General features: G+C 36.9%; 16 protein-coding genes, 1 long non-coding RNA gene and 2 pseudogenes across 33 annotated transcripts; 8 read left to right on the forward strand and 11 right to left on the reverse strand.

Annotated features, from left to right (window-relative positions):
* Positions 1-4,279: 4,279 nt before the first annotated feature.
* Positions 4,280-6,689, reverse strand: LOC126620923 (CASP-like protein 2B1). Its single transcript, XM_050289244.1, has 3 exons — positions 6,295-6,689; positions 5,921-6,053; positions 4,280-4,830 (listed from the first exon to the last, which is right to left on the reverse strand). Exons 1-3 carry the CDS (start codon positions 6,516-6,518, stop codon positions 4,579-4,581), a joined length of 609 nt encoding a protein of 202 aa, XP_050145201.1. The 5' UTR covers positions 6,519-6,689; the 3' UTR covers positions 4,280-4,578.
* A 2,808-nt stretch (positions 6,690-9,497) lies between these two features.
* On the reverse strand, positions 9,498-10,789 carry LOC126620928 (PLASMODESMATA CALLOSE-BINDING PROTEIN 5-like). Its single transcript, XM_050289248.1, has 3 exons — positions 10,612-10,789; positions 9,916-10,170; positions 9,498-9,666 (listed from the first exon to the last, which is right to left on the reverse strand). The coding sequence occupies exons 1-3, from the start codon at positions 10,676-10,678 to the stop codon at positions 9,632-9,634; spliced, it is 357 nt and encodes a 118-aa protein (XP_050145205.1). The 5' UTR covers positions 10,679-10,789; the 3' UTR covers positions 9,498-9,631.
* Positions 10,790-11,091: 302 nt separating this feature from the next.
* Positions 11,092-12,089, forward strand: LOC126620924 (uncharacterized). Its single transcript, XM_050289245.1, has one exon. It carries the CDS (start codon positions 11,432-11,434, stop codon positions 11,933-11,935), a length of 504 nt encoding a protein of 167 aa, XP_050145202.1. The 5' UTR covers positions 11,092-11,431; the 3' UTR covers positions 11,936-12,089.
* Positions 11,641-14,631, reverse strand: LOC126620921 (uncharacterized). 2 transcript variants are annotated; one of them, XM_050289242.1, is made up of 6 exons: positions 13,964-14,631; positions 13,364-13,582; positions 12,980-13,078; positions 12,670-12,771; positions 12,309-12,534; positions 11,641-11,768 (listed from the first exon to the last, which is right to left on the reverse strand). In XM_050289242.1, exons 1-5 carry the CDS (start codon positions 14,456-14,458, stop codon positions 12,316-12,318), a joined length of 1,134 nt encoding a protein of 377 aa, XP_050145199.1. In that variant the 5' UTR covers positions 14,459-14,631; the 3' UTR covers positions 11,641-11,768; positions 12,309-12,315. The 2 variants fall into 2 exon arrangements, with proteins under 2 accessions (XP_050145199.1, XP_050145198.1); XM_050289241.1 differs by lacking the exon at positions 11,641-11,768 and having other exon boundaries at positions 12,063-12,534.
* A 404-nt stretch (positions 14,632-15,035) lies between these two features.
* On the forward strand, positions 15,036-20,330 carry LOC126620919 (transcriptional adapter ADA2b-like). The gene is made up of 13 exons (XM_050289239.1): positions 15,036-15,435; positions 15,921-15,976; positions 16,232-16,407; positions 16,884-16,949; positions 17,055-17,180; positions 17,268-17,343; positions 17,710-17,773; positions 17,863-17,921; positions 18,023-18,139; positions 18,465-18,681; positions 19,021-19,231; positions 19,541-19,813; positions 19,968-20,330. The coding sequence occupies exons 1-13, from the start codon at positions 15,386-15,388 to the stop codon at positions 20,157-20,159; spliced, it is 1,683 nt and encodes a 560-aa protein (XP_050145196.1). The 5' UTR covers positions 15,036-15,385; the 3' UTR covers positions 20,160-20,330.
* A 151-nt stretch (positions 20,331-20,481) lies between these two features.
* Positions 20,482-28,215, reverse strand: LOC126620918 (uncharacterized). Of its 3 annotated transcripts, none has more exons than XM_050289235.1 (7): positions 27,680-28,215; positions 27,148-27,497; positions 23,247-23,326; positions 23,050-23,166; positions 22,118-22,924; positions 21,389-21,605; positions 20,482-21,220 (listed from the first exon to the last, which is right to left on the reverse strand). In XM_050289235.1, the coding sequence occupies exons 2-7, from the start codon at positions 27,434-27,436 to the stop codon at positions 20,820-20,822; spliced, it is 1,911 nt and encodes a 636-aa protein (XP_050145192.1). In that variant the 5' UTR covers positions 27,437-27,497; positions 27,680-28,215; the 3' UTR covers positions 20,482-20,819. The 3 variants fall into 3 exon arrangements, with proteins under 3 accessions (XP_050145192.1, XP_050145195.1, XP_050145193.1); XM_050289238.1 differs by having other exon boundaries at positions 27,148-27,511; XM_050289236.1 differs by having other exon boundaries at positions 27,676-28,215.
* Positions 28,216-29,758: 1,543 nt separating this feature from the next.
* On the forward strand, positions 29,759-30,765 carry LOC126620922 (uncharacterized). Its single transcript, XM_050289243.1, has one exon. The coding sequence runs from the start codon at positions 29,866-29,868 to the stop codon at positions 30,496-30,498; it is 633 nt and encodes a 210-aa protein (XP_050145200.1). The 5' UTR covers positions 29,759-29,865; the 3' UTR covers positions 30,499-30,765.
* Positions 30,766-30,972: 207 nt separating this feature from the next.
* LOC126620927 (TPD1 protein homolog 1-like) lies at positions 30,973-31,514 on the reverse strand. The gene has a single exon (XM_050289247.1). The coding sequence runs from the start codon at positions 31,512-31,514 to the stop codon at positions 31,122-31,124; it is 393 nt and encodes a 130-aa protein (XP_050145204.1). The 3' UTR covers positions 30,973-31,121.
* A 9,499-nt stretch (positions 31,515-41,013) lies between these two features.
* Positions 41,014-43,698, reverse strand: LOC126620929 (uncharacterized). The gene is made up of 7 exons (XM_050289250.1): positions 43,666-43,698; positions 43,334-43,564; positions 43,058-43,110; positions 42,686-42,770; positions 41,828-41,961; positions 41,601-41,637; positions 41,014-41,248 (listed from the first exon to the last, which is right to left on the reverse strand). The coding sequence occupies exons 2-6, from the start codon at positions 43,347-43,349 to the stop codon at positions 41,605-41,607; spliced, it is 321 nt and encodes a 106-aa protein (XP_050145207.1). The 5' UTR covers positions 43,350-43,564; positions 43,666-43,698; the 3' UTR covers positions 41,014-41,248; positions 41,601-41,604.
* Positions 43,559-44,169, reverse strand: LOC126620926 (uncharacterized). Its single transcript, XM_050289246.1, has 2 exons — positions 43,915-44,169; positions 43,559-43,756 (listed from the first exon to the last, which is right to left on the reverse strand). The coding sequence occupies exons 1-2, from the start codon at positions 44,167-44,169 to the stop codon at positions 43,559-43,561; spliced, it is 453 nt and encodes a 150-aa protein (XP_050145203.1).
* A 90-nt stretch (positions 44,170-44,259) lies between these two features.
* On the reverse strand, positions 44,260-49,592 carry LOC126620931 (uncharacterized). Of its 5 annotated transcripts, none has more exons than XR_007622735.1 (6): positions 49,068-49,588; positions 47,965-48,033; positions 47,476-47,566; positions 47,281-47,335; positions 45,870-46,004; positions 44,260-44,880 (listed from the first exon to the last, which is right to left on the reverse strand). It is a non-coding gene; the product is annotated as an uncharacterized LOC126620931 (long non-coding RNA). The 5 variants fall into 5 exon arrangements; XR_007622736.1 differs by lacking the exon at positions 44,260-44,880 and adding an exon at positions 45,524-45,673; XR_007622734.1 differs by lacking the exon at positions 44,260-44,880 and adding an exon at positions 46,871-46,956 and having other exon boundaries at positions 45,682-46,004; positions 49,068-49,592.
* A 4,305-nt stretch (positions 49,593-53,897) lies between these two features.
* On the forward strand, positions 53,898-54,815 carry LOC126621555 (protein ALP1-like). Of its 2 annotated transcripts, none has more exons than XM_050290080.1 (2): positions 53,898-54,112; positions 54,208-54,815. In XM_050290080.1, exons 1-2 carry the CDS (start codon positions 54,010-54,012, stop codon positions 54,555-54,557), a joined length of 453 nt encoding a protein of 150 aa, XP_050146037.1. In that variant the 5' UTR covers positions 53,898-54,009; the 3' UTR covers positions 54,558-54,815. The 2 variants fall into 2 exon arrangements, with proteins under 2 accessions (XP_050146037.1, XP_050146038.1); XM_050290081.1 differs by having other exon boundaries at positions 54,226-54,815.
* Positions 54,816-57,926: 3,111 nt separating this feature from the next.
* On the reverse strand, positions 57,927-60,874 carry LOC126620632 (putative protein FAR1-RELATED SEQUENCE 10; annotated as a pseudogene).
* A 6,105-nt stretch (positions 60,875-66,979) lies between these two features.
* Positions 66,980-70,047, forward strand: LOC126621053 (two-pore potassium channel 1-like). 3 transcript variants are annotated; one of them, XM_050289417.1, is made up of 4 exons: positions 66,980-67,203; positions 67,396-68,366; positions 68,474-68,637; positions 69,270-69,576. In XM_050289417.1, exons 2-3 carry the CDS (start codon positions 67,441-67,443, stop codon positions 68,631-68,633), a joined length of 1,086 nt encoding a protein of 361 aa, XP_050145374.1. In that variant the 5' UTR covers positions 66,980-67,203; positions 67,396-67,440; the 3' UTR covers positions 68,634-68,637; positions 69,270-69,576. The 3 variants fall into 3 exon arrangements, with proteins under 3 accessions (XP_050145374.1, XP_050145373.1, XP_050145372.1); XM_050289415.1 differs by lacking the exon at positions 69,270-69,576 and adding an exon at positions 69,746-70,047 and having other exon boundaries at positions 66,985-67,203; XM_050289416.1 differs by lacking the exon at positions 69,270-69,576 and adding an exon at positions 69,746-70,047 and having other exon boundaries at positions 66,983-68,366.
* A 3,743-nt stretch (positions 70,048-73,790) lies between these two features.
* Positions 73,791-104,913, forward strand: LOC126623024 (microtubule-associated protein 70-5-like). 4 transcript variants are annotated; one of them, XM_050291704.1, is made up of 11 exons: positions 73,791-74,170; positions 74,708-74,793; positions 74,916-74,981; positions 75,093-75,263; positions 75,352-75,522; positions 75,606-75,761; positions 75,889-76,035; positions 76,120-76,191; positions 76,291-76,881; positions 76,976-77,142; positions 104,598-104,913. In XM_050291704.1, exons 1-11 carry the CDS (start codon positions 74,053-74,055, stop codon positions 104,614-104,616), a joined length of 1,764 nt encoding a protein of 587 aa, XP_050147661.1. In that variant the 5' UTR covers positions 73,791-74,052; the 3' UTR covers positions 104,617-104,913. The 4 variants fall into 4 exon arrangements, with proteins under 4 accessions (XP_050147661.1, XP_050147663.1, XP_050147660.1 ...); XM_050291706.1 differs by having other exon boundaries at positions 76,976-77,127; XM_050291703.1 differs by lacking the exon at positions 104,598-104,913 and adding an exon at positions 77,245-77,562.
* LOC126623025 (nucleosome assembly protein 1;2-like) lies at positions 81,403-100,217 on the forward strand. 2 transcript variants are annotated; one of them, XM_050291708.1, is made up of 2 exons: positions 81,403-81,451; positions 98,146-100,217. In XM_050291708.1, the coding sequence occupies exon 2, from the start codon at positions 99,405-99,407 to the stop codon at positions 99,801-99,803; it is 399 nt and encodes a 132-aa protein (XP_050147665.1). In that variant the 5' UTR covers positions 81,403-81,451; positions 98,146-99,404; the 3' UTR covers positions 99,804-100,217. The 2 variants fall into 2 exon arrangements, with proteins under 2 accessions (XP_050147665.1, XP_050147666.1); XM_050291709.1 differs by lacking the exon at positions 81,403-81,451 and adding an exon at positions 82,817-82,915.
* On the forward strand, positions 96,707-104,498 carry LOC126621176 (microtubule-associated protein 70-5-like; annotated as a pseudogene).
* A 6,271-nt stretch (positions 104,914-111,184) lies between the features above and the next one.
* LOC126623022 (pentatricopeptide repeat-containing protein At4g16390, chloroplastic-like) lies at positions 111,185-114,950 on the reverse strand. 3 transcript variants are annotated; one of them, XM_050291701.1, is made up of 3 exons: positions 112,651-114,950; positions 111,856-111,957; positions 111,185-111,694 (listed from the first exon to the last, which is right to left on the reverse strand). In XM_050291701.1, the coding sequence occupies exon 1, from the start codon at positions 114,838-114,840 to the stop codon at positions 112,711-112,713; it is 2,130 nt and encodes a 709-aa protein (XP_050147658.1). In that variant the 5' UTR covers positions 114,841-114,950; the 3' UTR covers positions 111,185-111,694; positions 111,856-111,957; positions 112,651-112,710. The 3 variants fall into 3 exon arrangements, with proteins under 3 accessions (XP_050147658.1, XP_050147657.1, XP_050147659.1); XM_050291700.1 differs by having other exon boundaries at positions 111,185-111,957; XM_050291702.1 differs by lacking the exons at positions 111,185-111,694; positions 111,856-111,957 and adding an exon at positions 111,976-112,363.
* Positions 114,951-117,216: 2,266 nt separating this feature from the next.
* LOC126623098 (protein PYRICULARIA ORYZAE RESISTANCE 21) lies at positions 117,217-119,041 on the reverse strand. Its single transcript, XM_050291900.1, has 3 exons — positions 118,772-119,041; positions 118,285-118,366; positions 117,217-118,146 (listed from the first exon to the last, which is right to left on the reverse strand). Exons 1-3 carry the CDS (start codon positions 118,787-118,789, stop codon positions 117,470-117,472), a joined length of 777 nt encoding a protein of 258 aa, XP_050147857.1. The 5' UTR covers positions 118,790-119,041; the 3' UTR covers positions 117,217-117,469.
* Between the last annotated feature and the right edge of the window lie 5,710 nt (positions 119,042-124,751).

The raw sequence follows: 124,751 nt of genomic DNA on the forward strand, positions 1-124,751 counted from the left end.
AGAAGAACACATAATATTTTGGAGAACTTTGCTAGGCTTTGACGATTCAAGTTTATTTTCAAGGTGTTTTCTATCCATATTCTTAATAATATTTTGTTTATGATTGTTAGTAACTAGTTTCGTTTGCTAGGGCGAGGCCACGAGCCTTAGCAAGAATATGTAGCTTCTTTTCAATTTGCTTATGATATTATGAATGCAAGTTTTGAATTATTAATCATAGTGTTAAAACTATCTAATTATCTTGATGATTGGCCATTATTAGGATATTTAGAAAAGTAATTTGATGCAATTTTGGCGGAGGACCGTCCCTGGAATTGGCGTTGGCTTCTTGTGGTTAATATGTGTAACTTCTTAGGATGACGACACGTCTTAAGGGTTATATGGTTTTTCAAAAAAATTTCACAAAACTTAATGAGTCTTACATGTTCACATTTGATCTGGACGCCACGAACGGGTTGCATGTTAGATATAGGAACCCTAGTGCTCAAATTTATTTGCAAAACTATTTTCTTTTGGTTTTCTTTACTTTCTCAATTTATTTAATTATTTTTGATTAAATTCGTTTTTAATATTCTAGGTCGTTAAATCACCTTTTTCTAAATTTTGTTTTCAAATAATTAATTAAGATTTGGTTTTAACATAAATTATTCATTTAATCACTGCGGAAAACGACATTGTTTGAGTTGCTATACTTGTACTCTTGCAAGTATTTTTAAGTGTTTTTATTTCTACTTTTACAAGTGGTAAAAATCCCTATAAATAAATAAATATTTCTGTTTATCCCGAATCGTCTACATGCATGATTACATCAGAACAAGTACGAGTTCGTTTACTACAGATGAAGGGAAGTATCCAAATCACTGACAGCAGAGTCACAATTGGAATCTTCGAATTGATTCGAACTACTAGTAAGTAGTACTGTCTAACGAATTAGGATTTTCTGCTGTGACCGAGGGCCATAAGTTGATCAACAGCGGAGTCTCATTAATTAATGCTCCTAGATATATGTAGTAGTCCTAGCTCCTCAGGCTTGCTCTTCAGTGATGGCCACAAGATTGCTACTAGTTGAATATCAGAGTACGCAACGAATAAGATTAACAAAATAATAAGAATATTATTAAACAAACTAGAATACCGGAACGGCTACAAAACCTTAAATACCCTACTACAAAATCAAATCAAATCTCTAATTAATTTCCTAAATAAACCTAATAAATTCCAACACTAATGACTAATGATGACCGATGATCATCATGAGGAAGGGCAAGATGATGATGATCAGGGTGGTGGTGGTGGAAGAACAACCTTGCCCTTGCCGGCTCGTAATGCCTGGTGGCAGGATTGCTAGCGCCATCGATCATCATCAACTGCTTATTATGCTTTGGTTCAGCTAGCATTCTCAATCTCTCTCGCTCCTCCCTCATTGTCTTCACTCTCTGAAGCTCTCTAAACCTTTCCTGCAATACAGCAATGGGGGAGGAATGAATGGCGGCTTTGGCACATGGCTTTCCAACTGCTTATTATGCTTTGGTTCAGCTAGCATTCTCAATCTCTCTCGCTCCTCCCTCATTGTCTTCACTCTCTGAAGCTCTCTAAACCTTTCCTGCAATACAGCAATGGGGGAGGAATGAATGGCGGCTTTGGCACATGGCTTTCCCTCTCCATTATTTTCACAGTCAAGAGGCTTCGTGTTCGTGTATGTATAGGACAGTGACAATATATATGTATGTATCAGATGTCTGCTTCATCAGTTATAAGTAGTTTTTATTAAGGATAATACTTGCAAGTATATATCCTTTAATTAATAAGTGAAGTTATGAGCGGGCTCGAGTCGTTCGATGAAATTGCAAGTGATTTGAAAAGAAATGAGAATCGGCAGAGGGTTGTGTGACCAAATCTAAGGGAGTTGGTTTGTTTGTGGCGGGTTTAGTTTAATTAGTGTATGTGGAGGGAGAGACAGAGAGGCATCTGCATTGCTAAAGAAGAAAAGTCCAAGTGAGGATGTTCAAACTAGCAAATGGAAGGGTGTGTTTGGACTTTGGATGAATAATTTGCTTTTCTTTTGTTCTTTTGTTCAACCTCCCCTCTGGTGAGCATGGCATAGAATCATGGATAGCCATTGGACCATTTTCTATGTCTTCACTCACTAAATTTTTGGGAAGAATGTGGGCGGTGTGAACAATAATGTATGACAAAGACAAATACACCAAGATATTTAACATTTCTCTCTCTCTCTCTCTCTCTCTCTCTCTCTCTCTCTCTCTCTCTCTCTCTCTCTATATATATATATATATATATATATATATATATATATCTCTGTGTGTGTGTGTGTGTGTGTCAAAATATATATGTTGTTTTATGTCAATGTCAAAATATATATGAGGATGTAATCAGTGGCAGCTCTTGGATTCTAATCTCGGGTGGTCCTAGTCAAGGGATGTTGGGCTCTAATTCGGAGGCAGGTTGGGGTACCTATGTGCCTAGACAGTGTCTAGTCAAAGACTTAGGTGGACTAGGTAGATTTAAGTAAACTTACTATATATCATATGAATAAGTGCCTATTTACACTTACACAAAAATATACTTGTATTGAGAATTTGTGGTTTATTATTTTAATTAGGTTTATTGTTAAACATATAACATACAACAATATCAACAATTTTGCTTTAGTATTTTAGTGAATTTGATGGTATGAGATGAAAGTGCAAGCAACTACGAGTTCGTAGTACTTTACGAAAACTTTTCAGAGGTCGTATGAATTTATAGGTAATTCTTTAAAAGTAACGGTGTCAAACAGATGATATAAAAATATAGGTTGAGTAATATATCATCCGTTTGCTAATTAAATGCTAGGGTTTCACAACCTGATTGGACAACAATTAAAAAACAAAATGAGAGTTGGTCAAGTGGGAAATGGGGAGAAAAAATCTTTCTTCTTTGTTGTAACTAAGGTCCAAGAACAACAAAGTTGCGGTGCTCTTTTCTCTTCCATCACATGCCCGCACCATTGGGTGGTCCTCAGAAGTTCTCATAGGCGCTTCTTTGGACGTCGGGATGGTACCGGAACCCCCCGGGTTCAAGAGTGAATCCGCCCTTGGATGTATATATGTTTTGTTTTGGAGTCATTGGAATGGAATGGCATGCAGAAAAGAGAAAGCTGCGGACACGAGGAAGTAGTGGATTATTGGATGCTTCTTTATATTATGCAGCAGCACACAAGGAGAAAGTGATCATTAATTTTCATATTTCCTACTAGCATGAATGAGTGGCGAGATATTTAGTGATTATTCGGATTCTTGACTTACTATTTATGAATTTTAGAATTACTTTGATTAGAATTTGATTAAACGAAGAAAAATCATGAATCGTAATAGTCTTCAAGGGCCAAGTGTTTCTCTCAAATGAGCCCAAGAGTTTTTTTTGTCTAATAACCCAAGGGTATTGGACTAACATATACTTTCAATAATTTATAAATTCTAAATTAATAAGTTAGTTGCATGAAGTTAGGAATAATATCAATGATGTTGATGGTGATTGGTGAGTCATGATGTGCCAAAAAAGTTCATCATCCATTCCCATTGCTTCTTTTTCCTTTTTTTGTCTCTATACTTTCCTCAAATCTCAAACACAAAAAATTAAAGCTAAAATAAAAGACGAAATGATTATCAATAAGTCACTAGGTTTGGGGTTTTCTGATGAGGAGATGAGGAGGAGAGCAAATGTTAGCAGCCCCGTATCACAAAAACCCATTTTGAACAAAAGAATTCATTTTCAAATAAAGTCGTAATTTTGATTAAGATTGTTATTGACACTCTAAAAGTCTAATTGTATGCTTCAAAATTTCTATATCTAAAAAGAAAAAATCTCTATTGAAGTTTTTTGAAATGCAAATAAAAGTAGTTCCCTTTTAGTATTATTTTTTTTTAATTTCATAGGGATTAAGCTATAAATTAGAAACACTATTGTGATCGTCATTTGTCACTATCTATTCCATGAACAGTTGAGAAAATGTTCTGCAGATGTTCATTGCAGACACAGAGGCCAAGACTTAGGCCTTACTATTTTCAGTAGAACCGACCTGACCCGGATCGTTTAACCTTGGGCAAAATTTTTGGGGCCAGATAGGGCCTTAGCAGCCACTCTTCCGCTCCGATCCGGCCCAACTTACAGGCCTACTTAAGGGATAAAAGGGTGTTTCAATTTTTTTTTTCAACGATAGAAATTTTATTAAATACGAACGAAAACGTTTACATCAGCTGTTAGTAGATACCAAGCAATCTCTCCCCAAAAACTCACCTTCATAATAACCGAAACTCCAAAGTATATATAATTCATCAGGAGAACAACTGCATAAAATATATACTCTACAAGAACCTAGCGAGCTCTCAATTTTATTTTAACATTCAAAGGCAGTAAAGAGCCTACAGTCACTCAATCGTATATATATCGATCACATCATGACATCACACACAAGAACAAGGCCACCAATTTCCCAAGTAAAAGGAGACTAGTCTTTTAGTTACATGCAACTGGTTGGTGTTGGACTCTTGGTGGGTCCTACTCGTAGAGCCGGCCGGCCTACCACCTGGCGGCGGTCTTGTTCGTGTTGCCACCGTACAAGCGGAAGAGATTGAAAGCAGAAACACACGAGAGCAGCACTGCGCTTAGACTGACTAATAAAGCGCTGGCAATTCCCTCCCCAACTCGGTTGCAAAACTTGTCATACATATTGCATATCTTCATCCATTGCAGCTCTGGCTGCCCCAACTTCGCAAACACCGCCGACTGTGCCGCAGCTCCTACTGCTGCCACACTCACATATGCCATCACCTACATTACACACACAAATTCTTTACACCTCTTTAACACATCAATTAAGTATTAAATTCCGATTAATTAAGAGTAGGCAAGGATTTTCTGCTGACTCTGACTATCTATTATTATTGCAAGGTTAATGCACAATCACAAGCTAGATACAGTATAACATGTATATCTATGTCGAAAATATCAGTATAAAGGTATCCCAAATCAATTACAAGAGATTGTCATGAAATATCGTCATAAAGACATCCGTTCGTTGAGGGAATTTCTTCTCCTTCCACAGGAGTAGGTATAAATTACTTCCTCAAGTCAACGAGTACACTGAATGAACTTAAAAGATGCCAAAAACTAACGACAAATAATAGTTCTAATTTGTAGCACGAAATAAAAGGAGCTACTTATTTGTATATAAAAAAAAAAAGGATAACGCATAACTAATTAAAAGGGGGTTGATTCTAATTTAACCTCAACCTTTTAAAACATTTTAAATAGGGCAATGCTAGGAAAATTAAATTTGGAGAATAAATTTGTAAACTAAATAATGTCACAAATAGGAATAAGCACGTTGATAAACGTTTAAGTAATAAACCAATCATCAACTTTCATGCCTCTTAGTTTCTAAAACTTTCTATACAAATTTAGTCTCTCTAACATTACCCTTCTAAATAACTACCTAATATATTGAAAATTAAACATCCGTTAACCCATCTGCGTTGAGTGACAATGTTATGAGATTAAACATCCTTTAACCCATCTGCGTTGAGTGACAATGTTATGAGTATTAAGTGATGACGTCATTAATGTTAAGTGATAAAGTGGATAAAACTTGATGCTGATTTATACTAATCGTCATCTTTGAAGCTCTAAATCCTTGTCGGCCTCTTTAGTCAAGTTAAACACTAAATTTGCTTGGCTAATCTCTTAATGATAGTGACTTAATAAATGTTAATTTTTTTTTTTATCGTTGGATGGTTATTTGGTGTTGAAAGATTATGAACAATTTAAAATCACCCTTCAAAGTTGAGTAGTTATTCGTCCTTTTCAACTCTAAAAAAAAGCTACTTAGTAATTTAAGATGTAAATAATCGATTAAGTTTACCTGATCGCCCGAGAAAATGATCCAAGCTATGGGCTTGCTGAAGAGCACATTGCCTCTAACCATGCTCACAACACAACGCATCACTTGCACCAAAGAGTAGGCAGCAACTATCCCATTAGCCACCACCAAAAACCTATATTATAAAAATAAAATTAGGTAAATTAAAATAACTCAAATAGCTAAGAAAGGGAACAAAATTCTCAATACAGAAGTGATTTTCGCAAGTTATTGCTTATTTCTAGTGATCAGGTTGAATAAATCAAAGAAAATTAAAGAACAAATAAAAATTATTTCCCTATCATACATAATACGACCATCCAGAGAAAGAGAGAGAGAGAAAGTGAGATGAGGAGGAGGATTCGGGATGTACGTACACAAGAGCTTTCATGTCCGTAAATTTAGCTTTCTTCTGGACAGTGAAGATCTCTTTGATCTGAGTATCAGTCCCTACAAGAGCAGCAGCAACAACTCCTAGACCGCAGATTACACACCTCAAAACCAACTCGGCCACCCTCACCCTCCGATCAATTACTTTTAAGTTGGTGCCGTGATACACCGGAACATTCCCAGGACTCACACCAACACCCAAGTAGCTCATTCTTCTTCCCCAAAAATTTACACTGCCAAAAGCCTAAAACTGTAAGTGCTTTGAGAAGTAGCACTTGAAAAAAGAGCACGAAGAAGAAAGTCTAAAACCCACACAACACCCCACTCAGACCCAGCAATTATACACTATCATCACTCACCCACCTAACATCTACTTACCACTGCACTGCTTATATGAGTAATAATGTTATTTATATCATATTTTTATACCTTCTTAGATGATATTTAATATGGATATTCAAATATTTGGTGAATGGGGTCTTTGCTGCCAGCATGCAAAGGCCTGCCAAGTGGTGAAAGACAAAAGACTAGTAGACCTAGGAGTAAAGGGTACCTCATCATCCACTTAATTACGGGCATTAAACGATTTAATGCTTTTTTTTTTTTTTACCCAATTTACGTAAAACGTATATACTAATATTTTGTGTTTTGTATAAATAAAATAAGAATATATGTGGACAAAATATATTTTTATTTTATTAATATGTAATGTCATTGCAACGAGGTATTTGTCATATATAAATCTTTCTCCTTACTTTTAAAATTTATATTTAGAATATTTGTTATTTGTACTATGTAATCGGTTGTATATATATTTTTCAACTTGATTAGACTCAAAACCTTACTGCAATTAAGGCCACTTCGATCTTTCTTTCTTGAAAAATGTAAAATGCAGAAACATAGTGCCTAGGTAGGAGAGTTTCCATAATTATTTTAAAAACCAAGAGGCAATAGTTTATTTATTTTTCCTCTAATTTAAACTGTTTCTAGAATAAATTTTTAATTGTGATGGAAATATAAATAGTACATCATATGTTTTTATGTAAGTAGTAAAAAATTTTAATTTTTAAGTTATTAATCTTTTAACACATATATCATATTATTTATATAAGAATACGTGATATATTATCTCGTGTGTGGTGATCACACTGAAAAATCTCTTTGTTTCTAGGTAGAGGTCGCAATAGTTGTTGTCCCGAGAAAGGGGGTGAGATCAGGTGAGGGACTTAAATTCTACCATTAAATGATGTCCGTTCTCTTCCTAGTGGAATTCATGATGACCGTTTTCTTCTTTTCTTCCGGGTGCACAATCATGGAGAGCTAGAAAGAAAATAAGAAAAAAATTAAAGAAAAATTAAGAACAAAAGAAGCTGATGAATGTAAATGATTATGCATGGTGATGGTGGGTCATTTTATTTGAATTATTTGTTTTGGATTTGGTTAGTGGTTTAGTGTTACTGGTTGTCCCTCTCGAATTATCGGTGGTAGGTAAGGTGGTTTACTTCGTTTTTGTGTTTCATTCACATATTACTATCTATGAGTTTTGGAGGAGATAAATTTATGCATCGTCATGGTCATCGATTATCATGCTTCTAATTTTAACAATACATGACCAATTTACGATATATTTATATCATTACCGTGCATGGCATTTTAATTTAAAAAAAGTTGTTCTCGTAGTTTTTAGAATGGACCTGGATTGTCTACCCTCCCTCATCCCATACTTTTCTCATCCCCTCCTATTTCTGTAGTCATGGTTAAGGTACGTCAATATTTTATATTCCTATTATTTTTTGTCTTATTATTTCTATAAAAAAATCAATATAAAATATTGACGTGGCTTAACCGTGACTACAAAAATAAGAGATGATGGGAATGATATGGGATAAGAAGGGCAGACAATCCAGGTCCTTTTAGGGTATGCGACTAGATTGATTCGTAAGCAAGTTTCTTGGAGAAGCAAACGAGAATGAGCATGCCCTAGCTAGTAGCTAGTTATGCACCAGCCATACTTACGGGACCAGCTTCTAATATCCGTAAGATTACACAAAGACCTTTGTATTGTATTAATTCCTAATTGTTGGTGAACAAGTTCTTATATAAGCAAAAAACGTGCATGGTGTGGGATAATGGATTAATCTATATTTTCTTCTCCTAATGTGGGCGATGATATGAATTTGAATGATGATATTGAAACATGCTTGAAATCTAAAAGGAAGGTTGGGATCCGTGCTATGCAATAAGAGAGAGAGAGAGAGAGAGAGAGAGAGAGAGAGCACGCAACGATGCAATCTGATCAGATGATGAAAATATGATAAGCCACACCAGAAAATGGATAATGGAGACTTGAGACTTCGAGAGAGAGGGATGGAGTGGAGAGGAGGTATGTATGACTTGACCCTGTAGTGCTCTGGCAAAGGCCATGCATACATACATATCTGAAAGTGACGATGCATGCATCCACCCATCTTCTTTTACTGCCTCGACTAAAACAAGACGACGCTAAGACGATCACGTTGTGTCATTTTTCAACGCGTACAGTCGGCTCGCCTAGCTAGCTTAATTGCAGCCTTTCACTCCTAACAAAAGATAAAGTCCTTATGGTTCTATGAACACTACACATTTTATATGACATTGTATTATTTATTATTAGCACCATACATCACGGTAACGGTATAATTGTATGGTTTTAAAGGAAGTTTCTCTCCCTATGAGCATGACAAACAACTCAACCTGATAACGATGTAGCACAGAGAGGGAGGAGAAAATTTATGTCCGACCAACCATATCCAACCTTAAAGAAAAATTGGTGATTGGTGGGATCACGGGTAAAAACACAATTTTGAGGGGGGGGGGAGGCCCCAAATAAGTACACCTTCTTTTTTATGTAAGTGATATTCAAATTTAATTGAACTAAAATATATTTAAAATTATGTGACACACCATCTTAGCCAGCTTGAATGCGCACATTCAATTTCTTGGAGGAAAGTTTTTGCGAAAACAAGGCTATGGGCCACTTTTTTTTTACCGGCCCAAATATTTCTTGTGATTCGGAAAGCAGAAAACGTGGCCTTTATATTATAAGAAAAATTACTTGGGCCTAGTGTCTGAATCCAAAGGCCACTATCTAGTTTAATGTACAGCCCACCCAAAATTTGCGAGGAGTCAATGCATCGATCAGATCACAACATTTTTGGGAAAATAAATTTAAGGCAACGCTCTTTGAATAGAAATTATAAAAAAAAAAAAATTCATTGGATCTGTATGTGATCCCACAAATGCAAATCTTAAAAACTTCGACTGCGAATCTTCCCAAACTTTTCCTCAAGGAAGATACTCAAACTTGCAAGAATTATCACCTGCAATCAAAAGAGATAAAAGTATGGTATTTGTTAATCAAACAAACTAATGAATACTAACTCATTGAAGGCTCGATCTGAGCATAGAGTTAGGTCAATTGCCCAGAACAATGTACATGTTTCATTGCAACTTAGTTCAAATTTTCCTCTCTGTAAATTAAAGTAACTTGAAATAAAATATCGTCAATCTAAGCAAGTGGAAGCAACTGCATGCCTAATTAAGAGAGTTTAAATCTCAAGAATTATTACTTGGATCAAGGGCAGTGACCAATGCGGCAGAATTGAAGTAGCAAGTTGCTCCTTGCTGCTTGAATCTTTGATAGTAATTGTTGAAGGCATAAGAGGCATGGTGCTGCGTAGTATTAGGCCAGAAGCATTCTTGGTTTTCTTGTATCTTGCTGCAGTCTGCACCTCCCGCTTCACACGCCCACTTCATTGCCATTTGCAGCTCCTCATCCGGGGTCTGCTCATCTGCTATGCACCATTCCTGATCTAGCTGCCCACCTAGTTTCATTTCACAATAAATCAAATTTGAGGAAATTATTACTAATAAATAACTTTCATTGAGGAATATATATATATATATATATATATATATATATATATATATATATATATATATATATATATATATATATATATATATATATATAATGGAGCTACTTCTTAAGTGAATCTCTTTTCACTTCAATGTTCATGGTAACATTACTGAACTAAATCTACAAGATGTCGCTAGAACATGTCAACATTCATGTAGACATCGATATTGCATATCAACATAATAACGATATAAAGTTTATGGTATGGATGGCATATGGAGTATTCCGCTACATGACCAGTCAAACGGGATCTACCTTATAAAATTTCTCATATACACACACACATTCATGCAATGCCGATATAACGAAAACTTAACAGATAATGACGAGTTAAACTGAGTAATACCAGATCTTTGTGGAGTTAGAGCCAAAAATAGGAAAGGTAGCAGAACCCAAAGGAAAGTAGAAGACATGATTGTTCAACGGAAGCTGTCCAGTTCCAAGAGCTTTAACTCCACATTTGTAAGTGGGATTTCAAAGATCTCCACCGACAGCCAGACAGCCCAGCACCACTCTCATCTTTTTAAAAAGTTGAAGTAACATGCTAATACTATATACGTTCCTTCTCTTCCACGAAATTACGGATCAATATAAGCTAAGCTTTACTTTCTCCACAGTGCCTAAAATGCCCTCATCTTTAGATCAGAACAAGTTTCGATTCGAGCCACATTCTAATCTTATCTAAACCATGGCGTGAAAGATTTTGAACATATTAGTGCCAATAAAGAGATATACATTGCTCTAACTAACTTGGCTACGCTAAATTTGTAGTTTTGAGAAAGTTGAGTAACATGTAAATCATTGCACGGTTTTTTCTAAGAACTTCGACGGTATGCGGGAGCTTTTGCAACTGCACTGTTAATCAAGAAAAATCAGACATACGGGTGAAAGTGGATAGAATATGTGCTACAATTGACAAATAATTAGTAGGTCATCAAGCCAGCCAACTGATCCCATCTGTGCCAAAAAATAATTCAAATTTACAAGAGAGTTGCTTCCTCATGCATTACCTACCTTCAAACTGTCTCTAAATTCTAATAAAATAGAATCTCATGAAGCACTCATGTCTCTCTGGGTTTAACATATATAACTTGAGGATTCAGTCCTATCCTTACCCTCCAATCTCCATCTTCTAAAACGTTTTCTCTGTCTCTAGGTACTCTATAATGGATCGAAGGTCTTTGTTCATCCTCGTCGTTCTCTTCCTGCTTTGGGAATCAGCACCCCCCCTGCAGGTCCACGCTCTCAACTCCACTGATGTGCAGGCAGCAGTGACGGATATGCGATCAAAGTCCTACTACGGATTTGCCATTCTTCTGCAGATGCTAAATGCCACATCACAGCCATACCGAACGTTAACTTTCTTGATGCCTAGTGACTCAGAGTTATCAGCATCCCCAATATCAATAGACCATCTTGAAGATTTCTTGATCAGCCATGCTGTCCCAATGCCGCTCCTATTGAATGACTTTCTACATTTTCCGACAGGGAGTCTCATTCCATCTGGCGTTGAGAACAAGATGATCAGAATCAACAATCGTGGGAGAGCCAATTTCGTTGTCAACAATGCACATATTGTCACACCAAATATTTGCCAGAACTCGTACATTAAGTGCCATGGAATTGATGCAGTAATTAAGTATGACAATGGGTCTTCTATAAGTAGCTAAGTGAATCAAACATCAATCTGGTGGATTCAAATAAATTTCTTCGTCTTGTGAACGAATGTATTCCTATTGTTGTTTATTGTCCGTTCAGTAAAGAATGCTAAAGAAATTGTAATTGGATCGATTGAACTCAAGGAAACTCGTTACTGACATAGAATAGATAGCTTAGTATATAGCAGATAAAGGAATCCGCAAAGCTTCAGTTCTTCATTATTCATGCTCTTCAAGTGCATGTACAAACTTTTCTACTGTGAAGGGACTTCCACCTTTCAGACAGTAACCTTGTGTATAAGCTGACAGAGTTAATACTTCCAAGATGAACCAAAAGATGGAAAAATAACAGAAGGAAACAGACGACTAGTAGAAACAATATGACCTTTGATCTAGATAAATCTACGGTGAATTTGTTTTCCATGAGTTCGTTTGGCATCACCCGATCTCCTATTTCCTTGTGCTATTCTGCTTTCTGTTGCTGTCTTCTGGCAACAATCAGAACTTCTGGACAACTTCCTGGAACAAGAGTTAAATCCAAACTCCATATTGTTTTCAGATAAGCTTTCATCATGTCGATATGGGGAGTTGTAGCCCATCTCATCAAATTCCTGCAAACGATCAACCATAATTTTAACATTTATGATTTGCAATCAACCTCGAAAAGCATGTAGGGTTTATGAGTCATTTAAGACACGAGTAGAACCAGAGGAACACATCATATGTAAAACAAAATATTGTGTCACCTTGGATTTTGTTTTCGGAAATGGGGTCAAGCAAGGATTCAAATCCTTCAGGAACATGTCATCTGGACTACCAGGGCTGGCTGGTTCACCAGAGCTGAACTCCTGGTTGAATGAACAGATTATTATTGGAAAGGAAATAGGAAATGAAATCTAAGATCATTTAAGTCCTGTTGACAATCGCCATTAGTAAAATGACTTAAAACCATCACAAATTTGCTACCGATTTCTGTTACTTAAAAACTCATTGAAAACAAAATTATTACTCTATCGACTGATATAAAGAACGATTGCTAGCATAAGGTGTACTTACAAGAGAATTAGAGTATTCTTTGTCATCATAAGTTGGAGTTCTTGGAGAAGTGTCATCACGTCGAAGACATGCCCCAACTGAACCTTTATCTGCCTTCACCTGCTCAATCAAATTAATCAATATATAACATTTGTCAGACACCAGCATTTGGTTTCTTGAATACAATATGCATAATATTCCACATATAACAAAACATGATGTTCCATCTAGCAGATGAACATGATACCTCTTACAATACGATTATCAAACCAACTACCTATGAACTAAACAACAACCGAACGAGACTGAATTCAATGCACTTTCATCCTAAAGAATCCTCTAACAGTAAATTGCAATATGACATAGAAGGTTTAATTAAAGACTGGAAAAGGTTGATGGTAATACCTCTGCAAGATCCTCTGCAAGGCACTGAAGCTGACCGGTAAGAGAACAAACCTGCCTTTGAAGATTTGGGATTACTTGTTTTGCTTGCTTCAGTTCTGACCCCTGCTTCTCCAACAGCTCTTGAAGCTGAGAATTCATAACATCCGGGAACAAAATTGCGCTCTTCAACGATTTGATTTCTTCCCTTTGCTTCAAACACAAATCCTTCAGTTTATCCACCTGCACTTTCCAAACAACCCCACCGCCTCATTATCTAAAAGTGGCACCAAAATCCGCCAATTTATCACAAAAAATCAGAACTGCACTGCCTCATTGTTCAAAAAGTCTTGAAATTTGCTCCTAATTTCTTAATTCCTAAATTTTCAAATATCGCACTCTATTAATTGTCCAATCTTATAGCCGTAAACCTGTCGAATTTTCAGAAAGATCTTTAATTTACTGACAAATAATTTCAAAAAATTAAGCTTTAAAGATATAATTACAGAAACATTTGAAATTTGCGACAGTAATTTCTACTTCATAGATGCAAACATAGATTGAACAAAGAAATAATGCAAAACCATCAATATTTTGAACATAATTAGTAGGGGGAAAACTCACTTCTGTGTTCTTTTCTTGAATCATCAATTTAAGCTCGACAATTTCAACTTCTTGCTCCTTATTCAAATTCAAGAGCTCTCTCTCACTCCTCAACACCATGGCCAGCGTCCTGGTGTTCCCTTTTACCTCAGTCAACGCCTTCACCTCCTTTTTCTTATCCGACGAGGTCGTTCCCGCTCCTTTCCCAAACAGCTTCCTCCCCAGCGCCGCAAAATTCGATCCCGACCCGTTTTTAGCCGGCTTTTTCAATCCGCCCGCGATCAGATCCGACGGAATCACCAGCCCCGTCGGGTTAATCGGCTTGGCCTTGGAAGTCGACCGCTTTTCCATGAACTTTTTCACCATCGTGGAGATATTGGGATCCGAGGGCTTGGATTTGACGACGGCGCGTGAGGAAACTGGGAGCTTGAGCTCTGTGGAAGACGAGGGGTCGGAGAAGTGCGAGGAGGTCGAGGAACGCGCATCGTACGAGCTGTACCGCGACGAGGGCTTCATTGTAAAGCTAAAAACTTGCTCAACTCTTCTGCTCTGCGAGGTCTCTGAGGAAGGAGGGACTGAGTAACTACTACTGCTGTGCCGTTTGGATGAGTTTTTGAAAAGAAGAGGAATGGAGCAGAGTGACACGTGGCTCTGTCAGCACCGGGTGTTTTGCCGCTGTCTGAATTCAAATTTTTTTGCGCCACCCGCGCCGTCCGCCTTGGTTTTGTTTGATTGTGTTAGTTGCAAAGCCCCCTCGTTCCGTTTCTGTATTACGGAAATACCATTAGATGCCCTACTAGACGGTGTCGTTGCATTTCAAAAAGGGGAAAGTTGCAAACCAAGGTCCCCACAAACCCAATTTCAGATTATAGCTGTAAAACTGAATTCGGATTCTCTATATGAGAATTTTAGAGATCCGTTAATCTTGTTTGCTTCTTATATATTTATATATCGTACGATTATAAATTATTTTAAATATTTTTATTTAAAATTAAACACAAAACATACTTGATAAAAACTGACCGTACAATGTAAAATATAAAGACAAAATTTATGAATTCTCATTATCCTCGCTAAAAGATCCGCAAAGGATGCTGTTGGCTGCACTAGTGCGCTACACTGAATAGTCAAATTTACACAAAAATTCAAAACCGGGCATTATTTGCAGCCCCTAAAACCTTTGAGCTTTTATGCCACAAAAAAACCCGAATACCAAGTCTTCAGAGAGGAGGGAAAATCTCACGAATGTCTGAATTTCTCAACTGACCCCTTGATCCCAATTCGGAAACTATCAAACCCAATTTACAGTTTTCGAATTGTTGGGGGGTTGAAGAAGGCTTCTTGGATATATACGTGCGTTTGAAGTTTGAACAGGCACAGTTAAAGCAGCCAAGCTGGTGGTGCTGCTGCTCGTGAGCTCTCGCAGCTTCAGGAAACAACGATATGGGTCGTTCTCGTGGAAACTTTCACTCTGATGAGGACCCCACTCAAAGGTTGTAGTTGGTTTTCAATTAAAGTTCTGTTATTTTTTGTGTAAATTATTACTTGGAAGTTGCATTTGACCTTTGCGTGGTTAGGGATTTTGATTGGTATTTGGGGAAATTTTGGCATTTCAGGGTACATTTTGGAGCTTTAGTTGTGTTGAAATCATCGATAATTTGTTAATTTGTTATACAAGAGAACAACTGACTGTTTGGTCAACAGGAAAATGTGTACTTGCCTGAAATTTTAATCAATCACACGACTTGTAGGATTTGTATTTTCCCGGAAAATGTAGGGAAGCCCACGTAGCGAGTTATAATTTTGCAAATGTTTTGATTTTAGTTTTCGCATTTTTTCTGCCCATCAGGCTGCCTGTGTCCTATGACAGAATTCTTTACTCAATATCCGTTTTTGCTACTTGGATTCTACTGGTGTTTCATTATCTTTTCGAGACGTCTATTAAGTTTCATCTGAATACCAACTTTTGATAAAGCAGATCAAGGAGAAAAAAGAATGCATCCATTGGAGAAAATTTAGAGTCTTCAGCTGCAGGTACTTTCCCCACTATCATGTAGTAATCAATTGAATCCGTTAAAAAGAAAGATATTGCAAATGGTTTGTATAACTTTGCCGTTTCAACTTCTTGTTATAGTGGTAGTACGAGGTTATAATCATGCCAACAGAGAATTACTGTCTCGTCTTTGTTAAATGACATTCTTTATTTCGTTTGTTATAATTATCCAAAAAAGTTGTGTTTTCTTTGTTCATTCTTTATTTCATTTCCAATTTTCGAAATTTTGGGTGCAGGTCAGGGAACAAGTGAAGGAAAAAGGGATTACCACTGCAATTATTGCAATAAAGACATCACAGGGAAGGTCCGAATCAAGTGTTGTATGTGCCCTGATTTTGACCTGTGTATAGAGTGTTTTTCTGTTGGAGCTGAGGTGACATCCCACAAAAGCAACCACTCTTACAGGGTTATGGTTAGTATTAAGATCTGAGTCTCTTTTTTCTTATATCTTGTTAAGTAGAGTTCTCCGTGGTTTGTAATTATTTGACAAGTGATGTGAATGGAGTGTCTTGTAAGATAGAAATGAGTGTATCCCTGTTTAAGCAACTATCTAACAACTAAAGAGTTAGACTTCCTTTTTCTATGAAGTTGAGAACTTGAGAGGAATATTGTCATCTAATACTTTATCTTTTGACTTACCCCTTCAACTAATAGTATAACGTTTATTATATGTAACTGAAACTCTGTTCGTAAATGCTTTTCTAATGGTAAAAAATGTCCGGTCAGGTGTTTATTTTTTAGCGTATTTCCTTATAATATTTGATTTTTCTCACGACAGAGTTGTTAGTCTAGTTTTTATCCAGTTATGATGCAAATAATAGTGAATTTGGACAATGAATTGCATCCCTCCCTGCACTTACGCTTACTTTTGCATTTCCCTTTCAACAGGACAATTTATCTTTCCCACTTATTTGCCCAGACTGGAATGCAGATGATGAAATACTACTCCTGGAGGTATTTTAATTTGCTTTTTAATCCCTCAAATGAAGTTGCTAGCGATCCTTTTCTATTTGACTTGTATCCGGTTTCAGTCTTTTTTCTATACATTCCTTATTGTAGGCATCTGAAATGTATGGATTGGGGAACTGGGCTGAAGTTGCTGAGCATGTTGGGACGAAGAGTAAGGAGCAATGTATAGAACACTACACAAATGTTTATTTGAACTCACAGTACTTTCCTCTTCCGGTATGATGCAATTTTGAACAAGTCAGTTCTCATTCAAGTTTTAACTATTCACAAAAGTAATCAAGTTGTGGAATATATCTGTTCAAGGACATGTCACATGTTGTTGGAAAAAATAGAAAGGAGCTTCTAGCTATGGCTAAAGGGCATGGTGAGGACAAGAAAGGTTAGTGATAATTACTTCTTCTCCGTGTTTAGGTATTTTTGTTTCCTTCCATTCTGGACCAGTAACATGTTCATTAAAAAATTGTTGTCGTATTGCTAGATTTATGCATATAGGGTGGCTGATGTCATATAAATGGTCCTCATGTTTAATGATAAATCTCATGGAAGACACATATTAGATGAATTTCCGCATTCAGCTTTTATATATTTTTCTTCTACTAAAATAAGAAAAGCCATTAATTCTGGTGAATTAGGAGGTACATACTTTGTAGTTTATGTATTCCTTCTGGTTGTTTTGATTATTTTCTTTTTCATTTTATACTTGGTGTTAGTTTTTCTTATGATCAAATACTTGTGACTGTTATAGGATTTCCTACGCTGGGGGATCATAATTTGAAGGAGGAATCTCCATTTTCTCCTTCAAGAACCAAGTATGGTCACCATCCCAATAGATTCATGAGTTAGACTATTAGTACACATATGATACGTTTTAATTTTGAAATATTCTTAATTTACTCAGAGTGGAAGATACGCACAAAGGTGGCCCTTCTGGCCGTTTAATGTCTAGCATGAACTCTGGTCAGATAAGATCTATCCTTGACTCCCTGTTTATGACTTTATCAAATAAAGATGATCTTGGACAATTCTCAGGTTTATTCTTTTGCTTTCCTGTAATTCAGATGTAGAATCTGGACTTCGCTCTAGTGGTGCAAACGTGGCAGCAGCAGCAGCTGGCAACAAGAAACCATCCAACATGGCCCAGGTTAAAGATGGTCCTGGTGTCATTAAACTGGAAGGTGATGCAAAGTTTCCACCCATAAATTGGTTATATGTCCTAACATAATTCGAAACAAGTTTAAACACTAAGGCTAATAAAAGATGCTTGTACTCTGTCTGATTGGATGTGTGAGCGTTTGTTTTCAGGTAAATCACATGACTGGTGTTCTCTAAGATGGAATCATGTAACTGAAGAATAATATTTCTTGTTTATCGCTAACGTCTACAAATCTACACATCTACTATCTATATGATTATTAAGTTTAAAGAATTGGTGTGGGATCCATAATTTTATACGGTAGTGATGAACTCCCGAATCTTACTTGTTACTATTATTTCTGGCAGATCCTCATGCAGAAAGGAAAGGGAAGAAACCAAGTTCTTTGGGGAGTAAGGGTCCTTCTTTAGTGGAGATGAGTGGCTATAATGCCAAAAGGCAGGAGTTCGATCCTGAATACGATAACGATTCTGAGCAGCTATTGGCTGACATGGAGTTTAAGGATACTGACACTGATGAGGAGCGTGAGCTGAAGTTAAAAGTGTTGCGAATCTATGCAAAGAGGTAGTCGCTCACTAAGTTGCTTTTGGTGCATATTTATACTCAGATTAGTATATCATATCCATTCATTTCATGGAACTTGATGTAGCATAACGCAGGACAAGTGAACAATGAAGTGAAAAAAAAAAAAAAAAAGAATATGAACTTTAGTCATTAATGCAACCGATGAGGATTTCTGTTTTGTGTGTTATTTTTTGGCTGAACTTCCTTTTTGTATTTTTGATGTACGTTGAGTTATATACTACGTAGCAATATAACATGACTAGAAGTTGAGATTTGACGCAGCAATTATTGTGTAAAGTTATTGATGTTTTAACCTTCATGGGGATGATTTGTTTGCAGACTTGATGAGAGGAAGCGTAGAAAGGATTTCATACTAGAAAGAAATTTATTATATCCTAATCCTTTTGAGAAGGACCTATCGCCTGAAGAAAGGGCTATATGTCGACGATATGATGTCTTCATGTGTTTCCATTCCAAGGAAGAGCATGACGAATTACTTCACACAGTTATTTCAGAGCATCGCACTTTGAAAAGAATTCAAGAACTTAAGGTATGGTACTTGGCTGAGAACAAACTGCTCTTGGATATTAATCCATTTTCAGTTACCAATTGGAATGCGTTGTCCATTTTTCATGTAGAAGAGCCAATCTTTCCTTTCACACTATAGACGTGCAACTCTGATCGTAAAAGTTTTAGTGCATAGTATCTAAATCATGTCCAATTATTGGTTGCTTTTTCCACTTAGCTCATCACACTCTTAATCTATAAACAGTTGTCTTATAGCAGACACGCACAAATACACGTGGATACGGATGGCTTTATTAAGTCCTTTCACGAATCTTTTAATATAATCTTACAGGAAGCCCGAGCTGCTGGTTGCCGTACATCGGTGGAGGCAGATAGATATCTTTTACAGAAACGAAGAAGGGAAGCTGAAGAAAATGCTCGCAGAGCAAAGGAAAGTGGGCAAGTTGGTCCAAGCAGTCAGGGAGGTCCAAATTTGTTCATCTCCTCGGAGTCTGTTGGCATTGGCAAGGACTCAAATATAAGGCCAGCTGGACAAGCCACTTCAGGCTCTGCCAGCGAAATGGATATAATGGGATTTTATGGATCAGATTTACTGTCTGAAGCTGTAAGTATTCATTTACCAACTTATTAGTTTATCGATAAGCAAGCACAATTGCTGCTTGCTCCTAATTTCGATACAGCGTGTTCTTTTATACTCGTTATATTTGTTAAAAGCCTTTTTTTTCTGAAACAATCATCTGTGTTTTGTGCCATGGCAGGAGAAACGCCTCTGCAGAGAGATTAGATTGGCACCACCCGTTTTCCTTAAGATACAAGAAGTTATATCAATTGAAATCTTCAGTGGCAGAGTCAGTAAACGATCAGATGTCCATCACCTATTCAAGATTGAACCTAATAAGATCGACAGGGTTTATGACATGCTCGTGAAAAAGGGTGTTGCTCAGCCTTGATGGTTGACGCTGTTGCAGGCTTCTTGTTTTTGTTGTAAATTATGTTCATGTGTATCGGTTTTGTTCGAGAGAAATAACAAATTAGCAAATGCTACTGCTGCTATATCCTCCTCTCTCAATTTCACAAAAATTTCGTAGTGATATGAAAGATTGGTAGTCTCTGCTTTCCTTGTATTTACTGGTCAAGTGATCCTTCACTCAGAGTGCTACGTTCGTAATGATGTTACGGACATAGCACTTTTGTGAAAGCTCGAACGGTTAACATCTTAATGCGCCAATTCTTAGCTAAAGAGGTCTTAACCTTTATAAGCTTTACAATTACTTCTGAAGACTGAAAAATATGACTCAAAAGATACTATTAAGATACATATATAGGGCAGTTTTCAGAAGTTGCTATACAAGGCATGGGTGCAAAACCACACACCAATTACTCCTGCGAGTAAATTGAGCAACTGCCTAACACCTGATCACCACTGGATGACATTTACTTGGAGCACTTGGAGTTAATCAATCTATCAGATATAAAGCTGTACACCTTCCAATTCCATGATGTTAGAAACTTGATAGTTCTTTTCCTCTATGCCTACAGTTCGTCTTATCTACAAGAACCAGGCCCCTAAACCTTCCACAATCTTATCAGCAAGGTCAAAATTCTCGACCTCAGCCACGAGCAGCCACTTCTGTAGCTTCTGGTGCTTCACATTTCTCCGTTTTGTTACAAGCACAATCATCACTGCCATTGCCATCACTTGAATTGTTAATTTCGTCTTCATTACTGGTATAAGGCTGTTTCCGCAAATTCACCCTCGTCGCCTTTCCCGAGTCCTCATCCGGTGGGGCTAAATCCGGTGACTCCTGTTTCTCTTCAACAGCTTCATGTTTAGAACAAGTTTTTGCCACAGAACTAGCAGAGATTGATAAGAGCTTCATGCTAGAACTGATATTTTCAGATACGTATGAGAGTATATCAGGCTTTGCCTTCACATCAACCCATCTGTTCTCAACCCAGTCTTTGGAAGACCTAACATCCTTTCTCTGGAAACTCATCAGCTTCTCCTCACCTAGGATACATTGAAAGAAACATCACTCATCCCGATAACCGATCGGAAACCCAGATAAAACATTTTACCAGTTTCGATAGGTTTAAGTCAACTAAACAAAGTACTATCTGAAAGGTAAGAAACATAATTTAAATCAAATACAAAACAGTTTTCCATCTGAGAGGATACCGGGGAAGTAGACTTGTATAGTATCAGCCCCAGAAATGCTAACTCCTGTAACAACACCTTCCCACCAGCCATCACACCACCATGCATCAACTGCTACTCCAACCTCAATACAACACTCTGTAGAATCATTGAGACGACAGGGTCGGATTGTCAGGCGACCTGAGCATCTCATGCCTAGTTTATCTGGAGCAGCAACTTTAAAGGCAGGGACCCACTCCTACACATTAAAAAAAAGTGAAGGTCTAAATTCACTCAGAGATTCGTTTACACAAACAAGCCAATTACCAAAGGGGTGTGCTATCCACACACTCCTTTTTACTTCTCCCACACCCCTTGTTAATTTCTATCCTTTGATCTTCTTTAATTCATCCGATCCGACGGCTGAAAATTAAAAGGGTGTGAGAGAAGTAAAAAGGGGTGTGTGGATATCACACCCCATTACCAAAAAGGTAACATAACATTTCTTGCAAATGCGCATACTAGAACACATTGTTAACTTACAGGCAATTTGTTAATTCAACTCATACTCATGCATTCAAATCACTTCGAATAGGCGAACAGCAACCAAGCTACATAGTAATATTTACTTGAATAACAAAAGTGACTACAGATTTATTTCTGAGGTAATGTCAACAAAATATATACCAAAAAAATGTTTTCCCATGCTCCCGATGTTCTAATATGAGCCAGAAAATAATTCAAAATAAAGATCTCTAGAAGACCACATACCTCGAGATTGCCAGATCCATCTACATCTTGCAAATCATCATATTGAACTTTGAGAAGCTTCTGGGATGTCTGCAAGACCTGACAACTGAACCAACATCCTCGTATGCCACTATCTTGACAGAGCAACTCTATCTTTTCATCAACCTTAAAAGACACTGGACATCGGGGCTCTGAACCAGCAATCTTAACTCCCATGGTTGTCCTTGATAATTTTAATTTCAACTTTGGGTATGTTGGAACGCAATTTGGTAAATGATTCCCAGTGACCAAATTTTTAACACCAGAATGTCCCTGATTCACCTCACTGCTTCTGTTTCTCTTAAGGCTCACCCTCATAGGATCATCAGGTGCTAACTCTTCCTCATCTTCATGACAAAATTTATGGTACTTGGCTTTCTGCTTGGAGATGTGGACATCTAAAGAAGACAGAATTGCTTGATTAGAATACCCCCGCAATTTAGCAAGACAGAAGGGCTTAACCTTGCAGTCCTCAAATTGCCGAAAGCACATAAATATTCCAGAGGAAGATTTTTGAGCTACAACAGCCAAGCATTTTTCATAGTGCTTAGGAGTCAGAACTGTTGCAGGACCATCAACACACTCAGCACTGATCACCTGAACATGAGGTGTGATAAAAACTTCTCTGGGGTGTGGATTCAGAGTAATCACATCCTTGACTTCCCGAGTGTGGTGAAACCAACGCACTTTAACCTTTTTCTGCCCTTTTTTGTCTTCATACATGTCTTCCACGTAACCTAGGTAATGATGTTCTTCTTCCAAAGCCATTACAAATACAAAGGAATGGACCTGAAAATCAGGGTCACAATAATAAACATTACACCACGTATCAATGAAAATTAAAAAGATGCTACTTAAGGAAATAAAGAGCACCACTAAATGTAGAAGTAATAGGTAGATCATCCGATGCTTACAGAAATGGTAGTTTCATTCTTGAAAAATGCTGGATAATGCTTCAGCTGTTTGGCACAAATCCAGGCAACACTAGACCATTCAATGTCTGAATTGTGAATTTTCACTTTCCTCGGAACCTTGATAGGAAAGGGAGAACTCAGTAAAATGTATGTATGAACCCAAAATCCAGACTTAGCAAATAACAGTATGTGAATACCGTGTGATCAGGCAGAGAAGTTTGACGAGCACCGAGTCCAGTAATTGGCAATGGTTGTGTTGTTTCATCTGTTGGAGAATCTGTTATAGGAAGAGTAGGTTTGCTTTAAATTTAAACTTCCAACTCAAATGAGCATTAGTGGAGTGAAAAGTGACAACAGACCATACATGAATATAGAAGCATAATGCAATAACTGATCTTGGGAATTCGAAAACTCAACAGTTAAAAAAAGCTTATCAACAAGTGACAAAGAGGCAAACCCTGGTATGCATTCCAATCTTTGCTGGTCAGCACAGAAATTTCAACCCATAAGAAGGATTTTACCCATAGCAGGCTGCCCAACTTTCACGTATTTTCTAATTGAGAATGGACTAAATATAGGAACATAATCACCTCACCATTTGGCCCAAATAAGGTATTCATGATGCCTTATGGTAACATTTGGCTCATGTTACGATTGGAAAACACTAAATTAAAGCTAACAAAGATTAGAGATTGAAAAAGATAGATGACAAAGAAAGGTACTACAGCAGCCAGCTTACTGAACTTTGTTTAATGATCAATGACCTTTGTTTAATGATCAATGACCAAGGTGAACAAAATGTTAATTTCACAATATTAATAGATTAAACCTTAGAAACCCCTGTAACAAGAAACAAGCCTTAGAAAACCCAAAATATGGGAAATCATTATTCAAACCCATTAATGTCCAAAATAACTTAATGCTTCCAATTAAGCTTATCGCTTTAAATTTTCATTTTGTACAATATCAGAGGTTGACAAATTAATTTCCTAAACCAAAAATAAAGGCAACGGAACTATGGAAAGAAAAAGTTTATGCAATTTCTCCAAATCAACAGTTTCACATGTTACTCAAAACAGGAATTTCAACTTAAATATGCATGTTCGGCTACAATTTCACATATTGTGTTGTATGATACATTACACTCGCTACATAGTCTCCGTTGAACAGAAGCAAGGACTCCATAGCCAGATTCTCAATTCCTAGGGGTGTAAACAAATAACAACTTACAGGAACTAAAATCTTCCAAAATTTCACAGGTGAGAAACAAAGGCCACAAAATTAGGGTTTTAAGATTCACCGCCCGCACCTCTTCCAATCACCCCCAACCCATGAAACAAAACAAAAATGAAAGAAAGAATAAATAATTCACATCCCGCTAAAATTCCAAAATGTTCAGTGAGCAATCGTGGTTCTAAAAGGTAAACATGTAATACACACAAAAGAGAGTGCAAAACACAAAGAAAAAGAAATTAATAGGCATAAAATTTAAGGTCTGATATGGGTACCCATTCTATCATTAGAGGTTGAAAATCCCGTCGACGAACTCATACTAGCTCTCCCTCTCTCTCTTTCTCCTCCCTTCCTTAAGTGGGTGCAGTGGATTTGTGAAGATTGAAGAAGTAGGATGTTTAATGTGACATGAGAACAGGATGGCAGAAAGAGCTTATAAAAAAGGACGATATAGAGACACGTAACAGCCAGCCTCTCCTTTCTGGAAAGATGCTGAAATATAATTGGCTTTACATATTTCTTTTCAAAAAGTTGGATTTCGGTTTATCAAAGGAAACCAAATTAATACAGGCAATCTCCTCTAACCATAAATCACTAATGTATAGTATTAACGATTAAGTTATTGACTTTTTTTTGGATTCCAAATCCAAAATAATTTTCATTTCTAAGAGAAAAGGTGGCCAGAATACTCCCTCCATTCTCAAAACATAAAATATTTGAAGGGTAAAATTTATCTAATGCAATTATTGTTGATTAATAGGAAAGGAATTATGTATCAGCCCAGATATCTTCTGATTACGTTACATTCCTAATGAAAAACTTACTTGATTTGATTAAGAATGGTTTACTTGGTTTTAGAACTATCAACTATACCATGTGCAGAAGCAGGTGCTTAGAGCTACATGTAACATTCCTAAAGAAAAACTTAACAGTGGCAAAACCCAATACTGTGGTATGCTATAATAGGTTATTGTAAGAAATTCAAAGGCATTTAGCATGCCTCGCAACTCCCAATTAGATAAATAATGTAAAAGAAATTGCCTCACCAAAGCAAAGGCAAACTGTATGCTATATATAAAACTGGAAATGTCTTTTGCCATATATAAGTGGGACTGTTGTAAAACATGTTGGACAGAAATACCTTTACATATTAAAACTAAGTTGTTTCAAAGAAAGTTTCTTTCCCAATTTTTTTTCCTTCTTTCAATACTCTAGCCATCTGTTAATGGAAAGTACATGAGCTTAGAATCACATCCTAATGAAAATATAGCACCGGCAAAACACAATGCTTTGATATGCTAAAATAAGTTCTACCTAAGTTCAAAGGCAGGTTCAAGTATGCCCCTTATGCGGCCACACCCAATTACTTAAAAAATACCCCCTAAAGCAAAGGCAATATAACTCTTTATCATACATAAAAGTAGGAATGCCGTACAACAGTAGTTGGACAAACATCCTCATTAAGACTCTTTTGTTTGGGGAAAAAAATTATTTCTTTGTCCTTTTTTGCCTCCTTTCCGTATTCTTGCCTTCCCCTTAATACGTATATTTTATTTCTCGGGAATATAAATTATCACCATTCCATCTCTCTTAAGTTATTAGTTCTCAGTATTATACTCACATAATTAAAGCAGACTATCAAAGCAATTTACTTAAGAGCATATATCCAATATATCTCAACCTTGAGCATCCAGTAAATTATGTATTCATTAAATCAACTCCATACATTTTAAAACTTTGAAAACCTCGCATACCATTAACATAAGAATACACCACCAACATGTTTCAATGTTCAGAAATAAAATCATTCTAGTCTATATTTCACGTACAAAGCACACATACGGACGCAAGCACATGCACATGCATGCTCACTCACACTACAGAACCTAACGTACAAATTAGAGAACATACTTCCATTACTTTCAAAACTTCCTATGCTAGTATAGATGAAACCATGTACTCTTTCAAAAGTGCAATTCTAGGGGAGGATCTTAGGCAAATATCATCTCAATTTGCGGTTCCAAATATGTTCAGAGCTAGAACATTTAGTGGGGAGACAGACATGAATTAAATAAACAAAATTTTCATGTGGCTGTGGATAGCTCAACTGGCATGTAAACCAAAGTTGTTCACAAACTAATATAAATTTCAACAGCTTCTGAGGCAACAACAGACTTAACTAAAGAAATTCTGGATAAGAACTTCCTTTTTTTTATCCAGTTATTCACCTCTGATTCTAAACAAAATGAAACAAACGCACAACATTGAATATAATTTTTCTTAAAGTCACCTACTTGTGTGAGACTTGTTAGGGTAGCGTTAATATCAAACTTATACAAAAAGTTCCAATTCATTTTTAACTGAAGCATTATGATAATAAAAAAAAGGTCGTACCCAGTGCACAAGGTTCCCGCTTTACGCAGGGTCTGGGAGAGGTTATGATAATCAGTCTGCAAAATTTAAAATCCAAGATTCTAATTATAAAGATAAAAGATGCAATGTTGGAGGGACCTACTACTGCTTGCCCTACACTGAAATTTACATCAATGCAACACAAAGATGACTTAAGTCAATCTCACAAGTATCTCCAATTCAACCTTTACATATCACTACCCCTTAGTAAAGTATAAGTATAACCATGCTCATGAAATTTGTTATTCTAAACATGGTATGTCAAGGTCTTCTTCCGTTTTGACATTCTATTCAAAAAAGTATATTGAGGCAATGCTTATCATAACTTGTATTCATAAGCTTAAATCCACTCACAAATCACAACAAATGACGATATTATTCATCATACTCAGCCAATGCCATCAAAAATTCCATAAAGGGAACCTGAAAAGTGCGATATATAACTTAACATACCAGGAAACTCCGACCAGCAACGCCTCGAGACCAAGGAAGTAAGCCATTCTACAACTTCTCTTCTTGCTCTCCATTTGGTACACACATTAATGAATCCCTTGGACTCGTAAGTCTCCACGAACTCATCCGAAAGAACATACACCATGTGCCTTATACTCCTCTCAGTCCCTACAACAGCAAGGACTAATTCCCCTGATGCCTCCTTCAAGTAGTAATGGACCACACGGCTACCGCGCTCTTGACACAGAGTGTGCTCCTCCCACGACACAAAACTATGAGTATTCGTCATAATCTCTATATTAAGACACACCCAAAATCACAGAACAAGAAGCCCCCTTTTATCACATTACCTGAAACATCACAACTTCACAAGAAATAAGCTTTTTGGTACTCAAATAACAACCCAATGACCATAAAACCCTAACTTAGAACTTGGGTTCTCATAAAAATTCAATCCCATTGAAGAAAAAGCACAGTAAAGTTCAGATAAATAATAAACAAACAAATAAGAATGATAGGAAAGAAAACCTACCATTGCAGGTATACTCAGGGAGCGGAAATTGCTCAAGCCAAACAGCCTCCAAAAGAAAATAAAAACTGCCCAATAGTGAAAACGAAGAGAGAGAGAGCTAGGGTTGCTGTAAAACCTAGACCCAATTCAAAAAAGACGAATTGAGTCTACCTCACTCTCAGCTGGTTTCAACGGAAACAAACAGAAGATTGAAATGCCATTGACGGCGAGGACGACGAAGAAACCCAAAGAGCGGAAAAGTGAGAAACAAACAAAAGGTGGGATTTTTCAGCGGGTTGAAAGGTGAAAGCAGAGCAGAAAAGGAGTGAGCTTTTTGGTGAAAAGGGGAAGGAGGAGAGAGAGGGGAGGGGGGAGAAGGCTATGGAAGTCGAGGGGAGGGGCGGAATAACCTAATGTTTAGAGAGGGAGGGAGAGAGAGGGGCGGCAGCGGCAGGGCATGAGTCAGGGGTTTTGCAGAGCTTGGAGACCAAGGCAGCCCATGACATCTGGTGACCGGTGAGGGAGAACTGGTAAAAGCTAAAACTGGTAGACTACCATTGACTTCGGTAAGTGATTTAAGTTGACCAAGAAAGAAAATACCAAGTAATATAAGGTAAATGATACCTTTAATTTTCATAAAAAAATGTCTTTTAAATCAACTAGCTAGTTACTCTGCTTCGTACCTTTTCCTTTCTTGCCCCTCTATAGCTCCTCATTTTGGTCGATAAAAATATCTAATTGGATAGAAAGCAAGCTATCTTAAGAGCTTATTTAGGATTCATCGATGAAAATGCAACTAGGTTATAATTCAGTTACCATTGTTGTAATATAGCCAAAGAATTGTTTTAATTGAAATGCATGTACAAATTATAAATGACGAAAATTTACTTACAAGTAATAAATTAACGAATATATAATTATCATTATAATTTAGATACGACTAAAATCAGTTAAATCTAAATCAATAACTATTAAAAGTAAGAAATAATGATAAGTGAAGTAACTTTAATTAAACACATGGACATGCTGGTGGCTATCGCATAGCAACCCAAGAAGGAAAGGTAGCCGAATTGGGAGGATATTTTTTTAGGTTTATTCTCCATTCTCTTCGGATTCATTTTGTGTGGGGATCCTAAGGATCCTTACATTTTAGTTGTTTATCGTAAATCGTACGGTCAGTTTTCGTTAGGTACTATTTGTGTTTAATTTTAAATTAAAAAAATCAAATTATTTCTAACCGCACAATGCACGATGAATGACTAAAATGTAAGGATTCATAGGATCTCCACAAAGTGGATCCGAATGGAATCCAAATCCTTATTCTCTCATCTTTATTGTGGAGGTTGATTCTGCTTTGGTGGTGTCTCTAATTAATGATTTTTTTTAGCCTTAATCACTCTCTATGGTCTTGTCTTAGAGTGCAAAAGGTTGATCAAAGGGAAATGAAGTTGCAATTTGCATCATATTCATAGAGAGCTTAATTTTGCAACTGACTAGTTAGCCAAGTTTAAATAATATAGTGAGATGGATTTCCAAGAGCTTGCAGAGACTCCTCCTTGTTTAGTTTAAACTCTTTTTAATGGCTGCTCTTGAACCGCTAGAGCTAGACTAGTTGTTCACGTGTTTCTTTTATCTTTTTCTTCCATGTTACCGGAAAAAAAAAAAACTACAATGAAGAAATCATACTCTTGTATTTAAAAATTGATATATTCAATGAAGATTTGGTTTAATTTAAAAAGTGAAGGATTTTGATGAATTTGAAATGATTCATAGTGTATTTTAAATTTTAACAAATTATGTTTTTTCCCTTGAGATTTTGAGAAATTTACTTGAAAATTCATATGAAGATTAAGAAAATCCATTAAGACTCCATCAAACTTTATAAATTTATAACTCTTAAAAAATTACAGAGGTTAAAAGAAAGTTTGATAGAATAGAGAAAGATTACAAGATTTTCGTGCACATCCCACTCTATTCCCATATGTTTTGGTGAGGCCTTGAGGGACCCGATAGGCCAGTAGGTCCATACACATTGAATATTCAACCTCCCCTTATCAAAGTTATCTTGTTTTGAAGAGATAAAAGGCCATGCAACCATGTCCACAAACTTGGAATATCAGAAGGATAATAGAGAACGAGATATCTTGTATAGCTTTGAGACTTTGGAGTGAGAGAGCAGAAGGTGCTCTGCTTGAGAGCTCCCAGAAATGAAAATGTCTACACTGAGCTCCCAATTCCACCTCCTAAAATACCCCGTCAAATATCCTTCATATCCATCCTCAAACCCTAACTCATTTCTCATCCCCATCTCCCTACCAAAACACCCTCAACATCCAACCATATTATCATCTCTCCCTTCTGAAGCCACAAGCAATAGTCCTCCACCAACAAGAGCATCCGCTGCAAAATCCAAGTTATATAGTGTAACGCTCGTCCGGAAAGAGTCTGTCAACGATACTTCCACCCCAATAAACTACAGCGGAAACAACGCGTCAAGGTTTTGGATAATGGGAGCTGTTTCCGTAGGAGTTATGGTGGCGCTGATGGCGATGGACGAGCAGAAGGCAATGGCGTTGGGCCCCGAAGGGCCACTGATGGAAGAGTTTTGGGACAATGTACGGAGATATGGACTGTATGCTCTTACGGTGAGTACAGGTGCTCTGTATGCGACCTTCGCGCCTCTATACGAGTTGTTGAAGAACCCTATCTCTGCAATACTCGTTTTGGTAATATTAGGGGGAGGTATTTTCATCTTCTCCCAAGTGCTTTATGCCATGGTTGGTGTCTCAGATTTTAGTTATGATTATGGATATATCAATCCATGGATTCCTTCCATGTAAGTAAAGACTAATTAAGTAAAGAGATTACTACTTTTTTATCATGCCATCCTAGAGCAAGGAACTTTACTTCTATATATTACACTTGTGTATAGAAGCAAATGGGGAGCAATTTAAAGTTAAATTCTTCCTTGTACTTTTAAATATTATCCAATTTTGGCAACTAGTAATTGTTGGCATTTTGCTATCTTTTTTATTCAATTCCACAAGAATTCTCCATGCAAGACGTATGTTCTATATTAAGAAATGGTGGCGGTCATTGATAATGCATTGATATTGTCAAAAATGCATCAATAACATGTTGGTATACATTTTGTTAGGGACAACAAAATCAACACAATGTATTATTGTCCATGACATTGTTCAAGATGCATCAATAATATGTCGATGTACGTTTTTGTTGGCCAGATAGTATCAACATATCATCGATAACATCGACACCATGTACTGAAAAAAACATTCATTTAATAGCCCGACTACAACTTCCACTTTCCAAACTTCAAACAATAGTTCATCCTTGCACACATATAGGCCAGAAAGCGAGTCTATAATTAAGAACCGAGTCATATGTTTTGATTGAGTTTGAACAAAAGATTTTATGTAGCTAGGCTAGCTTTGTGAGTTGATCAGCAGCAAACTACAGATGAAATGGATAAAGGGTAACGGAAACTGTTGGCATACTGGAAAGATAGGGTTTCTCCGGGGCCAAGAGCCTCACCATCATTGACCAGGCAGTCATCGTAGTCATTGCGCCTGAACACTCTGGGATTCACCAGGCGGGCGGAGCTAAACCATCCACATCTGACGTGAATGTCGGATATGCTGCAACCTGAAACGCAGGCGTTGAGAATCTGAACCGTGTAGGTTGGAATTCCATTAGGAAGTGGAGCTGTTTGGCCTTGGAATATTAATATGTCGTCCTTTGAGCATGACGTGCCGATACGATTCATGTCTCCTCCTGGTCCTCCATCACCACCCTCATCTGCATCAAGTAATTTTATGCAAATTTTATCTGTCATTTCGTCTCCAATGTGATGATTGTACAAAGAGTTCTTATAAAGCCGAAATTCCCACCTTAACCTAATTTAGAATAAGCCATGAATGATTATTTTTTGTGAACTATATGTAGTTGTTAGGTATGACTTAAACAGCCTCTCTTACTGATCTCATACTTAGTTGTTCAGGTGCTAAAAATCTAGGTTTTTAACTTGAGATTCACTTACTTTTTCATTTATTGTGTATTAGTTAATGATAATTGTTTCTTACACATATCATTCCATTTCTTTTCTTTTTAAAGAAGAGGAAACGATAAACACAGGTCCATTTTTGTTAAGTAAACATGCAAGTGATATTGCAGACAAGGGTTCAAATACAAACTTTTGGATCCATGACTAAATGCTCAATTATGTTAAAAAAATATCTTAATATGAATAAACTATCTTTAGTCTAAGTCTAACATTAATTCTCTGCTTAGTAATTAAAAATATATCATTTATTCAAAATAAAATAAAAAATAAAAAAAATCTCATAGTTTGGTATGAATTGTGAAGTAGTATTATAAAATTATTATAATGGGCCAATGACTGAGCATTGTATGGGCCTCCTTTGCCCAAAAATTAATGAAGGGTCTCGACCCATGATAATTTTGGACAAGTCCATCACATTCTAAGACTGCATAAATTATGCCGGGTCAGAAATGAATCTAAAGGTCCACCGAACCACAGCCCACATGACCTATATATTTGATAAGGCCCAATCATGTCGAACCAAATTGATGTCAAGCTTTCTGATTTACTGATTTTAACGCATTGACATCGAGAAAGTTCCCCCTTCCAATATATTATGACAGGCATATTAATGACCATGCAAAATTCGATGAGTAACGTGGAGTAATACACACACACAAAATAAACAGTATTTAGCAAAGTTCCCTTGCAAATGATGTGGAAGTTGATAATTGAAGTATTATTGAAATGTTGATTAACGTGCTTATTTTTTATTGGTGACACATCATTTGGTTTGTCAATTTAATTTAAAATTTTGACCTCTCTAACATTATCCATTATCCATTATCCATTATCCATTATAATATGAGTAATGTACCGTCTTGTATTATCAGTACAAGCGTGGAAATGGGGTTTATAATTACCAGCTGACTGCTGCAATAGCTTCCGGCCAAGGCCTGTAGTGTGGTTTTCATTGGAAAAGACCTGCCTATTAATGCCAGCTGCTGCTGCTTCCCCAACACCTCCCAAGTGAATTAACTCCACAGCTGCAATTCAATAAATACGTACATGTTAATCAAAACCTCTAATTAGTAATTAATATTTCAAAAAATATTAGAAAACACTTGCTTTAGAAAGCCAATTAAGGTAATGCTGGAGAAATCAAATTTTTAAAACATTTTTGGTAGATCACATATGCATAAAAATTTGATCTCCTAAACAATTTCCAGTGAACTAAGGTAGGTACGCACGCAGTATTTAATTAACTATTTGGTTGATATTTTTATGAATATGTAAAATTAAAACATGCAAGTAAATAACTAGCTAGATTAATGGAATGGATCATGAAGAAAGTGATGGAGTAGAAATAAAGTATCTATGAATGAGCTTAAACTATTATATCCCTTAAACAAATGAACAGTACAAATAGATCCATCGTTATTACTATATCAAGGCAGGCAGGCATGCATGGTCAAATTAATATTATCGATCTGGAAACTAATGTAATTAGTTTTCATAACAGAATCAGGATATTAAGGGTAAAGGGTTAGATCGATCCATGCATGATGCATGTGGGGAAGGACGAACTTAAGTTGTAGTACGTAGTAGGTATACCGAAGAACAAAGCAACCACAGAATTAGATATGCAAAGTTTCCTGCAGCCATTGTCGACGGTTCTCAGTAGTACACCTCCTCTCATCACGGTTGATCAGTTGCTTCGAAATATTGTGCCTCAAAATAATATATATATAACTGCACTTCACTAATTACCAATTTATCAGCTGTATGCACTGTAAGTATATGTATATATACATATATATCATCAGAAAGAATCAAAACAGTCTCAGAAAATTATTTCAGAGAAAAAAAGTGAAGTGAAAAGGACTAACCAGGTATTTGAACGTTGCTCTTCTGAGAGACGGTCACTGTGCTTTTCAGCGGGATTACTTCAAGACTCAAGAGGTAGATAGATTTAAGATGATATATATATATATACACACACACACACATGAAAAGGTGGTGGGAGAGGGAGAGAGAGAGGGCGCTTGAACTGTTGAACACATGAACTTATAATTACCTCGTTCAAAAAATAAAAATTACGGATAATACTTAATTGGACTTCAATATGCAATTTAATACACAACTAACATTGCTTTTGGGGTTTTGCATGGCAAATGTTGACTGGTTGACTGCAGCGCCTACCGATGCCCCAATCAATTTCTTTTGTCCAGATTCCAGCAGCACGGATATGAATACTTTCCGGATCATTTCCACCTAATTTATCAAATCAGGGGATCCGTGTGTTAAAATTTGATCTAACGACTAAAGTTATTATAACTTTGAAAGTGGGCTCTTGTTTGTAACTGTTAGATTAAATTTCAACGACACAAATTCCCTGATTTAGTTATGTTTGTACCATACTTGACCAATCCCGAAACTACTGAGCAACGGTCAACGTTATACCGTTAAGGACCCAGAAGAGTTTCCCTCCAACCAGGAGGTCAATCACAGCGTGACACGTGTCGACATCAGAAGCCAATCATAGCGCGACACGTGTCAACATCAGAAGCCAATCACAACACGACACGTGTCAATGTCGGAATGAAACTAGAAACTCTCTTCTATAAATAGAGATCATTCTCTCACAATATTTCCTAATGTCATTTGTACTAAATCATTCACTTGTACTCACTAAATGAGAGCTTGAACCTATGTACTTGTGTAAACCCTTCACAATTAATGAGAACTCCTCTACTCCGTGGACGTAGCCAATCTAGGTGAACCACGTACATCTTGTGTTTGTTTCCCTATATCTATCCATTTACATACTTATCCATACTAGTGACCGGAGTAATCTAGCGAAAGTCACAAACTTAACACTTTCTGTTGTACCAAAGTCCTCACTGATTTTATGCATCAACAAGTTAATTAGAAGAGATATGAAGAGTATCCCTTTCCAGAAGGACTACACACGGCCGGTTTTGAAAAGTTGGAAATTAAGAAAAGAAAGATTAAATAAACAATAGAAAGAAAACTGGGTACTTGATCCAAAGACACACACACACACATATATATATATATATATAAGGATAATGTAAGAGAGATTAAATTTTTAAATCAAATGATGTGTCATCAACAAAAAATAAGTATGTTAGTTAACACTGATCATCAACAATTATATCATTTGGTTTACAAAATTGATTTAAAATTTTTGATCTTACTAGCATTACCCAATAATTAAGAGACATATATGGCGTACATATGGTTACATGTGCATGAATTATGTACACACAAATGTTCTTTAGTTTACATTAATAGGTAAGCCTGAATGGAAAAATATAGGAAAAGTAGTGCATACTTTCGAATTTGGACCATAAGATTTGTTAGCCAAAGCTAACAAACTAGGAATCAGTATTAATTGAAGCTGAATATCATGATAAAGGTGACCATATTCTCATCTAAAGTTAAGTCCAACAAACCTTTAGGAAGCCGGCAGCAAAATCAGGAATAAAGTTCACATCAAAATGATTAACCCACTGAGCTATAGTTTTAAGTCCTTCTTATACTCTTCTTATTAGCTTAGAGTAATAATATATTGTTTGTACTAAAAAATTAATAGACTGTTTGGTTATTTCTTTTTTCGATCTCTTTCTTTTTCTCTTAATTAACCCAGGTATATATATCATGATCCAGCTTATTATTTTCGATCCATCTTCTTTCTTGACCAACCAGTTAGGGTTTAGTACTGTACGTACCAAATGATCAAATACTGGGTTATGGTTTTGCAGTAAAAACATTCCCGATGACCCAGGTAGCTCCTCGATCGCTAAATGTTTTTACTGGTTCTAAAGTAGTTGTGCACGTACACGGAGTTTGTAAATATACACTAATGATGGACATCAGCCTTTATATTTCCCAAGGAGTTGAATCCAATGCAACTTCATTAAGCAAATTGATAGATTAAACTTGGTAGTTCGAACAAGGGAAGACAATCTCTTTTACCTTTATCCTAAATTATAATATAAATACTACCATTTCATGCTATTTTCATCTAATTTGTTCTCACAATATTTACATTGCGACCCTTAGAGTTAAATCCCGAATCCGTCACTGTTTCCTTAAAGACCATGTGTGTATATATATTTACGTACATATGCATGGAGCTGTGAGCTGTGATGGATTTCTTTTCAACTAAAATACGAGCAAGCATGCATTGTATAATTTATGCGAGAGAGAGGAATTGAAAAGGTAAGTTAAAAGAGGGGGTCGCCCGTCAGAGAGTGTGCCGCCGAAAAGCAGAGAGCAGGCGAAAGCTGCTGCTGCATGGGCTGGCTTTTCAAAAGCGCCGTAAATTGCTCAGATGTCTCCCCGACCGTAACCTCTTCATAAGTTCATATATAATAAGTTAATATATTGTGCACCGCCAGATAAACTAGAAAAAGTAAAGATCATGCGTGCATTTTGATTACATGGGGACTTGCTTCCTATGCGACTGCTGCCCCATTTTGGCTCTTCTCTTTTGGCTCAGTTGTTTGGAGTTGGTTTATTTCTCTTCCTTGCATTGGGGTTGAGTTTGTTGGTTAGACCTTTGTTTCATCTGCCTTTTGTATATATATTTTCTTCTGTAGTTAGAATTTTATATATTCATTCATTTACCACAAAAGGATCATGCATTTTAATTATAAAAAAAAAAAAGTAAATTAAAAATCATGTGCACTCACCTGGGGTGGGTTCGGTACTTTTTTTTTTTTTTTTAAAGCAACGGCAGCAATTTTTCATTGATAATAAGTAACCAGTTAGGCCGGCAGGGTAAAGCTGCCAGTCATCACATTCAGACGAGATTAAAAAAAATGCATGCATGATCTTTACTTTTTCTAGGCTAGCCAGAAAACTTAACTTGAACCATCAAAACAAAACCTCAACCGGCAGTCACCGATATATTATATATACATGACTGCATTCGCATTTATGCAGCAAAAGCATTCAAATGTAAAGTAATTTAGAAAATAACTACCTGTAGAAATTTCCACAAGTATCGATCACGAGGTTGGGAATCTCACCTGCCGTGCTATTTTGATAGGTATTGCCAAAATCTCATCTACCTTTTTTTCCATTTTGATAGAAATGGAATGTTGGCTTGCTGCAGCAAAATGGACACATAAAATGAGGTTTTGACATTTTTTGTATACAGTAAATTTACCAGGTCAATCAATATTGTTCTACAACTTGTAAATGTGAATAAAAAGTAGAAACATTTTCATGATCAGATTATGAATATTTGTGCTTAACTTCCTCTGCATTCTTCTTGAGCTATAAGCTCTGTTGCTGCAGGGTTGCAAGATTGAATCTTGGAAGAAATTGGTTTAATTTCAGTTTTTTTTTTAATTATTGGTTAATTAAATGGGTTTTAATTTTAATTAAATTCTGATTAATTTAAATGATGTGGCTGTTCACATTAGATGCTACATAATTAAGGTGATATATAAATGTGGTATAAAAATATAGTAAGAATAGCATTATTGTTACCATTATATGTTGGGAATGTCGAATTATGTATTTTTCTAGCTAGTTTCGTGGGAAATTTGAATTTGCATCAAATTTGTTAAATTACCCTAATTTATGAAGAGAAAATTCAACTTTGGTGTAAGGAAGAAGGCATGCTATCCAAGCCAACTCATCTAGTTCACATATGCCTCGTCAAGCTACCTTTTTGAATGAATAATAGCTTACAATATAAGTTATGCACTAATAAAAGAAAAAAAAAAGGAGACATTTGTTTTCTTCTAATAATTATATATGTGATTATAGGACACCATGGAATCGCCTCCATCTCAAATTAGAGTGGTGTATCAAGCAATGCGGATCTTAGGGAAATAAATTTGGCATATACTGATTAATATCATTTATACACATAAAATAAACTTTGATTCGGAAACAAGCAATCTGAAGTTCTGGCACAAGCCAAGAAGTTTTTTTTTTAAATGATTGAAAATGCTGGAATCAATTTTATTAAAATGTAAGTAAATTATGGAAAAAAACTTAAAGTACTTCATGCAAGAAGCACTAGTTATATTATGTTTGAATGAGGGAAATAAATTGGAATTTGGATTAAACTCGGAATTTATAAATTAACATGCACCAATTCTTTTGTTTTGATTCATAAACATAGAAATTCAGAACTTTCGCGTGGAAAAAAAAAATGGAATTGGGAAGTTTAAATTTCATGTAAATATGTGTCATTTCCCAATTTGTATGATTGAGAGTTTAAAAATAACATATTCCGTATTCAATTCCATTGTTCTTTTAGGTTAACCAAACAAGAAAATTTACAAATTCAAGGAAATAAAATCCCGTCCTTTAAAAATTTCTTAGTAATCTTAAATTTCTTCATCCAAACATAGTGTTATGTGCTTCTTCTAAAATACACTTCAAAGACTTTTGAAACTCAAAAACACTTTTACTAAAAGCTCTTTCAAGTCATATTTAAAGCAAATTCAGACGAGCAAATAACCATAATAAGCCCATTAATTATGATATATTCACCGTAAATAATTAACTCAATAAGAGAACCTAATTAGCGAAATTAAGGGAATGGAATCTTAGGTAGAAAGCCACTTAATATTATTGAGAAGATGATAATGTCACGCTAGGGTTGGTGCCTTAATACGCAACTCCAATCATTCTTTGCTATATACTCATTTTAAGAAATAACAACTCAAGATAGGTTGTGTGGCATCCCACATAGCCACCCATATGTACATAGATGTGTGTGTATATATGTATGATTGATGACTACATCATATCTCTTTATCTATTTACAATAAGAAATAAAATTCAAATTTTTGTACAAAGAAAATCTTATAACAAATGGAAACTAAATTACTCACGCCAACGCGCATACATATGGAGGATAGGCGTACATAAACTTAATTTGCTGAAATTCAAGCACATAAACTTAAATCCTTGTCTCTCTCTCTCCTTTGGTTTAGGAAAAAGAGAGAGAGAACATGGCTGCCTTGAATTCGATTTGATAGTCATAAATAAATAAGAATGTGCACAAAAGTTTTCGATCTGATGGTCATAAATAAACAAGGATGTGCATAAAAGGAGAAAAGAGTGTAAAGATGAGCACAAAAGAAAGGAAATGGTTTGTACGACTAGGGTCCAAGCAGCTCAAGGAGGAGGAGGCAGTGCTCCATGAAGCTTTAAAGGTTATGCATTTCTTTCCTTCAGTCTACGTTGCATTGTCGTCTTTTCATTCTTTGTATCGGAATGTGCTCTGTATCTTGAGGCGGAATTTGCTCATTATCGTTATGGTTTTGTTGTTGTTAACGACAACAATGTACAATTTTTAAACATTTAATCTTCAGACAGCAAAACCATAACGATAATGAGCAAATTCCGCCTCAAGATACAAAGCACATTCCGATACAAAGAATGAAAAGACGACAGTGCAACGTAGACTAAAGGAAAGAAATGCACAACCTTTAAAGCTTCATGGAGCACTGCCTCCTCGTCCTTGAGCTGCTTGGACCCTAGTTGTACAAACCATTTCCTTTCTTTTGTGCTCATCTTTACACACTTTTTTCTTCTTTTATGCACATCCTTGTTTATTTATGACCATCAGATCGAAAACTTTTGTGCACATTCTTATTTATTTACAAGAAGATGGAGGAGTGGAGGATTGACCTGGTTCTCTGTCAATACGGGCTTGGCTTTGAGGGCAGCCTTGATCAGAAGAGGGCTTATGCAATGGGAGCTTTCTTGTGGCCTGATCAATGTTGATGACCTCAATAATCATCTCTCTAGCTAGCTAGATAGCTTGCTAGTTGGACACGTCACACATCGCAAGGGATCATAATTGGTCGATTTAACCATATGTGATGTGATGTGATTGTGAGACGTGAGCGCATGCATGGCGTTTTATTATAGGGTTCCATTCTCTGTATGAAATAAGCATAAAGAGCCTAGTCATCATGTGAGAGTCTATCTATATATAATGTTGATGCATTATTTTATGCGCTTCAGTGTGTGTCTATGCAATTTGGTGGTATCTTGCACGTAGTTAATTACATTATGTATGGATGCAATCTAGTGATATACTAATTTATGTATGTAATATGGTAATTCCCCTACTAATTGAAACAATTAAGGTGGTTTTAGCTTATACTAGATAACATTGCACGATTGCAGAAAAGAAATGAGAAGGTAGAAGAAGAAAGTACAAATGAGAAAATTGCTAGCATAATCTCTAGAAGAAAGGGACGATGGGGGTGAAACGATTCGTAGACCCTTTTAGGAGCTTATCAAGAGGTGGCAAATTAATCTATTGGATTGTTAATGGATACCTGTTAAAACCCATTTAATTTGATATCACCATAATACAAAGGTGAGATTGATAATGGATATAATGGTGTAAGATGAAATCAAATTAAATGGGTATTAACGGGTACGCATTAACAACCGAATGAGTTGATTTGCTACCCATCGCATCTTGGATACTTTAGTCCTCGCCCCCACAACTAAGATGTTATGAGTTTAAGTTTTAGAGTGAAAAAATTTAGAGTAATGATAGTTCGAGATGCAAAATTCCAACATTATTGTTGACACAATCTCTAATATAGGTGAGTTTTCTTATATAATAGTATAGTAGGGTTTAATTATATTGAATAGTGCATTAATAATAGTGTTTGTTTTGTGTGTATAAATAGAATTACGGAAAAGTTTAATGTATATTGTTTAAAGCCAATTTTCCTTTTTGAAATTAAACAATATCGACATTGAGTAATTTTGTGTTTAGACTCATACTAGATAATAAGCCCACGCGTTGCGGCGGGAACCAACTATCATGAATGAACAGAGGGACACATGAATGAATGACATCGATAAAATAAGCAACTTGGCTTTTATGTACATTCAACTTAGTATGGCTTATTCAGGTACACCAAGAATTGCCACTATATTTGAAATGAATTTGGTGGATTAGAAACACAATAATCTCACACAACTAAGATCATCTAATACTTTCAACACTATTTGCAACTCAACTACAATACCTATTATTGATTAAGAATTAATTCCTAACCCATTACTCAAAAACCTAAATTTCATAAGAAAATGAAGAAAAAAAATGAGCAAAATTTTTGGTAAAACTCAATAATTGTTTCTAAATATACCTTCTCAGAATTTCAGCACTGCTTTGATGATCTATAAAGAAGGCAGCTTTGGAGAGTTTGGAATCGAAGTAAGGCATCAATTTTGGTCGCGGCGAACTCATCCTGGAACTTCAGAAACCCAAATAAAAAATATGATGATTAAGTAGAGCAGCAAATGATTACACATATGTATATATATAGAGATAAACACACAAACACAAATTAATGTTTCAATTTGTATCTTATCAAAAGCTTAAACCTCCAACTAATAATTCTCTCCCAGAGGTCATCAGAAATGTGATTCTTCTGAGAATCGACGTTTAAGGAGAGGATTTGTTCGTCCCCAGGAAACCACAAATACAATCAAATAAGCTGCCAAAAGAACATTAATAAATGAAAATTACAAAACAAAGAAATAATGAGAAACCAAAATATGCATCTCAAAATCTAAACACTTTTTAGCCTGCTGGCCATTTTTAGTTCTTGAATTTAGACAGTTAAACCATGACTCAGCACAGGAATGAAGTGAGAGGGTGAAAGATAAGTGGGGCAAGCTAAAAGTCATCATCGAGTCATGCATTAACTTTCAAACTGTTCCAAAATAGCTAACATCTTTAACAAATGAATAACTTAAATGCTTAAGTTAGCCATAGGAAGCCTGCAGAACAAAGTTAAACATGAAGAATGAATAAAATGACAAGACAGATTTAGTGAGTTATTGGACCTATTTAGAGAGTTACTGGACTGAAATGAAGCCAACTCTGCAACAGAGAAACAAATGGAAAAGTCAAAATCCAGAAATCCAACTTTAACTCAATCAAATATAATAACCAATGAAAGTTGCAAGCTCCAAATACTCAGCAACATAGACAAAGAAATTTGTTTTTCAAAGACTTAATTGGTGTTCTATTTTATTAATTATCATTTGGGAAAGGAAATTTGAGACAACACCTTATCAAAGAGATCCATATATGCATTTAAGTCATGGTACAATGGGCGGCATTCGCTGCTGCAGTGATCTAATGCTTTGGCAATGTTCAGAGCAACTGTTAGTCGTATAGCCCACTCAATGGTCTGATTCTCCCCTGTCAAGGAAGTGTGAGGTGAATTTATACCTGAAGCGCTTTGAAAAGATATAGGCAATAAATTTCAGAGGTCACTTGTTAGGAATATGAGAATGGGAAAAGCAAAATAGCAGTCACAATTTGAAATGAAAATAGCACACGTGTAGATCTCAGAATATTATGCTCAAGCAGATCAAATGCATTCTTCAAAGCGATGAATGACAAAAAAAATCAATATCTTATGTAAAAGAAGAGAAAATTATATATTTGCAGGACCGTGGCCTCATCCAAAAGTCCAAAACAACATCTTAAAAGTAGTAGTCGAAAGTAAGAATTGAAACTGAAGTAGGAAAAACAAAATGGTTAAACAGAAAACATGCAACTTTGAAATATCCAACTTTATATGTCAGGTTTATCTTTGACAACACCATAGCATCTTTAATCGGTATGGCCTGTGCAAAATGAAATTGTCAATCCTGATTCACAGAGAAGAAAATATCAACTCCCATATAAATTAAGATGCTATCCAACATCCCTAGTCCTTGTTAGCTCCCAATCCCAATCGAAAATCCCAACAGCACAAACATTATTAGCCCTAACAATGTATAAATCTATATGCACACATATATTCACACAAAAATATATTTACGCACATATATTTATATACACGGACAACATTGAGTTCAATCCAAATCTATAGTCCAAACAATGTACTAATCACATAATAAACATAAATCCAATGTACCTCCAACAGAGACTTGAACCATCTTCCGAGAGTCACCATTGCTTTCCTTTGCCCTCTTTCTCTTTCTAATCTCTGTAGATTTTATCTGGAAACATAAATAAACTGCAGAATCACAACTCACTTATACTGGATCAATGTTTTGCTCTGAAATCTCTATTTTAGACTTAGTATCAAGAAACGAAGAGTCTTATATGCAAAAGATAACTCATTCATCACAAAGCAACAATACATTTGCAGTAACTGTTTAAATCAGAACATATGATTATCATGAACTGCAGCATTAGCATTCTAATTAGAAACTTGTAGCCATAAAATTGAACATTTCACTACCGTGTTTGATCGCATCAAAACAATCCGATTATCGATAATTACCTTAGCAGAAGCTTGAATTTCTCTGGCAGTCATATCCAAAGCAAGTGCATAACCTTACACCATCCGATTTTCGCTAATCAGATTTATAAACTTAAAACCAAATCATTAACAGCATCCTTATATTAAAACTAAATCATTAGCAGCAGCATTATTAACTGATTAATAAAACTAAATCATTAACAGCAACACTATTAACCGATTAATTAACTGACCTTCAAAAAATAAAATAAAAAGTGATTAATTAACAAATAACAGTAACAAAAATTACAAATTTACCCGCAACGTAATCCATGGCGGTGGATTGCGGAACATTGCGAGCTTTCTGAGAGATGATCACCGCCTCCTCATGGTCCAACGATAACAGAGGGTGAGGGACTTCGATCGTGCCGCAGTTTATCAAGTAAGACAACGTCGGTTTGAGGAAAAGCACGGGCTCCTTCACAAATCAGAATTAAGAGAGGAACTGGTTGCTTTGCATTCTTCGCAACCCACAGTTTTCCCTCATATCTGAAAGTTCCCAAGAAAGTTAAAAGAGCGGAAGGAAATAATAACTGAACATTCTCCATGTTCCACATAAAGCTCATAATTAATTTTAGAAAATAACTTACTTGGCACGAATAAATTCCTCTGTCCCACTTGTGTCAAAATTTGGTGGCAATTCTTTTTCCCAATAACTGTTTCCCTTTTCATTACCCATGGCTGCACAAAAGTACATAAGAGTTAACTAACATGATACTGAATCAGAACATAGTAGTCAGAAAAGATTAAAAATACACAAAGCAAGAACGTGAACACTGAACTTATGTTTTCTAACAAATCAAAGCACCCTAATAACAAAATAATGGAAAATCACAAACCTGGAAGGTCCTCTTGCACTCATCAACCAAGACTCTGAGCCGATTGAGCAGCTGCCGGACCATCTCTCGCCGATTCAAGAGCAAGCACACCATTAAAAATCTCAAAACAAACCGGAGCTGCTTGTTGGCCAAGCTCAGGTCCTCAAACACGCCCTCCTTGAGTACTCTCTGCTCAGAATAACCTTGTGGAATTACCTCGTGTGCATAAGGAAGAAACTGCAACTCAATGAGACAGACCACTGTAAAGTAACTCATAGTTCACACGCCAAATTATAAAAAACAAATGCTAATCAATACACCAATGCAGATAACACACATTTCACCAGAGTAAATCCAATAAAATCACAAATCAATATAGGCATCTGTAAAGAATTTAAATAACCAAGAGATGGGTGAACGAATCAAAGAAGTTTGATTTTCACTTATATTCAATTCATCTGACATCAAGAGCCGCTTTACAATCAAAAGGATGAACTTAAAAGTTTTTATTCACAAAAGTTGTAATCTCAAAAAAATAGTCTGTTTGCATATAAGAAACATAAGCGGCATGCAGTTCACATATGGTCTGTGAAAGCACCAAAAATTACAAAAGAAAAGACTAAGAGAATCCACACTAAACAAAAAAGAAAAGACTAAGAGAATCCACACTAAACAAAAAAGAAAAGAAATCCAACAAATCCCGCATTGTTTCATAAATATAATATTTACTCAGTATCACTATTGTGGCAGATTTTTATGACACTACGACACATACTATATGACCAACTTCATTTCTCACTCTTTTTAGACTAAAGTGATTTTAAAATGAAGGCTTACAATTTATTGAACTAACAAATCTAAAGCCACATACATATATGCCGTTGAAACTCATATGGAACGTACCCAAGAGAGTATCTAAGTTTCATGGTAGAAGCCACTGAAAATAGTTGGACACAAAGGCCTACCAATCGATCTACAAATGAGAACCTGCACAGAACCAGACAGATCAATTCCATCAACTATAGTACACAACAATGATCTCTCAAATAAAGCTAAAGCAAATATTTTTAAAAAAAAGTATTTAAAAAGGGAGAATGTTGAGTTATGTTCGACGAATACGTAACAATACATTCGCGTGGGATTTGTAGAGAGACGATCTTCCCAATACGGGAACTCAAAAAGAGGAGAAGCTTAGAAAGTTTAGGACAATAATTTCAGACTCAGGAAAAACTGAAATTGAAGGCACATGAAAAATTGAGCGCGCTAGATTACCTGTAGTTGGACATAATAAAAATTCATCACAAACTTAAGAAAAATAAATAAAAAAAATATGGCCCTGAAAATCCCAGAAGAAGTAGATGACTCCTTCGACCCGAAAAATTCAGAAGTGGAGAAAGAAGACAACAACCCAATTAGAAGACGACGTGCCTCTTATTTGCTTCCCACCAATCTGACTCCTCAACTTCAAATTGGGAAACAACAAATCAATTTGGTCTAATCAAGTGAAATCACATTATTCTGGAAATGATAAGTCATAGGTCTTATAAATTTAGTACATGACATCATATTGAATCTATAATTGTGTAATAAAAAGGAAAAAGAATATAAAATAGTTAAATAGACTGAAAGAATTGTACATGATCCATTGAATCGGTGACAGAGTCTTACTCTAATGAGAACTAATTGTCTCTACTCTTCTCTCTGAAGCACTATACAATAAGTAAAATAATACAGTAGTCGTGTCAGGTCCTTCTTGATTAAAAGCTCATATGTCTTGCACCTAATTTTCAAACACTCAAGCGTTAGTATCTTAATACTTCTAACCCACACAGTCCAAAACAGAAAGAACCTCATTTGATGAAAATGCCAAAATTTTCTAAGAATGGAGTCCAAAAATTTATAACATCAACCTCATGTGGGGACTTGGCTAAAATTTATAAAAAGCCATTAAACTAAACATGGTTAGTTCTTTGTACCTTTGTATGAAGATCACACAGGAAAGCGTTAGCATTCCTACATGCTATGTTGGAATTTGAGGGGTTAGATTACAGCCACATTTGAGTTCGACATCGTAAGTAAGGCCTCGCTGGTGTGCTTCCACACCGCATACTCTGTAAAAGAGACAATCTCAGAATCAGAAACACATAAATAAGAAATATACACACTATAGATATAGCAAGAGAAACTTCAGAAACAAAAAGTTCAATCAAAGTGAGTGAAATCAACCTTTTTATTTTTTTAACCCAAAGCATTGAAAGTAGCAGAAACCATTCTTTTGTCCTCTTTCTCCGCTCTTCCCATGTCATTCCTCACTCGTTTTCACCCCTTGAAACGATAATTGATAAGGAAATCCATAGATTCAGAAATCTAACCCCGAAAACTGTAATCCAGAACCTTCATGAATCACTTCCACAGAAACACACCAATCATAGTAATTTACTGATCAATTATACCAGTGCATTCATCAAATAAGCATTTCCAAAATACACACTTAGCATATAAAGATAACCTAAGGCACAAATTCACATGGATAGAGAAAATCATGTTCCACAACCTACGAAAACAAAGTGGCAACTGAGAGACTGTTTGAGGGATTTGAGACTGAGCTTCTTCAATAAACAACATACCTAGAACTCCCCAAGCTTTCAAATGGAAATTAAACATTTAAATAGCTTATATTAATTTAACAAATTCTTTATTAGTGGAGTAAATAATTTATAACCACCTATTTCCTGGTAGGAAAAAAAAATTCAATTTTAAAAAAGAAATGTACTTTTTAGTTCAATTTCCACAGCCACAGTAATTTATGTGGACTAAAATTAAGATTAACCAATACATCCAATCAACTGCAACTAAACAACTTATAGTAATTTAATCTATGTTTGTGGATATGAGAGAGAGAGCGAGAGAGAGAGAGAGAGAGAGAGAGAGAGAGAGAGAGAGAGAAAGAAAGAGAGTAATCTATTATAAAGCCAACCTTCTTTGAATTCACTCCTAGGTCCTCTTGTGGCTTATTACCAAAACTCTCCACTGCATTTGCAATAATGCCCTCTGCTTCTCCTCCTGCGATAATTATCATTTCATAAGTAACATAAGATGAACCAACATTTGAAAGTATAAGCAGATGGACCAACACAGATAGAAAACACCTAAATTAACAGCAAGATGAAAGCTTAACGAAAAAAAAAAACTGGATAAAAAATAGCTAAATTTACAGAGATATGCGAAAATAGGGTGCAAACATAATGCGCCTCTTTTTTAATGTGGGTCAGTGAGGGCAAGAGAGTGTGCCCTCGGTGTTCTCACTCTCAGTGCAACCTTGCTTGACAGAGATATGACCTTACTACCAGAATGGAAAGAAGCCAGTAAAACAGCATTGGTACTTACATTGGATATATGCAACCTGCTCTGGGAGCCATGTATCCAAAGTGGCAGATCTCACCTACAAAAACATCCAAATCATCAGAATAATGCAGGGAAAAATAGAACCGAAACTCATTAGCATAACGCATAAAATATGGAATTGAGTACCATACAAATAAAAAAACGAATTTGAAGTTTTTGAATAACCGAAAATTATACCTTTGATATATGTACCCCAAGACTACTGTGGATCCCTGAACATTGCATGCATATGAAGATACCAAGATTCACGTTAGCCAATCATGGAGCTCTGCACCAAAAAATGGAAACACTACAACAAATTAGAAAAAAAATGTTTGACATATCTGTTTGAGGTTACCCAGACAACATGCAGTATGAAAATATATAGGATGTTGTTTAAATTGAAAATATATGTACTATTGCTGCAATATGGATGTAAATTGAAAATATATGTACTATTGCTGCAATATTAATATAGGATGTTAATCTGCAAATCAAAGTAATATTACAATATATATATATATTTCACCCATCTACATAAAAATAAAACTCTGTAAAAAAATTTAATTTATAAAAAAAAAATGAAAGCTAAAACTATATTTAAGACCTAATATCAATTGGCAACTGTTAATTGACTACTCTCTTTGATGACATGCTTCAACTGAAACAAAGGTTCTAGGTAATTACATCTTTTATATGCATGCCTCTGTTTCTCCAAAGATCAATGACGAAAAGCTTTCATCATCCTTTGTAGATCTGTAACAGAAACAAACAATGAGAAACATGTCATTCAATTCTTGATTGTTACCAAGACACTTAATGAGGATGGAATTAGAAGTATGTCATTGCATTTCTTGATTGTCATTCCAATATGGATGTTAATTGGACTCTATTAATATTGAACCTATCAGATGAGAAATTAAACAGAAGAAAAATCAAAAGTTTCTTAACTGAACATGCTCATGAAGGGGTAATAGGTTGCTAATACAAAGAAAAAAAGACAAATTTTATCTACACATCACCATAAAACGATCACAAAGTACTTTTTTTCTTGGCAACTTCGTGGAACAGAAAGAAGCAGGATACATAAGGGGCAAAACAATCTTCTTACTCGTACATCAAAGCAAAAGAACAACCATTACATTAGTATGCCATTATCATCTGGGGAACAAATCCAATTGGCAGCTTTTACATACCTACAATTATAAGCAAAGTTTGGAATTCACAAAAAATACTGGGCAAATACTAAGGCTGCCAATTGAAAAAGCTAAACAACAACAAACTTTGAAAATTAACTACAACTAAATTCAGATGACATTCGATATATGAAGACATTCTGAGAAATCAAAGGCTCTGAAATCAATACCATATTTCATGTGCCTTTTACTAATAGTGAACCCAGCAGCAGAACCAGGATAAAAATTTGATTTAGAACCTTCCTATCTTCGTCCTTGTAAATATGATATTTTGGCATCGGCAATATATCACAAAAAAAAAAAAAAACACAAATATATCTGAACTCAAAGAAAATATAGAATGAACATAAAAAAAGGCAAATTATGAACGTTTAGAAGCTAATTTCATTAGCAATTAAAGCAACCAAGCTCTCTCAACATCACGATTCAGAACCCCCCAGGAACCCAGAAATTTAATGAAAATTTTTCTTATCATTCAATTGGATTAGACAAAATCATAAATTTTTTTCTAAAGCCCAATTATATTAAATCACAAATTTGAAGCAGATTTTGACATGCAATAAGTCAATAAGATAGGAATCGCTTCAGACTAACCTCGATGGCAGGGCCTCCGGAATCGCCCGATCCGAACCAAGCTCCTAGGTTATAGGGAGATGCCGTTGATGTGAAATTCAACACGCAAACCTTTGAGGCAGCTGTGGCGCCTGGTGGTGGCGGGGGTTCCACACTGGGAGAGACTCGAGAAGAGGAATCTAGTTTTCTGGTTCAGAGAAAAGGGAATGAAGGAAAATAGTGGAGAAGAGGGAAAACGCTGTTGAAATCTTGCAGGAACAACCCTAGGTAGAGCTTTCGAAACCAACCCCTTTCTCTCCCTCCAATCGTACACCCCCTGTCACTCTGTCTGCCTGCAAGCCGCATGCCTTCCTCTCACCAAATCCCTATCTCTCTCCCTCCCTGTCTCTATTCTCTCTCTGCTCGCTCGCTCTCTCTCCCGACGGCATGCTCTCACCGAGTCCCACTGCAGCTCACAAAGAAAGGAAATGAAAGTCTCTTAACCCGCCCAACCCGTTCGAAAACCTACAGACTAAAATGACCATCGCACCCCTGCCTTTCCACGATCATCAACACGCGGCGTGAAAATGAGCGGCAGAGAGACTCAGTGGCAGCCTCGTAAATAAAGTGAAATTCGGCTCCAAATACTATTCATTTGTACAGTGCAATTGAAAGGCCTTTTTAGACTAAAGTAATGGTAATCAATTTCATGATTAATTTAGCTTATTTGGTAATTAGCATTATGCTTATCCAAACCACAGCATCCCAGATCTTTCTTCCTTTCAAATTTTCAATTTTTTATTCTAGCCTTGAACTTCAGTGCAAACTATAATCACGGCTAACTACTGGTAATACCATCACAAGGAAAAATAGATAAATAATATTTTGATTTTCCTTTGTTGTCAATACTAAACTTAAAGTTTGAAACCAACCTCACAAAGAAATTTGAAAGAAGTAATCACGTTACAAATTCAAACTATGCGGTTGTACGACTACACACATAAAAAAAATCCCTCAATTTCCTTTTATCCCATTGCTCCACGTGAGAGTGACACCATATATACAACCGTTGTACACAAAATTTTCCTTGTGCAACTGGAGGTGTATTCAAATAATACATATACAATGAATTAAGGGCACGTTTGTTTGACAGGATTCGCTGGGACTGGACTGGACTAGACTATAGTCCAGTGTTTGGTGGGCACCGGGATTAGCTTTAATGAGCTTAGGTGGGATTCGCTAGGACTAAGGGGGGGCTTAGCCGTTCTTCACGAGGGATCCCAATTTCGGGCGGACTCGTAAGCCAGAGAAACCGCGTCTTCCCACATCTCACATCCCACATCGTCCTCATCTCTGCGTCTGCCCTCGTCGTCGTCCTTGCCGTGCTCCGACATCGTCCTCACGCTCATCGTCGTCCTTGCATCTGGTCGCTGTCATCTGCCTCAAGTTGGTAAGCTTCGAATCTTGGATTTTTTTCGTCGATTTGTGTGGATTTGTTTGTGATATTAACTGAGGTTTATTTGATTTTGTTGTTTTGGGTTTGAGAAATTCATAATATACAAGTGGATTTGCAATTGAACAAATTAGGGTTTTGATATTTAGGTGAAATTGAGATTAGAATTTGGGGTTTTCATAAGATGAAATTGAGATTAGTCTCAGGTGTGTGCTCTGTGTGTGTGTGTGTTTGTGTGTAATTTGTCTGTGTGTTTGTGTGTGTGTGAGTGTGTTTGTGTGTGTGTGTGTGTGTGTGTGTAATTTGTGTGTAACCTGTGTAATATATGTGTGTGTGTGTGAGTTGTGTGTGTAAAATGTGTGTGTAATCTATCCGTCTGTGTGTGTGTGTAACCTGTGTTATTTGCAGTGTGTGTGTGTGAGTTGTGTGTGTAACCTGTGTGTGAGTTGTGTGTGTAAAATGTGTGTGTAATATGTCCGTGTGTGTGTGTGTGAGTTGTGTGTGTAACCTGTGTGTGTAAAATATGTGTGTGTGAGTTGTGTGTGTAAAATGTCTGTGTAAGTGTGAGTGTGAGTGTAAGTGTGCAGTGTGTGTGTGTGTGTGTTTGTGTGTGAGTGTGAGTGTAAGTGTGAGTGTGAGTGTAAGTGTGAGTGTGAGTGTGTGTGAGTGTGAGAGTGTGTGCAATGTGTGTGTGTATGCAGTGTGCGTGTGTGTATGCAGTGTGTGTGTGTGTGCAGTGTGTGTGTGTGTGTGCAGTGTGTGTGTGTGTGCAGTATGTGTGTGAGTGTGTATGCAGTGTGTGTGTGTATGCAGTGTGTGTGTGTGTGTGTATGTATGCAGTATGTATGCAGTGTGTGTGTGTGTGCAGTGTGTGTGTATGTATGCAGTGTGTGTGTGTATGTATGCAGTATGTATGCAGTGTGTGTATGTATGCAGTGTGTGTGTGTGTGCAGTGTATGTGTGTGAGTATGTATGCAGTGTGTGTGTGTGTGTGTGTGAGTATAAAAACAGAGTGTGTGTGTGAGGGTAAGAGTGTGTTGCACTCTGTCCCCGTGTGTGTGTGTGTGTGTGTGTGTGACTGTGTGCAGTGTGTGAGTGTGAGTGTGTGTGCAGTGTGTGTGTGTGTATGCAGTGTGTGTGTGTGTGTGCAGTGTGTGTGTGTGTGTGTGCAGTGTGTGTGTGAGTGTGTATGCAGTGTGTGTGTGTATGCAGTGTGTGTGTGAGTGTGTATGCAGTGTGTGTGTGTGTATGTATGCAGTATGTATGCAGTGTGTGTGTGTGTGCAGTGTGTGTGTGTGTGTGCAGTGTGTGTGTGAGTATGTATGCAGTGTGTGTGTGTGTGTGTGAGTATAAAAACAGAGTGTGTGTGTGAGGGTAAGAGTGTGTTGCACTCTGTCCCCGTGTGTGTGTGTGTAACTGTGTGCAGTGTGTGAGTGTGAGTGTGAGTGTGTGTGAGTGTGAGTGTGAGTGTGAGTGTGTGTGCAGTGTGTGTGTGTATGCAGTGTGTGTGTGTGTGTATGTATGCAGTATGTGTGCAGTGTGTGTGTATGTGTGAGTGTGAGTGAGTGTGAGTGTGAGTGAGTGTGAGTGTGAGTGTGTGTGCAGTGTGTGTGTATGCAGTGTGTGTGTGTTAATGTGTTGCATTCTGTCCCCGTGTGTGTGTGTGTGACTGTGTTTGTGGGTGAGTGTGAGTGTAAGTGTGAGTGTGAGTGTGTGTGAGTGTGAGTGTGTGTGCAGTGTGTGTGTGTATGCAGTGTGTGTGTGTATGTATGTATGCAGTATGTGTGCAGTGTGTGTGTATGTGTGAGTGTGAGTGAGTGTGAGTGTGAGTGTGAGTGTGTGTGCAGTGTGTGTGTGTGTATGCAGTGTGTGTGTGTTAGTATGTTGCATTATGTCCCCGTGTGTGTGTGTGTGTGACTGTGTTTGTGGGTGAGTGTGAGTGTAAGTGTGAGTGTGAGTGTGTGTGAGTGTGAGTGTGTGTGCAGTGTGTGTGTGTATGCAGTGTGTGTGTGTGTATGTATGTATGCAGTATGTGTGCAGTGTGTGTGTATGTGTGAGTGTGAGTGAGTGTGAGTGTGAGTGAGTGTGAGTGTAAGTGTGAGTGTGAGTGTGTGTGCAGTGTGTGTATGCAGTGAGTGTGTGTGTGTGTGTGTGTGTGAGTATAAAAACACAGTATGTATGCAGTGTGTGTGTATGTATGCAGTGTGTGTGTGTGTATGTATGCAGTATGTATGCAGTGTGTGTGTGTGTAAGTGTGTATGCAGTGTGTGTGTGTGCGCGCAGTGTGTGTGTGTGTGTGTGTGCAGTGTGTGTGTGTATGCAGTGTGTGTGTGTGCAGTGTGTGTGTGAGTGTGTATGCAGTGTGTGCAGTGTGTGTGTATGTATGTATGCAGGGTGTGTGTGAGTCTTTGTCAGTGTGTGAGAGTGTGTATGTCCGTGTGTGTGTTAGTGTGAGTGTGAGTGTGAGTATGTATGTGTATTTTGCACATTTGTCCATGAGTGTGTGTGTATGTACTTGGTTTATAATCATGATATTACAATGTGAATGTTTTGTATTGTGTGGGGTTGATGCTGAATTGCAATTTTTTGTGGTTGTTGGTTGCAGAGAATAGGAGCATAAACAGAAGGCTAAGGCTAAGGCTAAGGCTAAGGCTACTGCATTAAAGGTGTCCTTTAATTTCCCTCTTCACATGCAATGCCTAGCAATGATAGCAATCCTCATACTAGTGTTCTTAGACACATGTTTATAGATGTTTATAGATGTCCTTAATTTGTTTTTTGTTTTTTTTTTTGTTTGGATAGATATGGATCGAAGGAAGCTTTTATTGATCTTATTGTTAGAGATGTCTTATTTGGAGACAATTTGTATTTGTACGATTCTTGTGGTGATGATGCTACGTGGCAAACAGAGACATGTTGAACGACCCACATTGACTAACCGTTCACTTATTAGACGAGAGATTAGTTTGTGTTATCTGAATGGTATAATAGGAAATACTGATACTTAATGTGTCAACGAATTGAGAATGGATAGAAGGACTTTTGGCATATTATGCGACTTACTTCGTCAAGATGGGAGGGTAAAAACTGATGGTTTGGTGTCTGTAGAGGAACAGGTGTGTATGACTTTACAAATATTAGCACATCATACTAAGAATCGTAGTGTTGGCGGTAGATTTTATAGGTCGGGAGAGACTATAAGTAGGTATTTCAATAGCGTATTGCAAGGAATTTTGCGATTACAAGGTATCCTACTAAAAGTCCCCCAGCCTGTGCCTATTGATTCTACAGATCCTAGGTGGCGATGTTTTAAGGTATGATGAGAATCTTTTTTCATTTTCCCTAAGCTTTAACTCTTCATTCCCTTTGTATAAATTAACAACAACTTTTTTATTTTTTATTTTTAAGAATTGCTTGGAAGCATTGGATGGAACGCACATTGATGTGCATGTACCTGAAATTGACAAACCAAGATACCGAACAAGAAAGGGTCGAGTCGCAACTAATGTGTTAGGTGTGTGTTCAGGAGATATGCAGTTCATATATGTGTTTCCGGGGTGGGAGGGTTCCGCATCAGACTCTAGAGTGCTACATGATGCAATTAGTAGGCCTAATGGTTTTAAGGTACCAGCGGGTAAGACTATTACTTAGTCTCAACTTTGTAAGTTAGGTTTAGTTCTGTTTGTCAACTACAAAACACTAATAAGGTCTGTTTTTTTTTTTCATTAGGTTATTATTACCTTGTAGATGGTGGTTATACAAATGGTGAAGGATTCCTTGCACCCTATAGAGGAATACCTTATCATTTATCTGAATGGGAGGGACGAACACCTTCTAATAAGGAAGAATATTTTAACATGAAGCATTCTAAGGCAAGGAATGTAATTGAACGCTGTTTTGGCTTGCTAAAAGGAAGGTGGTCGATACTAAGGAGTCCATCTTTCTATCCGATAAGGACACAAGGTCGAATAATTACCGCTTGTTGCCTACTACACAATCTTATTAGGCAAGAGATGTCTGTAGATCCAATGGAGAATTTGCCAATAATAGAAGATGGACAAAATACAGAAGAAGGTTAATATGTTGGTAGTGTTCAAACATCGGACCAGTGAACTGCAATGAGGAATGATATGGCTCAGGAAATGTATAATGAGTGGAGAGCAATTAGGAACCAGCAACCGAACTAGCTATATGTGTTAATGATAACATTTTATTTTAGTATTCCTTTTTATCATGCATTTGTTAGATATTAGCACAATGATTGGATGGTATGCAAATTAATTGGATATTATGCAAGTTGATTGGATATTATGCAAGTTGATTGGATATTATGCAAATTGATTATTTGTATGGTATTTTCCTTTATTAAAATATTTTTTGTTTAGGTATGGATAACGAAATTTTTTTGAATGCTACTCAAGAGCCAAAAGGAAGAAGGCGTAAATGGGAAGCATTTGAGGAAGAAGTATTACTAGGAGTTCTTGAGGATTTTGTTGCTCGGAAGCAACGGTGTGACACCGGTGCTTTCAAACAAGGTACTTTGGTTGAAATAGCAAAAGCTGTCAATGTTTTATGTCCTCATTCAAATATAAAGGCAAATCCACATATTGAGTCCAAGTTGAAGAAATGGAAAAAAACATATAGTATGGTCGTTGACATGATAAACACAAGTGGTTTTGCATGGAATGATGTCAAAAAGTGCGTTGAAATTGACAGTGATGACGCATGGCAAACTTATGTGCGCAGGTTCATATCCTATTTTATTTATGCATTAGTTATATTCTTGCTGCTATATTTGTTACGCATGCTAAATTTTAGTTTTGCTATGTTGATATAATCTTAGAGAAATAAAGAAGCCGATGGATGGAGAAGCAAACATTTTCCACTGTTTGATAGATTTGCATATATATTTAGAAAAGATCGGGCTACGGGTAATGTAGCCGAAACCCCTGCTCAAATGGTGGAGGAACAAAGTCATGATCATGTTGGTGAAAGTGATATTGGAGGTGAAAATTTTGTTTCTTCAATGAACCAACAAAGCCAACAAAGCACCCCATCTGAAAATAGCCAAAGAAAGAGGAAAAGAGCTGTGGGAAGTTCAAGTGATGGAACCGAGACAATTATCAGTGGACTGAAAGATTTTTATGTTGAAAGTGGGAAGAGGATGCAAATGGTAACTGAAGCTTTAGTTCAAGGTACTGCAGATCATACTGACATAGCTAATGAACTTGAAGCAATGGGTCTCTCTCCTATGGATCAAATTGATGCATTGTCTCTTATTTTGGATAAACCAAAAAATGTGGGAGTGTTCAGGGCAATCAAACCGGAACTCAAGAAAGTGTTCGTCCAAAGGCTTTTAAGCGACAACGCAAGCGGATGAGGATTTTGGCTAATGTTAACATGGATGTATTTTATTAACGTTAACATGGATGTATTTTATTAATCATACAATCTTATGTTATGACTTATAACTTAGCTTTGCACTAGTATTTTGGCTTATGTTAACTAACCATTTTGTAAATTATGGAGATCTATTTTGGCTAATGTTAACTAATGTTAACTAGGATTTTCTAAATTATGGAGATCTTATGTACTTGTATTTGTTGAAGTTGCATGTATTGGCCACTATTATTTTTCTTCTGTTGGGTGATAGAGTTTAAATCAAGCTACATTTGCAAATTAAACCCAATTCTATTAGCAGGTAATAGAAACAAAACAATTGTCAATTTTTTTTAAGATTCATAATATACATGGCAAAAATATGCTCCAATTAACCCATATCATGAGATTTGTAGCATTACTCTATTACACAATGGCAAAAATTTGTAGTCCTAGTCTAAGCAAACACAAATCTGGTGAACAGTACTGTTTTTCTTATCCTGCTTCTTAGTCCGAGACTACACCAAACGCTTCACTAAGTTAGTCCAGCTTAGTCCAGTCTAAGCCAGTCCAGCTTAGTCCCAGCAGCTAGTCCAGTCCGAGACAGTCCAGCGCAACAAACGCACCTTAAGGGTGCAACGACTGTACGGGGTGTCTAAAAATTCCTGGTCAAGCTTCTCATCCAGCTATAGCTTGCTTTTGTTAATCAACTTATGCCACATAATCAGTGATGATCCATCAAATTAGCTTGTTTTTTGTTTTCCTTGATTTTCTTTTGAGAGCAAATATTAGTGGTTGACTAGAAATTTTTTAGCTTTTATTTGGTTTCTATAACTTCTATTCCCATGTAGTGGTACTGATGGGAGCTAGAAACTTCAGAGCAATAATTATTTAATTAACGCGGAATATCTTCCTTCTTTTATGTTTGATGCTTTCAGAAGGGTCTCCTGCAGGGCAAAGGGAATTTGATTTCAACTGATTTGGGTTTCCCCTTGCGCCCATGCATATATACATTAACCAAGGCCATTTTTTTAAATTAACTCAGAGCCGATGAAACTGTACCAAGTTTTAGGACTACTATAAATAGCAACCACAGTTCAAATCTGTAAGCAATCACACACACACACACACACATATATGGATCATCGAAGTAGTGAGGATCAGAAGCTCCAAGCTATTGACAAATTCATCAACAATAAGTACCATGCCAAGTTGTTTATGATAAGGACATTGAAGTTTGTAGTCTCAGCGTCTTTGCTGTGCTTGTTTCTTTTTGTAACATCATCAGGTTTTTGTTTACTTCCCGATTCTTCCAATCAGATCAATGCCTATTTCTCCACATTGCTTTTGTCAATCTTTACCCACACCCTTGACAGGAAGTACATGTTTCCTATTTGTAATGGAATCATTGCTTTTCTTGCAAAAACTTCGATTAATTCTTGCGGTTGCAGTTATAATGATGAATCCGATGAGCTTATGTCCGACCTCGGTGGAAAGTCTTCAACATCATCATCAGTTAATTCTAACTTATCTGAGATTGGGTCGTCTCTCGGCCAGGATGACATCGCTTATGTGGCTGACGAAGGAGAAGAAGAACCAACGTCGACTTCAGAAGAAGAAGAAGAAGTTGGACAACTACAAGATGTAGAAAAACAACAAAATGGTTCGTTATATACAGAGAACCATGAAGAAATGCAGCCTGAAGCTTTCATTGCAGCAGCAGAAGAAGAAGAAGAAGATGAAGAAGATGAAGAAGTCAGTCTGTCTTTGATGGAGCAAGGAGGAGAAGAAATGGAAACACAAGAGCTAGCAACAAATGTTGACGTTGGAGATGATCAGTACGGCTCGAAGATGAGCAGTACAGATGAATTGAACAAGAAATTCGAAGAGTTTATAAGAAAAATGAAGGAGGAAATCAGGATTGAAGCCCAACGCCAGCCCATTATCGCCGCTTAATTAAGGGGATCTTAGTTTTTGTCCAAAAGCTGAAGCTGCATCTGTGCTGAAAGGCATGTTTTGTGACGGTAATTAATTTTGGTCATTGAAAGAAAGGGCAAGAGCACAAAAACTAGAAGCAACTCTACTTTACTAACTAAATTATACCAATGTATATACAGAGTACATCACCTTAGGTAAGTACCTCTCTCCACATCCTCTGTGTGTTGTGAATCTTATCATTTCACACATCAGCAAGTTACAAAGTCTATTTTCAAGGTGCTTCTGAATTCTGATTATCCCATCGTCTATTTTCAACATGTTAACACTTTTCCGCTTGAAACAAGAGCAATCGGATGCAAAGTCATATTGTCCCATCGCCTTTCCTTGGGTTCATAACTTCCTTACATCTGACTGTACTCTCAATTCCACAAAGCATGTTGCAGTTGCATTTGCTACCAATACAGTAAACATGACCTACTGCAGCTTCAAATTAGCCAGTAGGGGAAAATGTCAGATCCATAGCTACTCCTTCACATTCTGGCATATTTCTAACCTCATTAAGAATCCTTGTGAGCTGTGTTGTCAATTCCCTGCGAACATAATCAGAACGCTCCTTTGTAAATGATGATTCTGTTAACAGGGTATCAGTAAGGCATTGATAATCTTGAAGCCATTCCTCATCACTTGTCCGAGCAATGTGGTCATCGTAATAATCAAGCGAGCCTTCTTTCCACCATCTATTTAAACAGTATTTGCCAGGAAGCTGAAAGTAGTTCTTGACTACATACACACGTAGAGAATGTCTGCATAACAATCCTGAAGATTCAAACTCTTTACAGGAACACTGGACCAGTTCCTCTTCTGGTATCCATATCACAAGATGCTCTCCCTCAATCTTCTTAAAATGCTGCACAAGATATGACCCATTGGCCATTTCAGATACAGCATATTGCATGGCGAGCACAAGTTCATGCTGGAAAGCATTGAAGGCAAAAGGCGTCAAAATACTACAGGAGCGTGCTCTTCAATAGGAATGCTTGTTTTAATATGCATATACTGCATCTCTCGATGTGACTGATTTTGAAAATTGGCAGAAATACCAACCTGCAAGGTGTTCAAGCATAAGAAACCATACCAATTAAAGAATTATAGGCATAAATCAAGCATAAAAGTTATTAACCAATATACCTGCTCGAAAAAGCTACGCAAACATGTTTGTGCACTGAAAATTCCTTTGAAAAATGCATCTACAAACTTTGAATATGTTGTTGTTGCCATACAAGCAAGAAAGTAACCATTAATATAGGATTGAGCCCAGGATTCCCGGAATGAATAAAGTAAAGCAATATGTTTATCAGTAGTAAGCCCAAACATTGAAATCGTTTGATTCCACTGAAGCTCAAAATCCTTTGTACTCTCCGGCCGATATTACTCATCAAACTCAGATTTAAATTCTATACAGCGTGGTCCAAGTGAAACAGAGAACCAGCTAGATATCTTGGGAAGAATATCCCAAATGGAAATGACATGCTTAGTGCCTGGTAATTCACTTCTTATTGCATCTCTAAGCTCAGGATCGAGATCAGTTAGAACTGTTTGTGGGAATCTCCCTCTCATGAAACGAACAAAAGTCTGTATGAAAGAAGTAAAAATCATTGTAAGTGGACAGATACAAAGACACAGCTAATCTAAAATCAGTAAAGTGGGTGTATTGGAAGCAAACCTGAAAAGCCCACGAGATGGAACGCGGTGTTTCATCTTGCAAAAGAACGCAACCAAAGAAAATGGTCCTTCCATGGTTGTCAATGCCAAGCCATGCTCCAAAAAGCACGCCATATGTGATTGACTGATATGAAGTGTCAAAATAAACTGCATCACCAAACATAGTGTATGCATGGACTAAATCACCATACGACCATGCAATGTGTTCAACCTTATCATTCTCGTCAACTGTAAAATCAAAAACAAAATCTTCATCCGCTTCTTTTATCCCTTTGCATGCCTCAAGAAGTTCCAATGTATCATTCTCCCGTTTTTCAGTGAGCAAAGCATCATTTTCTTGGACAACTTTCTTACGGTTTTGAACAAAATTTCTAACGTCCCTCTCTAAAAAGGGTAACTGTCCACCTTGAATCCCCTTTTCCAACTCCAACGCCTTCACTATGTGGTGTATGGGGAACCCAGCTTTAGAAAGTAATAGTATCCGCTCTTGATCAGCCTCATGAATTTTACGATAAGCAGGAAGCAGTCGCACTTGGTCATCTTCCAAAAGTTCATGGTTATGGACATTACTGAATTGCACAACAAACCATTCAGAAACTCCATCAACGACCTCCTTGGACAAATACATTTTTGCATCGCATCCACAGCAGACTGACTTCCTATCCCTGTGGTGCTACCCTGTAGGCTTCTTCTTCATGGGTGCAAACCCCGAACGATAACAAACAAAGTCACGCTTATAAATATCCAATTGTGGGCTAAGTCAAGAGCGCTCTTTCCTAATTGAGAAACCGTTTTTCCTAGCGAAACTGCCATAATACTCAAACGCGTCATCGTCACTCTTAAACACCATTCCAACATAGGGGGAAACCATAGCTTCCGATGCCATACTATCATTCTTAACCAATTGGGATGCTATGGATGATGCCTCTTCAGAGTCTCCCTCATATGTCACATAGCATTTCCAATCCCCACAGGGGCATTGCTGCCGCCTAATCCATATGTTTCTCGATGGGATAGAAGTCATTAATTACACTTCAACATCAACTCCCAGTTTCCCACTCCAAGACTCAACCTTCAGCTACTCTGAAAATCTTTTGAGTGACCCAGAAAGCTAGCTCGCAGTATAACCACAAACCCTTTAACAAAATAAAAAATTGAAAGCAATCAGAAATGGCCTCTTCTAATTGTTAGGATATACACTATAACAACATATGCAACCAAATGGCACAGAGACGGAAAAGGGGTTTAACATGACAGATTGGAGAAAGAAAATCAGACCCAGAAAACTAAAAAGATAACAATTTTGAGAAATATATCAAATGGAATAAAAGAGCAAGGACGGAAGGGGATGATGATGAATCACGTACCCAGTGAAAGAATGACTACGAGAGAGGGAATCTGTGCTAAAACCCTTGTTTCGTCTTCAGCTTCCTCCGCACAGCTGAGTGTCCCTGTTCCGTTCTCCTTTTTTTTCCAGTTGCGATGACACAGAATTTCACAAGTAATGAGAGCAAATGAAATGGGTCGGGCCTGTTTTCCAGTCTGAATTGGATCCGATGTCTTACCCAGCCCTGTAAGTTTGTGAGTGTCAAGGAGAACGACTTCTGTTTCTCACTCTAACCCATGTTTCGGTTATGGGTTATCACGTGGAGAAGATTAAGCTATTACTTGGCTGAGATTAAGAGTCCTAATATGCAACTATTATTGGTAAACCTTATCACGTTTTGACAAAGAATTCAACAGCAAGTAGGACTATTGTGAAACCCTAATAATATCCGGGTATCAGTTGATAGGCCTGATATCAAGGATGATTGTATATATATTAGGAGGTCCCTGCACTCACAGCATTCTTTCCATTACGTGCGAACCCTATTCTAGCAGGAACTTTAGGCTGCTGAGTGTAGAAGATCTCTTTTCATCCTTCTGCGGAAATGTCGAGCTCTTCCTCAGGTAAGCACTCACTTCTCTCATGTATGCATGTTCATATATGTATGTGGTTCTATACATGCAGTCAGTTATACTCTTACATGTGGTATCAGAGCAATCACTGTCATGTTTAGAATCCTTACGCAAGACCCTGATTAAACAAGTTGTGATCCTGATAAAAGTCTTCCGCATATTGAAACTGATGTTTTATTGATGATTATCATTATATGTTAGTCTATTCAACTCGCATCCATGTTTCACTTATACATAGACGCACACATAAACATATATATATATATATATATATATATATATGTATGTTCTGCAAAGTTTATTCCTCAGAAAATGAAGAAGAATCTCCGGTACTTGAAGAACTAAAGGTTACTATCACTAATGACTTTACATACAAACCATTTTGTGAATCATGATCAATTTCGACTCAAAAGTGTTTGAATCATGTATTCTAGTATCTGTTCATGCTGAACATAATGATTAAACTGATGGTGAATATATTTTGAGATAATTCTAAAGAATTCTTGTATTCAGTCATGTTTAATTGGTGTATAAGTGAAATGCACAATCATGATCCAAGCAATTTTATCTGCTCAAAAGTGTTAAAATTGCCTAGCGAATGTGAAACCTTGTATTTCAATTGTGCAAATCCTAATATAATCAGTTTTCGATCTAAAGATGTGACTGGTATTATATGTTTTACGATGCCATTAATTGTTCATATTTTGGACTCTTAATGATGAGCTTATGAGAACAAGTAACATATAATTATGGTTGATGCAGCCATGACTTCTCTCAACTTCTCTAACATTGAAACCCTAACGGGTTCCAATTACAAGAAATGGAAAGAGGACTTGGAGATAGCCCTTGGCATGATGGATTTTGACTTGGCTCTAAGGGAGGACAAGCCTGCTGCACTGACTGTTGAAAGCACAGCAGAACAAAAGTCGAAGTCTGCTCAATGGGAGAAGGCAAACAGGATGGCCCTTATGATTATGAGAAGGAATTTGATTTCAGCTTCTAAGTTAGTCAAATCAGGTTACACTTTTGTTGGTGACAATGAAAGTGTAAGACTTTTTCATTCAAATAAATTGGATACCTTGCTCGGATATGCTTCTCTTCAAGTTGATATGTGGCAGCTTCAATGTGATTATTTACATGAATGTTTTACTGTCTGTCACATTGGTTCCAAAAGATTATTTCAAAGTGATGATTCTCCCACTCTTTGGCATAAAAGACTCGGTCACATATCCAAAGAAAGACTTGTGATTTTATCAAAACAAAATCTTATACCAAAACTTGATTATGGAAGTTTACCTACTTGTATCGACTGTTTTAAAGGGAAAATGACCAATACCAGAAAATTAGGATCCACAAGAAGTAACCAGCTTTTAGAAATAATACACACCGATGTTTGTGGCCCTTTCCCAAATAAAACCATCTGTGGTAACTCATATTTTGTCACCTTCATTGACGATTTTTCAAGATACTGTTATATTTTTCTCATAGCTGAAAAGTCTTCTGTTCTTGACTGTTTTAAAATATATAAACATGAGGTTGAAAAACAACTTGAGAAGAATATTAAAATTGTGAGATCGGATAGGGGTGGTGAGTATTTTGGCAGGTTTACAGAGACTGGACAACACAAGGGAGCCTTTGCACAATATCTTGAAACATCAGGAATCGTTGCACAGTATACTACTCCAGGCACTCCGCATCAAAACGGCGTGGCAGAACGGAAAAATAGGACTCTGAAAGACATGGTTCGATCCATGTTTTCAAGGTCCAAACTTCCAATTTTTCTCTGGGGAGAAGCACTCAAAACAGCCAACTATACACTGAATAGGGTCCCAAGCAAATCTGTCCAAGTTGTACCCTTCGAAGCTTGGACAGGTAGGAAGCCAGCTTCAACCATTTCCATGTCTGGGGATGTAGGGTTGAGGCTCGGTTTTACAACCCTCAAGAAAGAAAATTAGATCCTCGAACTGTAAGTTGCAAATTCATTGGCTATGCTGAGAAGTCTAAAGGCTTCAAATTCTATTGTTCGGATTCCCACACTAGAATACAAGAAACCAACAATGCAAAGTTCATTGAGGATTTAGAAGAAGGTATTGTGCAACATAACAACACATATTTTGAAGAGATTGGAGATGATTGTGATCAAGCTTCAGCAACCATGCATGCACCGTTGCTTGTTGACCAAGGAAGCTTGTATTCCCTTCCAGTTGTTCTTCCAAATGCTCAATCACAAGATACCACGTTCATTCCAGAACCTGCCCAGCCACCGGTGGACAATTATGATACTGAACAACCAGTGCCTGAGCAACAAATTCCTGACCCCGATGTTGATCAGTCTCTACATCAAGTGCAGTTGCCCTTAAGACAGTCTAATAGGCAAAGAAAGCCTGTGATTCTCCCAGATTTTGTCTATTTACAAGAGACTGAATACAACATTGGCGATGAAGACGATCTCATCACATTTCATCAAGCTGTCAACAGCTCGAAAGCAGAATTATGGCAGGCTACAATGGCTGAAGAACTTGCAGCTATGGAAAAGAATAAAGTTTGGACGTTGGTGCCACTTCCATGCAATGCCAAACCCATTGGGTGCAAGTGGGTTTTCAAAACCAAAAGAAATGCAGTGGGAAAGGTTGAACGACATAAAGCTAGGCTCGTAGCTAAGGGTTTTACACAAAGAGAAGGCATTGACTATAATGAAACCTTCTCTCCAGTTTCATCCAAAGACTCTCTAAGGGTGATTATGGCCTTAACTGCTCATTTCAACCTGGAATTACATCAAATGGATGTAAAGTCCGCATTTCTTAATGGAGATTTGTTCGAAGAAATAGTAATGGTTCAACCACCAGGTTTTGTGGAGGAAGGGAAGGAGTCCATGGTCTGCAGGTACAACAAATCTATCTATGGCTTAAAACAATCATCCAGGCAATGGTACATTAAGTTTGATCAAGTTGTTGCTGCTTTTGGTTTTGAAGAAAACAAAATTGATGACTGTATATACCTCAAGGTCAGTGGCTCGAAATTTATATTCTTGGTACTATATGTTGACGATATTCTATTAGCTAGCTCCGATTCAAATCTTCTACACACAACCAAAGGCATGTTGACTGAGAGTTTTGATATGAAAGATCTTGGTGAGGCACATTTTGTTCTTGGTATTGAAATAGAGAGAGATAGATCCAAGAGAATGCTAAGATTATCACAGAAGACTTATATTGACAGAATCTTGAAAAGATTTAATATGGAGAAATGCGCAGGTGGCGAGCTTCCAATTGCAAAAGGGGATAAGCTAAGCACTGATCAATGTCCCAAAAATGATCTTGAAAAGAATGAGATGAAGGATAAGCCTTATGCTTCACTTGTTGGCAGCATCATGTATGCCCAAGTTTGCACTAGGCCTGATCTGGGATTTGCAGTCAGTGTCCTAGGGCGTTTTCAATCTAACCCTGGGAATACTCACTGGACTGCAGCTAAGAAAGTACTAAGGTATTTAAAGAAAACTAGAAACCTGGCACTAGTGTATCGACAAGTTGAACAGTTAGAAATGGTTGCATACTCGGATTCAGACTTAGCTGGCTGTGTGGATGAAAGAAAATCTACAAGTGGGTATGTTTTTCTTCTTGCTGATGGTGCCATCTCGTGGAAAAGTTCCAAGCAAAAGGTGATTGCTTCCTCAACTATGGAGGCAGAGTTTATTGGTTGCTATACTGCCACCAAACAAGCAATCTGGTTGAGGAATTTTATTATGGGACTAAAGGTTGTGGACTCGATAGAAAGACCTATCACTATTTTTTGTGACAACAAGGCTGCAGTCTTCTTTTCCAGAAATAACAAGAGATCCATTGCTTGCAGACTAATGGATATTAAGTACTTGCGTGTAAGAGATGAAGTCAGAAAAGGGCTGATCAACATAGTTCATATAGGAACTAATGCCATGATAGCTGATCCAATGACTAAAGGCTTACCAGTGGGAGTGTTCAAGAAACATGTTCACAACATGGGTATGCGAGAAGATTTTGATTCTGTTGATGAGTGGGAGTAATATATTCCACTTGGTTCTGTTAATAAGTGGGAGTAGTAACTCACTCATTGTTTCGTTATGTTTCTTGCTAATTGGATGTTTTCATGATGTTTTATGCTCATAACTATCTTATTGAAATTATATGAGCCATGTGTTAGCATGCGGCTCGGTTCAGGAGTTGAATTTTGTTTATCAACCTGAAGTATTTTGAATTTTGTCAAACAACACAGTGCTCATAGTTTGAATGCTTGTGACGATAAAACGCACATGTAGAAGGAATTACATACTGTGTTTATGGTTCAGTATTTAAAGCTATGAGTGACAGGTTGTTAAAGGTAAACTTGCAGTTACTATGGACTAGTGATCACCTTAATCTCGATCAAAGTAATGTCGTTCTTCTTGGACACTCAAGTGGGAGAATGTAAGTTTGTGAGTGTCAAGGAGAACGACTTCTGTTTCTCACTCTAACCCATGTTTCGGTTATGGGTTATCACGTGGAGAAGATTAAGCTATTACTTGGCTGAGATTAAGAGTCCTAATATGCAACTATTATTGGTAAACCTTATCACGTTTTGACAAAGAATTCAACAGCAAGTAGGACTATTGTGAAACCCTAATAATATCCGGGTATCAGTTGATAGGCCTGATATCAAGGATGATTGTATATATATTAGGAGGTCCCTGCACTCACAGCATTCTTTCCATTACGTGCGAACCCTATTCTAGCAGGAACTTTAGGCTGCTGAGTGTAGAAGATCTCTTTTCATCCTTCTGCAGAAATGTCGAGCTCTTCCTCAGGTAAGCACTCACTTCTCTCATGTATGCATGTTCATATATGTATGTGGTTCTATACATGCAGTCAGTTATACTCTTACATGCCCTTCTATTGTCTAATGACTGTTTCCGTAAGAGCAAACCAGCGTTTTCGGCTTAGTTTTTTTTATATATTTTTAACAAATGATATTTTTTATAATTTATAGTAAGAGAGAGAGGATAGGATGACGAGAATCAAACTTAAGACTTCTAACTCTACTAGACCGTGCTACTAAGTGGTTCGGCCTCATTTGTTTGTGAAAAGGGGATTGGCTTGAATAAAATTATTAACTCTATTAAAAGATATTTTGAACAAATAAATGAGTAATAATTCATATTTTGTCTAAATCGAAGGTTATTTTTATTGAAAAAATGAATATTGTTCGGTAATTACTTTCATTGAAGAACAAAAAAGAGTAAGTGAAGATAAAAACTAAAAAAGACAAAGGTATCAAACAATACCTTTGTACCTTTGTAAGACGAAATAAAGCGCTTGAAATAGAATAGTTGGAACAAACTTCAGACGTATACTTTTGGCGTGATGAGAAGTGGACAAGTAAGAGTCAATCATGCGACGCGTCCAAGTGGATTTGAAATGCCACTAAGTCGCTTAGCGGTCTAAATCCACCCAGGTGGAAGCACCAGAGTGATTCTTGGTTGCTTCTTTGCCACTGTGTAACTACGAAACAGAAAATATTAGTAAAGTTTCTTGCATTTTTTCTCTGCTTGGTGATTGGTAATGATATGTTGAGCATGCATTTATTTTCTCAGTTTCTTCTTTCTGACGGGTATCCAATCATTCCGCGTTTCTTTGATTGAGGCAAATATTGGATTAAGATCTTGAGGCTTCTGAGATACTTTTAATCCTCTTTTTCTTTCTGCTCAGTGTCGTTTAGGTAAGGTAGCAAGAAATTGAATTTTATTTTTATGTCTTTAGAAACAGAATGTCATTCGATTTTTACAACCAGGAGAGTTTAATTGAATTTTGAAATGGACATTTTGTTTGATCATTTTCCTTATGTGTTTCAATTCATATTAAAGAATTTGGTTTGGGAAATATTATGTCGTTTTGATTCTGTATACTGCAGGTCGTTGCTAAACCAGATGAACTTTTATGTAATGCTTTAAATCTGATGGCTAGTGATTTTAGCGATGATGTTAAACAAACCTTACTTTCTGAAAAGAAAGATAATTCTCAACACAATAATGAAACGAATGCCGTCCAGAGAAGAAGAAATCGCCCATACAGCATTAGCACTAGTCCATGTCCATCATTCAAGAACCGCCTACAACAAAACGAAGTGGTATCTCAATATCCTGCAGATTGTGATCCAGTCTATGTAAAACCACAATTCAGTCTAAGGCAAGTAGTCTTGTTGTTGATTGCATACATTGGTGGAGGCACATTTTGCTTTTTCCTGATGAGGCATCAGATAAAGGGTAAGAAAACGAATGCAATTCTGGACTCCATGTACTTGTGTGTAGTCACAATGAGCACTGTGGGCTACGGGGACCTTGTGCCAAATAGCATGTTGGCAAAGCTAGTTGCTTGCGTTTATGTGTTCACCGGCATGGCCCTTGTTGGCATAATTCTTGGCAAGGCAGCAGATTACCTTGTAGAGAAACAGGAAATCCTTTTGGTTAGAGCCATACATTTTCGAGAAAAAGTTGGGCCACCGGAGCTTCTTAAGGAGGTTGAGACCGAAAAAGTTAAATTCAAATGTATTTCTGTCGGAATCCTTCTTTTGATTCTTATTATAGTAGGAACTGTCTTCTTATGTCTAGTTGAGAATCTGGAAGTTATGGATGCTTTCTATTGCGTTTGTTCCACTATTACTACACTAGGCTATGGGGACGAGAGCTTCTCAACGGGAGCTGGTCGTATTTTCGCTGTTTTTTGGATACTGAGCAGCACCATTTGTTTAGCACAGTTCTTTCTCTACCTTGCTGAACTATGCACTGAAAGAAGGCAAAGATCACTTGTGAAGTGGGCTCTTACGCGGAGATTAACACCCTCGGATCTTGAGGAAGCAGATCTTGATTATGATAAAGTAGTTAGGTATGAAATAATTTACAATCCTCATGCATGTTTTATCTTATTATTTGTAAACAATTAAGATATATCAATTCTCATGTGGCTAGCTTGTTGGATTCATCTATGACCAGTGCGGCAGAGTTTATCGTATATAAGCTAAAGGAGATGGGGAAGATCAGCCAGGAAGATATTGGACTGCTGATGGAAACGTTCAAGAAACTTGACATTGATCATTCAGGAACTTTGACGACATCTGATTTAATATCAATGTCATCTCAACCAACAACTTAAAAGTGTAAGTTGATATGCCTAGCACTGACATGAACTATGACAACTCTAAAATTCACATGGCGTATAGAGCCTTACTTTCTTTCTTTAATTATTTCTTTAATTCACATGAACTATGACTACTCTAAAAAGCTAGGGTTTCATAATAACGCATCCGAGCTACGTACAACATTAAACATTATGAGGGAAATGTAAATATCAACGGAAAATAGAAGCTTTTCTCATACTACGTACTAAAATCAAAGTCAAGGGAAGAGTTGGACACACATCCTCCTTCCTACCCCTCCACCCTATCCTCTGAATCAATAAATAAAGATTGTGTAACTTAACTTCGTAGGACCGGAAACTTTGACTCGGTTTAACAGAAAAATCTAATGAAATAAGAAGATATACAAACAAACAAAGTCCTCTCCATTCAAGTTTGTTTGCTCACACAACTAACCATAAGTTGAAGCCTAGTATTAGATAAATTCCGCAACATGCACGTTACCATGTCTATATAATTTAAGCATTGAATTCACTAGTACATGCATACAAATTCAATAGTTGAAGGCACTTTCTTCTTCAGATGTTGCATCACATGATTTCTTGCTATTACTTCCTCTTTGACGTCTATCACTCCCCTATCCCTTTTACTAGGATGTGTTCGACTCGCATATAAAGCTTTTTCCTCTCCTTGTTGCTTTGCCTCTCGTTCCATTTTGGAGACCTAATAGATCAATAGGCCACCCCAAAAGAAAATCAATTACAGGGTAATAGTGTTCTCTCTATAATTTCATGATTCCATTAAGTAATTAAATTTACTTTATAGAAAGCACTATCAACAAATATAATAATGACAACATAATCAAGTTTACTCTTACATAGCTGTGAATATTTTCCCTGCTGTGTAATGATGCATTGATGGGGCATTTTAATTGAATAAGCTGTTCTTAATTTGACTATATTGATAAGTTTCTTAATTTTTCTTTTTCCATCTTTTGGCTGCTCAACTCATACAATTTGTCCAGTTCGCCCCTTTCGATTTAGCTAGGATTTTTGTAACTTGACAACGCTGTGGTTTTGGAGGAGATAGTTGCCTTTATTGATATTCTTCATTTCTTTGTTATCTCTAGAATTCCAGGAGGGAGCTCGTAAAATGAGGAAGCCCATTGCCACGCAAATTTATTTAGAAACTTGAACTACTATTGAACACAATTGCACGTACTGTAATCTGTAGACTTGAATTTTTCGCTTGGATTGTAAATTTCTTTTGGATGACTTGATTTGATTACGAGAAAAGAGCAGGAGGAGAAGATTTAGAAGAATTTTAGAATTGTTTATTCTTGAGATTGGTTGATTGTTTAATTAGCTTTATTGATCTTTCAAACTTAAAAGGAAACACGAATAAAAAATGATCTCTCGACTTCTTCTTAAACCATTTGTCTTGATTTTTTTTGTTAAAGTTTTAGAGAGACTAGCTGCGGTTCACTATTAATAATTTGATACTGTCTCTATTTAATCACCCGTGTAATCAATAGATGTGGGGTTTTCATGCAAGGCGGAGTGAGAATACCAGAATAATGAGTAAGTCACAAGTTTCATGCATTCACTAGTTATGTTGCTGCATGCTACATATGATGAATATAAATAATGAGTAGGTCACAAATTTCAGCAGCCTCATATTTCAATCCCGTATGCAACAAATAAGTATTAAGTTATTAACCCAACTGCCTTGGACTATTACTCCTGAATATACATTTTAATTGCATTGAAATTAGATTAATTATCAGAAATATAAATATTATAAACAGCTTGAAACTAATTTGTGTAGTCTGGCTGCCCAGCAACATAATCTATGATTCCTTGACCTTGTGCTTCACCGTGTGATTCTGTCGACATCTGTGAAACACCACCAAAGGCGATTACTGCCACCAAAAATATTGTTGTGGAGGCAAAGAGAGGCCAAAAGTAACCCAAAATGGTTAGAATCCTAGGGGCTGCATACAACATTAAAGAAAATATTAGCGAAACAAAGATTGCTATGACAAAATGATATCGGTATTGCAGAAGTTGTGGCGAGATATCCATTGCGGCCGGCCTTGGCTTGCTTTCTCAATAACAATCACAACTTTCAACTCTAGAGAGAGAGAGAGAGAGAGAGATTAGGGTTATAACTCAGGTTCTTGTCGAAGAATAAGAAGCATGTGGTTATATCTCTCAAACTTTGCTTCGTCATTGAGTCTTTCCCAGAATATTATCCTCAACTGAGTTCATAATTCTCATTGTTTCTTTTATTCCAGGATTTGCCACCCTCCACTCGATTAATCGACATCATCTACCTATATGAAAATGGGATGTGAAAATCTGGTGGAAGGGCACATTAGTCATTAGGCACAACAATTATTTTGACATGGATGCTTTGTCCATTTATTTGATTTGTAGGTTACTTTTCGCATGGAATGATGATTAGTAACAAGGAAAGGAATGGCATCTTTGTTTTTCTCCTTTGTGGTTATGCCTTTCATGAAAGATTATTGTTATATATGGGCTGGCTAAGTTGATTCTCTTTTTATTATAAGAAAAAAATTAATGAAACATTTATTATAACTTGAAGGCCTAAGGGGTTTCTGCAATTACACGTCATACGATTAATTAGTATTTCAAAATTTATGTTAGATGATTAAACATAACACAACCTTAATTTGTAATCACAAGCTATTCTCGAGTGAACTGGCGATAAACTAAATATTTACAAACTCAACCTTTGCAAAAGGTTGTACAGTTTTTTAATTGTTATATTTGCTGCCTGTGCCTGATTCATTTCTAAGTATTTGCTGACTGGTTGGAAATGGCCACGTGACTCACATGTAGTCGTATATGTTTGTCTCATCGCCACATTTGAATTTGAACCTCCTAAACCTAAATCCTTCTTCAAGTTTCCATTTCCTGTTTAATCACTTTCACTTCCTCACCGACAGCGACAAACTCATTCCCTATCCCTCTATGGAGGAAGACTCTCCTCCCACCCTTTCCGCTCAACTCCTTGATGCCTCTGCTCAGGAATATTTGCTCAGGAAACTTCAAGTAATTTGACAAATGATGAAGCATGCCCGAAAGAATGCGGGGAGAACATTAAGTGGAATCTGGTGGACTGGTGGTGGACTGGTGTCTTATGATCGAGATGTAACGATGGACATGATATGGTACTAATATTTCACTCGGATGTTACTTTATACTATAATTATGTTATTAAGCTGCCTGTCCAAAAACTTCATATCTCATGCATCAATCACAAAGTTTTAGCAGAGAGGCAACATGAGGCCTCTAGTCTAGTATTGGTCCTACACTATAACTTAAGTTCTTAACTTGTATTGCACGTGCACACACACTAATTATGTAATATGCGTTGTCCTAAGTTTTTGTTTTTGAAAAATTATTACCAGAGCAATTCGCTATTTGAAAGTTTCAAAACGTTCACAATATAAGTCATTTTCGCCAATGTCTTGTTTTTAAACATCCATTTTCATCAATTAAAAAGTTAATAAAAAATAGTGGGAGCCCGACACCCGCACACGACTTGTTCATACTTTCGGCCTTTGTTTATTTATGACTTATGATCTCACCCAAAATTTGGATCTGTAATAGCACTTTAGCCTGACCCAAATCCATTTTATGCTAATGCATAAACCCACGCAAGTTGAAACCACAATGACCTACAAACACGTATTTGAAGTAAGACATTAGCCGAGGTAATCCATATTTTATTTTACAAAGCGATATTTTGATTTACGAAAATTTAGACTCAAACTTAATTGTAAAATATAAGACACATTACTTTAATCAACTGACTTAACTCACAGCAATAAGGCTAATCAACCTTGAGACTCTCTACATATACCATGACAAATTGTATAAAATTGATTAATTTCAATCCTCTAGTATATTGTGAACCTATCTACCTACTCCAAGTCTGCAAACCAATAAAGGAAAGGAACACACAACAACATAGTGAGTTAGAATTCAATTGAAAAATGATTCGCATAAAACAAAACTCCACACAAAATCATATGCTAATCAACAACGCTTTTGACTGTTTTGGTTGTATTAAGGATTTACTCATTTTGCATTGGTGCTTCTCCATTTTTTAAAAGGGTGTTTTTAGGTGAAGTCTTCCCTTTGTTGCCTGATCAAAAAAATTATGGAAATGTCCAAGGTTGCCATATGGGCAGACGAGCCTAATTTATTTAAGTAAGCGATTCGAATACGAACTTAAGAGCAGAGGCATTGTCCTAACTAACTAATATAATCCACTTTTACCAACTTAATCATAATTTTTTAAGCAAAGATGCGAGGGAGACTTTCTGTAGGAAAAGGAATTTGTTTGTTCTTTCAAGCCACTTTAGTTGGTCCCTTTCAGCTCATGCTATCATCATGGTCATCACAACTACCTCATTTTCTTGGCCTATATTCAAGGCGTTTATCATTTATTTGCAAGGAAGGATTATATGTGTAAAATTGTTGGCAAGGTTTAAGCAAGTTTTAGCGCTTAATCAATTAAATTAGGCCAAAACAAGAGCTTTCCATCTTGTAGCTAGACCATGACAATCCCTAATTATTTTCCTTACTTGTTATCATTTGCAAACGACTTCAGAGGACCATTGTAAAATGAGGTTTTAACATGTTTTCTTTTCGTTGCATAGTTTAGGGTACCTATTTTCTATCACCGCTTAATCTAATTAATCTAATGGATGGGTCATACACTTTAATCGATTTATTGATCAATCGGTCAATGTCTTGTTATTGGCTGTTGATCTTTCAACATAATAAAAGATAAAAAACCGCTTCAACAGATGAAGGTTGCACCAAATGGCACCAACAGATGCACTAATCACTCTTTGATTAACAATATGGTGTATGCCAATCCTTGAACGGTCCAAACGTAATTATAATCATAGATTAGGTGGTGGAAAATATAAATGCAACACTTGGATTAAAACATAATTATACATATGAGGAATTCACAGCTGCAAAGAGTCACCATCAATCACAAATCACAACGGTTGGAAATCAAAATTAAGAGATAAACCTCAAAATTAATATTATGTTTTTTTAAAAAGTAACCGTTACTGTCAAAATTAGGAGGGAAGAATAACAGCCGGTTTGGCCGGCCTAAGATTTGTGATTGTAACTTGAATATCCAAAATTTGGTTCCCAGCAAGGGAGGTCCATATCTCATCATCCCACTCTTTACGCTCAATTCCTTAGAACTCACACACCATCTACTCATTAAAAACCACATTCAATCCCCCACATTGAATAATATCCATCCCTAATTAAGCTAAGCTTTGGAGATTACAGCTCTTTCTTTCTTTCTTTCTTTCTTTCTTTGTCTATCTATTGCTAAACTGCCTAGCAAAACATAAGCCAATCGGATATCGGAATGGCGGGTTATGATGAAGAACAACTTGGAGTTGGAGGAGTTGGAGGAGATGAGCTGTCCCTTGTCCATCCAGACCCTGTTGTGTTAGAGCTCAATCGGATGCACAACCTACTCAAAGGTCCCTCTCTCCTCCTCCCGTTTTCGCACTTTTTCCGGACTATTTTTGCTTCTTCTGTAAACTGAACTAGTTTTTCATATATGATATTGAATGCAATTTACTGAGTTGAGTTTCAACAGGAGGAGCATAGGGTTTTATAAGAAAGCCATATTTACCTAGTAATAAAGATATGATGACTTCTAAATTCCGGGTGCTGAAAATGACTTGAGCTTATTGTTTTCTATTTGTTCTTTATCTTTATGTACATATATAGTCCCGTAAACTTCTCTTTATATTCCTTGAATGAACATTGTTTTCAAAAGTTGATCCACTGGTCTAGTTATATATGTGATACCTTACAAAGGACTATGAATACAAAGAACAATTGTTAGCCTCAAAGACTCTAGTGTCAAAAGATTTGATGGTTCTGTAGTTAAGTGTTCTGCAGTTACCAATTCAGTCTCTTGGTATATGATATGCTTTTTCCTTCTACTAAAAGTTGACAAAAAAGTCTTCAAAATACAAATTTAATACGAGTTTGTTAAATTGAACTTGCAGAAAAGAGTCGGGAGTTGGGGATTGCTCAGGATGAGATTAAGGCTCTCAGAGCTACCGAAGTTCAAAAGGATAAGGCTGTAGAAGAGGTACTGAAAGTGAAAGAAATATGTACAGACATGTCAAGTCACTGAAAACGCACAAACACATTGAACTTACTCATTAGAAAACGACTGAATCCTTTTTTCTTTTTCGTTATTACATTTTCCAGCTCAGAAATGAAGTACAGAAATTGGACGAAAAACACCGAGTCACGGAAAGTCTTCTCCAGCACAAGGTGTGTTTGATTACTGAGATTTTCGAATTTCGGGTATCCTTATGTCCGATGAACTTTTGTCACTAATCACCCTACTATGTCATGTCCAAAACCAAATATGATAAAATGCAGAATCTTGAAATCAAGAAACTAATAGATGAGAAGAGAGATGCATTGGCTGCACAATATGCTGCTGAATCAGCTCTTAGAAGGGTACATGCAAATCGAAGGGACGATGAATCTCTTCCTCTCGAGTCTTTCATTGCTCCTCTAGAGGCTGAAATCAAAATGTACAAGAATCAGGTAGAAACTCAGGAGAATTATTCCCTAAACTAACCCCATTGGATTGCTCACACCGGAAGGATTTTTCCTCCCCTTTTCACCTTTTCAGATTGCGGCACTTCAGGAGGATAAGAAGGCGATGGAACGCCTCACCAAGACAAAAGAGTCAGCTCTTCTTGAAGCAGAGCGGATATTGCAAAGTGCACTAGAAAGGGCTCTAATAGTTGAAGAGGTTCAGAACCAAAACTTTGAACTGAGGAGACAGATTGAGATCTGCCAGGCATGACTTTGCATCAGATCCTATTTCATTTCTCAAACATAATTAAGTACGAGTATTCAATCCAATCAATGTACCATATGCAGGAGGAAAACAGAATCCTCGAAAAAACAAACCGCCAAAAGGTTTTAGAGGTTGAAAAGCTTAGTCAAACCATTCAGGAACTTGAGGAGGCCGTTTTAGCTGGTGGGGCTGCAGCCAATGCTATTCGTGACTACCAACGGCAGATGGAAGAATTACATGTACGTTTCATGGGTACATATGATTAATTTGAAGGGACATATAAACAAAACATATTTACTTCCATGACAATTTTGGAATTTGGGAAATTAATCAAAGCACTAACCATCGTCTCATGGAACTACACAGGAGGAGAAGAGAACTCTGGAGAGAGAGCTAGCAAGAGTTAAAGTTTCAGCAAACCGGGTAGCAACTGTGATTGCTAATGAGTGGAAGGATGACAATGACAAAGTTATGCCCGTGAAACAGTGGCTGGAAGAGAGAAGACTAATGCAGGTATTTCCTGTTCAGGAAAGAAAAGAAAATGCCAAAAACTATAAAATAAAATATTTGAGGACAATTATTGCTTTGCATATGCAGGCAGAGATGCAACGGTTGAGAGACAAGCTAGCTATATCGGACAGAACAGCGAAGGCAGAAGCACAACTCAAGGTGAAAATATAATCTTGGCAATCATCTTGTTACTCCATCTAAATGCTTTTCCATTTATCCACCTGAATCTTTCATTCTTCAATTCTAATGTTACATCAGGAAAAAATGAAGTTGAGGTTAAAGACGCTCGAGGAAGGGTTAAAGCATGTTTCGAGCTTCTCCTGTACTCCTAATTTATTTTGTGGTTCCCCAAAACCGGAAAAATCTAGTAACTTCTTAGGATTTCTGACAAGCAACGGTGGTTCAGCAAAGAGATCGACATCACAGCCGAGGGGTTCCACGGTCAGTAGAAGCTCTCCACAGCAGCCACATTCAGACAACGACACAGCTGGAGGGCTAAAAAGAGCGAACAGCTTTAGAAAAAAATATGGTTCTGGAGAAAATATGTTGAAGAAAAGCTTATGGGCATCTAGAAGTAAAGTTGTTGATAGTGGTGAAAAGGAGAACACAGAAATGAAGGAAAATACTAATACTGATGCTGAAAACAACAATGATAAAACTGCTGCCGCAGACATTAAAGCTGCAGTTGGTGGCAATGAGGATTCGCACAACAAGATAAGTACCAACCCTGAAAGTGAAGATATGGTCTCCGGGTTTCTCTACGATAGGCTTCAGAAGGAGGTCCTAAACTTAAGGAAGCATTGCGAAGCCAAGGAGAACGATATGAATGCTAAAGATGAAGAAATAAAGGTGAAATTAACAACACATTCCTCCCATGCACCCCCTAATTTGTGTCAATTCCCACCATTCATGTACTGAGTGCATGTTACGACTGTTTTCTTAGATGCTGATGAAAAAGGTGGATGCGCTGACAAAAGCCATGGAAGTAGAGTTTAAGAAAATGAAGAGAGAAGCAGTGGCTAGAGATAAAGAAACTGCAGCAGCCAAGTATATGGATGATAACAAAAAGAGCAGAAATATAAACTCCTCTAAACGGTGCGTGACAAATTTGTAAGAGCCTCAATTGTTTACTTGTTTCCTCCTTTTCAGCTAATTTGATCGTGAATTTCTAATATTATGATGATTAACAAATGCATATTGAAATTTTTGTAGGGTAGCAAAAGCATCTTGAAAGAAAGCAGGGATTCACCAATGAAATAGCTACTTGAAATAATATTAAGATCCTAAAAGGAGTGATGAGTTTGTTCGTTTTAGGTTGGTGTTTATTGTGTTTACCTAGGCTTGATGAATTCTACATAAAGAAAATCCGAAAGTACATTTTACATTAGAAGGCTTGGCTGCTCCTCAATATACTTTGTGATTGATTAACGAAACTTCATGTTTGTAATTAGAACTGTTTATATTATACATTGCTCTGTAAATGTCATCATTACAAAAAAAAATCAATTTAAAGTAAGATCCTTTTTTTTTTTTGTAAGTAAGATTATTTAGTCAATCAACAGTAGCGAGTAGATAAACGTTTCGTAATTCTTTTGACATGATCAATCTATATGTTTTTATACATTTCGATGACTAAATGATCTTATATTTTATTAACATTTTTTTTACGTAAAATGATCTTGAGGAGGAATTGCTGAGCCAAGTTAATTCCTTTACGTTATGAATCTATTGTGTACTATTGTTATATATCTATTAATGGACCAGACGACCATCGGGGCACTTATGTTATAAAACATTTTTTAGGTTGTCTTTATAAAACATTTTAAGGTTACTTTTGAGTTTCAGTGTAAAGTGGTATCGAAATCGAGTTTTATGGAACAAAATGATGACTTTAAATTTCAAGGAGTAAAGTGGGATCAAAATCGAGTGTCATCAAAACGTGATGGTAGTAGCATACTTGTCTCATTTAAGTTACTTTCACCTTAGAGTAGTAATATTCCTTGTAAAGGTTTCTGATGTAATCTTTCCGATTATGGCCTGACAAAAAAACACTCTGCATAATGGATACATAATCCTGATCAATTAGTATAAGACCACTCCCACGCTACTAAGATAATAATTGCCCAGGTAATTAGGCAAAGACAATGATTGCCTTAGTAAATAGTAATTGTTTGAATGCTAATGTCTTTCAGATCTCCTATAGAATAATAAACATTGTATTTTGTTGGTTTCTCAATTTCATCATCAACATTTGTAGTTATAAACCTCAAATCAGATATTCTCTCTTTAAAGCCATTAGTAAACAACCAGAAATTGCTCAAGTCAGGTTATTCATTGAGACTAAATTTTTTTTAGGGAACTTTAACAAAAAGCTTCCGGTACTGTTCACTTTAATGAAAAATCATATTTTTTACGCTAAAAAGTCAATTATGGTACTATTCACTTTACCCTTTATTTTGTCTTTATCGTTAAAATTCAAAATTTTCAAGCCATTTTCATTAGTTTTCCTTTTTTTTTTTTATGTAAAACTTATCGTCTGAATCAATAGTATAATAATTTTAACATGTCATGTTATCGATGGTTTAGGGTATAGTCATGTTATTAAAAACAAGAGAATATGTTGCATGATACTTTATAAGATATGTTAAACTCTTATTCAACAATACTATCTCCAGGCCTAGGGGGAGATTCGTCATTATTATTGTCATTTTAAACTGTTGCACGGACTTTCCATATCATTTGGATTACAATGAGCCAAGGTTCAATTTCACTGACTCCTACAAGACTTATCTTCATATAAAGCGGTAAACAGATGATGTAGGTTGAATGATATGCCCCCTCCAAGATATTGTTAAACTCTTGTTCCATAACTGCTCCCAATTTGATCAACAGGTCAGCATCTTCACACTACGTAATATCTGTGGAACCAAAAATATTCACCAAGCGACACGTGGACTTTTGAACGAAAGAGGACAAAAATACCCTTGAGGCATACCGGGATTCCTACGCGCAAATAGTGGGTAATCATCCTCAACCAATTCAAAAATGCTCCAGAAGAGGTAACCAATTCCAAATTATCTTATTATAGGTAATTATTTCCAAAACTTAATTTCCCTAATATATTATTTAGTTAATTAATTATCTAAATAATATATTCTTCCCATATCTCCTAAAATCATCCCTTAATTACCAATTTGAAACATCCACTCAAACCTAAAAAATGGCATAGGGCCGGCTACCCCATTCAAAATCTATTCCATCACATTTTTTCTACCTTTTCCACCTTTCTTTCCCTTTTAAATTAGCCAATCAATACCATAAATAATAAAATATCTCCTTTCATATTTAATTAGCCAATTAATTGGCTAATTAAACCAAAAACAAAACCCTAAACTCCCATCTAGGAGCCGGCCACATTCCCTCTCTTTTTCCTTATCTTTTCATATTTCCTCCACTTCATTAGCCAAATAATGATAACCATTCAATTTAGTAACTTCCCATTTATTTCTATTGTATTTTATTAGCCAATAAAGTGGCTAATAAAACCAAAAAATTCACCCAAAAGCACACAAAGGGGCCGGCCCTTTTCTTGAAAATGTGGACCAATTTGGTCCTATAAATAGTCACCCATTTCTACCAAACACTCATTCCAAACCTCTTGCAAAAATTCCAAAACACTCTAAACACTATTTCTCTCTAAATTTCTAACTTTGGCATCGGAGGTTCTTCGGCCAAAGCCCCCCCCCATTCATCGTGGGCGCGTGAGGCTTTTGGCCTTAACCTAAGGTGCTAGTTGTTTTGTAGGTGCAAAATCGTCCAAGATCGAAGAGAAGAAAATTTGCATCCACAATATCCCAATGGTTTATAACTTAGGGCCCATTGGTTTTTGTGCATGAAATAGGATGACGCCTACCAATCTAGGGATAAGTGTGGGTTCAACTACAGTTCTACATAGAAGTTCAAAGACAAGAAACCAACCAATTTCATTATGCAATTATTCCAACTTCATATCAATTTCCTCACCCAATGTCATACTGATCGAAAGGATGAATATTGTTGGTAAGCGCACCAACTCATCTCACACTCGCTCATCTAGTGTAGCATCATTGAGGATTTGCTCAACATCAATATGAGTAACAAAATCAGTCAGACCAGAACTAACTATTGGTATGGGTGCTCCTACTCGTCCCCTGTTGTCATCATCATTGACATATTGCTTTGTTTTCCTCTATTTCATCATAGGCATCTCCTTCCAAGTCATCATCATTGATTATCACGCCTTCATTGCATCTTCACACTACATAATATCCTAATGGTTTATAACCTAAGACTCGCTGGTTTTTGTGCATGAAATAGGATGATATATACCAATCTAGGGTTAAGTGTGGGGTCGGCTACAATTATACGTAGAAGTTTAGAGACAAGAAACCAACCAATTTCATACTGCAATTCTTCCAACATCATATCAATTTCCACATCCAAACCTTGTTGCACCATATATGTAATGTCATACTGATTAGGATGGAGGATAGTGATGGTAAGCATCATCGAACATTATTGCTTTATTTTCCTCTATTTCATCATCGGCATCTCTTTCCAAATCATCAACAATTATCACGCCTTAATCATTACCAGCCATATGCCAATGACTGGCTCTCGATGACATCTAGTCATTTTGAAGTCTCCAATAAAAAAAATCTCTTGACTAAAGACTTGGAGGACTCATATTGTATATATTAAGCCTCAATATTTGGGCCTCATTACTTAGCCTATGATATCTATAAAAGGGGAAGGAAACCTTGTTTTTATAAAAATGATATTTCACCCTCACTTTAGGAGGATGTCAAACCCTAACATCTCTAGTAACAAGCCTCTACGTAAAATGTAACTCTCATTTTATATGATGAAAATCGACTCTACAAACCAACAAGTTTCATCCTGCAATTCTTCCAAGGTCATATCAATTTTCTCATCCAAACTTTGTTGCACAACATATATAGTGTTATACTAATTGGTAAGGTGGATATTGTTGGTAAGCAAGTGGTACATCAACTCATCTCGCGCTCATTCATCTAGTGCAACATTATTGATGATTTGCTCAACATCAATATAAGTGACAAAACCATTCAGACCGTAACCAACTATTTGAAAGGGTATGCCTACTTCTCCTCCATTGTCATCTTCAGCTACATTATTGCATCTTCCTCCGTTTCACCATCGACATTTCCTTCCAAATCATCATCATCAATTATCACGTCTTCATCATCGTCAGTAAATTATCAATTATCACGCCTTCACCATCGACAAGATTTCTTTCGTCGTTTGGATGAAGCGGTAAATCGATTATGCAAGTTGAATGAAACTGCACTTCCATTATATCGAACTATTGTTCCAGAACAACTTGTAGGTCGAGCAGCAGGTCGTTTGCATATTCACACCGTGTAATGTCTAATTGGTTTATAACCGATCTGGACCATGATATGTGATGACATCTACCCATCTGGTTTATATTCCTAAACCACGAAGGAATATAGGGACTAGAAACCAAACAACTTGATCATCCATTTCTTCTAATGTCATATCGTTTTAATGCAGACCCTGTTGCACAACATAGATAATGTTATAGTGCTCAGGCGGGTGGATATGATTAGGAAGTCGGTAACGAACCAACTCATCTTGCACTCATTAATCCAGCGTAGCAGCATTTGAGACTTGTTTAAGATCAATATGAGTGACCAACTCGTGCATACCATAACCAACAATTTCAACAAGTATTCCTACTCCTCCCCTATTGCCATCATCACCATTATCGTCCTCATCTTTTTTCCATTTCATTATCGGCGTCCCCTTTCAAATCATCATCATCATCTTCATCTGTTAGCACACCTTCATCATCATCAGGGTCTACGCCGGCATGGTCTGTAAGGCCAGCTGTCATTGCCACGATAGCTGCTGCAGCGCTTATGGCTGCAGAATAAGAGACGAAATGCAAAGGCTTTTCAACATTACGGCTAGATTTTGACTTGACATCCTCATCTCTATCCACCAACTTAGACAGAATTAAGTTCAATTGCCTGAAACATACAGAAAATGACAACTTAATAGGAATGAGCATTACTCATAAAACAATCAAACCATAACCAACTATTTGAATGAGTGCTCCTACTCGTCCCCCGTTGTCATCATCATCGACATTATTCCTTTATTTTCCTCTATTTCAACATCGACATCTCCTTCCAAATCATCATCATCGATTATCACGCCTTCATTGCATCTTCACACTACATAATATCCTAATGGTTTATAACCTAGGACTCGCTGGTTTTTGTGCATGAAATAGGATGATATATACCAATCTAGGGTTAAGTGTGGGGTCGACTACAATTATACGTAGAAGTTCAGAGACAAGAAACCAACCAATTTCATACTGCAATTCTTCCAACATCATATCAATTTCCACATCCAAACCTTGTTGCACCATATATATAATGTCATACTGATTGGGATGATGGATATTGATGGTAAGCATCATTGACATTATTGCTTTATTTTCCTCTATTTCATCATCGACATCTCCTTCTAAATGATCATCAATGATCACGCCTTCATCATTACCAGCCTTATGCCAATGACCGGCTCTCGACGACATCTAGTCATTTTGCATCTTCCTTCGTTTCACAATCGACATCTCTTTCTAAATCATCATCATCAATTATCATGCCTTCCTCATCGTCAGTAAATTATCAATTATCACGCCTTCACCATCGACAAGATTTCTTTCATCGTTTGGATGAAGCGGTAAATCGATTATGCAAGTTGAATGAAACTCCACCTCCATTATATCGAACTATTGTTCCAGAATAACTTGTAGGTCGAGCAGCAGGTCGTTTGCATCTTCACACCGTGTAATGTCTAATTGGTTTATAACCGATCTGGACCATGATATGTGGTGACATCTACCCATCTGGTTTATATTCCTAAACCACAGAGGAATATAAGGACTAGAAACCAAACAACTTGATCATCCATTTCTTCTAATGTCATATCGTTTTAATGCAGACCCTGTTGCACAACATAGATAATGTTATAGTGCTCAGGCGGGTAGATATGATTGGGAATTCAGTAACGAACCAACTCATCTTGCACTCATTGATCCAGCGTAGCAGCATTTGGGACTTGTTCAAGATCAATATGAGTGACCAACTCGTGCATACCATAACCAACAATTTCAACAGGTATTCCTACTCCCCCCCATTGCCATCATCACCATTATCGTCCTCATCTTTTTTCCATTTCATTATCGGCGTTCCCTTCCAAATCATCACCATCATCTTCATTTGTTAGCACACCTTCATCATCATCAGGGTCTGTAAAGCTAGTTGTCATTGCCATGACAGCTGATGCAGCACTTATGGCTGCAGCATAAGAGATGAAATGCAAAGGCTTTTCAACATTACAGCTAGATTTTGACTTGACATCCTCATCTCTATCCACCAACTTAGACAGAATTAAGTTCAATTGCCTGAAACATACAGAAAATGACAACTTAATAGGAATGAGCATTACTCATAAAACAATCAAACCATAACCAACTATTTGAATGAGTGCTCCTACTCGTCCCCCGTTGTCATCATCATCGACATTATTCCTTTATTTTCCTCTATTTCATCATCGACATCTCCTTCCAAATCATCATCATCGATTATCACACCTTCATTGCATCTTCACACTACATAATATCCTAATGGTTTATAACCTAGGACTCGCTGGTTTTTGTGCATGAAATAGGATGACATATACCAATCTAGGGTTAAGTGTGGGGTCGGCTACAATTATACGTAGAAGTTCAGAGACAAGAAACCAACCAATTTCATACTGCAATTCTTCCAACATCATATCAATTTCCACATCCAAACCTTGTTGCACCATATATATAATGTCATACTGATTGGGATGGTGGATATTGATGGTAAGCATCATTGACATTATTGCTTTATTTTCCTCTATTTCATCATTGACATCTCCTTCTAAATGATCATCAATGATCACGCCTTCATCATTACCAGCCTTATGCCAATGACCAGCTCTCGACGACATCTAGTCACTTTGAAGTCTCCAGGCAAAAGATTATCTTGACTGAAGACTTGGGGGACTCATGTTGTACCATATATTAAGCCTTAATATTTGGGCATCATTACTTAGCCTATGATATCTATAAAAAGGGAAGGAAACCCTTGTTTTTATAAAAAGGATTTTTCACCTTCACTTTAAGACGATGTCAAACCATAACCTCTCTAGAAACAAGCCTTTATGTACAATGTAACTCTTATTTTATATAGTTGAAATCGGCTCTACAAATCAACAAATTTCATCCTGCAATTCTTCCAAGGTCATATCAATTTTCTCATCCAAACCTTGATGCACAACATATATAGTGTTATATTGATCGGTAAGGTGGATATTGTTGGTAAGCAAATGGTGCACTAACTCATCTCGGCCTCATTCATCTAGTGCAACATTATTGAGGATTTGCTCAACATCAATATGAGTGACAAAACCATTCAAACCGTAACCACCTATTTGAAAAAGTATGCCTACTCATCCCCCATTGTCATCATCAGCGACATTATTGTTTTTTCCTCCATTTCACCATCGATATCTTCTTCCAAATCATCATCATCGGTTATCACGCCTTCATCATCGTCAGGCTTTACATAGCCAGAGAGAGGGTGGATATTGTTGGTAAGCAGGTGGCACACCAACTCTTTTCGCACTCGCTCATCTAGTGCGAAATTATTGAGGATTTGCTTAACACCAATACGAGTGACAAAATCATTTGGAGCATAACCAACGATTTGAACGAGTACTCCCACTCGTCCCCCATTGTCATCATCATCGACATTATTGCCTTATTTCCTCCACTTCATCATCGACATCTCCTTCTAAATCATCACCATCATCATCATCATCAATTATCACACCTTCAACATTATCAGGCTCAACGCAGCTAGGGCCTGCAAGAACAGCTGAACCTTAGCAGCAGCCACAACACTTAGGGCTACAATGTAAAAGATGAAAGTCATAGGAATTGATGCATGTAATCCTTGAAGTAATCATAGCCCTTTTTAGTGGCATTCTTTTCTTCTTGTATACCAAACCTAACATTAAGTTATGTTTTTATGGATGACGAGTTGGACCATCTCTAATAAAAATGTCAAATTATAACAGTCAAATTACAATTGATGATTGATATGACATTATGAAGTGTTTTGACGAGTTCACTGCACAATTTCCTGATTTCAATTTTTAACCTTGACGACAAGTTTATTTCTTCAAGGGGAAGGCAATGTTATGAATTAGTCACTTAGCTTATAAACTTAGTGATTATCTTAATCGCTGTTTAGTTTTAAGATTTAATAGCTTAATTAGTCTATTAAGTGGTTGTAATTGCCATCTGGCATCTTAATGGTTGCAAAAGTTGTATAAGACCCAACACAAGTATCCGTGGGAAAGGCATTTGAATGAATTAAGAAAATACTTTCCAAAAAAAATATACTCTCTCTCTGTGCTTCTCATTCCTTCATCTCCACACCATTGTTACTACAGTGCGACTTGCAGGTCTGAGATAGGGTCAGAGTGTTGATCTTATCATTGGTATCAGCCACTCTTTCCTGGTGTCCTTCTTGTATGCCCCGCCTATCCAACACTTCTCGCCAAGCCGTCATGGATGCTTGCTTAGCCGCAGTGAAGTATTCTCTGGAATATCTTCCTCAAATGATCCATTCCTCCATTTTCGCTGCTCTGCAAGCTCATTCCCAAGACATGGACACTAAACTCGCGGTCGGATTTGAGCAGTTCTGCCGTGAGCTTCTTTTTCTGCAGGCTGATGGTGTCTCGTCGTCCGATCCGGGTATCCCTGTCCCAGATTCAGGCGTTCCCTCTTCAATTCTGACTGAGGATGTGGAGTTTCGCGGGATGACCAACCCCCGATACCCTCGCCGCGATTAGTTTGATGGCGGTGGCTTCACGCCCCGCCCTCCTTGGCCGCACCGCCTCGATTTCCCTAAATTCACCGAGGGTGATGATCTTCTTGCTTGGATTTATAAATCTGAGCAGTATTTCAACCTCTACAATGTTCCTGATGCTTCTAAGGTCCTCACAGTCTCCTTTCACCTGGAAAATGAAGTACTGCAGTGGTTTTGTTGGCGCGATTGTTTGAACTGTACTCCAACTTGGAGCGAATTTTCCAAGGCTCTTTATCAAGAATTTGGGCCCTCAGAGTTTGAAGACTGCACCGAGGCCTTATTTAAGCTCCGACAAACAGGTAGTATTCGCGATTATATCACTGAGTTCCGCCGTTTGGCTAATCGAATATCTGATGTCGGCCCTAGCTTGTTGAAAAGTTGTTTGCTAGGTGGTTTAAAAAGAGAGTTGAAATTTGATGTTAAGTTGTTCAAACCTTCTAATGTGCATGAAGCCATTTCTCTTGCCTTACAACTTGATGCCAAATTGTCTGAGTTAAAACCCCTAGCCTCCAAACTTGTCACTCCCCCTCGAGCTACCCCAACTCCTGCACCTCCTGCTTCTTTGCTTAGACCCAAACCTTTTGCTTTGCCATTCAAGAAACTTACACCTGAAGAGGTCCAACGGAAGAAAGTGAAGGGTGAATGCTGGTTTTGTGATGATAAATGGGTTATTGGGCATAAGTGTGCACATAAACAACTTCTCATGCTTGATATCCTTGCTGATGACTTGGTATTGGAGGATTCGAATGCGATTACACCCATGGATCAACCTGAATTACATCACATGGAGTTGAGTGAGAGTGCCTTCTATGGCACACCTCCTCTTCAACCTTTACACACTATGAAAGTAGCTGGATTAGTGAATGGTCATACCGTACGCATACTCCTCGATTCTGGAAGTACTCATAACTTTGTGGATGGCCGGTTGGTTAAGAAATTAGGATGGCATATGCAGGGCACTAAACCCTTCAACGTGATGATTGCGGATGGGGGAAAGGTTAGAAGTCAGGGATATTGCAAGCAGGTGAAAATGGAAGTAGAGGGTTACCAGTGTGCTACTGACCTCTATTCTTTGCCCTTGGGGGGTTGCGATGTAGTCCTAGGAGTTCAGTGGCTATCCTCGGTGAGCCCGATACTTTGGGATTTTTAACTTCTGACCATGGAGTTTGAAGTAAATGGCCAAAAGTATAGATTGGAACATAGTGCACTTCCCCACCCTTCCATACAGGAAATATCTCTTCAGCAACTCGACAAGGAATTCTACAATTCGAATATGGGCATTTTATTGTACTCCATGGAAACTGAAAAACTTGAAGCCTCAGAACTTACTCCATTGCAGCTCAATGAATTACAGGCTTTATTGGGTACCTTTGAGGAGATTTTTGTGCTTCCTGTCTCACTGCCTTCGTCGAGACCGCATGATCACCAGATTCCATTACTTCCAGGTTCTAAACCACCTAGTATTAGGCCATACCATTACAGTCCTACACAAACAAAATGAGATTGAAAAAGCAGTTCAAGAGCTCTTACAATCTGGATTCATTCGACACAGCCGCAGTCATTTCTCGTTTCCTGTTTTGTTGGTCAGAAAGAAAGACGGCACATGGTGACTTTGTATGGATTATCGAGAGTTGAATGCAATCACAGTAAAGGACAAGTATCCAATCCCCTTAATCGATGATTTGTTGGATGAGTTGTTTGGGGCATAGTATTTCTCCAAATTAGACTTGAGAGCTGGATATCACCAGATTCGAATACATCATGCAGACGTTGAAAAAACTGCATTTCGGATACACGACGGGCACTACGAGTTCCTTGTGATGCCTTTTGGTTTGACCATCGCCCCTGCCACCTTCCAGAATCTAATGAATGACATATTTAAGCCATTTCTGAGAAAATGTGTGCTAGTGTTCTTTGATGATATCCTAGTTTATAGCAAGAGCTGGGAGGACCATTTATCTCATCTCCACTTGGTTTTTTATTTACTGAGGAAGCATCAATTATATGTCAAAAAGCAGAAATGCTCATTTGGGCAAAGTAAGGTTGAATACCTCGGGCACATCGTGTCTCGAGACAGAGTTGATGCGGACTCTACCAAAATACAGGCCATATTGAACTGGCCAATTCCTTTTAATGTTAAAGAACTCATGGGATTCTTGGGCCTCATGGGTTACTACCGGAAATTTGTGCCGGGTTATGGAAAGATATGTCAACCACTCTACCACTTGACCAAGAAAGATGGGTTCCATTGGTCTAGTGATGCTCAAGCAGCCTTTCAGCAACTCAAACAGATCATGACATCTCCCCAGGTCCTTGCCTTACCTGATTTTTCCACTACTTTTGAACTAGAATGCGACGCATCAGGGAATGGTATTGGAGCAGTCTTGCAACAAAGAGGCAGACCAATTGCTTTTACAAGCCAGGCCCTCGGACCCAAAAACCAAACTCTCTCTACCTATGAGCGAGAGCTAATTGCCATAGTGCACGCCATCAAGAAATGGCAGAATTATCTTCAAGGGCGCCACTTTGTGATTAAGTCTGATCACAACAGCTTGAAATACTTTCTAAACCAACGAGCTAACACCCCATTTCAACAAAAATGGGTGGCAAAATTGCTGGGATTTGATTATGAGATCCAATACAAACAAGGGGTGGACAATTCTGTAGCAGATGTATTGTCTAGAGTTCATGGATCCCCGGTACTACCTGACAATCATTTTCCAAGTTCCAGACCTAGTTTGGAGTGCACAGCCATCTCATATCCTTATTTTGGGTGGTTGGATGACCTCCAAATGAGTCTTGAGCATGATCCGTGGGTTTCACAGAGAATCAGTGAAGTTAAAACTTTGCTCCAGAACACTAACTCCCCACTGGATCCCACGTTATCTAAATACCAACTAGACAATGGCTTTTTGAAGTACAAGACTAGAATTGTGATTGGTCCAACTTCTCCCTGGAAAAAGACCATATTTGAAGAACATCACTCCATTCCAGCAGCTGGACATGAAGGAGTTCTGAAGACCTACCACAGGATTAAACGCAGTTTCTATTGGGTGGGCATGAAGAAGGACATAAAGACTTGGGTGGCTGAATGTCAAGTTTGCCAGCAAAATAAGTACGAGACTATTGCCCCTCCTGGTTTATTACAGCCACTCCCAATACCTTCTAGGGTGTGGACAGATATAAGCATGGACTTTGTGGTTGGGTTACCCATTTGCAAAGGTAAATTAGTCATCATGGTGGTGGTCGACAGATTATCTAAGTACAGTCATTTCATTGCCCTGAATCACCCATACACTGTTGTGATTATGGTCCAAGAATTTATGGATAAAGTATTCAAATTGCATGGCATGCCAGCCACAATTGTGACTGATAGGGACACGGTGTTCCTTAGTTCATTTTGGAAGGAATTCTTCAAATTACAAGGGTCTAGGCTTTGCATGAGCTCTGGTTATCACTCACAGAGCGATGGGCAAACTGAAGTAGTCAATAGGTGTTTGGAGACTTATCTTCGGTGTTTCACTAGTGGGTAACCTAAGAAATGGCTGGAATGGCTACCATGGGCAGAATGGAGCTACAATACATCTTACCACACTTCTGCAAAAATGTGTCCTTTTGAGATTGTGTATGGATACCCCCCACCCCACATCAGGTCCTATGAAATTGGTTTGGCCAAGTTAGACATGATTGAGCAAAACCTTATTGCCAGGGACAAATTGCTTGCCATGCTCAAAATAAATCTAACTGTTGCACAGAATCGAATGAAAATGCAAGCTGATAAGCATAGGAGTGAAAGAGAGTTTGCAGTGGGGAATTTAGTGTACTTGAAATTGATCCCTTATCAATTACAGTCACTAGCTTCACACTCCTATCACAAACTCCATCCAAAGTTTTATGGGCCATTTGAGATTTTGGAAAGAATTGGGAAGGTAGCCTACAAGTTGAAACTGCCTGATACTACAAAGATACACCCTGTATTCCATGTGAGTTGTTTGAAGAAGCACTTGGGTCCAGCTGCCAACCCTCTACCAGTTCTGCCAGCAGTCACAGATGATGGATTGCTCCCTCAAGAACCTCTTCAGGTGCTGCAGCGAAAGATGTATAAGAAAGGTAATGTGGCGGGTGTCCAACTACTCATTCACTGGAAAGGGGGCAACTTGGAAGATGCAACTTGGGAGGATTTTGACGAGTTCACTGCACAATTTCCTGATTTCAATTTTTAACCTTGACGACAAGTTTATTTCTTCAAGGGGAAGGCAATGTTATGAATTAGTCACTTAGCTTATAAACTTAGTGATTATCTTAATCGCTGTTTAGTTTTAAGATTTAATAGCTTAATTAGTCTATTAAGTGGTTGCAACTGCCATCTGGCATCTTAGTGGTTGCAAAAGATGTATAAGACCCAACACAAGTATCCGTGGGAAAGGCATTTGAATGAATTAAGAAAATACTTTCCAAAAAAAATATACTCTCTCTCTCTGTGCTTCTCCTTCCTTCATCTCCACACCATTGTTACTACAGTGCGACTTGCAGGTCTGAGATAGAGTCAGAGTGTTGATCTTATCATCTTCACTGTATGATAATACCACTTCCTCTTCATTTCTCTTTTTCTTCTTGTTGTGTTGGTCTTTCAGTGTTTATAGCTTCTCTACTGAAATAGGTTTTCCATTTGTATAAACCTAGGGTTTTGGGTGTTTTTTCCTCCGTGGTAAAATTGCTTCGCACAATTTCTGGGGTTGCGATCGACGGTGGTATGTGCTGTGTTTGGTTTTTCTTTTGCGTTTTGCTTGATTTGGATGAAATTGTAACCATTTTGTTTTGGGTTGGTTCTGATCCTGTGCTAGGTTTTCCTCGCTGAGAGGATATTTTTCATTTTGGTTCCTTCGTTGATCAGTCGCAAATTTGGCAGTGTCTCTGGCGGTCCTCTTATTTTTTGGGTAAATCTCCTTCCGCCAAAAACAATTTCCTTGCTATTTTTAGTACTTCATTCTCCTTCTTCTTCTTTATTATTATATACCTTCTGTTTATTTAACATGTTTGTAAGATTGGTTTATCATTTATGCATGTTTTTATACAATTGTTGCATATTTCATTCATATTTTACATATGTATATGCTTCACTTTTTTCAAGTACGTACATGAGAGATTGGTAGCTTAATTTTTGGGTGACTTTTTGTCATCGTTTTTTTTGTACGTCTGGGAACCCGTTGATAAGTGTTAGATTAGAGTGTGTTTGTAATTTTTTGGAACAAATCAGAGGAATGATTGGAGTTTGGGTAAATTTGATGTTAGGTTAAAATTTCTTTGTAATTTTAGTCTGTTGTGCATTACCCATTCGGAAATCACGATTGAGCAGTGGTGTTGCACCATTGTGCTATTTTGCAAAGTACCAAACCAGGGGAAGAAGATCATTAACACTTTGTTTAGACAGAACCGTTTGTTTTGGCCAAAATCAAAAGGAAAAAAAATACTTTTAACCAAATGGTGTGTTTTCTTTCTTCTTTGTCCATTTTGCCTAAAACATTTAACCAAAACATGACAATTTCACTGAAAAAAATCCCATTTCCCTACTTTTAAATGAATTAAGCATGTCATTTTACCACCTCCTATAAAATATTTATGTAAACCAACAAAAAATCTGACTTTTTCCCTACTTTTGAATGAATGAAGCATGCAATTTCAATTTTGTCCATGTGGTCTAAACTATTGAATCAAAACATGACAATTTCATCGCAAAAACCCCATTTTTTCCAACTTTTGACTGAATTGAGCATAACATTTTAAGGCTTTGCATAAAAGATTATATGAGGCAGCTAAAAATCCTATTGTTTTTCTACTTATTCATTGAATCAAACATGTCATTTCAAATTAGTAGCTCAATTTTCTTTCTGCTGTTACAATTAGTGGCTGTGCCCCCATTTTTTCCTACATTTGAATGAATTGAGCATAGCTGTGAATCGTTTCCTAACAAATCTGTTGAGATATGTTATTTTTGGTAGGAAATTATGGTTGTTGTTGTTAGAAATAGATTGAATTTTTCTGTTTGGTTTTGATTATAGCTTATGTCTTTGAACAAGCATGCTTTTAAAGTTGCTGCAAAGTGTTTCCTCCCTTGCTTGAACAGGTTATACAATGTTTCCTCCCTTTATTTCTCTGTTTCGTCTACTATATCCACCAGCCATAAAGCACAAAAGCAGTTCTACTCAACACGCACACACACACCCACTTTTCCAACCGTCCAAATCAACCACTTTTCCGACCCTTGAATGTCTTAAGGTACTTTTCTGTTTCTTTTGGTTTTTATGCCAAATGTGCTTAAAGATTGGACATGTTACTGAATGTTAGCCATATAGTTTGAATTGGGTATGTGATTGAATATTAGGTATTTAGTTTGAATTGATTTGAATGTCTGGTTTATTGAATTGGAATTTGGATATGTGCTAATTGGAATTGGATATGTTGAAACTATATATATATCTCAAAAGAGAATAAAAGGAATTCATTCCACATACAGAAGCAAATGATCCAACAATTACATATTTAATTAGAACTCCATGAGTGTTTTTGTCAATGATTTGTTGATTTTGTGTGATTTCGGTTGGGTGGCTATCATAAAGTGAATCCTCAACTTTGTTCGTGTATATTGAGAGTAAATTAGAGAGCTAAAAGGTAGTAAAGTTTGAATATTTATGTTTAATGTTGTTTTGAGTTTGGATTAATTTTGTTTGTTTGATATTAGAAATTGAGTGATAGGGAATTGGCACTTTTCTCCCTTTTGAATAACGTTTAACTCAATTCTAATTTTCTATTTGGTTTCCAAGAAAATTGAGGGAAAAAAGGATAGAAGATTAATGAATTCACTTAATTGAGTGCTTTAAGTCCATTTGTGATTGAAGTTATTCCCTTTGATTTCATTTCTGTTTTTTTTTCTTTTGGGTTTCCAGCACGTTGAGCATGGTAAAATAAATTATTTTGATTTTGGAAGTCTACTTTGTTTTTCAGCTTTAGTTCTTGGGGGAACCGAAAATGTGATTATATGTATGGTGGTTGTATTTGTCTGTCATTTGAAAGCAATTGAAACAGAGGAGACAGGGAGAGGAAAAGGATTTGGTCCTCATTTAATTCTTCTTCTATTTCATAGATTCAAAATGTGTTTAGTATCTTATTTAATTGGTGTACCTTTGCTCATTTAACTCAAATTTAATATGATTTGGTCCTCCAATTTCTCTAAATTGCTAACGGATTTATTTTCTTTAGAATTTTCATGAACTCTGGTTGTGGGATGATGCTTGCAGGTGAACTATATGCACGGTTTTCTGGGATGAGTTAGGAAGATCCACCTGAAAACAGCATAGAAGATAGAGAACTAGTACGTTGCTTTGTGTTTCTGTTGGATTTTGATGTTTATATGACCATTGTCTTTTCAATTGATAAAAAATCTTCTGTAACTTCTGAAAATTCATCGTCACCATTGAAAAAAAGTGTGATTTGTTCTTGGTAGATCGGGTAGCATTCGATAGTTGATGGATTCATGCCTAGAATCCTACTACTAATTTTGGGCTACAGGCTTGACCATTATTTACAGCAGAGATGTTGTTTTGAGATTATGTGACCTTAGGAAACTATCATACAAGACTATACTTACAATTGAATATCTTTTTTCGAGTTCATAAGAGGAATGTGTTTATGGAAGTTAATATCTTCTTTTTCTTTTGGTGGTTTTCTCACTAGGAAATGCTCAAGTTCTATCATATATTTTTTGTTAATTGAGTTTTGATTTTCACAGTAATTGTACAACCCTGTTCCATCATGATTAAATCTGCCTCACAGATCTTCTTTCTGTGCCTCCTTCAAAACTCCTATTGTGAGTTCCAAAATATACCCCCATTTTTATTTTCTCTCTCTGTCTGCGCTTTTGGAAAGTTCCAATTTCTTGCGTTCTTAAGCTTATGCCTCCGAAGGCACCTTAATTTTGTGTTTAATTTGGGTTTTGTGGATTTAGAATTTAGAATTTGTAAGTAATTAACTTTAATTTTGTCTATGTTCTTTTAGGTTTTTTGTACTTCTTTCGTTCAATCCTCATCACTCTCTCCTCTATGTCTCTCACTAAACAATTTCCAATTGGTTTTTAGAGAGAGAAAGTGGCAGCAGCAGCAGTGGGGAAGGAAGAAGGACTATTCCTGTTTCTTTGATCTTTTTTGCCCTTCGAAGCTCTGGGTTTTGGCTTTGGTTCCATTAGTTGTTGAGGTAATTATTAATCCATGCTTTGATTGCAATTTTTTTTAATAGCCATATATGTAATCGCTTTAAGCAATATATTTCACTTTTCACAGAAATTGGCCGCAAAATCCAATACAAAAGTGACAGAGAGAGCACACTCCCAACCAAAGTCAAAGGTATGATCTTACAAATAGTTATTCTTTTAAGGAGAATAATATTATACCTGTCTAATTCAAGTTTTGTATCAATGTTCATTTGCTATTACCCTATGAGTTGCTATACGACTCAGAGAAAATTTAACTATGTTATTGGTGATTAGAATTATTGGCGAGAGTACAAAAAAAGCAGCGGTTGTGGATCCAATTGAATCTGAGAAGGTTCTGAAAGCAGCCCAAGAACATGGTGTCGGTATCAAGCTCATCCTCACCACTCGCCATCACTGGTATGTTTAGACTTGCTCATCCAATTTACCATTCAATGCCTCATATTCATGTTGATACACACACACACACACACACACACACACACATATTTGTTTTGGATATTTTAGTACTTTCCAGAAATGGATTTATGAGGATTTATATCGTAGTTGGGTAATGATGCGGATTCATATTCAAAGAAAAATGATCCCCGCTCTTGAGGTCTCTTTCTTGCTTCGATTGATCGTTTTGCTAGGGTTTCGAGTTGTTGCAATTAGATCTTGAAATTGCATTGTAGAATTTATTAGCATAGTGGTCCTCACTAATCACCATTGATGTAGCACCTAATTAATCGTATTCAATGTTGTGATCTGAAAAGAAGCACTAATTAAGGGAGTAATATTTAAGGTTGAAGATAAAAGATTCTCTATAGTTGATAGCTCTAGATGTGTAATTACATAATAATTAGCTATGCTGGTTAATCCAATTTGTTGAGGTAAGGAATATATTTTGAATGATACAACTGCATGCTCTCATGGATTTCTCCCAAAGATTGGATTTTCAGTTTTTGGGAGTGTTAAAATTTTAGTTTTTTGATCTTTTCTTGAAAGGATATGAAATTGGAAATCCAAAATATCAAATTTTTGTTGAAATTATTTGACTTTTGGTTCAAAAATTTGAATGCAAGAGGTCTTGTTGGTCCATTTTTGACCTTATTTTTTTATATTATATTTTGTTGTCAGCAATGAATTTATGAATGTATGAAAACAGTGGATGCTAAATTTAGGGGGATTTTGCTCAAATGAAGATATTTTTGTATGGATATTTAGTATTAGTGCGATTTCTGCTTCTTGAATTGGGGCAAATAGCACTTTGATATTGCTCTTGGACTTTAGAACAAGTTTCCCCTTTTATGAAAACGTAGCATAGTAATTTTAGGAAACATGTGAAATTATAGAAGTTTCTATGTTGAATTCTCTTTATTTCACTTTTGAATCATTGTCAAGGGATTGCTCTTGGGAACTTGGTGCTGCATGAGGAATTTGTTCGGGTTATTCAAATGTTTGGAGGTTAACTTTCTGTTTGGAGATTCTAGAAAATAAGTTGTAATCATGAATTTTCAGCAAGAGAAGTTCGTCAGGTTAGTTTAATCAGCCTAGGTAAAGGAAATGAGTTACTGTTGTGGAATTTCTTGATTAAATTTCTTAGTTTGGTAGTGGTTTTTTATTTTGTATGCATTTGACTGAATCTGGTAGTTGGGATTTTTTTTTTTTTTAAACTTTTTATTTTGTCATTTGTTTGCCATCACCCTCTCTACTGAGATAATGACACAAGTGAAAAGTGGTGGAAAGGGAAAAGATTTGTTGTTAGAGAAAATATGTACTGTTGGATTAGGAATTAGCTGAGATAGCTGCAATGTGCACAAAAAGATTTGCTTTCCTATTTATTGCAAGCATCTCTTTGCACTAAATTTACAAAAAGGATTGAGCTTAAATATGCATGATACTTTTCTTTAGCGATTAATATTGATGTTTCATTGTACTATATGCATAGGATATATGAATGCAATAATAGGGATTGAGTTTCAAGGGTGTGCTTTGTGCATCCCTTTAACCACAGATACTATTTTTGGCGAGTTTTTTTTAGTGAGACAATGATGTTATTATAATGCAGTTGGTTATTCTTTTTTGTAGTTGATCAAATCCAAATGTTTTCTTACATGCCCTTTGATATAAATACTCACGGCTCTCTCTCTCTCTCTCTCTCTCTCTCTCTCTCTCAGCTCACACACGCACACAGAAACTACCACATTGCTAGAAAAGCTGAAGAAACACTAGAATTTAGTGAGTCTGAAACGTTGAGGTTGACATTTAGGGTTCTCTTTCTTTTAGAGGCTAGAAAATATCTGGATCTGCTTCAAATTTCAATTTTTGTGCCCAGATTTTTGTGCCCCGTACGGTTTGTGTTGTGCTAAAAGCATGATTGTTTACGTTGGAGTGGTTTAAGGGAATGAGACTGAGTTGGGAAGTTTTTGTTCATTCTGTTAAGGTGAGCGTCTTGGAGGTATTGTGGATATATTGTCCGAATTGGGGTTTTTAAAGTTGAAATTTAATCTGGGATTCTGAATTTTTTTTACAAGTTAGTAATTTGTGGAGTTATTCTTAGTTTTTATCAAGAAATTTGATTTAGGTTTCATATATTTTGTGAAATTAGATACTTTTTTTGTGAAGATTTTTTTTATCTGAAAATGCTCGAGAGTTGAATGTGACAAAGTAAGCAGATCATCATGTAAACCAGAAACCAAGAAGCTCAAACCCTTAGAATTCAATGGTTAGCCCTGTTTTCAGATTTGTTTGCTTCAGTTTATGTTGTTGTAATATAATTAATAACATATTAGAGCGAAACCCTGTTGGTTATTGTGCTTTTTGTATAGGTAATAACATGTATTTTCTCTTCTTTGCATTTAGCAGTAATCAACCTTAGTTATGCGACTCAAAATCTGAGGCAGCCTCTGGACCTTATTCTGAGGAAGGTAGCATTTTCCAATTTTTCGTCTTTACTTTTTCAGTTATTTTCTGTTCGGTTGTTGAGAAAGTGATGGAAATATAGTTATTTGTGAATATGGAAACTTGAATCTGTGTAGACTCTTTGGTTGTGTATTGGGTTCTGTGGAGGTTTAGGGTTTTAATTTTGAAGGATTTGTTCATAATTGTGTTGAATTTATTCAACTTAAATGTGTTTTATTCATCCGATTATGCCTGAAACAGTTGGTTCCCGCAGTAGCACGGGCGTAATTTCTAGTGATATCTATAAAAGGGGAAGGAAACCTTGTTTTTATAAAAAGGATATTTCACCCTCACTTTAGCAGGATGTCAAACCCTAACATCTCTAGTAACAAGCCTCTACGTAAAATGTAACTCTTATTTTATATGATGAAAATCGACTCTACAAACCAACAAGTTTCATCCTGCAATTCTTCCAAGGTCATATCAATTTTCTCATCCAAACTTTTTTGCACAACATATATAGTGTTATACTAATCGGTAAGGTGGATATTGTTGGTAAGCAAGTGATACATCAACTCATCTCGTGCTCATTCATCTAGTGCAACATTATTGATGATTTGCTTAACATCAATATAAGTGACAAAACCATTCAGACCGTAACCAACTATTTGAAAGGGTATGCCTACTTCTCCTCCATTGTCATCATCAGCTACATTATTGCATCTTCCTCCATTTCACCATCGACATCTCCTTCCAAATTATCATCATCAATTATCACGCCTTCATCATCGTCAGTAAATTATCAATTATCACGCCTTCACCATCGCCAAGATTTCTTTCGTCGTTTGAATGAAGCGATAAATCGATTATGCAAGTTGAATGAAACTCCACCTCCATTATATCGAACTATTGTTCCAGAACAACTTGTAGGTAGAGCAGCAGGTCGTTTGCATCTTCACATTGTGTAATGTCTAATTGGTTTATAACCTGGCGATATGGACCATGATATGTGATGACATCTACCCATCTAGTTTATATTCCTAAACCACGGAGGAATATAGGGACTAGAAACCAAACAACTTGATCATCCATTTCTTCTAATGTCATATCGATTTAATGCAGACCCTATTACACAACATAGATAATGTTATAGTGCTCAGGCGGGTGGATATGATTGGGAAGTTGGTAACGAACCAACTCATCTTGCACTTATTGATCCAGCGTAGCAGCATTTGGGACTTGTTCAAGATCAATATGAGTGAAACTCGTGCATACCATAACCAACAATTTCAACGGGTACTCCTACTCCTCCCCCATTGCAATCATCATCATTATCGTCCTCATCTTCTTCCATTTCATCATCGGCGTCCCCTTCTAAATCATCACCATCAACTTCATCTATTAGCACACCTTCATCATCATCAGGGTCTGCGCCGGCAGGGTCTGCAAGGCCAGCTGTCATTGCCAGGACAGCTGTTGTAGCGCCTATGGCTGCAGCATAAGAGACGAAATGCAAAGGCTTTTCAACATTGCTGCTAGATTTTGACTTGACATCCTCATCTCTATGCACCAACTTAGATAGAATTAAGTTCAATTGCCTGAAAGATACAGAAAATGACAACTTAATAGGAATGACCATTACTTATAAAACAATCAGACCATAACCAACTATTTGAATGAGTGCTCCTACTTGTCCCCCGTTGTCATCATCATCGACATTATTCCTTTATTTTCCTCTATTTCATTATCGACATCTCCTTCCAAATCATCATCATTGATTATCACACCTTTATTTGCATCTTCACACTATGTAATATCTCAATGGTTTATAACCTAGTACCCACTGGTTTTTGTGCATGAAATAGGATGACATATACCAATCTAGGGTTAAGTGTGGGGTTGGCTACAATTATACGTAAAAGTTCAGAGATAAGAAACCAACCCCACACTTAACCCTAGATTGGTATATGTCATCCTATTTCATGCACAAAAACCAGTGGGTACTAGGTTATAAACCATTGAGATATTACATAGTGTGAAGATGCAAATAAAGGTGTGATAAACAATTATGATGATTTGGAAGGAGATGTCGATGATGAAATAGAGGAAAATAAAGGAATAATGTCAATGATGATGACAACGGGGGACGAGTAGGAGCACTCATTCAAATAGTTGGTTATGGTCTGATTGTTTTATGAGTAATGCTCATTCCTATTAAGTTGTCATTTTCTGTATGTTTCAGGCAATTAAACTTAATTCTGTCTAAGTTAGTGCACAGAGATGAGGATGTCAAGTCAAAATCTAGCAACAATGTTGAAAAGCCTTTGCATTTCGTCTCTTATGCTGCAGCAGCTGTCGTGGCAATGACAGCTGGCCTTGCAGACCCTGATGATGATGATGAAAGTGTGCTAATAGATGAAGATGATGGTGATGATTTGGAAGGGGACGCCGATGATGAAATGGAAGAAGATGAGGACGATAATGGTGATGATTGCAATGGGGGAGGAGTACCTGTTGAAATTGTTGGTTATGTTATGCACGAGTTGGTCGCTCATATTGATCTTGAACAAGTCCCAAATGCTCATACGCTGGATCAATGAGTGCAAGATGAGTTGGTTCGTTACCGACTTCCCAATCATATCCACCCACCTGAGCACTATAACATTATCTATGTTGTGCAATAGGGTCTGCATTAAATCAATATGACATTAGAAGAAATGGATGATCAAGTTGTTTGGTTTCTAGTCCCTATATTCCTCTGTGGTTTAGGAAAATATAAACCAGATGGGTAAATGTCATCACATATCATGGTCCATATCGCCAGGTTATAAACCAATTAGACATTACACGGTGTGAAGATGCAAACGACCTGCTGCTCGACCTACAAGTTGTTCTGGAACAATAGTTCGACATAATGGGGGTGGAGTTTCATTCAACTTGCATAATCGATTTATCACTTCATCCAAACGACGAAAGAAATCTTGTCGATAGTGAAGGCATGATAATTTACTGACGATGATAATTTGGAAGGAGATGTCGATGGTGAAATGGAGGAAGATGTAAGAATGTAGTTGATGATGACAATGGAGGAGAAGTAGGCATACCCTTTCAAATAGTTAGTTACGGTCTGAATGGTTTTGTTACTTATATTGATGTTAAGCAAATCATCAATAATGTTGCACTAGATGAATGAGCGCGAGATGAGTTGATGTACCACTTGCTTACCAACAATATCCACCTTACCGATTAGTATAACACTATATATGTTGTGCAACAAAGTTTGGATGAGAAAATTGATATGACCTTAGAAGAATTGCAGGATAAAACTTGTTGGTTTGTAGAGTCGATTTTCATCATATAAAATGAGAGTTACATTTTACGTAGAGGCTTGTTACTAGAGATGCTAGGGTTTAACATCCTCCTAAAGTGAGGGTGAAATATCCTTTTTTATAAAAACAAGGTTTCCTTCCCCTTTTATAGCTGATGATGACAACGAAGGAAACCCTTGTTTTTATAAAAAGGATTTTTCACCTTCACTTTAAGACAATGTCAAACCATAACCTCTCTAGAATCAAGCCTTTATGTACAATGTAACTCTCATTTTATATAGTTGAAATTGGCTCTACAAACCAACAAATTTCATCCTGCAATTCTTCCAAGGCCATATCAATTTTCTCATCCAAACCTTGTTGCACAACATATATAGTGTTATACTGATAGGTAAGGTGGATATTGTTGGTAAGCAAGTGGTGCACTAACTCATCTCGCCCTCATTCATCTAGTGCAACATTATTGAGGATTTGTTCAACATCAATATGAGTGACAAAACCATTCAAACTGTGCCTACTCCTCCCCCATTGTCATCATCGGCGACATTATTGCATCTTCCACCATTTCACCATCGACATCTTCTTCCAAATTATCATCATCGTCAGGCTTTACGTAGCCAGATGGAGGGTGGATATTGTTGGTAAGCAGGTGGCACACCAACTCTTCTCGCACTCACTCATCTAGTGCGAAATTATTGAGGATTTGCTCAACACCAATACAAGTGACAAAATCATTTAGAACATAACCAACGATTCGAACGAGTACTCCCACTCGTCCCCCATTGTCATCATAATCGACATTATTGCCTCATTTCCTCCACTTCATCATCGACATCTCCTTCTAAATCATCGTCATCATCGATTATCACACCTTCAACATTATTAGGCTCAACGCAGCAAGACCAGCTGAACCTCAGCAACAACCACAACACTTAGGGCTACAATGTAAAAGATCAAAGTCATAGGAATTGATGCATGTAATCCTTGAAGTAATCATAGCCCCTTTTAGTGGCATTTTTTCTTCTTGTATACCAAGCCTAACATTAAGTTATGTTTTTATGGATGACGAGTTGGACCATCTCCAATAAAAATGTCAAATTATAACAGTCAAATTACAATTGATGATTGATATGATATTATGAAGTGTTATGTTAAATTTTGTCTCTCCAACCAAATTGTCAAATAATATTTTCTTATTAACGTAGAGAAACAACAATTTCTAACATTACCCCTTACATTTAAAAGAAAATTTGGGTTTCTTGTCAATAGAAAACCAAAACCCACAGATTCTTTGGTTCCTGGAAAATTGAAGCCACCTAAATTCTATCATCATAAAAACATCAATAAAGCGAACACCAGTTTCTATCATTCCCAATGATATTCAAGCTATATTTATCAAAGCACAAAAACAAAAGGTAAAAATTGTGATACTTTTTGGATCAAAGTAGGGATTGACAAATCCATGGCTTGATATCAATAACTACTTTCAATTTAGAAAAAAAAATGAAAATGAAAATGAAAACTAAAAACTCGAAGCCAATATTTGAAAACTCCTTGATAAATAAAGAAATAACCTGAAAACAATTAAGTTCAACTAAAAAATCGTTTGATAACTATATTGTTTTTATTTTTTCACTTTACATATTGTCCTAAATAGAATGAAACCAACCACTTACATATTTGTTTTTGTATTATTTTATTTCACACATTTAGTCCTCTTATTCACTAGTAACCGTACACGGATGTTGAATTTTTAGATTGATGGAAATTTCACGTATATGAATACCCATTATAGTACCTAGAAAATATGTTCTACTATTCTTGAATACGTACGCTTGGAGGGAAGATAAAAACCTAATATCCTATCCTTAAAAAATGATGGCCGAAGAAGGCTGCCATTTGGAGGCTCCAACCGAAACCTCCTTGACAATCCAACACCATTTTCTTTCGACCAGAGCTTGTTAGCACTCTTCAACAACTCCTCCAACTGTTCCCTAGTCACCACGATCATAATCTTCTTTCTTTTGCATCCTTCTTGGTGGACTATTCTTGAAGGAACCAAGGGGTTTACGAGGAGACTTGCAAGGTCTGGCACGAGATGGTAAACCTCACCGAGTTCTAGCTTGGTGTCGGGTGCCCATAGCGTATACAGTCAGGATTTTTCCTCCCTTTTTCACCTTTTCAGATTGCGGCACTTCAGGAGGATAAGAAGGCGTTGGAACGCCTCACCAAGACAAAAGAGTCAGCTCTTCTTGAAGCAGAGCGGATATTGCGAAGTGCACTAGAAAGGGCTCTAATAGTTGAAGAGGTTCAGAACCAAATCTTTGAATTGAGGAGACAGATTGAGATCTGCCAGGCATGACTTTGCATCAGATCCTATTTCATTTCTCAAACATAATTAAGTACGAGTATTCAATCCAATCAATGTACCATATGCAGGAGGAAAACAGAATCCTCGAAAAAAACAAACCGCCAAAAGGTTTTAGAGGTTGAAAAGCTTAGTCAAACCATTCAGGAACTTGAGGAGGCCGTTTTAGCTGGTGGGGATGCAGCCAATGCTATTCGTGACTACCAACGGCAGATGGAAGAATTACATGTACGTTTCATGGGTACATATGATTAATTTGAAGGGACATATAAACAAAACATATTTACTTTCACGACAATTTTGGAATTTGGGAAATTAATCAAAGTACTAACCGTTGCCTCATGGAACTACACAGGAGGAGAAGAGAACTCTGGAGAGAGAGCTAGCAAGAATTAAAGTTTCAGCAAACCGGGTAGCAACTGTGATTGCTAATGAGTGGAAGGATGACAACGACAAAGTTATGCCCGTGAAACAGTGGCTGGAAGAGAGAAGACTAATGCAGGTATTTCCTGTTCAGGAAAGAAAAGAAAATGCCAAAAACTATAAAATAAAATATTTGAGGACAATTATTGCTTTGCATATGCAGGCAGAGATGCAACGGTTGAGAGACAAGCTAGCTATATCGGACAGAACAACGAAGACAGAAGCACAACTCAAGGTGAAAATATGATCTTGGCAATCATCTTGTTACTCCAAATGCTTTGCCATTTATCCACCTGAATCTTTCATTCTTCAATTCTAATGTTACATCAGGAAAAAATGAAGCTGAGGTTAAAGACGCTCGAGGAAGGGTTAAAGCATGTTTCGAGCTTCTCCTGTAATCCTAATTTATTTTGTGGTTCCCCAAAACCGGAAAAATCTAGTATCTTCTTAGGATTTCTGACAAGCAACGGTGGTTCAGCAAAGAGATCAACATCACAGCCGCGGGGTTCCATCATCAGTAGAAGCTCTCCACAGCGACAGCCACATTCAGACAACGAAACAGCTGGAGGGCTAAAAAGAGAGAACAGCTTTAGAAAAAAATATGGTTCTGGCCATCTGTTGAAGAAAAGCATATGGGCATCTAGAAGTAAAGTTGTTGATAGTGGTGAAAAGGAGAACACCGAAATGAAGGAAAATACTAATAGTGATACTGAAAACAACAATGATAAAACTGCTGCCGCAGACATTAAAGCTGCAGATGGTGGCAATGAGGATTCGCACAACAAGATAAGTACCAACCTTGAAAGTGAAGATATGGTCTCCGGGTTTCTCTACGATAGGCTTCAGAAGGAGGTCCTAAGCATTGCGAAGCCAAGGAGAGCGATATGAATGCTAAAGATGAAGAAATAAAGGTGAAATTAACAATACATTCCTCCCATGCACCCCCTAATTTGTGTCTATTCCCACCATTCATGTACTGAGTGCATGTTACGACTGTTTTCTTAGATGCTGATGAATAGGTGGATGCGCTGACAAAAGCCATGGATGTACAGTTTAAGAAAATGAAGAGAGGAGCAGTGGCTAGAGATAAAGAAACTGCAGCAGCCAAGTATATGGATGATAACAAAAAGAGCAGAAATATAAACTCCTCCAAGCGGTGCGTGACAAATTTGTAAGAGCCTCAATTGTGTCCTTGTTTCCTCCTTGTCAGCTAATTTGATCATGAATTTCTAATATTATGATGATTAACAAATGCATCTTGAAAATTTTTGTAGGGTAGCAAAAGCATCTTGAAAGAAAGCAGGGATTCACCAATGAAATAGCTACTTGAAATAATATTACGATCCTAAAAGGAGTGATGAGTTTGTTCATTTTAGGTTGGCGTTTATTGTGTTTACCTAGGCTTGATGAATTCTACATAAAGAAAATCCGAAAGTACATTTTACATCAGAAGGCTTGGTTGCTCCTCAATATACTTTGTGATTGATTCACAAAACTTTATGTTTATAATTAGAACTATTCATGTTATACATTGCTTTGTAAATGTCATCATTACAAAAAAATAATTTTAAAGTAAGATCCTTTTTTTTTTGTAAGTAAGATTATTCAGTCAATCAACAGTAGTGAGTAGATAGATGTTTCGTAATTCTTTGACATGATCAATCTATATGTTTTTATACATTTCGATGATTAAACTATCTTATATTTTATTAACATTTTTTTACGTAAAATGATCTTGAGGAGGAATTGCTGAGCCAAGTTAATTCCTTTACGTTATGAATCTATTGTGTACTATTGTTATATATCTATTAATGGACCAGACGACCATCGGGGCACTCATAAAACATTTTATAGTTTGTCTTTATAAAACATTTTAAGGTTACTTTTGAGTTTCAGTATAAAGTGGTATCGAAATCGAGTTTTATGGAACAAAATGACGACTTTACGTTTCAAGGAGTAAAGTGGGATCAAAATCGAGTGTTGGCATCAAAACGTGATGGTAGTAGCATACTTGTCTCATTTAAGTTACTTTCACCTTAGAGTAGTAATATTCCTTGTAAAGGTTTCTGATGTAGTCTTTCTGTTTATGGCCTGACAAAAAAACACTCTGCATATTTCTAAGTTTATTTGAACTCGTGTATCATGAGATGGATAAATAATCCTGATCAATTGGTATAAGAGCACTCCCACGCTACTAAGGTAATAATTGCCCAGGCAATTAGGCAAAGACAATTATTACCTTAGTAAATAGAAATTGTTCGAATGCTAGTGTCTTTCAGATCTCCTATAGAATAATAAACATTGTATTTTGTTGGTTTCTCAATTTCATCATCACCATTTGTAGTTATAAACCTCAAATCAAATATTCTCTCTTTAAAGCCATTAGTAAACGACCAGAAATTGCTCAAGTCAATTTATTCATTGAGACTAAATTTTTTTAGGGAACTTTAACGAAAAGCTCCCGGTACTATTTACGTTAACGAAAAACCACATTTTTACGCTAAAAAATCAATTCTAGTACTATTCACTTTACCCTTTATTTTGTCATTATCGTTAAAACTCAAAGTTTTTAAGCACTTTACATTAGTTTGCCTTTTTTTTTTTTATGTAAAACTTATCGTCTAAATCAGTAGTATAATAATTTTAACATGTCATGTTATCGATGGTTTAGCGTATAGTCATGTTATTAAAAACAAGAGAATATGTTGCATGATACTTTATAAGATATGTTAAACTCTTATTCAACAATACTATCTCTAGGGCTAGGGGGAGATCCGTCATTATTATTGTCATTTTAAACTGTTGCACGGACTTTCCATATCATTTGGATTACAATGAGCCAAGGTCGATTTCACTAACTTCTACAAGACTTCTCTTCGTATAAAGCGGTAGACAGATGATGTAGGTTGAATGATATGCCCCCTCCAAGATATTGTTAAACTCTTGTTCCATAATTGTTCCCAATTTGATCAACATGTCATCTGCATCTTCACACTACGTAATATCCCAATGGTTTATAACCTAGGGCCCATTGGTTTTTGTGCATGAAATAGGATGACGCCTACCAATCTAGGGTTAAGTGTGGGTTCAGCTACAGTTCTACGTAAAAGTTCAAAGACAAGAAACCAACCAATTTCATTATGCGATTATTCCAACTTCATATCAATTTCTTCACCCAAGCTTTATTGCACAACATATATAATGTCATACTGATCGAGAGGATGGATATTGTTGGTAAGCGCACCAACTCATCTCACACTTGCTCATCTAATGTAGCATCATTGGGGATTTACTCAACATCAATATGAGTGACAAAATTAATCAGACCATAACCAACTATTGGAACAGGGGCTCCTACTCATCCCCCGTTGTCATCATCATCGACATTATTGCTTTGTTTTCCTCTATTTCATCATCGACATTTCCTTCCAAATCATCATCATCGATTATCACGCCTTCATTTGCATCTTCACACTACGTAATATCCCAAAGGTTTATAACCTAGGACCTGCTAGTTTTTGTGCATGAAATAAGATGACATATACCAATTTAGGGTTAAGTGTGGGGTCGGCTACAGCCTACAATTATACGTAGAAGTTCAGAGACAAGAAACCAACCAATTTCATCCTACAATTCTTCCAACATCATATCAAATTTCCTCATCCAAACCTTGTTGCACCATATATATAATGTCATACTGATTAGGATGGAGGATATTGATGGTAAGCATCATCGAACATTATTGCTTTATTTTCCTCTATTTCATCATCGGCATCTCCTTCCAAATCATCAACAATTATTAGGCCTTCATCATTATCAGCCTCATGCCAATGATTGGCTCTCGACGACATCTAGTCACTTTGAAGTCTAAAGTCAAAAAATTATCTTGACTGAAGATTTTGAGTACTCATATTGTACCATATATTAAGCCTCAATATTTGGACCTCATTACTTAGCCTATGATATCTATAAAAGGGGAAGGAGACATTGTTTTTATAAAAATGATCTTTCACCCTCACTTTAGGAGGATGTCAAACCCTAACATCTCTTGTAACAAGCCCCTATGTACAATGTAACTCTCATTTTATATGGTGAAAATCGACTCTACAAACCAACAAGTTTCATCCTGCAATTCTTCCAAGGTCATATCAATTTTCCCATCCAAACCTTGTTGCACAACATATATAGTGTTATACTGATCGATAAGGTGGATATTGTTGGTAAGTAAGTAAGTGGTGCACCAACTCATCTCGCGCTTATTCATCTAGTGCAACATTATTGAGGATTTGCTCAACATCAATATGAGTGACAAAACCATTCAGACCGTAACCAACTGTTTGAAAATGTATGCCTACTCATCCTCCATTGTAATAATCAGCTACATTATTGCATCTTCCTCCATTTCACCATTGACATCTCCTTCCAAATCATCATCATCAATTATCACGCCTTCATCATCGTCAGTAAACTATTGGCAGAAAACGAAATCATCAAACTATTGTGTAGAAAACTCTGTGTCAGTCAGTCAATCTTCAATCTTTAATCATACTATCTCTAGTGCCAAGGGAGGGAGGTTCGCCGTTTTTTCTTAATCGTTACACGGATTTCCAATATTCTTTGAATTGCAATGATCCAAGGTTGGATTTCACCAACTTCAACAAGATTTCTCTCATCGTTTGGATGAAGCGGTAAATCGATTATGCAAGTTGAATGGAACTCCACCTCCATTATATTGAACTATTGTTCTAGAACAACTTGTAGGTCAAGCAGCAGGTCATCTGCATCTTCAGACTGTGTAATGTCTACTTGGTTTATAACCTGGCGGTCTGGACCATAATATGTGACGACATCTAACCATATGGGGTTAAGAATTGGTTGGGCTACAATTTCGCTGAGGAATATAGAGACTAGAAACCAAACAACTTGATCCTCCATTTCTTCTAATGTCATATCAATTTGATGCAGACTCTGTTGCACAACATAGATAATGTTATAGTGCTTAGGAGGGTGGATATGATTGGGAAGTTGGTAACAAACCAACTCATCTTGCACTTATTGATCCAGCGTAGCAGCATTTGGGACTTGTTCAAAATCCATACGAATGACCAACTAGTGCATACCATAACCAACAATTTCAACAAGTACTCATACTCCTCCCACATTGCCATCATCATCATTATTGTCCTCTTCTTCTTCCATTTCATTATCCGCGTCCCCTTCCAAATCATCATCATCATCTTCATCTGTTAGCACACCTTCATCATCATCAGGGTTTGTAAGGCCAGCTGTCATTGCCACGACAACTGTCGCAGCGCCTATGGCTGCAACATAAGAGACGAAATGCAGAGGTTTTTCAACCTTGCTACTAGATTTTGACTTGACATCCTCATCTCTATGCAACAACTTAGACATAATTAAGTTTCATTACCTGAAACATACAGAAAATGACAACTTAATGGGAATGAGCATTACTCATAAAACAATCAGACCAAACCAACTATTTGAATAGGTGCTCCTACTCGTCCCCCGTTGTCATTATCATCGACATTATTCCTTTATTTTCCTCTATTTCATCATCGACATCTCCTCCCAAATCATCATCATTGATTATCACACCTTCATTTGCATCTTCACACTATGTAATATCCTAATGGTTTATAACCTAGGACCCACTAGTTTTTGTGCATGAAATAGGATGACATATACCAATCTAGGGTTAAGTGTAGGGTCGGCTACAATTATACATAGAAGTTCAGAGATAAGAAACCAACCAATTTCATCCTACAATTCTTCCAACATCATATCAATTTCCTCATCCAAACCTTGTTGCACAATATATATAATGTCATACTGATTGGGATGGTGGATATTGATGGTAAGCATCATCGACATTATTGATTTATTTCATCTGTTTCATCATCGGCATCTCCTTCCAAATCATCATCAATTATCACACCTTCATCATTACCAGCCTCATGCCAATGACTGACTCTCGACAACATCTAGTCACTTCTCCAGCCAAAAGTTTCTTTAGACTGAAGACATGGGGGACTCATGTTGTACCGTATATAAAGCCTCAATATTTGGGCCTCATTACTTAGCCTATGATATCTATAAAAGGGGAAGGAAACCCTTATTTTTTTATAAAAATGATCTTTCACCTTCACTTTAGGAGGATGTCAAACCATAACCTCTCTAAAAACAAGCCTTTATGTACAATGTAATTCTCATTTTATATAGTGGAAATCGCTCTACAAACCACAAATTTCATCATGCAATTCTTCCAAGGTCATTTTAAGTTTTGAGTGTCATTTTAAGAATGGAAAATAGCACCCGAAGCAAGTAATTTTTAGACACGAATCCCGGTTTCACTTCTTCCCCTCACTTCATTTGGCAGGCAGTTTGTTTATGACAACTTAAAATGCTTCTTTTAATTCAAAAAACTCTACGATGTTGTCAAATTTAGAGCGTCAAACCCAAAATATTAAAAAATGCTTCTTTCAAAGTTTCACACTTTCCTCATCGTCTTCTAGTTCTAGCTACTTCTTCTTCTCCTCCTCTTGCTCAAACAACTCAGGCATCAACTTTCCAGCGAGAGAAAAGAAAATTATTTTTTAACGACAACAACATACAATTTTTAAACATTTAATCTTCAGACAGCAAAATCATAACGATAATGAGCAAATTCCGCCTCAAGATACAGAGCACATACCGATCCAAAGAATGAAAAGACGACAATGTAACGTAGAGTGAAGGAAAGAAATGCACAACCTTTAAAGCTTCATGGAGCACTGCCTCCTCCTCCTTGAGCTTCTTGGACCCTAGTCGTACAAACCATTTCCTTTCTTTTGTGCTCATATTTACACACTCTTTTCTCCCTTTATGCACATCCTTGTTTATTTATGACCATCATATCGAAAACTTTTGTGCACATTCTTATTTATTTATGACCATCAGATCGAATTGTTTTTTCATGACCATCACATCAAATTGTTTTTTTATGTCTCTTGGATCATATAAAGCAAAGAATAATTTATAGACATAAATAACCAAGCCTTTGCAACTAATCATTTTCCAAATATTATTTCCAGCAATTTTATTACAAGCCATGTGTTGGGGGAAACAATGTGTAACAAACAGAGAAAAATGATTGAAGAATTAGTTATTTTAGTTAATTTTAATTGCTTACCATTATTTTTATTATTATTATTATTATCATCTTTAACGCTTTGATTTTTTGTTTTTTTAGTGGCATTCTTTTCTTTTCATATGTGCCAAGCTCAACATTAAATTTTATTTTTATAAATGACGAGTTTGATGTTTAATTATATTTATTAAAGCTAAATTTATAATCATACGAAACATTTATACAACAGCTTCCATCCTTACCAATGATATTGAAGCTAAATTTATAAAAATACAAAAACAAAAGGTGATTTTCATGTACCTTCGTCAATAGAATAGGCGATCGACAAATCCATGGCTAGATTTCACTTCCAAGTTACCACTCCAAAGTTCAGTGGCCTTCGATAACTATTTCAATTTGAGGTTTCAGCAACTACATTCCGTTTAAAAATAAATAAAAAAGAAAGAAAACGAAAGCCAAAACCCAAAAGCCAAAATTTGAAAACTCCTTAATAAATAGAGAAATGATACAAAAACGGATAAGTTCAATTAAGGGGCCATTCGTTTTTAGTTTTCAAGGGCCGTTTGATAATAATTTCATTTTTAGTTTTCAATTTTACCCTAAATTGAATAAAACCAACCGCTTTATCATTTGTTTTTGTATTATTTTATTTTACACATATAGTCCTCTTATTCACTAGTAATTATACAAGGATGTTGAATTTTAAGATTGATGGAACCTTCAAGTCTATGAATACCCGTTATATATAGTACCGAGTAATCTGTTCTACTATTCTTAAAAATGTACAAATAACGCTGGATGGAGAGATAGAAACCCAAAATCCCATCATTCAAAAAAACGATGGCCAAAGAAGGCTACCATTTTGGAGGCTCCAGCCGAAACCTCCCTGACAATCGAACACCATCTTCTTTCGACCGGAGCTTGGTCGCACTCTTCAACAACTCCAACTGTTCCCTGGTCACCACGATCTTAATCTTCGTTCTTTTGCATCCTTCTTGGCGGACTATTTTTGAAGGAACCAAGGGGTTTCCAAGGAGACCTGCAAGGTCTGGCACGCACGAGATGGTAAACCTCACCGGGTTCTAGCGTAGTGTCGGGTGCCAATGGCATATACGGTCGGGCGTTATTACCCGCTTGCAGCCAGTGTGAAAGCCAAATGTAATCGTCTCTTGGTCTTGGGGCAGATGGAACATAACATTTAATATTTATGCAATTTCTCATTGTCTGGTATAAAGTTCGCACAGAGAAATACAAGTGATGAAATTAGGAATTCGGACTCTCATCGAACTTTTAGTGTTGTGTGGCTTTGATCATTTCATGTGTGAGGAAGTTTGACGTGCAAGCCAAGACACTGCTACTTTAGTTATGTTTTATAATCTAAATACCTTGAAGTCAATGGTCTGTGAGATTCTTCATTGCACCACAGCCTCAACAGTATAAAGTATCAAATGTCACCTCCAAAAAATATTGAACTTCTTTCCGTTTTCCTATAAAGGCAAAAAATATTGAACTTAACTAGATGTTTTATGTCTTTATTAAATACATGTAAATGAGGCCTCGAATCGAATCACATAGGAAGCCTAAGTCAACTAGCCACAAACTAACTTCGGCTCTCGAATTCAACCAAAAGAGATGCAGAAGATCAACTTTCTAATTGATCCTATCGCAAGCAAATAACATGCCATGTACCTAGAGAACCATACTAGCGGAAATAAGCCTCATAAAGTAAGCACCTAAAGTCACTTCAGTCTGCAACAATGCCAAATTGCCAATTGCCCCTTCATAGACGTTGGATGGTAACACAAGTTAGAACAATGCACTTGTTTTGTACCCCTTGCCATTCTCATGTCACAATACCTCCAAAATGGCTTTGATCAAAAGGAATTTTCAGAACTTCCGTAACATGCAAAAGGAAACGGACTTTTTTCACTTATTTGATTTCTTAGAATTCATTTAGCAATGCTTTAACTGGATCTAATTGATACCATCACTCAAATCACAGCACATATATAGGTACATTAGTACTGAGTAAGATGCAAGAATTATAAGAACTTCATTAACTCTATAAGACTAGTGAAAGTAGATTTCATAGTTGAATTCTAATGGTACAAAACTGTTCTCTACACCAAGAGCGAAAACTTCAGAAACATATAAATAGAAAACTGAGAAGCAGCACATACCAGTTTTTGACGTTACATTTCAGTGTGATGAGTTTTGTCAGTAAACTAAACAGCCGACATCTAAGCAGTAACTAACTCGGATGAACTCCTAGACTCCAACCATGACTTGATTGCAATCTTTGTCGTCAAAAACCAGCCAGCCTTGTCCGGGGCCTCATGGAATGGAGCATTTAATTCCTTCAAATGGGACTCAAATACACTTGCCAGACCCTTGTCTGAATACTTATGTTTCCCATGTCCAGTATTGATTCCAAGCAACGGTGGAAGCTCCTCAGCAGTGTCCAATACCCGAGACAGGTCATTGATCCAAACATGTAATGCAGTCAGAGCGGCCCCAAGAGACAGACCTTTGAGATACAGAGACCACTGGGTTTGAGACCTTGACTGTAAACCTATGTATATCTGAAGTGTAATCCCCAAGTCTAATAGCTCACAGGCTCTCTCCAATAGATCGAGGTTCACACAAAGATCAATCAGGCAATTGCAATAAGCCTTCTTTACATCCGAACCGATTGAGTTGAAAAGTTCTGATGCTTCATTCTTGAAGTTTTCACTACTGTCTTGCTTCTCCACCAAAAGTCTTACCACATACCCTAGTTTTTCATCAGCCCTCTCAATGCAATTGGCAAGCTTGCAAAGTTCTTCCTTTGGTGTTTGAGTCATCACATTCAAGAGACAACCACAGAAACGCTCATCTGGTGTTATACCCAAATCTAGGAGTTGATTGAATATCCTAACAACGTCATCAGTGCGTTTTGCCTTCCCGTAGCATTGGATGAGTGATGTCAAAATAAAGATATTAGGTTCAAAACCAGCCTCCAACATCTCATTCAATGTTGCTTCTGCCTCTGTGACTTTCCCGCTACAGGAATATACGGTGATCATGGATGAAAAGGTCCAACTGTCGGGCTTCAAGGTTTCAGAACTCTTCATTTCTTCAAAAATGTCAACGGCTTCGTCAGTGTAACCAACATCAGCACACATAGCTAAAAGGGTGTTATAAAGAATTACATTTAACTCTAGCCCCTTCTCCTTCATCACTTTATAAACATTAAGAGCATCATCACTGTAGCGAGCTCTACCATAGGCCCTTAAAAGAGACGCATAGGTCACCCAATTTGGTGAAAGCTCTCTGCTGATCATCTCTCGGTAAATTTTCTTGGCCTGCCAAGGCCTCCTAGCTCTTCCCATGGCATCCAGCAAAGTGTTATAAATAACCAAGTTTGGCTTAGCCCCTATAGCTTTCATTTCCTCATAAACATTCAAGCACCCATCAAAATTCCCCGATTGCCCGTGAATTTTGATCAATGTAGAAAACGTCACTGGATCGATGCGCCACTTCTCAGTCCTAGCTCGGTCATACAAACTGAAAGCCATTTCAACCTTACCGGCACGCCCATAGGCGTCAATCATAGCCGAATAGGTAACATCATCCGGATTACACCCAAAACTGGGCATCTTCTCAAACCACTCCACAGCCTTATCAGGCAAAGAACACATCCTAGCACAACTAATCATAGTCGAAAAGGTAACATTATCGGGTTTAACACCTCTCTGGAGTAGTTGATCGAACAGCTTCTCTGCTCTATCCAAATCCTTACCCTTCCTACACACTTTCAAAGTCACATTGTACAAAATCACCTCCCTCTTGGGTTTCAATCTCTTGTGAAAGTAGTTAAGCGCAAACAAAGCATTTTCCGGATTGTTCATGTTATTAAGAACAACCACAGCGTCTTGTTCCAAAATATTATCCCCTAAACCCTTTAAAGCTTCAGAAACATCACTTTCAATCGGAGTGCAGGAGTTCAAATACTCAGCTACTTTCACCAAAGAAGCGTACCTGGAATCGTAGGACTTGTGCCGCAGCTGTGAAGCTCTGGGGCTCCTGGGATTGACCCAGACGTAGCTTTTCGACAAAGACCCGGAATTTCCATCTGGGCTCTGAAGACTTTCAATTTCTGAGTCTTTGGGGCTCTGGGCGTCTTCTGCAACCGGGTCTTGCAACGAAACACGGTGTATTTGCAGAGAGGTTGTTGACTGAAATTGTAGCGGAGGAAAACTGAGTCTGTGGGTGTGAATTGAAGAGCTTCTGAGTCGAAAATTAGTCGGGGAAGGAAAAGGGAGAGAGCGGGAGGGAGTTCGGGGGTTGTGGAAGAGAGAAGAAGGCGAAGAGCATAAGTGATAAGCCATTTTCCCTCTCTGCAAGTGTTGACCTCACCCTGTCTGGGATTTATGGAAAGGAGGGGCTTTCAGCTTTCTTTTGCTTTGCGTTCCATACTTCCAATGGATAGGGGGAGCTTAATTTACTATATTAGCCTTCTGAGTTTACGGACCTTCTAGTATTTCATAGCGGGCCTGCAAGTGATTTTCCGGGAACGGGAAATTTCCCAAGCCCAACTTGAATTTCCAAAAGCCTTACGATTATGTTAAAAGTTGGTTCAAAAAGGTCTTATGATGACCTCGAGGAATCTGTTCTAAGCTTTTTCATAGCAGTCTTATCATTCTTTTACAGGTCTAAACGTTCAAAAGCTTTTTTTACAAAGTGATTTTCAAAAGCTTACGGTGTATGAAAAATGGCATAATATAAAGAAATCATAAATCAATAACGAATGGTTGAGCGTTATAGCTAGGGGTGGATTTTTTTGCCAAATTGCCGTGCCAACCGAATTGCCAACCGTGCCATACCGATTTTGTGCCAAATTTTTTGTACCAATCGGTAATGGTACGGTATTGTACCGTACCGAAATTTCATGGTACGGTATTGGTAATGGATACCATTACCACGGTATTACCATACCATACCAAAAATACAATATAATTTATAATTTATATAATACATAATTATATAACACATATTTATAATATTCCAATAATTTGAAAATAAAACCCTACTTATATTAGCATTGTTGTTGGTGAATTTGATATCTTAAAATTGTGGAAATCAAACACAAAAAAGTTCCTAATTCTTTCACAAATAGCCAAAATATCTTTGTAACCCCCACTTCTACTGTTGCTAGTGAAAATGCATTTAGTCTAGGGAGGAGGGTTGTGAACCCTTTTAGGGTATCATTGACTCCTAAAATAATTGAGGCACTAGTGTGTACTAGTGGTTGGCTTAGGGCAGGTGAAATAAACTTCTACAAGGACCAACGGAAGATATGCTTCAATTTTACAAGGAAATAGAAGAAGAGAACAAGAAAAATATGCTTTAATTTTTTTAGTAAATTTGTTATTAAATGGTTTTCAACTTTAATTCTTCTTGCTACTAATTAATATGTTTTCTTTGTTTGTAATGTAAGCTTGACACAAACTCAATCTTCTACAAGTTCAATGCCTCCTCCAAAAGCTTCGACATCTCAAGCTTGAATAACTGATCAATGAATTCTCCTTTTTGAAGTGTACTTCCAATTTTCATTTGGTTTGAAACTTTAATTTCTATTTGGATTGTTAACTTATATTTGTTTTGGTTCGTAACTTTTATTTGGATTATAAGCTTAATTTTCATGATGAATCTTGATGCTTCATTTGAATTATTATGTGTGTGAATTGTGAATGATGAATAATAGATGAATTTAATCTATAATGTATGAGATAAAGGTACAAAAAAAAAAGTTTTGCCCTTGAATTGGGTTAAAAAAACAAAAACATATTTTGTCCCAAAACAAAATGGCAATTACCATTGCCATACCATGCCAACCAAACTTTTGGCAATACCGAACTTCGGTATACCGAAAGTTTGGTACGGTAATGGTAATAGATTTTACCAAACCGAAAGTTTGGTACGGTAATTGGTACAAGGGTTTTGGTACGGTAACCGTACCGAACTCACCCCTAGTTATAGCTCACAACTATTCCAAAAAATGCAACGATTGAGTTTTTTTAATACAAACAACATTCTATACTAAACGATATAGGAAAGAGTTTTAAACCTTAATAAAATAAAGAAGAAGATCTTAATCACCAAAACAAATCACCACTTATTGTAAAATCATTTTTTATGAGTTTTTAAACTGAATGATGCTTTATGGTGGGTTTCGTAGAAACGGTACCAGCCCGAATGCAAAGTTGATGTTGGATTAGACTCGTCGGCTTTTGGTATTTGCCGATTTTTGTATAAACATATCAATCCCTCTCCTGTTGTCGACATTGGACTATTGGAGGGGACGACGGGTCGAGGGTTGTTAAAGAATCTAATGTGTTTAAATGAAATGTGCGGATTGAGAACAATGAAACAATCATGTGAATGTGGATGAATAGACTTGCCAATCTTATACGCTCACCGCCCATATATTATCAGCATCCCACCCAGTTTTAAGTTTTGGCCTCTTTATCAACATAATTAATTAACTCTCTAATATTAATCCTTTTATTACTCGTAATAAAAATTGGAGTAAGAAATTGGATTATGGGTTAAACACCGGCTTAAGTTAATATCTAAATTTATAATTTTACACACGAATTTTAGTAAACAATTGGAATGAAAATCCTAATTCTCAGTCCTTTCGATTCAACTAGTCACACCAATTAGAGAATAACTAATAAGAAAGCATGTGACAAATAAGGGAATGTGGAATGGAAACTTTTATTTCATTGAAAATTGTAGCAGCCAACAACTTCCATCTTCATGATGTCTCTCTTTCTCTCTAGATAATCAATTATATAATGGACAGATATACGTGACCAACATCATCAACCAACTTTATTATTCACTTAACAATATGGCCCTCTGATAATATTAAATATTAAACCAACAAAGACTACTAAAATATTAATCCAAGATTGAACAAGACGTCCCGGTTCAAAGAAGATGATCGATGATTTACATGACTGTGCAAGCTGAGGGATTTTCTTCACTGAAACAATCAGGGCGGGTAACACAGTAGCTTTTGTTTCCACCGCCGTAACTGTCGTACACAGGCCTTCCATAGTAACCATCATATTGTATGTATGGGGCAGGCCCACCGCCATAACCATTGTAGCATGGCCCACCTGGATGCCCCTGGTAACAATCCATACAACACGCGTGTACTTGGACAGGCGGTGGGTACCCTGGCACAACAGGACCCGGCTGCACTGGAGGAGGAGAAGGCTTCACTGGCTCAGCCGGTGGCGGTGCAGGTTTTGGCGGTTTCACTGGCTCCGCTGGTGGCGGTGCAGGTTTAGGATTTTCAGGTTCCTTGGGTTTATCTGCCGGTTTAGGTTTTTCAGGCTCTTTGGGTTTCTCTGCCGGTTTAGGTTTTTCAGGCTCTTTGGGTTTCTCAGTCGTCGGTTTAGGTTTTTCGGGCACTTTGGGTTTCTCTGCCGGTTTAGGTTTTTCGGGCTCTTTGGGTTTCTCGGCCGGTGGTGGCTTGGGCTTCTCTGGCTCTTTGATCTCAATGCTTTTTATGGCACCTCCACCTTTGCAGCAAATCTTGTCCCTTATCTTTTCTGGACTACAGCATACCACTTTGATCACCACTTGGTTTTGCTTCTCGTCGTATATCTGGTCTCGTATTTCTCTTGTTCACAAACACACATTTTATTTACTTAGTTTACGTTTTATCCGAAATTAATCTTAGTTTCCCAAAAAGAAAGAACTTTAACTCGGTTGCTCATCTAGTAATTATAGACAACTCAAGGAGAAGAGAGACTCACGGGGGAATTTACAGAGAACTTTTTTGACCTTCTTATAGCATTTGTGACACCCAAGATCCACCTTCAGCACCATAATCGTAACCTGGACTACCCATTTTTAATATTAATGAAAAAAATTTGTATATATATTAACCAAAGATTGACAAAAAAAATTCATATAATATACAGAAGATTGTTGTGCAGAAGTGTAGACAAAAAGAAGTGGAATATAGTGCTGCTGCAGAATAGGGTTCTCACTGACAGGGAAGAATCATGGTGAAATAGTATGTGGCAAAATGAAGAACATCGAGAGAGAGAGCGCGAGAGCCAAAAACAATAAATTAAATAGCAGAGCAGAGGACTCGGGATTCTTATCAGGATACAAAAAAATAGGAACCACAAAAAACAAATAAGAGCTTAAAGTCTTTTAGTTTTCGCCATGCAAATCATCATTGGGTAAGAAGAAGAAAATGAGCAAAGAACACAAACTTTACCAAATATTACGTACCTTTTCCTTTTCCCCCATTGCAGTGAGTAGCGGATGCTTTCAGGCTCAGATCTGAACCAGAACCTCTCAACTAAAATGACTGAATGGGACTGCCCTCACTGAACCAACTTTTATATCTATACATAGATATATAATTCGGTGGAACAAACTACAAAGCAAAGGGAAGGAGAAGAAGAGAGGAATATTTGATTGAAGAATTATGGCAAATTGCTTCTTAAGAAAGAATGAGTGAGAGAGAGAGAGAGAACAATAGTTCTGTACACAAATGGCCAATGACATGCGAACACGTTGATATGGGAAGATTGATTTCTTGGTATGATGATTGAGGGTTGTCGTTATATGAAGGTAGTGGCTTTCTGAAGATCGCTAAAAGTTGCAAGTTTTTTGCATATGCATGTGCTGGCTTCGATTCACCCACGTCACCTTCCATACTTTTTCCAACGTCCTGCCAATATCAGTTTAAGTAAATGATTCATCATGATTCCATTATCAAAAGTAAAATTACATCCTAAGCTAGCTAATTGTAATTATTAAAGTACAGAGTTTGGTGTGGAGGAGAAACTGCCAATATTATTTCATGATCATCAAGTTAATTGAAATAAACTATATTCCAAGGTCGATAATTATGGATCATGCACCCCCACATGGCACATGGAAATTCCTCCAATTGTCCCTAGATCTAAGTACCCGCTGCCACCCATCTTGAAATTTGGTTTGTTAATCTAAACCGGTGAAGAAACGTCTAGTAACTCGATGCAACTGGGAAGCCATAATTGCAATCCATCTTATATTGTCACCATTAAAAGTTAAAATATTTGACAGTGTGGATACGTTTGAAATGCCAGTTTTAACTGTTTTTTTCAAACAAGTGATTGCCTTAGACTACCGACATATATCATACATCATCTACATGTGGAATTCGGTGTATTAAAAAAAAATGTAATAAGCCCTATTATCTACAATGTACCGGAGAGAAAAACGGATGATCGAAATTCAAAAACCATGGGCTCCAGACGACAAGTGTGGCTGCTACCTCAGAAAACCGTTCATATGTAAGTCCTAGTTTCATAGAGGTGGGTCTGCCTCATACCTCACACGATAGTGTTTGATCAATCCGATTTGATCTTTTCTTATTATTTTAGGGTTCAGTGGTCCATTTATTTTACTAAAATATATAGCATACAATTAAACAAAATGTGAGGCTATATATGTACCTTCCAGATTTGTTAAGTGCATAACAGCTCATTCATTTTTACATAAGACTTGATATGTTTCGTTTCGATGCAACCGATATGGGTTGGATTAGTGGACATAAGACTTTGTATTATATTTTATTTTATTAGTAATTTATTTCATTATCTTTTTGGTGCAATGAGATTTGGAGACTAGAAAGTACTACACTACACACCCTAACAATACTCAATAGCACTGTGTCGGTGGTGTATATTGCCTGGTTACTAATAATTCACAATTTGTGGTTACGAAGTCGCTTCCGGGATTGCGGTGATACAAAAAGTGGTGAATTATCTATACAACATGCATGGATGTGTGCTGAACTTAGGGTTGAAAATCGTCAAGATAATGATGTACGTAATACGTGCCGGTTCAATTAATCTTCTTATTTTATACAACACTAATGTGTGTTGTCTTGTTATTTGATTGAATAATAAAAGTTATTATCATTTCCTAATATTTGTGACCTCAGCTTATCATTCAAGAAATATAATTTTATACTAATAGTTTTGTTATCCTTTGGTTCTTTATTAAGTGCGTTACACTTTAACTTTGTCTCCTTGATTTGATTTTATTTATTAAAAAAAATTCATTACAATTGTATTTTGAACATATTTATGTTTTTTCATTCATTTCTTTTTTAATTTTTACTTTGAGTTTCATTTTTTTTTTGTTTGTGGATGCACGGGATCAGTTGTTGAAATTATTGAGATAATCTCACATCAAGAAAAAAAGAAACTTTATATGCGTTTATAAGTAGTTAAGCCAGTAACTTATAAGAAAAATTAATAGGAAAGAAGTCAAGAGTGTACCAATATGTTGTCTTGTGTTTTGAACTTGTGAGTAACAAAGTAAGGTAACTCTCATGGACCTGGCTTCTCTACCCTCCTACTTCTCATACACTTTCATTCCTTCTTATTTGTGCGATCACGGTTAAGTCACGTCAACATTGTATATTACTATTGCTTTTTGTTTTTATCTCTATAAAAAATAAATATAAAATATTAATGTAACTTAACCGTGACCGTACAAATAGAAAAAAATGAAAATGTATGGAAAGTAGAAGAACAGAGAAGCCGGTCCAACTCTCATAATAATAAGCGCAATTGGACTCGGGAGGGTGTGGTATTAAACTATATATCCACCCACCAATGATGAAAAAAAGAAAGAAAGCCGTAGGATTAGATTAGGGTTTGAGAAATGATGAGTGGTGGGGACACAGCCTTATCCAAACCGTTAATTTTTGGTGCCGACACTACTTTACTCCACCCATGATTGAATGGGCTTTCGTAGCTTCAACACGCACACCAGAGGCGTAACTTTGAAAGAGGCTTATTATATAGATTACAAGGAGTATTTATCGAATATAGCAAAAAATTAACGTTTAATTTTAAAAATGTCACATTTTATAAAAACTTTTAAATGTATTCAAAATTTCACTTAAATAAACATAAATACCTTCAAATTTAACAATTAAATAAATTAAAGGTTTTTTAGCTACTATCGCCTTAAGCTCCGGTCCAACTTCATCCTTGCTTCTACACTCCACCACCACAACCCTATACCCTTTGACCCCCTCATCACCGACATTGAGCGGCGCCGCGGTTACTACAAGTGGGAGGAGCAGAATTTCAATCATGTATTCAACGTCTTTTTTCTTAGTAATATCATTTTTAGTTTTAAATATAAAATTAGTTTTTAAAGTTAATTTACATGTCGTTATATGATTGTATTTGTGAGACCCACGTGGCACCACATCATCACACTAACAGAACAATTGACAGATTTTTCACAAAAAAACTAAAATGATCACGATGGACAAATTCAAAGAAAGACTAAAATGATTCACGATAGACAAATTCAAGAACACTACTATTGATTATCATTAATTATTAAAGACCATATTAAGGAGTTATGACAACATCACGAATCATTTTGGCTAAAAAGCCTTTAATTTATTTGATTGTTAAATTTGAAAATATTTGTGTCTATTTAAGTGGAATTTTGGATATATTTAAAAGATTTTATTAAAAATGATATTTTTGAAATTAAGAGTTAATTTTTTGCTATATTTGATAAACACTCGATTACAAGAGCGTTAATGTACACTTTTGATAGCATGAGAGAAAATTCAAAGTTAGTAAATAGAAACTACCATGTTGAATTTGGGCCGATGCTAAAATTGTGGAGCCCAGATTTGTGACAATTTAAGATGGATTTGAGTCACCAGACTGACATAACCCAACAGAGTTGGCAACGAATACAGTACAACCCACCTACGTAACAAAACCCTAAATCTTAACGCACAAAACCCTTTTAGGATTTGACCCTTTGGGTCGAACAGTTTAATATAAGCTTCCTGGCTCAAAAAATGATAAACCATGCAACCAATAACCATATTCTCTTGTACAGTGCACTGTACAAGGGAATTATCAGCGCTGTCTATTCCAGCTCTTTCATCTCATCTCAGCTCTTTCATCTCATCTCATTCTTATAACAGATCAAAACGTTTGTGTCCCATATAAGAGATGAATGGTGTTGGTCTGTCCCATATACTGACCCCATTCCCATAGGAGAAGAAGAAGTTGATATTGCAATTGATCAATTCAGCAGCTGAAGGGAAAAAATTCACAGAGAGCAAAATATCATTCCCGACACAAGTCCAAATGATCAAACCCCAAAGGTTTGAACATAGGGAATTTGGAGTGCCGTGCTAGTGCTCCTCGCTATAAGCTACCCTACCATAACACATCACATACGAGTAGAAGATGAAGAAGTTATTTCGGGCTTCTGTGTAGTCAGGTTTTCGGCTTAATGGCCTTTTGAATTTCGTTGACACATTTCATCTATTAAGTTGCAAATGACCGCTTTCCAATTTATGACAGCATCGTGGAATTATCACGAGCTTTTGCTTTCAGGATTCTAATATCAGATATCAGAATCATCTTTTGATCCATCTAACGCCCAACCGCTTTCCCCATGCCTTCTTTCTTCTTTACCCTTCCTCGTTTTTATATGCATATGAATATAGCATATAACTAAACTTATTTCGGCTATATATTCGTTTGAATCACATAAGGCTCTAAATTGGAAAATTACTGAAATTTCTAGTTGGTAATTGTGCGAGTTGAATCTAGAGTGCCACTTTGATCTGCTGGTTCGCCTACTACCTGTTTAGGTTTCTTTGGTAAATAGATACCAGTTAGGGTTTGCAAACAAATTTTGGCAAACGACTGATCTCCAAACGCTTTGTTGCATGTTTAAATGGATTATATACTGATCTACAAAGTTTGTTAATTAGTACTTGTTCATTAATTTCATTCGTATCGATTTGGTTAAATAAAGTGAGTGCATGGGATATTCTTTGGTGATTGATTGGGTGCCAAGGGCCAACTTGGTTACGTGAAGACAGGAATCCTTCCCTCTCCCTCTCCAAATACCAATCACCTTTTCTTTTCATCTGCCTTTTCCTTCCTGGTTTACTGCTACTTTCATTTCATGGCATGGGAAACTAGATGACGATAATGTTTATCATCACAATTCACAGAGAGACACATAAAGACACACAGAGAGAGTCACAGACATAACATAACCCTCGAAGAGTGAGCGAGTGAGTGGTTTCCATGAGATGGGTCCCGCTGGATTCCACTACCTCTTTCCAGATGTTGATGGCCTTCCCATTTCCCAGGGCAATCTGATATGAAGAGATTTTTCAGTATGATCGACACATGTACATCACGTGTTATTATACAAATGATAAGATATGTGTGTTAAAAAGTTAATAACTTAAAAAGTAAAATTTCTCATTATTTACATAAAAATACGTGGTGTATCATCTGTATTCCCGTCACAATAAAAATTATATATCTAATATGGGCTTTTAGTTTAGTCCACATGATATTCACTTGGGAGCTTGGAATCCAAAACCCTGGGGACCCCTTGGGCTCCATCCTATTTCTAGCTACACACAATTTTATAGCACCTCTTAACAAATTGAGTGAGGAGAAGAGCTGTGACAGCCTTATTTTCCTGCTCCACATGTATAATCGTTTTTCTTATTCTTTATCTTTTTTTTTTTTTTTTTTTTTTTTGTGCTGATCGATCAAGAGAACATAATGCTTTCTTCTTTTGTCTTTCTTCTAAATAATGTAATCAACATTCCCATCCTATTTCTAGCTACACACAATTTTATAGCACCTCTAACAAATTGAGTGAGGAGAAGAGCTGTGACAGCCTTATTTTCCTGCTCCACATGCATAATCGTTTTTCTTATTCTTTATTTTTTATTTTTTATTTTTTTTGTGCTGATCGATCAAGAGAACATAATGCTTTCTTCTTTTGTCTTTCTTCTAAATAATGTAATCAACATTCCAAACATAATAATCAATAAACTCCCATTTTCTCCTAAAGCGGAGAAAAAAACTAATTTTTTTTAATTATTATTTGTTGACCCTAAAAACTACAAAGCCTACGTGGCGCGCAGGCCGAGTAATCTATAAGTTAACTACGTCCTTCGATGAATGCGGGGCGTGCCAACTCGTCAGCCGAGCTCGGCCGAGAAGTAAATTTGTTGATGTTGCGTTGGGTGCGCGGCTGACTTCTGCGTCTTGCGATTGCGACCGAGGAAGGAACACGTCTCGGCCTTTTGGGTTCTCGAACCTAAAGACAAGGCTATTATTCTTACGAAGTTCACAAATCGTCATCGTCAGATTCGGTCACAGTGCTGTTATTCGTCAAAGTAAACTCA

This window comes from Malus sylvestris, chromosome 5 (genome assembly GCF_916048215.2).
Source record: "Malus sylvestris chromosome 5, drMalSylv7.2, whole genome shotgun sequence".
Lineage (NCBI taxonomy): Eukaryota > Viridiplantae > Streptophyta > Magnoliopsida > Rosales > Rosaceae > Malus > Malus sylvestris.

What these genes read in the sequence shown, in the direction of transcription:
- LOC126620929 (XM_050289250.1), bottom strand. An exon ending in AAATTCAAGCTTCTGCTAAG is followed by an intron (nt 42,771 to 43,057) that starts GTAATTATCGAT and finishes TTATGTTTCCAG; the next exon opens with ATAAAATCTACAGAGATTAG. An exon ending in ATATGGATCTCTTTGATAAG is followed by an intron (nt 41,638 to 41,827) that starts GTGTTGTCTCAA and finishes TCTCTGTTGCAG; the next exon opens with AGTTGGCTTCATTTCAGTCC.
- LOC126623098 (XM_050291900.1), bottom strand. An exon ending in AGTTCTCTGTAAATTCCCCC is followed by an intron (nt 118,147 to 118,284) that starts GTGAGTCTCTCT and finishes TGTGAACAAGAG; the next exon opens with AAATACGAGACCAGATATAC.
- LOC126623022 (XM_050291701.1), bottom strand. Translation starts at nt 114,840, where the DNA reads ATGGCTTATCACTTATGCTCTTCGCCTTCTTCTCTCTTCCACAACCCC.
- LOC126620921 (XM_050289242.1), bottom strand. Translation starts at nt 14,458, where the DNA reads ATGAAGCCCTCGTCGCGGTACAGCTCGTACGATGCGCGTTCCTCGACC. An exon ending in TTCAAGAAAAGAACACAGAA is followed by an intron (nt 13,583 to 13,963) that starts GTGAGTTTTCCC and finishes TGGAAAGTGCAG; the next exon opens with GTGGATAAACTGAAGGATTT. An exon ending in TTCCGAAAACAAAATCCAAG is followed by an intron (nt 12,535 to 12,669) that starts GTGACACAATAT and finishes GATCGTTTGCAG; the next exon opens with GAATTTGATGAGATGGGCTA.
- LOC126620918 (XM_050289235.1), bottom strand. Translation starts at nt 27,436, where the DNA reads ATGACGAATACTCATAGTTTTGTGTCGTGGGAGGAGCACACTCTGTGT. An exon ending in ATGGATCTGGCAATCTCGAG is followed by an intron (nt 21,606 to 22,117) that starts GTATGTGGTCTT and finishes TTTAATGTGTAG; the next exon opens with GAGTGGGTCCCTGCCTTTAA. An exon ending in TATACAAGTCTACTTCCCCG is followed by an intron (nt 21,221 to 21,388) that starts GTATCCTCTCAG and finishes AATGTATCCTAG; the next exon opens with GTGAGGAGAAGCTGATGAGT.
- LOC126620923 (XM_050289244.1), bottom strand. Translation starts at nt 6,518, where the DNA reads ATGAGCTACTTGGGTGTTGGTGTGAGTCCTGGGAATGTTCCGGTGTAT. An exon ending in ACGGACATGAAAGCTCTTGT is followed by an intron (nt 6,054 to 6,294) that starts GTACGTACATCC and finishes TTTATAATATAG; the next exon opens with GTTTTTGGTGGTGGCTAATG. An exon ending in TCATTTTCTCGGGCGATCAG is followed by an intron (nt 4,831 to 5,920) that starts GTAAACTTAATC and finishes TGTGTAATGTAG; the next exon opens with GTGATGGCATATGTGAGTGT.
- LOC126623024 (XM_050291704.1), top strand. Translation starts at nt 74,053, where the DNA reads ATGGCGGGTTATGATGAAGAACAACTTGGAGTTGGAGGAGTTGGAGGA. An exon ending in GATGCACAACCTACTCAAAG is followed by an intron (nt 74,171 to 74,707) that starts GTCCCTCTCTCC and finishes TTGAACTTGCAG; the next exon opens with AAAAGAGTCGGGAGTTGGGG. An exon ending in GACAGATTGAGATCTGCCAG is followed by an intron (nt 75,523 to 75,605) that starts GCATGACTTTGC and finishes TACCATATGCAG; the next exon opens with GAGGAAAACAGAATCCTCGA.
- LOC126620919 (XM_050289239.1), top strand. Translation starts at nt 15,386, where the DNA reads ATGGGTCGTTCTCGTGGAAACTTTCACTCTGATGAGGACCCCACTCAA. An exon ending in TTTTCTCCTTCAAGAACCAA is followed by an intron (nt 17,774 to 17,862) that starts GTATGGTCACCA and finishes TAATTTACTCAG; the next exon opens with AGTGGAAGATACGCACAAAG. An exon ending in TTGCGAATCTATGCAAAGAG is followed by an intron (nt 18,682 to 19,020) that starts GTAGTCGCTCAC and finishes ATTTGTTTGCAG; the next exon opens with ACTTGATGAGAGGAAGCGTA.
- LOC126620927 (XM_050289247.1), bottom strand. Translation starts at nt 31,514, where the DNA reads ATGACAGATAAAATTTGCATAAAATTACTTGATGCAGATGAGGGTGGT.
- LOC126621555 (XM_050290080.1), top strand. Translation starts at nt 54,010, where the DNA reads ATGCAGTTCATATATGTGTTTCCGGGGTGGGAGGGTTCCGCATCAGAC. An exon ending in TGGTTTTAAGGTACCAGCGG is followed by an intron (nt 54,113 to 54,207) that starts GTAAGACTATTA and finishes TTTTTTCATTAG; the next exon opens with GTTATTATTACCTTGTAGAT.
- LOC126620928 (XM_050289248.1), bottom strand. Translation starts at nt 10,678, where the DNA reads ATGTCTTCTACTTTCCTTTGGGTTCTGCTACCTTTCCTATTTTTGGCT. An exon ending in TCTAACTCCACAAAGATCTG is followed by an intron (nt 10,171 to 10,611) that starts GTATTACTCAGT and finishes AAATGAAACTAG; the next exon opens with GTGGGCAGCTAGATCAGGAA. An exon ending in GGTCACTGCCCTTGATCCAA is followed by an intron (nt 9,667 to 9,915) that starts GTAATAATTCTT and finishes TTTTGATTGCAG; the next exon opens with GTGATAATTCTTGCAAGTTT.
- LOC126621053 (XM_050289417.1), top strand. Translation starts at nt 67,441, where the DNA reads ATGGCTAGTGATTTTAGCGATGATGTTAAACAAACCTTACTTTCTGAA. An exon ending in GATTATGATAAAGTAGTTAG is followed by an intron (nt 68,367 to 68,473) that starts GTATGAAATAAT and finishes ATCTATGACCAG; the next exon opens with TGCGGCAGAGTTTATCGTAT.
- LOC126620922 (XM_050289243.1), top strand. Translation starts at nt 29,866, where the DNA reads ATGAAAATGTCTACACTGAGCTCCCAATTCCACCTCCTAAAATACCCC.
- LOC126620924 (XM_050289245.1), top strand. Translation starts at nt 11,432, where the DNA reads ATGGATCGAAGGTCTTTGTTCATCCTCGTCGTTCTCTTCCTGCTTTGG.
- LOC126623025 (XM_050291708.1), top strand. Translation starts at nt 99,405, where the DNA reads ATGCTCATTCCTATTAAGTTGTCATTTTCTGTATGTTTCAGGCAATTA.
- LOC126620926 (XM_050289246.1), bottom strand. Translation starts at nt 44,169, where the DNA reads ATGAGTTACTTTACAGTGGTCTGTCTCATTGAGTTGCAGTTTCTTCCT. An exon ending in AGTGCAAGAGGACCTTCCAG is followed by an intron (nt 43,757 to 43,914) that starts GTTTGTGATTTT and finishes ACTTTTGTGCAG; the next exon opens with CCATGGGTAATGAAAAGGGA.